The sequence below is a fragment of the Dryobates pubescens genome, chromosome 1, assembly GCF_014839835.1.
Source record: "Dryobates pubescens isolate bDryPub1 chromosome 1, bDryPub1.pri, whole genome shotgun sequence".
Classification (NCBI taxonomy): domain Eukaryota; kingdom Metazoa; phylum Chordata; class Aves; order Piciformes; family Picidae; genus Dryobates; species Dryobates pubescens.
In genome coordinates, this window is record NC_071612.1 from 41819212 (window position 1) to 41963390 (window position 144179).

Consider the following 144179-nt stretch of genomic DNA (forward strand, 5'->3'; position numbering starts at 1 on the left):
GGGGTTACATGTCTAGTGCTGTCCTGGAAAAATTGGATAGCTTGCCTGATTAAAGTGAGACCAAAATTAATGGAGCAGGGCTTACATTAATGGAGCAGAGACAGCTCATAGCCTTTGCTGTCTGAGCCCTGTTGAAATTTCTGGAAGCATAGAGATCCCCCAGGAACCTTTCTACTCCACTAAATGTATTTCAACTAAGTTCTTAAAGGAATGGTAGCTCAGTGTGCAGCATTATTGACCTTTATTTATACTGAAGACACTTCCACCCAAACTCTGAAGTGCTTTGCTGATGTTAATGAATTCTGGCTGGAGAGAAGCTTTGTATTTATGAAGAGGGCACCCGAGGCATGGAGAGGGTGAATTAGTTTAGTGAGTGCAGAAAGGCACTAACGTCCACCCACACAACACACTCTTCTTTGTGGCTGCATTAACTAAACCAAACCTGGGTGGCTTCTAAAATGTGCCTGTGGCTCAACAGCACCCTCGTGGATCATGTTAGCATCAATTCTTCTCTGTCCTTCTCTCCTTGTCTTCAGTGATCTCACACTGAAAGTAAAAGAGCCAGATGCTTTTAAAGATCTTGCTGCTTGGTGCACTTTCATTGTTGACAGTAGTTTCTGTTTGGGTGGATTGAGCTTCTATAAATAGTCAGCTATAGAAAAAGAGCCACTCATCGTACTAAGGTTCATGTCCCAACCAGGATCACTTGCCATCTCCTAGGTTTTCAGCTTGCCTTGACCAAATCTGTTGTCATCACTCAGTGAGACCTGCACACATCTGTACTGCTGGCACCCTGGTTTCTGAGTGATGGAAACCTAGGTGGATAGGAGAGAATCAGCTGTGGCAGCCTCCATCAGGTCCCTGCATAGATCATCAGGGCAGCATGATCCTGGGCCATGGAAGTGGCACATGTGCCAGAGAGCATAGAGAATCATTCAGCAGCAACTCACTGACTCTAAGCATGGTCCTCCAGACCTTTTTTTTCATCTCCTTGAAATGTATCTGAGGAAGCTCAAGGGAACCGATAAGTGAGGCATGGAAGGATCACAGCTTGTCAGTGACTTATCAATGGGATTTTATCAATGCTTACAAATATCTAAGGGGTAGAGGTCAATAGAATGAGGCCAGGCTCATTTCAGTGGTGACCATTGATAGGAAAAGGAGCAATGGGCACAAACAGAAACACAGGAGGTTTCACTTAAACTTAAGGAAAAACGTTGAGAGTGCTGGAGCCCTGGAACAGGCTGCCCAGAGGGGTTGTGGAGTCTCCTTCTCTGGAGAATTTTAAAACACACCTGGATGTGATGCTGGGCAACTTACTCTACTTCAGCAAAGGGGTTGAACCAGATGATCTCCAGAGGTCCCTTTCAGCCCTCACCATTCTATATTTCTGTGATTCTGTGACTGTTCAACAAGGGAGTGCTAGATACTCTCTTTTAGCATGTGGTTTTCCATGAGGTCAGTGAATCAGAAGAGAAATTAATTATAAACCACAGACATCAAAAAAAGGTGTCTGTTTCTTTCCTAGATCCTGTTTCTGATTCCTGAGTTATTGCTCTAAATTCTGCATCTGGAACACAGCTCAAGCATGAGAAATATTACTATGAGGCAGCAACCAGATGGATGACTGTAAGGGTAGTGGCATCTCAGGTGGGTTTCATATTGGCTTTACACAGTGTTTCCTCCCTTGTCTTGTCTTTCATGAGATTTAACACATCTAAGTGCCAGGTTCTATACATTGGCCACAACAACCCTGGGCAGTGCTACAGGCTGGGGTCAGAGTGGCTGGAGAGCAGCCAGGCAGAAAGGGACCTAGGGGTACTGGTCAATAGTAGGCTGAACATGAGCCAGCACTGTGCCCAGGTAGCCAAGAAGGCCAATGGCATCCTGGCCTGGATCAGGAATAGTGTGGCCAGCAGGAGCAGGGAGGGATTTTCCTTCAGGAAAATTGGAGGTTTCATGTTCAAAACATTCAAAACCTGTTTGACCTCAGCCAGTTCTTCACCTTATGGGCTACCAGAAAATTGGGAAAAGTGAAAATAGAAACGCATGACACATATAATTGGGAGATATCAAGAGCCTCTGTAAAGTGCAAGAGGCAGCACAGCAACTCATGCAAATGCTGGGTTCTGAGTGGTGGCCAAAGGGAATTTTTTTTTGAGAAAGCAACACCCCACTGAGCTGCAAACTGGATAATCTGTTCATGGTCATCTAGGAGTTAACTGCAACTCTGATAAAATGAGCTCCTCAGCTGGCCAAGGGGCTCAGTGTCTGTCAAGATTTCAGTGTGAATATCTTGCAGAGAGGCCAGGAAATTGGGCTTTATACTCTGTTGGAGGCATGTCATGTAGTTTTTATTTGTAAGAGGATTGTCTGCTGGGGTTTGGTTTTGGGCATTTGTACTCAGTGCTAACATCTCCTTTCATTTCATTGACTAAAGCCTTTAGATGCAAGGTTTTACACAGATTAAATTAGGCTGTAACAGCCATTGTTTAGCCCTCCATTCAAAAGTAAGTATATTTAAAGAAAAGAAGCTGTAGCATTTAAATTAAGAAAGGAGAGCAACAAGCATATACCCAGAGGGGCTGACACTTCAGGTAAGTGAGAAGGCAAGTTCTGTAGTGTGCTAACATGGAGAGGTGACTTCTTCATCTGTTAGTTTTGCTCACCACTTGATAGAATCAGGAATACAGGAACACAGGAACTGTTTAACCTGACCCAGTAGAATAAAAGCTATACAGAAATATAATACTGGTAGGTATTTGGGATCTAAGATAGAGGGAAACAGGGGCTTCAGTCTGCATTCAGCAACACAATAGGAAACACAGATTTGGTTATTCACCATGTTTAAAAAACATATATATTCAGTAATAACATACACACCTGGACCACTGGATTAGTCTTTTGACCAGGATTTATAGACCTGCTAACAAGCCTCCCCATTCTCTCTGAAGGAGAATGGGATAAACACTATATTTTAATCAGAAAAAAATTGACCTCAGCACTCTCAGTGAGAGTTCTCATTGCTGGCTGAGTGTATATGCTTGAAGGGGGCAATTGCAGAAATATATTTATCAGAAATTAGCATTTTGGAGTGAATTTTGGCAGCTTTTTTTTTTTGTTTTCACTTAGGTCACTGTTGGAAGGGGCCCCAAGGATCATGTAGTCCCAAGCGCCCTGCCATGGGCAGGGATGTCTTTCACTGGGTCAGGTTTATGTTTGGTTTTGTCTGTTCTCTGGTGAAAACAAACAAACAAACAATCAAACAAAACACCACAATCTTCATTGTGAAAAATGTCTGAGAGTGGTCTAGCGGTCATGCAGGTGTCAGGTAGAAGGTTGGACTTGATGATATTAGAGATCTTTTCCAACCTTAATGATTCTGTGAGAAGAGTTACATTCAAGGTAAATTCAAACTCTAACACATAAACATTCAGTGAAGCAGAAATGTATATAAGCTACAGAATTATTTTTCTTCTCTCAGCCAAAGGCTGGAACCAGTCCCAGGCATGACCAATAATAGCTGAGCAAGGCTCAGCCTGGAACATTAAGTGTTTGTTTACAAGCTGGCTTGCTGGATAATTATACTTGTACTTATTGAAATAACTGGTAAATTAAACAGTTGCATAGATGCTTGCAGGATGATGTTTACAACTAAAGCTTTACAGAACAAAATAATTCTTTTGGCAGTGGAAGAACAAGAAACTAGATTTGTGGAAATAACCATTGGGCTCAAATATTCTGCAGATGGAGAGAGGCTCTTACATCACAGGATGAATTATGTTCCCGATTCAGTTGTGGATGAAAGACAGAATTTAAAGTGATCAAAAACGACACAGAGCCATAGCTACAAGGTTTAAAATTCAAGTAGGTGAAAGCTCAAAGTAAAACTGAGCTATTTCCACATGGCTGAACTGAAATAACAACTTGGGATGAGATCCCTTTGACACAGCCTTGGTCCAAGCAAGAAATTGCTTGGAGGGAATGAGTCACAGAATCACAGAGTGGTAGGGGTTGGAAGGGACCTCTGGAGATCATCTAGATCAACCCCTTTGCTAAAGCAGATCACGTATGTTAGGCCACGCAGGACCACAATGTCTGGGTGGGTTTTAAAAGCCTCCAGAGGAGGAGACTCCACAAACCCTCTGGGCAGCCTGGTCCAGTGTCACTGTCACTCTCACAGCAAAGAATTTTCTTCCTGTGTTCAGATGGAACTTCTTGTGTTCCTATTTATACCTGTTGACCCTTGTCCTGTCACTGGGCACCAGTGAAAACAGACTGGCCCCATCTTCTTGATACCCTCCCACCAAGAGCCAGATTTGCAGAGCACATAGGGAGAAGGAAAAGACAAAAAGGTAAAGGTAGCTGTACTGTTTCAAACTTCATTGAATGCTTTGGAGGTCAAGGAGCTCAGTTGTGAAAACGTTGTTCATAACCTCTTGTGTCTGATTTTCCCTTTTTCTCCCATTTCAAGGAATTTAAAGATGGGACTTGGGAAACGTTGTTAGCTAGCACTGCTGACCAGCACTTGTGAAGGTTATGGGGGCAAAAAAGGTTGGTGGGTTTTAAAAGTAGACTTTGAAGTGGGTTTTATTGATCTGCTGATTTCCAGCTGGGTTCTGAGATCAATTGGAAGGAGAAGAGGCAGCAACTACAATGGCAAAGCAGATACAGTGCCTCCTCTGTTGTATCTGAGGGATGGGATCTTCCTTTCAGGAGCAAAAGGCCTGATAGGTGTGCTTTGTACTGATCTCTTTCAGGACACCCCTGTGCCTGAGCCCTCACAATCTTGGAGTATTCACCCTTGTGAAGCTCTGATGAAGCAGGACAGTGCTATTGTTCTCACTTTACAGGTGATGGAATCAGGAAGAGAAAGAGTAAGTAACTTTTGGCCACTGTGACAGAAGAAAATTTAAGGCATAAAGTGTTCATTACCTCACAGTTTGTCCATGTGGAATACACATTCTAGAAAATAAATCATGTGAGGACTGAGGTACTGATTTACAAGATGTTTGCCAAAGGAAAGGGATGTTATTGATTTTAATTTCTTTCCAGGTGTGGCAGTTTACAGCAAATAGTTTGGACATCTGTATAGAACACTCTTCCTACAACCTCATGATGCTCTTCTCTGAATCCATGCCACCTCTTCCACATCTTGAGATCTCTCTACCATTTTTACCTGTGCTGAAAATGCTGGTTATATTTCTCTCTGTTAATGACTCCATATGAAAAGCTACAGTTGTAAGCCTTTCTTTCAGTACTTTACCTCACATTTACCTCACACTTAAGTCCTCACAAAATTATGAGGCTACTTTCTTTTCAGTCATGCCAAGAGGCATTTCGTATCATATGTTTCAGCTGCTGCTTAATCTCACCTTTCAATGGTTTGTGGACCTTTCCTCTCCAGTTCTTCCCCTTACTCACTGAGGTACTTGCTCTTCTGTCTTTCTGAGATGCTGTCACACAACTCCAGCAAGCCACTTGTAGAAGAGATTTATTGCAAGCTAAGGCTAGTCCTTGTGTTAATTTGAGCTGGTATCTTGTATAGTTGCTATCAAGCCAGAGTGAGTGGCTGCGTTGCTGACTCTCACAGGCTTGTGTAAACATGTCATTTTCAGCAGGTGCTATAAAGCATTACTTGTTGAAGATACTTCACTTTGTTAAGTTGTGAAGCACAAAATTCCTCTCACCAGCCATCAGAAAGAACCTCACATAGGTTGTTTAAATGGCTTTGTTATGGCCAGGCTAGATGCTGAACTCATAGATTTGTACTATTATTAACTGTGCAAGCAGAAGTGCCTCACAGGAAAATTCACACTCACAGTAGAGCATAACCTGCTTTAAGACTAAGGTAGCAACAGCGTCCAGGTTTGCCCAGCAAGCACTAACAAGCCTTCCACTTCTTGCTTGCTAAAACCTACATCTGCTGTAGACAGCAGCTTGTTGAAAAGAGTTGTATTAACAGATGTCCAAATGCATTATGAGCACCTGCACAGGAATTGTCCCTGTGTGCACTTAGATACTGTGTGGGGGCTCCAAGAAGGAGAAGGGGCAATTGGGAAGCTTCCCTTAGAGTCAAGATCCAGCTGAAAGAGAGCAATATTTAAGACAGCCTTGGAGATCTACCAAATCTAACTGGGGGGGTGTTTTGGCTTCAGAGGCTCTTGGATCACAGAATCACAGAATGGTGCAGGTTGGAAGGGACCTCTGGAAGTCATTTAATCCAACACCCCTGCTAAAGAAGGTTCGTCTAGATCACATTGCACAGAAATACATTGGGTGGGTTTTTCAAGTCTCCAAAGGGGACTCCACAACCTCTCTGGGCAGCCTGGACCAGTACTCTGACACCCTCACAGTATAGTTTTTCCTTAAGTTCTAGTGAAACCTCCTGTGTTCTACTTCGTACCCATTGCTCTATCACTGGCACCAGTGAAAAGAGTCCAGCCCCATTCTCTTGACTCCCATCCTTTAAATACTGATCAGCATTGAGAAGATCCCCTCTTAATCTGCTCTTCTCCAGGCTAAACAGCCTCGGGTGTCTCAGCATTTCCTTGTAAGAGAGGTAGTCCTGTCCCCTCATCATCTTCCTGGCCCTCCATTGAATGAGGGACACACACAGAGCACTGAGCTCAACCAGAGGAAGGGGGTTGAGGTACCACAGATAGATTTCTCAGTACCTCTTTCTGAAGAGAGTAAATGATTCTTTAACTTCATGTTTAGGAAAATATCTTTACTTTTTCTCTAGGTCTTCGCTGATGCTGAGTGATTTCAAGGTGGTAGTGCAGCATGTTCAGTTTACTGGGACATGCTGATTCTATTCTCCAACTTCCTGACATCTTGCCCTGTTTAGATGTTCCTCAGCATTTGGGGGATCATCTCCACAAAGATGAAAGGATTGGTAATAGAAGGTGGATCTCAAGCACTGGCAGCTCCCTTGGCTGGAACAGATCCTCCTTGGCATGCAGCAGGACATCAGGAACAACCTGAAACTTGGAAAGCTTCCAAAACTGGGATAAAAGGGATAGATAAGGTACATGTTCATCAAAACATGCTGCATTTTAGAACAGCTGGGAACTTCTTTGGCTCATATTGGTCAGGAGAAGGGGTCCAATCAGGGGCAGATAATGGAGAATTGCTTCACTTACTTGTCCATTTTTGTGGGGGAAAAGTATAATCTAGTTGCATGTATTTCTTTCAGGTCAAGCTGGCCCAGCAGAGGGGGCTTTCACACAGAGGAGAGACAGCTCTGTGGTGCAGGGTTGATAAGCCCCACGTGCAAGTGCTGCTGCAGCAGGAAACAGCAGCTATGAGCAGAATCCACTTCCAGCACTTAGTCTGTACACACAGTGATGGGTTTTATTAGATTAAATTTGTGATGCAGGACACATCTGGCATGTCTTATTTGTGCCTGGACCAGTCATCTCACAGTGACCGATACAGTATTGTTATAACAACATGTTCCTCTGGTGTCCCTCCACCCTCTCAACACAGGATGCTTAATAACTGCTATAAAATATGCTCATGATGAAATGTGGCAGCAGTGATGTGACCTTGGACAAAGTAATGATCTAAAACCTCAAAAAGTTTTAGCATTAAATCTATGCAGCACCTAGAACGGATCATCTATAATGGAGAACAAGCTTTATTTATTGCACCAAAATGTCTTGCTTGCACTTAGTTGTCTGCACATGGAAAATTAAAATTCCATGAAATGAAAATTGGTTCTTTGTGCAAGCAGAGCCTCAGTGGCTAACAGGAGCTTATGACCTTGTTTTTGACCACTAAACCAGTCTTTGCAGCCAGCTCACCATGGGTGTGTTACCTTATTCAGATGTCATTTTACATCCCCAAAATTATGTATTGGGTCTGGAAATACCCATACACATGCTCTACAGCAGCCCCTGGCTCCTTCTCTTACCAGCCAGTCTCTGTGCAGAGCCTTGGGCAAGCTCTTCCTTGGCCTTTAGAGATTTACACACTGATTTTTTTTGTATTATTTCTTTTTTAAGGATTACTTTATTTTATGCAGGGGCAGATCTGAGTTATGATCAAAAAACCGAATATATTTCCAGGTGTTCCCAGCATGATTCATCCATTCATAGAATGGTTTGAGTTAGAAAGGAGCCTAAAGATCATCTAGTTCCAACCCAGAGGCAGGGACACCTTCCACCTGACCAGGATGCTCAAGGATTCATCCAACCTGGCCTTGAACACGTCCAGGGAGGGAGCATCCATGACCTCCTTGGGCAACCTGTTCCAGCATCTCACCACTCTACTGTAAAGAATTTATTTCTAATATCCAGTCTAAATCTACCCTCCTCAAGCTGCAAAGGTTTGGTATAGATCATTTTAGATGCAAAGTGAGAAATGACAATTCAGCTAAGGTGGCTTCTGCTCTTGAGTAGCCTTGGCTATTGGCACCCAGATGAGGCTCCCACTGACTCCATGTGTCCCTGTGTGATGTATATTTCAATCTCCTGCTGCTTGCAAGCCGTTAATCTTGGAAGATTTCTATATACTGCTGCCCATAAAGCATTAAGCATTCTGGTCAGACTCATATTTACATCTTAATTAGGTTATTTTTTTTTTTGTACTTGCTGGTCTGTTTGGAAGATTGTTTTTTTTTCATGCTGTAACTTCTTCATTTTCATTGGAACTGGTCTGCAATCTGCACATCTGCTGGCACTGCCTCCTCAAATACTATATTGTCAAACAACATTTAACAAGAAGAAAATATGATTTAACAGACAAGTATGAAGGAAAATGTATTTCAGCAACAAAGTAGAGGAAAGAGGGAGAAAGTTCTGGGATAGCCTTAGAGCCTGTGTGTTTGTAGGAGGGCTATGGCTGCAGCAATGAAGAGTTGATAGGAAGGTGAAACATTACATTGAGACTCTTGAAAGTGTCCAGAGAAGGGCAATGAGGCTGGTGAGAGCCCTCAAGCACAAGCCCTATGAGGAGAGACTGAGGGAGCTGGGATTGTTTAGCCTGGAGAAGAAGAGGCTCAGGGGAGACCTCATTGCTCTCTACAACTACCTGAAGGGAGGTTGTAGCCAGCTGGGGGTTGGCCTCTTCTCACAGGCAACCAGCACCAGAACAAGAGGACACAGTCTCAAACTGCGCCAGGGGAAGTTTAGGCTGGAGGTGAGGAGAAAGTTCTTCACAGAGAGAGCTTTTGGCCCCTGGAATGTGCTGCCCAGGGAGGTGGTGGAGTCACTGTCCCTGGAGCTGTTCAAAAAGGAATTGGACGTGGCATTTGAAGCCATGGTTTAGTAGTCATGAGGTGTTGGGTGGCAGGTCTGACTTGATGATCTCTGAGGTCTTTTCCAACCTTATTGATTCTATGATACACTAAGAGTTGCTATCAAAAATCCATATAAATTCTGCCACTATCACTGGCACAGAGTTTGAGAGGGTTACTTTTTTTCTGCTGTAAATTGATGTATGGCATACAGATTGATTATGCTTTCAATGCTGTTTTGCTTAGTAGCTTCTTAAGGGTTTCTTTTAGCCATTTTCTGCAAGTTAAGTTTCTTTGGTCCTATCTCATCCTCTGGAATCATAAAATCCTTTTGGCTGGAAAAGACTTTAAAGATCATTGAGGCTGTAATAATACCCATCTGTTCATTTTTCAAAAGGGCTTGGAACCTTTGCAACTTTATTACCAAGCATACAGCTTGGTAAGCATGAGTTTTATGTTTCTTAACAAATGCTTTGTATAGCTGTGGCTCAGAAAAAAAAAGGTCAGGAAAACCCATTGAGGGTTGCAATAAAAATCAGAGGAGCAGTGCAGGCCTGAAAGGCAATCTAATATTTTCCCTGTTTTTATTTTTCTTCTCCAGGAAAAGGCCAATTACCTTAACAATAATATTATATTCTGTTCTCATATTATATCATCCTCATACCTTCTTCAATACACAGCCTTGCCCTACAATCTGCTGCAGTGCTTCTCCTACCACTACCTTATGCCTAACCTTGAAACTGTGTGGGCAACAGACAAAAAATAGACCACAGGAGTATTTGCTCAAACTTAAGGAGAAACTTCTTTACTTTGAGGGTGCTGGAGCACTGGATCAGCTTGACCAGACAGATTTTGGAGTCTCTGTGTCTGGAGACTTTCAAAACCTGTCTCTTCCTGTGCAACCTGCTTTAGGTGACCCTGCTCTGGCAGCAGGGCTGGACTAGATGATCTCCAGAGGTCCCTCCCAAACCCATTCAGTGAAAACAAAGGCTTTCAGTGCCCCCCTGTACTCACCACTGGTGATGCCACACCTTGAGTACTGGGTTCAGTTTTGGGCCCCTGACTATGAGAAGGGCATTGAGGTGCTGGAGCTTGTCCAAAAAAATGGCAACAAAGCTGGGGAAGGGTCTGGAGAACAGATCTTGTGAGGAGCAGCTGAGGGAACTGGGTTGTTTAGCCTGGAGAAAAGGAGGCTGCTCTCTACATCTCATTGCTCTGTATACCTGAGGGGTAGTGGTGGTGCTTGGTCTTTTCAACCGAGTAAGGAGCTATAGGACAAGAGGAAATGGCCTCAAGCTGCACCAAGGGAAGTTTAGTTTAGTCTGATTCTATGATTCTATATTAGGTAAAACTTCTTTACTGAAAGGGTTATCAGGCATTGGAATAGCTTGCCCAGGGAGGTGGTGGAGTCCCCATCCCTGGAGGTATTGAAGAGTTGTGTATATGTAGTACTTATGGATATGGTTTAGTCAAGAACTTGTCAGTGTTAAGCTAATGGTTGGACTCAATGATCTTAAAGGTCTTTTCCAATCTAGGCAATTCTGTGATCTCCAGACTTCACTTCCAACCCCTGCCATTCTATGGTGATTCTATGATTCTATAAATTCTTCACTCATTCTGTGGATGGTTTGAAATATAATAGAGGAGCCAGAAAAAAGTCAAACCACCTGCTGGCTTCAGAACATTTTCTGAATGACCTTCCTCAGAATGGCAGATCCGGCATCACTGAAATTGTTGGGGCCTTCTGTTTTATCAGTAATCAGGTCTACAATCAAGAAATATGATTCCATTATAGCAGAAGACAACAGACTGTGATCAGTGAAAAGGGTCCCCAAAAGAAAAGACTTTGTACACCCTGTGAAATGAAGAATGACATATTTCCGTTGCATACATGTGCATGTGTATGTTTGAAAACAGGGTTAGTTTCCTATTTGTCTTCAGAGAAGGAGCTGCTCTATGGTTTGCATGAGTCAGAAGCAGCTCCTTCAGTGATGTTTCACAAAGTTTTGAAATGACTCAACAGCACAGATCAAGATGTCCCACTGTGTTCAGTCATTTCAACTGGAAGCCACTGCAATATACCAAAAACTGTCACTGCCTCTGTAAAATTTATACCTCTCCCCAGGACATGTACAGAAAGAATTAAGGTAAAGGAAGGAGATCACTAGGACAAAAAACCCAACATAAATAGCTAATGGTTGAGCTGCCCTCTGTAACTCAACAGCAGCAAGCCTCTGATCCTTATTTGTTTTTTACCATGCTGAATAGCTGCTGTGTTTGGATAAATGGGATTAACTTTGCCAAGATTTCCTTTAAGCTCTTTTTGTGGTTTGATACTCTAAGGGAAAAATTATACCACAGGGAGCTAAGGGAGGAGCTCAGGCTGTGTTAGGGCTTGGTACACTGACAAGGGGATTAAATGCATTCAAAATCATACCTGCTACATGACTATCAGAATAGCCTACCATCAAAATCTGACATGAAAACAGATAGCCTGCTTTGGGCAGTGGGCAACTAAAGACCTGATGGACTGGTGGCAAAGCCCAAGCAGCCCTGCAGTTCAGGAGAGGCTTACAAATGCTAATTCAACACTGATATTTACTGTGCAGGCATTCAGGAAGCATCTTCACCACCTCAAGGCTTCCTTGGCAGAACATGCCTGCACCTGGAAGGACCCTGCTGACTAGAGTTCCACCAACCTGTCACTGAGAGCAAAGAAAATGGAGGAGAAAGAAATTTGGAGCCTGGCTGAGCTGGTGTGGTCCTTCTGTGTAGCAATGCTGCCTCTGTACTGCCTGTCTGGATTAAAAATGAGAAGACCCTGCTACCACTGTCCCAGATTACCCGCTGAGGTCTTGCACCAGTATGCTGCAGTACTGCATATGCTAGGGGTATTGGCAGGTTAGTAGATAGGACTGGGTATCAAACCTCTTTTTCCATTTTTTTTTTATCTTTACATTAAGGATAAGCAACACTTTTTTTTTCCTGAAGATTATTGAGGGATCTAATTTGCTGTGTCCTATAGACATGTACCATAACCGATGTTATGAACTTAATTTTAGTGATGCTTTTTCCAACACAAGAAGGACATGGAACTGTTAGAGTGGATCCAGAGGAAGCCACAAAGATGATCAGAGGGCTGGAGCACCCTTCCTATGAAGACTGGCTGGGACAGTTAGGGTTGTTCAGCCTGGTGAAGAGAAGGGAGACCTTAGAGCAGCTTTCCAGTATTTGAAGGGGGCTGCAGGAAAGCTGGAGATGGAGTTTGGCAAAGGCATGGAGTGACAGGACTAGGGGTAATGGCTTCAAACTGGAAGAAACTTAATTTATATTAGGCATCAGGAAGAAAATCTTCCCCATGAAGGTGGTGAGGTACTGGAACAGGCTGCCCAGAGAAGTTGTAGAGGCTCCAAGGCTGGAAGTATTAAAAGACAGGTTGGGTCTTGTTCTAGTGGAAGGTGTCCATGCCCATGGCAGGGTTTGGAACTAGATGATCCAACCCAAACCACTCTATGATTCTATGACCTTGTTCTATTTGTAAGATCTTTACAGTCTTAACAGCAACTGAGTGATGTCTTAGAATAAGGATTCTTTTGTTGCTTTTCAGCACTATCATTTTAAGCTATTTTTTGATCAATAATACAGCCTTTTTTTTCTTTTCAATATAGTTGCTGAAATTCCATGTGATGGTCAAGATAGTATGGAAGACAGATTTGCTTCAGTATCTGATGGATATGACACATATGTCAGATTCAGGGAAAATAAGTATCTGCATCATAAGAAAGAAAAACAAGAGTCTGTCTTGTTGAAGCCTCTGAATATCCACTCCACTTTGACTGTGTATGTTCATTCCTTCTTTGATCACTTCATTAAGGATGGAGAGATGAATGATTTGCTCTACTTTGTTCTGGCATTAATGTCTCAAGCTGTGCTTTACAAACAAAGACTCTTCAGAAAGGAGAACAAGGAAAATTACAAGGAAAGAAAATGCTGAAAGGTCTCCTGGCACTGTGAGGTGAAGCAAAAAAATTTGATTGTGGCAGTTTTACATAGAATCATGGAATGGCTTGAAATGAAAGGGACCTTAAAGATCATCTAGTTGCTATGGGCAGGAACACTTCTCCCCTGACCAGGTTGCTCAAAGCCTCATCCAGTCTGATCTTAAACACTTCTAGGCATGAGACATCCACAACTTCTCTGCGCAACCTGTTCCAGTGTTTTACCACCCTCATAGTACTGATTTATTTTCCAAATCTCTAATCTAAATCTACCCTGCTCTAGTTCAAAACCATTGCCCCTTCTTCTAAAACCATTTTGCTAGTGGCAGAGCACAGACCTGCAGAAACCAAGAGTTTAGCTTCTCAGGAGGTTGGTCTCCTAACTGATGTACTGCCTAACAGTGATGCACACCATTTATGCTCCTCTGCAAACACTTTACTATGCTGCTTTCTGGGGAGGAAAGGATCCAAGACTACTCTCTTGATTCAGAAAAAAAATGTTGAATCTGCTAAAATTCCTTATGTCATTGCATAACTGCTTGCCTCTGCCAACAGGACAATGTATGAGCTCTTCCCAAACTGAGGGAAACAAATTCCTCTTTTCCTTCCTTTCTTTGGTCTTTTTCCCCTCATTACTCACAATCATATATTAATTCTTGTTCTCCCTTACCACATTTTATGTTAGCATAGTAATTTATTTGCTCAGTGACTTAAACTCTCAAATCAAACTCTTACTGCTAGTTCTGTCACCACAGTTTGTCCTCCCACACCATAACTCAAATTAAATGGAAAAAAAATAACATTCACGGGGAGCGCAGGTATTACAGCAGCCTGCTTCCCTCTCTCTGAGGCAGAATGAAAGAAATTACAAATCCATTAGCCTGGAATAGCCAAGTTCTGAACAAAAGGATTGGCAAATAGCACAATTTCACAGCACTTGAGTCAAGTTCCCATAACACCTCTGCAGACTAATCTCTCCAAAGAGCTTTTTACTCTCATCATTCTCAAGCACATTGACTATTGTTGTTGAGGCTGGTTTTTGTTTTCCTACTAGGTCTTTAAAAACCCCCTTCCCTCCATTCTGGGGAAGCCCTGCTAGCATTTTTCCACTGCTTCAGAAGGACAAAAGAGAAGAAAACAGGCAAGATGTGATATGCAAAGGGATGCAAAGTGCTGGATAGTAATTTGTGGTAGTTGATCCCACGCTATAAGATGAACTCACATTCATTGGAAGGCCAAGTTTTCGTTAGAACCTCTGTTTGCTCTTCATGCTGCCCTTCTCCACATTTATTTGAGTCCTGTCTTGACTGTGATGGAGCCAAGTTACACACTTCAAAGATCAGTCCCATTTCTGTCTTTACCATTTCCTAAGGGCTGGTTTGTCCCCTTGGGCTTTCTGGGTACCTCCTTCAAGGACAAAGTTTCATGAAGCAGTATTAACAGCAGTATGCAATATCAATCTATGAAATATTGAGAAGGTTTGATTGAAAAAAATTTTAAAGAGGGCAAGTGACACTGGAGCCCTAAATCCCTAGTGAATGGGAGTTAACTGCTCTGGGAAACTTTTTCCTTCAATCTCATCATCTCATGCTTGGGGCAAAGTGGCTGGAAGGGTGCCTGGCAGAAAAGTACCTGGGAGTACTGGTTGACAGCCAGATGAAGACAAGCCAACGGTGTGTCCAGGTGGCCAAGAAGTCCACCAGCATCCTGACCTGGATCAGCAATAGTGTGGCCAGCAGGACCAGGGAAGTGATTGTGCCTGTTATCAGCACTGGTGAGTCTGCATCTTGAGTACTGTGTTAGTCTGGGTGTCTTACTATAAGAAAGACATTGAGGTGCTGGAGAAGGTCCAGAGAAGGGCAATGATGCTGGTGAAGAGTCTGGAGAACAGGTCTGGTGAGGAGCAGCTGGAGGAGCTGGGGTTGTTTAGCCTCTGAGAGGAGCTTGAAGCCAGGTGAGTGTTGGTCTCTCCCTAGTAATAAGTGATAGCAGAGAAAATGGCCTCGAGTTCTGCCAGGAGATATTTAGATTGGAGATTAGAAAAAACTTCTTTACTGAAAGAGCAAGGGAACAGGTTTCCCAGAGAGGTGATTGAATCACCATTTCCGGAGCTGTTCACAAAATGCCTAGACATGGCACTTTGGGACATGGCTTAGTGGGCATGGTGGTGCTGGGTTGATAGATGGACTTAATATCTTTTCCAACCTTAATGATTCTATGATTTTCTGTCATCTTTGCCAATTTGCATTGGGAGGGTAGTTCCCCAGTGAGTTGCTGACTGGTCTGTATTGCTCACAGAGCACAAGGGAAGTATTTGTCAGCCTTGCCTTCTGCCTTGGCTTAGCAGCTGGCCCTAGTGCTCAAGCCTATTGCTTTGATGCTCTTAGATGGTTGCACTCACTTGCTAAACTAGAAGCTTATGTGAGCACCTCCTACTCTATGATATACTCCCCCAAATCACATAAACACCACATTTAACATAGAGCAGTGCCTGGGGCTAGCTCGTACTTGTTTGTACTTTGTAAGTCTTGAGAACTAATCCAAAAGCATAAGAGATGTCTGGGACCTGAAATATTTCATACACCAGATGAGTGAAGAGAACCACTGGGTTGACCTATTAACCATGGATGTGCAATATCCTTCTGGATACTTGCTTGGTGCAACAGACAAGGGGAGTGAGAAGGGAGCTAGGATAAGAAGGACAATAAGTGAGAGTGAGGAAATGCACTTGAAATGTAGAAGTCACAGAAGGACACCAGCGTATCAGCTCAGAATGTTTCCACCATGCTGCCAGCTCCAACCTGACACAGTTTCCCTGGGTTGCAGTTTTCCCTCTGGTGCTCTGAATGCTGCCAAAGAAATTGCAGAGACACGCTCATCTCTGGAAAGCTGTTTTGTCCACCCCCTTACATGCAAGCAGCCAATGCTGTCATTTGGATGTGACATCCATGTCCTGCTGCCCTTTTCTTTAATGGGGAAGCATGCTGGAAAGGGCACTAGGGATGCTTCCTACCACCAGAGCCCTGCTGGGTGATTCAGTCTCGCAGAGGCACTGGCCAAGAGAAATTCCTATTAATCCACCTGCCAAAGGCAATGCAGAACTGCTAGGTGTGATCAAGCAGGGGGAGAGTAGGAGCAAGACAGATGAGGCTTTCACAGAGGTGTGGGAAATACTTCTCTCCCACTCTGCTTGATTCATATCAGACTTGATAAGAAAAGGCATTACTCATCAGGCAAACCCCCAGGCTACTAATTGAAGAGAAAGTGAGTAAAGCTGGTTTTCTTCACAGCTTCTGCAAGCACAGTACTTTCCTTTCATATACAAAATACACCCATGGAAGCAGGAATGTGAACTATGGCCATTTACAGAGGAAAACCAGATCACAGAATCATAGAATCATAAAGGTTAGAACAGACCTCTAAGATCAAGTCCAATCTTCTACGCAACACCACCATGACTGCTAAACCGTGTCTCAAAGTGCCATGTCTGAACACCTCCAGGGATGTTGACTCCACCACCTCCCTGGACAGCTTGTTCCAATTTTTCTTCTGATATCCAGTCTAAACCTCCGCTGGTGGAACTTGGGGCCATTTCCTCTCCTCCTGTCACTTGTTGCTTGGGAGAAGAGGCTGACACCTGCCTGGCTCCAATCTCCTTTCAGAAGTTGTAGAAAGCAATGAGGTATCCCTTCGGCCCCCCTTTCTCCACACTAAACAACCCCAGTTCCCTCAGCTGCTCCTCACCAGCCCTGTTCTCCACGCCCTTCACCAGCTTCATTGTCTCTCTCAGGCCATTGAGTGACCAACTCCACTGCAAACTCTCCCTGGTCTTCCAAGCAGCAAACTTTAACTATCCAGTAGAAATTCAATCTGTGTGAAAAAAAAAAAAGGGGAGTGAAAAGTGCTGAGGGAAGCCATGGGGTAAGCAGCACTGAGCCAGCACTTACTCACTTCCCTTCTCCTGGATTTAGTGCCTGTCACGTTGTCATGCTGCAGGAGGATTTAGAGAGCAAAATCAGTTCAATTAAGCTTTTTTTTTTTTTTTTTCCAGTAGAATTTCTGAGCACTCCATTGAGAAAAGTCTGCAGGCAGGAGGAGAAAGATGACTTTTTTCCTGTGCATTTTTATTCAAAGTACTGACAGTTCACTACTGAGTGAGGCAGACTGATTAGCAAGTTCAGAAGTATTGCTTTCACTCATGCAACAGCACAACAGGGTAGTTGTCCCTTTCCAGACTCACACTGCTTTTAGCAGGGTCTCTACTCTCACATGTTCCCCACAGAGCATTCAAATTCCTTCTGAGATTTCTTGTGCATTTGCAGTATTCATGGCATGGCCATGACAATGGTGAAGGGACTGGAGCACTTCTGTTTGGAGAGGCTGAGAGACCTGGGGCTATTTAGTCTGGAGGAGAGCAGACTGAGAGGGGATATTATCAATGTTCATAAATAGCTAAAGGGTGGAGGCAAGAGGATGGGGCCAGTCTCTTTTCAGTGGTGCCCAGTGTTAGGACAGGGGGCAACGGGTACAAACCTGACCTCAGGATCAAGTCCAACCCCCCCTGCCACAGAATCTAGCATTCCATCCAGCATTCCAGCAGGTTCCATCTAAACATGAGGAGAAACTTTTTTGCTGTAAGGGTGACAGATCACTCCTCTGGAGACTTTCAAAGTCTTCCTAGATGTGTTCCTGTGCAACCTGCTCTGGGTGACCCTGCAGGTGTTGGACTAGATGTCTCCAGAGGTCCCTTCTAGCTCCTACAATTCTATGGTTCTATGACTGACCATGCTGCCGTGAAAGAGCAGGATTGAAGCCTATCCTCATCCAGCAGAAGGCTGGGTGGGTGCCAGGCATGTCATGCAGGCTGGCTCCATGGCAGGTCATGTTTCTGATGCTGGGCTGTGGCTGCACTGCCTGTGAGCATTTTTGTCATTGTGGAGACCTGCAGCTGATCTGAGGAGCCTTCTGAAGGAGGGAGGCCTTCATGCCTCCAACTCAGATCCCTCCATCACCATGTGCCTAGCCTTTATTTCAAGGGACAACAGGAAATCAAGGAAGGCCTAGGGGCTTTTACCCCTCAAAAAATTCACAGGTATTGCCCAGTCCCAGTGCTTCCCAGCCCACAGCTCTGCACTGCCCAGCAGTGAGAGGGAGGAGTGAAGAATTTCATCACACAGCATCCATTACTCTTCATTTTAAATCTCAACAGCAAGAGAAAACAAAGATTTCTTCCCCCTCAAAATGTCTGCTGCCCTCCTTGTAAGGGCTACATAGCTGGATGATTGAGGAAAGCCACTTCCTTCTGATGGTGTGTGCGTTGGCACATACATTTGTTATCCACTCATTTGCAGTCACTTCCTAGCTCCCACCTCATTCCAGATCTGTTCTCTAGAAAGCAGGGATTTTTGTGAATGGAAGGTTTTTCTCCTTGTCAGCCTGACTGAGAGGGCTGTCAAACAGGTATTTTTTGTCTGGAAGCTACACAGCTTTTAGCAGCCAGATATTAGCCCAGGAATTTCCTCTCCCAGCGTTTACACATTACCTAACTGCAGGCTTTGCTTGTGGATCCCAGAGTGCTAAGCTGCAAGGCAGAAGCATGCTCAGAATTACAACTCCTCCACACCTTCCACAGAACTGGTTCATTATAACACAGGGCTCCTGAGGGCAGCTTGTTGCTTTCTTTGCTTCAAATTCTCTCCAGAAAGCCTCAGAAAGGCTTACTTGTGACAGAAGACAAGGAGTATATAAGAGGCTTGACAGGGCTCTGGACAACCTGATCTAGTTGAGGATGCCCCTGCTTTTACTGCAGAGGGGGTTGGACGAGATGACCTTGGTCCCTTCCAACCCAGACTATTCTGTGATTCTGTGTAAGAGAAAACACCCCTTCCTCCCTGCAGTGTCCCTGTTGAGTATCCATGTTTCTTTCCATCAGGGCTAACTTTCCACATGAACAACAGAATCATTTGGGTTGGAAAAGACCCTTAAGATCACCAAGCCCAAGTCCCTCAGCATCACATCTCTACCTCTTTGAAACACCTCCAATTTGATCACTTCCCTGGGAAGCCTGTGCCAGGCTTTGAGAACCAATTCAGACAAGAAGTTTCTTTTAATGTGCAACCTAAACCTTCCCTTTGCATATTCAAAATCCTTTTCCAGAGCCTGAGGAAGCATTACTTCAATTTGTAACTGAGTATCATGAGACAGAATATGAAATGACATCAAGGCAGGTAAATGAAAACCCTTTAGATAGCTACTCTAGAGGATCATAGCTGGCCTCCAAGTTGGCTGTCAGGCTAAGTGAAGACAGCCATGTGAAGTCATGAGTGACAAGGACTTTGTTAGTAGAGGGGTCAGTGCTTAAGAGGTTATATCACACAAGTCCTGTAATCATGTACCAACCTCTAATTATGCCAGCAAGATTTTCATTTTGGGTCTCTGAAAACAAGTTTAAGAAGTGCTGATGCAATTGTTATTCCAGAGTTTAGGATTCATAAACAAGTCCTGATGGTGAAATATGTTTTGTTTTGTTTAAGGAAAACACTGGCTCCCATTCTGCCATTTACATGATTAATGGAAACATTAGCTTGAGTTTAAATACCCAAATATCTTCTTCTAGGTGTTTCTCCATATTGGCTTGGGGAGCCTTCCCAGTTAGTAATAACTGTAATCATACTCAGCTCAGGCTGTGACTGTGGAAGATGCTTAAAGAACTGGTGAGTCTCTCTGGATGACTGCTTTCTAAAGTCAAAGTTTTATAGTTTAACCCGACTTTGTTATCCTAACCATTCCACCCTCTACAGAGGTATAAACCCTGTAAAGTATATGTCACTTAACAGTATAAATTCTCAATGAGTACAAGAAGGACTTTTTGTGCTACACTTGCACTATTTACACTGCTGTGGATGTCAGTAGGAACAAGGAAGTGTGACTTTGAATAGCTTAACCAAACAGCTTGCAGGACTGGAAGTTTCACCCTTGCAGCTCTTGTAAATAATTATGAAAATTGGTGGATAGTATTACCTTGCTTTTTAGAACCCCTTAGAAGCATTTAAGTAGAGCATGCCAATAAAAAGGAGTAACCAATGATGAAACAAAGAGGTGGTCAGGCATTGGAATAGGCTGCTCCTGGTGCTTCACACTCTCACTGTCTTAGAAGGCAATGAGGCTGGTGAGAGGTCTCAAGCACAAGCCCTATGAGGAGAGGCTGAGGAAGCTGGAGCTGTTTAGCCTGGAGAAGAGGAGGCTCAGGGGAGACATTATTGCTCTCTACAACTACCTGAAGGGAGGTTGTAGCCAGCTGGGGGTTGGCCTCTTCTCACAGGCAACCAGCACCAGAACAAGGGGACACAGTCTCAAACTGCACCAGGGGAAGTTTAGGTTGGAGGTGAGGAGAAAGTTGTTCACAGAAAGGGTTATTGGCCACTGGAATGTGCTGCCCAGGGAGGTGGTGGAGTCACTGTCCCTGGAGGTGTTCAAAAAGGGATTGGACGTGGCACTTGGTGCCATGGTTTAATTAGTCATGACGTCTTGGGTGATAGGTTTGACTTGATGATCTCTGAGGTCTTTTCCAACCTTATTGATTCTATGATTCTAAGATGAGAAAGTGAATTAAAAAAGAACATTGAAAAAACCCCACACAGTTGAGAGCAATTAACAGTGTCTCCTAGAGACCTTTCTACAGCTTCGCTTTACCGGAGCTGTGCAGGTGGTGACCTCATCCCTGGAGACATTCAAGGTCAGGCTTGACAGCCTTGAGCAACCTGATCTAGATGGGGATGTCCCTGCTTACTGCAGTGGGGTTGGACTAGGTGACCTCCCTTCCAAACTAGTGCATTCTTTAATTTTATGATTCTGTGATACACTCTGGAGTTTGGTCCCTGGCTGTAGTCATACTTACAGATGTTCAACTCACACAAATTCAAGACGTACCGAACAGATGGTTTTGTACTAGCAAGGCTGGGTGCAGTAGTAGAAAGTGGGGTGAAAGTTCATGGACGTACTCAGCTAGAACCAAGACCTTAGGCTGATGTCTTTGTAGTTTTCCAAATTTTCTCTTGGATGCTCCATCAGCTAAAAGTAGCAGATGTTTCTGAGCAGCCAAGTTGCCTGTATGTGCCCTTTGTTTCTGTTTTAAATAAGCCCTTTTGAAGAATGTGAGCATCTACACAATCCTCCACATACTAGCAGCATTAGCAGACACACTCAAATTGCATCTAATAGTCTCATCTATTCTGCATGGGAGAGTTGAGGTCCTCTTCTGACAGCCTAAGACCAGCTGTGCAGGGCAAACTAGGGGTCAGAGGTCCTACCAAGAGCAGGCCCCAGACTTCACCTCATGGTCAACCCACTGACCAAGGCTGGTTGGGTCTTCTCCAGGCTCCCAGGGAAAGTGACTATGTGTGGGAGTCACTGTCCACAGGCAAGGCTAGAGACCCCTTGGGATAGCTGTTCCTCACCACTGTGGGAGGCTAGACCCAGCACATCTCCTGCAGATTCGTTTTCTCTAGATTTTTTGTGTGACTCCAGGACCCAGGCTTGCATCATCATTCTGCCTGCCAGCGGTGGGGCAAACGAGGTGATGTTTACTTGGGGCTTGCAAAAGCTCTGCTTGAAGCAACAGTTACATGAGCTCTGCTTGAAGTGATGTAATGTGTTTCCAGCCCAAAACTCCACAGGTGTCAGCAGTCATGAATTGACCTGTGAAATGGCACAGGGTTGCATTCATGAAATACACAACCCTCTGAAGTGATAACAGCCCTGAACTGCTTTTATCTCCCTAGACGGAGTCTCTGTTACACAACAGAAAAACTGTTCCCAAGCAAGCAGCACTTCCTGAAAGATCTGTGATCTTACCTCTCTTACAGCTAGACACCCCAAACAGTCATCAGCCTGCATGTACTCAGTTTATCTCACACAGATAAAGCCATGCTAGAAGAAAAGTTTTAGTGAGAAAGCAGAAGAGGTAAACAGCAAAGCCTTTGTGAACTCTGGTTAGTGTCTCTCTAATGAATGCTGGGGGAAAAGGATTGAAACACCCTCAGCAGTTCCAGTGCCACCCTTCAAGTGGCCAAACCCTGGTGAAATTTAAAAGCCAAAAATTCCAGTAAAAATTAAAAGCAAAAAATATTGACACTTGGAGATAGAATAGAGTAGGATTAACCAGGTTGGAAAAGACCTTTGAGATCATCGACTCCAACCTATCACCCAACACCATCTAATCAACTAAACCATGGCACCAAGCACCTCATCAAATGTCTTCCTAAACACCTCCAGTGATGGTGACTCCACCACCTCCCTGGGCAGCACATTCCAATGGCCAATCTCTCTTTCTATGAAGAAGTTCTCCCTAACATCCAGCCTAAATCTCCCCTGGTGCAGCTTGAGACTGTGTCCTCTTGTTCTGGTGCTGGTTGCCTGGGAGAAGAGACCAACCCCCAGCTGGCTACAACCTCCCTTCAGGTAGTTATAGATAGCAATAAGGTCTCCCCTGAGCCTCCTCTTCTCCAGGCTAAGCAACCCCAGCACCTTCAGCCTCTCCTCATAGGGCTTGTGCTCCAAACCCCTCAGCAGCTTTGTTGCCCTTCTCTGGACACATTCCAGCCAGTCAACATCTTTCCTAAACTGAGGGACCCAGAACTGGACCCGGCACTCAAGGTGTGGCCTAACCAGTGCTGAGTACCCCCCAAAAAATCCTATGTGTAACCTTTAAGGTTTCTCTAGAAAAAAAAAAAAAAAAAAAAAGAAAGAAAAATTCTATATAACACATTCCAAAATTCCTTTATTATCATTTCAGTGTGGCCAGGCTCCTGTGTGAGGTCAGCTTTGTTCATAGATGCCTGGCATCTGCTTCAGAGCAGAAAACATTTCTTCTGTCCGTAATGGCAAGACCGCTGCTAGAGCCACATGGTCATGGACCCCTTCCTGGCCATGTGGTGCTAAAGGGTAAATGTGACACCATTTCTTTTATCCTACCACAGCATCTTTCTGGCTGAGTGGCAGCTCATGTCTCATGGGACAGTGGGATGACCAATTCTGCTGGAGACTTTCAGCATAAGGTCATGGCAGCTTTACAGAGAGAGTTCATTTCTACTTAGGATGTAAAGGATGACCCTCCCCACCCACAGTTTTGCCAAAGGTACTGGCAGAGTGTGTAGCCCCTTTGCTTTCCACAGGCTCTTAATATAAGAAGACTTTTCATGCTTTCATCTCTGCTCTTACCTCAAATACAAGTGTAATCCAACCAGGGTCCCAGGCAACTGTCAGAAGCATCGAGAGGTACGTGGTAGAGCCGAGGTAACGTAGTTTCTGTCATAAGCCTGCAACAATCCTATACTGCCCACATGCTATTTCCCCCCCACACCTGGTTACTGTTAGAGTTCTTCCCAACAGCCATGCTGCATCCATCCACCTTTGAAATCTCTCTCTGCTTTGCTGTGTTTGCTCTTCCACTCTCACTGTGGTGACAGTGAGGATGGCAGACAGCACCTCCAGGTCCATATATTCAACTCCCTCTTCCTTCACTTCCAGACTGGTCCTTGGGCTGATTCCCAAACCAGTCCTCAGGTGAGAGTCTCTCACAGCCCCATGTGTAAGCACTACAAGCTACCCACTTTGCTTTACTCATTTCCCTCCACCAGCTTATGCCACCTTTGCTCAGAAACCTGTTGTAGAGCTGGAAACCTTGCCAGGAGGAGAGTGGTGGGGTTCCAGCAGGGAGATGCTGCACACCAAACATTCATGCTCTCAGTCTTTTGTTAGTCCTGCAGCAGATGCAAGGCACCTTAGCAATTTGTGTGCGTGTCACAACAAAGCAGTTGTTTTCCTTTCCAGGCTGGTTTGGCTTAGTCACAAAATAGTAAGAGCAAAACAAGCCATGAAATGCTCTTGCTGGGCAGAGAGAAGTGTTTTGTGCACACAATTTAGCACAGGTGTTTGCATGGGCAGTGACGCAGGCAGAGGGCTGGGGAAAAATGATGTTGAGGGAACAAAGGACTCATGATCATTCAGAAAGCAGCTGGTGCAGAAACGTTAGAGAGCACAGTGCCACTGGGAGCTGTACAACAGCTCTGGCTGGACTTGCTGGCGAGGCCTGCTGTGTTTGCACAGAAGCTCAGGAGCTGTGTTTGCTGCTCAGGAGCTATCATGATGGATGAGGATTTTGTTTCTTACCAGGGATGCAGGGATTAGGATTTCCAAGGTGTAAAGAAATAGAAACAGGATATTCAAACACTCATTAGCCATGTGATAAACACTTCTACCATACAGATAGGTGTGCACACCAAAACACACAGTGCCTTTATGTGGGACACAAAAACAGGAGCTTTATGAAGTGAAAGCTGGAGTAGCCACACTCTAGTCTCCAAGCAGGAGAAGCACTTATCTTTTCCAATAGCTGGACTTGGGGGCAGCATAGAGAACAAAATGGACGCTACAGATGATTAACCAAACACAGAGACAGATTTCATTTTGAACCAAAAGTTAAAATTTTATTTGGAATATCAATATACCCCAAAAAAATAAAAATAAAAACTTCCTCTTATGTAGTGAAATAGCCATTTGAAAATGGTAAAATAAAGATATTTCTCATACTATTCTTTCCTAGTTATTGTACACATCTTTAAGGTTGTTTTCTTTTGTTTTCTTTTGTTTTTGTTTTGTTTCTAAATATAAATCTAGCTTGAGCTTTAAGGCTCCAAAAAGCCTGAAACATGTGGTGGCTCTTTAGAGAAAGCAGATAAGTCAATCAGAGCTGTGTTTTTTCAGCAGACAGGCCTGTTTGAAGCTGTCCAGGACTGGACAGAAGTGAGACTTCTCAGGAAGGTCACAGTTTCAGGCAAATAATGTTTTATACCCATTGGGAAATACACGCTAACCCCACTTCATGCAGCATTTTATTGAGCTTTATGATGCATTGGGGAGGGCCCTGGTTCCCCTTAGCTGTCAAGTTCTTGTGCAGATCCAGACTGATTTGGGTTGGTATGGTTGGTTTAATTTAAGAAATCAAATCCTACCCTGTGGTGTTTGCTCTGCTAGAAGCTAAGTCTGTAAGAAGGCACTGATCCTGCCTTAGCCCTGCAAGCAAAAGGCAGAGGCCCTGTGTAGCTGAACAGTGGGGCATTTGCTACAGCAGGATCAGGGACTTGTCCTTTAGCTTACTTTCAATAAAATAAAAGGAATGGAGAATGTATTGAAATAAACCAGGAGAACCGCACTGACAATTCTCAGCTGTATTTCTTCCCTTCTAGAGGGCTCTCTGACACCCGGCTGGAAAGCATGACTGAAGAGCTATGCTCCCAGTCTACGTAAACAACAAGGGGATTTAGGTCTTGAATCACCCTCTGCAACTGGGCTGCAGTGGGCTGAAGCAAAGCTCACTGAAGTCATTCCATATTTCACCAACAACCTCATGTGCGGTAAGCCTTGGACCAATCCTGAATTTATGTGCTATGGTCTGCAATTTGCTTTGATTTCTTCCTTGATTAAAGCTATTGTTATTACTCAAGGGCTGTATTTATGATTTGCATATAAATTTACACTTCTGTTGCTGGTTCTGAAGTACAGAGTACCAGAGGTACTGCTGAGCTGATCTGTCTGGCACTGCTTACAAAGGCTGCTGTTCCACAGACACAGTAATTGGTGTCTTAAGCTCTTTGTTGCCTCAAAACCACCTGAATATTGATCCCTGATGCACCATTGCTCTCAGCTAAAACATTGTCCCAATTTTTTACTTTCAGGAGAGAAAAATTAAATACATCCAGGCCTTGACATTCACAAGCTGTCAGACCACAGATGCTCTTTAGAACAGAACCACAGACTCATGTTTGCACTTGGGGAGCTACTGCATAATTAACTTCTGTAGGAGAAACCCCTTCAGACAAGCCTTATTCCACCAGCCACCCCATCCTGGACACCTGGTGTTCCCACTTTACCTTTCTTCACCTTGGGGAGAGGTGAGCATTCAGCCTGGAAATAGTTTCTGCTGGGATATGGAATAGGCCTTCTCTCTCCTTGTCTCTTCCATGACTTGCACTCAATACTTTATTCCTCCTACCCATCTTGGCTGTTTAGTGAGTCCTTTTGCATGCTTTGGCCCTTACCTTGTAAGTAAAAGCTTGTCTTACTTTACTGTGAGATTCTAGTAAGATGTCTTTTTGAGAGCCAGCCACTCTTAGTTGGGTGTTATTAGTGAGCCCCAGACATAACTCCTTTGTGACTCTGAGCTACAGAAGGTCTGTAAGCACCAGACACAATTTAAAGAAGGCTGCAAAACTACCCTAGTTTTCGCTCTTCCACAATCTAGCTGGAAAATTTTTCCTTCAAGTGTTCACCACATGTAGTAGTGCTTGGGAAGAGACAAATTCTGCTCACAGCTGCCTAAGCATAAAATCCATAACTGGTTTTATTTCAGTACATTGGATTGAAGCATCAAAGCCTAACTTACAGACTTCAACCCTGGCAGATTTACCTTATCACCAGTCTAGCTTTCCTGACTTTAATAGTGAATCCCATTTCCAGCATTTGTAGTAGTTGTCACAAGTCCCATAATGCTCGGTTATGTTTTATAAAGTTTGAGTTCCTCAGGGTGTGTGTGAATACAGCCAAATTAGAGCTTTATTTAGAAGAATGAGAAGCAGAAGGATCTGGTAGTGGACAGAAAAATTTGGAAGTATCATCCCAATGCTCCACCAGGGGAAATACATAGAACCCAATTAGCTGTGTTTATGTCTCGGGACTTTTAGGGTGGAGCAGCTGGAGTATTGTTGAAGTGTCATTAGGGTTGACTGTTTCAGTGTTTAAGTGCATGTCAATGGGTTAAAAGTGGCGTATAAGTATTGTGAATGTGTGTTTCAGGAAGAAAGACAAGCAAGGAAAACAGTGTAAGTTGGTTTTGGCCTTATTCTCAATTTCTTTACTACCAGTTACCACATTTGACTCCAGTGGAACACCTCAGAGGAAAAGCCCAATGGTATAGCAGGGCCATAGGACCTGTGTAAATGTTTGCATGATGTGTCATCTGCTGAAGCAAAGGACACCATGATAGACAATTTTTCAGCCATGAGAAATGTACCCTAATTCACCACTGTCCCTTACATGCCTGACTTTGCTGCCCCTTCCCTAAAAGCATGCTTGTCTGCAGCCTAGCCACCCAACAGGCTGTCCGCTGAACTCAGCACTGAGTGCCCCCTGCATGCCAGGGGTACACCCACACTGTGCTTTGAGGAGGTCACTTGGGCTGGTTTCTGCACCAAAGCCACTTTCCAAGCAGTAAGGATGGTAGCCCTGACCCATCCCGTCTGAGGCAGCAGGCAAGTTATGGAGCAGCTGCTGGAAATGGTGCAGAGGTACCTGTGAGGGCTTTGGGAGGACGGGGTAAGAGCAGGTGACGTTCTTGCTCCACTGACGTCAGCGTTGGCGTTGCCAGCATTGCCATTCAGCAGGCACAGGTGTGGTTTTCCTCACTTGTGCAAATGAGGAAAACAGCAGATGAAGCATGGCAGCTTGTTTGTAACCCACCCTGGTTTCTGCCTGTCTTAAACTTCATCAGTGAGCCTTGCTGTTGAGGTGCTCCTTTCTGACAAACGTTTATGTGGCTTTTAAGCTTCAAATTAGCAGGAGATGTGTGTGGTTCCTTTCTCTCTGCTCAGATTAAAGGCAGCTGGACACACGGGCTTGGTTCAAAACAGAGCAAAGCCACCACTGACTTCACAGGGTCCAGAATTTCTGCTCCAGCTTCAGTTCGAGATGCTGGACCGCTTCCACCCCATCTTTATTTGAGACCTCAGACACGCAGGAGTGAGGGTCTAAATGGCACAATGGTGGGCTTCTACCAATGCTTCTTATCTAATTGCAGTTGACTTTAATCTTGCCTTTTCCACTCTTAACTGATCTCATAACCTGCTTCTTAGCCAGGGCAAAATTAAGCATGAGGAAAAAGGCTTATTCAGCATTACAATTATCTACTCCCAAGCTGTATAACAAAACGGTTTACACATTTAATTGGTTTTGTCTAATATTTCCACGTATACAGTAGGCCTATTGATGAATATCATAGCTTCATTACTGCGTATATCACATTTTGCTAGTTGTTTTGTACCATGAAATAACGTCAGCACATCGATTATCTTAAATAACACAAATGTAAACTCATTTTCTGCTCGTTGTAATCATGACTTCGGCCTGCAAAGGCTTTTTGATTTGTAAGACCATTCACATAACATGGAATGTAACTTTATTTGTGGTGGTGGTTTTGTGTGGTTGCTGTTGTTTTCTTCTTTTGTATATAATGAGACACCGAAAGCCCTTGTCATCTCTTAACAGGATACTAAAGCAGCTCTGGTTTATGAATGACAGCACAGTTAAACCTAAAAATCATATTAAAAAAAAAAATTAAATCAAAAAAAGCCCCTTTGTACTGTACAATCTCAAATTAAAGCAAGAAATATAATGACAATCTTTTGCATTAGCCAGGAAATGTGATTCTCTGCCACTGGGCTTATTATTTTTTGTTGTTCTCGTTAACAGTTCACAGGATGTGTCTATGGGTGTAGTTATAGGTGTGTGTGTGTCTGTGTGTGTGTATATCCTATGCAGAACAGCAGTCCCTATTTTGTTGATCTAGTTCTTCTAATTGTTTAGTTTAAAACTACCTAACTGATACAGTTTAGAATACTACATTAACACATTTAACACCAAGTTTACATACTTGCGTCTTTGAAGTACTAGGAACTTTTACACGCTGTATTTGGCTTCGTAAGGACTGTTAATATCACAGATAATGCAACCTACTTGTCTTTGAAAGAATATGGCTGTTCTCAACTAACTCTCTAAGGTTCAGAGGGAAATAATGTTTCTCCTTCTATCTGTAGCTGACTTCAGAGAAGAAAGTGTCTTCGTAAGTGGTCAGTCTGATGTTACAGTATAGATTCTGCAGAGAGAGAGAGAGACACTTCACGAAGGATAATTCTCTCTGGACTTTAGAAGCTGCTGCAGCAAAATTACTCTGTTTAGACTAATTTATTTCTTTTTTTCTTTTTTCTTTTTTTTTTTTTCCCCTAGACGAATCTCAAGAAAAACCTATTCCCAGTATGTTTTGTAGTAGTATCTCCACATGACCAGAGGAGGGCACTTTGAACATCTCTGCACTGCCCAGGAGGCAGATGCAGAAGCACAGTGTTACCCAATGTCACCTAGTCCTGCCACTTCTTTGCCACCCAGGCAGGCATCCCTGTGTCCCCAGAAACCCAAAATCTGTATTGTAGCACAGGGCTCTGTTCTGGGAACAGTGGGCAGATACATCACTCTCTTCCTGCTAAGCAGGTTTCCTTCCCATTTCCCCCATTTGTTTCCCCCATTTTAATTCAGTGGGTTAAACTGAGATTAGCAGGCGATTCCTAAAAATCACATGAGGGGGGTTGTCTCCCTCTCCTTCCTGAACATCCCTCTGCTATTAGCCCCGGGTAATTTAGCAAATGTTGATTGATTTAACCCTCTATGACTTATCCTGCTGCAGAAATCCCTTGCCTTCCACTGGAAAGTGCACTTGGAAAATGCACTCTCTGATATATGTATTGCAACAGTGCACCTTTGCACGTTAAACTCTTGTAAAAGTACTGCTCCTTTTCACATGCTGAGGGAGGCAACTCTGCATCCCAGAGTACATAGCAGAGAAATCAATCTCTTTTCCACTCGTGACCACAGTGTGGAGTGCAGCCACTTTTCCACGCAGGAAATTTCCTTTTGGGTTTCATTTTGGCTAAAGGTATCAACCCTCTGTGGAAAAGATTTTAATTTGGCAATCTTCTTGTTATCACAGATGGATTCGATTTGTAATTTTTTTGGTCACCTCTCTGCTTTGCTTTGTTCAAGTTTAATGCTGAAAATTTATTAGAAAGGATTTGGAAACTTTTGTTTGTTTGTTTGCTTTTTTAAATAAAGTCTCTCCTCCAGCACAGGGAAACATACTGCTTGTTTAATATACTTGAGGTTTTTTCTCCCATCACCATTACTCCTTTTCTCTTTTCTTCTCTTTTCTTTTCTTTCCTTTTTTCTCTTCTTTCTTTTCTCCTTTCTTTTCTTGAGCAGACAGGTACAAGAAGGAAGTTGTCTTTCATCAGCAGTCCTTTGAGATAGAGTAGAATTCAGTGAGTCCTCACCATGATAGGATCATAAACTTACTGGGTTAAACCAAGCTAACTTTCCCTAAGCTGCCAAGTTTTAGCTGCACCATACATATATGTGATTCCTTGTGCCATTTTCTTTTCTTGTGATTTTGTTTTTCTTGATGACCCTGAGCTATGGCTTCTCATTTCTACCACTAGTCAACCTTCCTTTCTTTTCTGGTTTTGCCAATATAGGCCTCAAAGAAGAAATGGCAGAAGAGCACAAAGTAGCTGAGGTACATGAGAGAGGACCAGATGATGTTCTGCACGTGGGAATGGCACTGGCCCTGCTGCATCCAGGAGAAGACCAGGTAATTGACCACGCAACCGATCAGCATCTGAGTGATCTGCGACAAGGTGATGAACATGGCAAACTTGCGTGAGACTCTGAAGCCAGCAGCCCGCAAGGCATAGTACGAGTACATAACGGCGTGCACTCCGTAGTTCATGGTCATGAACCAGCCCCCACCAGCCACCATGTCCTTGTAGGAATACCAAGAATAAAGTAACACAGTAATGTGATGGTACCAGTGCAAGAAGATGAGCTTCTGCTTCCTAAGAATAATGAATATTGTATCACCTGCAAAAAACCAAACAAACAAGGAGGGGAGGAAATGAGAAACACATTGAACAAATCCATCGTTACTACAGGGCTTCTTTCTCTTTGCTGTGGCTGGAGTACATGATGTTTTTGAGCATGAAAAGCTCTAGATCTGAGTGCCTGCCTGATCTGAGAGCAAGCTTGGCTCCTAAGTATGCAGCCTTTGGAAATACAATGCATCCATGTTTGCCTGTGTGGGCTCCCCTGCCTGAAAACTCCATAGGTTTACTTCATAGCCCCTTGCTGCAAACATAATCTGTGAAAATCTGAGGTGGGTGAACATGTGTCCTCTCTGACTGTGACACTGCCCGTTATACACTTGTAGTTGTTTGCGCTAGTCCCTAGAGTCCCTAGCTTAGATACTAGTTTGTTATTAGGAATATTCTAGAGACATTTGAGTAAAAGATACATAGTGTAAGGGATAGGACACTGAATGATAACAATAGATAGATTAATATAATTTCATTGGTGTACTGAAAACCTTGTATCTTGCAGCAGAGTGAGTTTGTTCTCTTTGCTTGCTCACTCTTGGCTGCTTGCTCTGTTTCTGGCTTTTGGGCTGCACTATATTCCTTCTGACCTTGGGCCTCTCTCGTTTCCTTCTTTAAAGGTACAGAGGGGGATAAAGAGGGGAGCGTGTGGTCTGTATAGCTGTCTTGGGGCCCTTTGTCCCCAAGATGGGACAAAGAACTGAATCAAAGGTACAGGGGAGTTCTGTGCTGTTTTTAAACCATGCATATATATGTAAATACAATCTATACATGTTTATTGCTTTTTATAGTGCTAGATTTAGGTTTTTTTGTCAATACAATTCCATGTTTAGGAATTCCACGTTTCAGGGCAGATTTCTGAAAAAAATGTTATTGGAAGCATCTAATTCAACTCATAACAGGACTGTGGCTAGAAGAGAAATGCAGCTTGACAGAGAGCACAAAACCTGAAGAGGAAGCAGCACAGCATCCTCTGATTCAAATGCCTACTTGCAAACTGAACCTCATTCAACTCAGTAGAGCCTTTTGAGCTACTATGCAAGCACCAAATGCGTATGCAGCCTACAACAGGAAAGGCAGGTAATCAGCAGAAAAAAATGCTTCCAGAAAATAATTCAGTTAATGGCAAAAAGCACATCCTCTGCTGCAAATTCATGTTGTTATGGTAGAAAAGCAAATTTTTGTTCCCCTTTCCTGCTTTATTCTTCCACTTGCTTCTCATGATTGCACTGAGTATCTCAGATATATGCATGCTACTTGCTCTCTGATGATACAGACAGTATTTCAAAAGAGATTCCTGAGATTTGAATCTCGGGATTTATTTCTAAGTGTATTTATCCCAGGAAATCCAAATCACTACTATTGGTGATGGGTGGAACCAAACCAGTGCTGTCAGCACAGGGGCTGTAAGAAGCCATAATGCTAATGTTTACTTCATTAGCTGCAAGATGTTGACTCACATTTTACTAAGTAATCATATGCTCAATTTATTGCTGCTGTGCAGATCTAGATGATGTTTTCCAGTTTTACCAACTAAATTCCCATGGTTTTGCAGTAATTTAAGCAGCAGGAAACCAAGGGATTCTGACACAGCAAGGCAACTGGTGTCTGTCTCTACCCAGTTTTTATGCTGATGACTTGCTGTCCTGTAATTTGCTGAATCAAACTCTCGGCTGAAAGGTACAAACTTATTTTTGCTGTACACTTGAACACAGTGAGTGCTGCAGCTCTTCGAGGTTTAGTAAGGACATCCTCTGAGATGAAAGCTGGAGGGCTGCTAAATCACAGAATCCTTACCTCCTCCTTCCCATTAAACAAACCTGTCTTACACTACTAAGCCACAGGGTGAGAACACATGCAGACTGGCTAATGGAGTTGGCTTTGGCATGTATATCAGAAGTATCATTACCAAAGGAATTACTGGAGAGACTGAAGTTTGTAAGAATCAGGACTAGAAAAGCTAGGGCTATTACAGAAAATGGGTTTCTATTTGGAAGAAGCAGGCAGCCACAGCTTTCAGTCATTAGGGAGGAAGTACATTACTGTTCATAATTGTATGCCTACACGTGCATTTAAGGATGAATGCTGCAGAATGGAGGAAGAACCTGACTCAAAGCTTCTTGCTGACACAGATGCTGTAGCCCAGCCTTCTCTTCTGCGCTCACAGGGTGGGTGACTGCTGATTACACTATTTGTATTTGCCTACCAGTAGCTAAGGAAGAGATATGGACCAGATTGCTCTTATTTCTTGACTACCCTGCTGTGTATAATCACTGCAGTTTATTCTTAGGCTAGGAATGGTCTTCTTCAACTGCACTTTGATCTAACTTCAGTCAAACTGGGCTTAAATATGTAAAGACTAAAACATGCAGAGCTTGGGGTTGTTTGGGGGTTTTTTAATCAGTTTTTCTAAGAGTAAAATGAGATTTCAACAGCTCTGAGACCCTTCTTTTCCCTTCTGTACAGCCATTGCTACTTTAAATATGCACAGTGAGAGAAAGGGAGAGAGAGTACTCACCTAGTTCGGGTGCTTTGCTTAGCACAAATGCATATGCCCAGAATTTGCTGACAGGTCCAATGTAAAAACCCTGGTCACACACTGACTGCTTCAGGCCTTTGGTCATCAAAATGTACAGCATATAAGCACCAGTTCGAACAGCACCGAATATACTTTAAAACAAAGAGAGAAAATGAAGAAAGTTGAGTGGATACTTGACATCTGCATGCCATCACTTCAAATTATCATGAGAAAGAAGCCATGAATGTGTTGAAATACTAAGTTTGAGACAGTCTTCAAACTGGAGCAACTCTGCTGGTTTCTAGGAAGTTATTCTGAACTCAGAGTTGTAAACTGGACTACAGCTGTATTCCCTGGTGGAAGTCTGGAATGGTAGCATCAGTGGTTTTTATTTCATTACTAGAGGAATGGTTCTTCAGTTTTCAGGAGCAGTGGGAGACATCTGCTTCAGCTGAAACAATATGCCAAGTTTTGATGCTGAAGGCTAGGAGATTACATGAAAGGAACTGATAAAGAGCTGTCATCAACATAACCAGGACCAATTCCCTCTTCTGAGTTTCTTCTTGTCTCTTCCTGTGTTTGTTACATCCAGAGGAGCTCTGAGCACAGACAATGCCAAGCAGGGCACACAGGTTTTGATAGAGAGTCTGGGCCAGGGCTGGTGTTTCGGTGCACATGCTGACTTTGTATTTCATCTCTTAACAGGTCACTGCTAACAGAGGAATTGACTTGTTGAATTGAGTTGTAAACAGCAGATCAGCCTCACCTCATTGAAGTGAGATGCAAGGTAACAGTGTTCTGTTAAGTGAGAAACATCAAGAGATTCGCACTGATATTAATTAGTGCAATTAGAAAGGGGATAGGTCCAGACAATAAACAACATCCAGCTGATGTAAGGAACAAAGGCTTCTGTCTCAGCTGTTAGGAGCTCTGCAGAAGGAATTGCCTCACTGTTTCATGGCAAGAACATGCTTGCTCATTGTCTACTATTGTAGCTTGTTGGCCCTTCAAAAGCTGTGATGAACACTGAGTGAAACAAGTACCTTCCATAAAAAATGAGGAAAGACAGACCCAACCTCCTTAAGGGAACTCTGGCATTTCAAAACTGCTAAAAAGAAGGGCAAGAAGAACCTCCACTCCTTACTGGACCTGGAGGGGAACATGGTGACCAAAGATGAGGAAAAGGCTGAGGTCCTGAACGCCTTCTTTGCCTCAATGTTTAACAGCAAGGTGGGAGTCCAGGATGAGTGGCCTCCTGAGCTGGGTAATAGGGTCAGGGAGCAGTGTAATGCCCCAGAAATCCATGAGGAATTAGTCTGGGACCTGCTGAGCCACTTGGACACCCACAAGTCCGTGGGACCGGATGGGATCCATCCTAGGGTGCTAAGAGAGCTGGCAGATGAGCTGGGCAAGCCGCTCTCCATCATTTTCCTCCAGTCCTGGCTCACTGGAGAGGTCCCAGATGACTGGGAACTGGCCAGTGTGGTCCCCATCCACAAGAAGGGACGGATGGAGGAACCTGGAAACTACAGACCAGTCAGCCTGACCTCAGTGCCAGGGAAAGTGATGGAGCAGATTATCCTGGCCGCAATAACTGTGCACCTGAAGGATGGCCAAGGGCTCAGGTCCAGCCAACATGGATTTAGGAAGGGCAGGTCCTGCCTCTCCAACCTGATCTCCTTCTATGATCAGGTGACCCGTCTGGTGGATGTGGGGAGGCCTGTGGATGTAGTCTATCTGGACTTCAGCAAGGCCTTTGACACCATCCCCCACAGTAAACTGCTGGCTAAGCTGTCAGCTCGTGGTTTGGACCACAACACTCTGTGCTGGGTTAGGAACTGGCTGGAGGGCCGAGCCCAGAGAGTGGTGGTGAATGGTGCCACATCCAGCTGGCAGCCAGTCACCAGTGGCGTCCCCCAGGGATCAGTGCTGGGCCCCATCCTCTTTAACATCTTCATTGATGATATGGATGAGGGGGTTGAGTCAGTCATCAGCAAGTTTGCAGATGACACCAAGTTAGGAACAGATGTTGGTCAGTTAGAGGGTGGAAAGGCTCTGCAGAGGGACCTTGACCCACTGGACAGATGGGCAGAGTCCAATGGGATGGCATTTAATAAGTCTAAGTGCCGGGTGCTGCACTTTGGCCACGGCAACCCCATGCAGAGCTACAGGCTGGGGTCAGAGTGGCTGGAGAGCTGCCAAACGGAGAGGGACCTGGGGGTGCTGATTGACACCCGCCTAAACATGAGCCAGCAGTGTGCCCAGGTGGCCAAGAAGGCCAATGGCATCCTGGCCTGTATTAGGAATAGTGTGGCCAGCAGGAGCAGGGAGGTCATTGTGCCCCTGTACTCTGCATTGGTTAGGCCACACCTTGAGTCCTGTGTCCAGTTCTGGGCCCCTCAGTTTAGGAAGGACATCGAGACACTTGAACGTGTCCAGAGAAGGGCAACAAGGCTGGGGAGAGGCCTTGAGCACAAGCCCTATGAGGAGAGGCTGAGGGAGCTGGGATTGTTTAGCCTGGAGAAGAGAAGGATCAGAGGCGACCTCATTGCCCTCTACAACTACCTGAAGGGTGGTTGTAGACAGGAGGGGGTTGGTCTCTTCTCCCAGGCAACCAGCACCAGAACAAGGGGACACAGTCTCAAGTTGTGTCAGGGGAGGTTTAGACTCGAGGTGAGGAAAAAGTTCTTCACTGAGCGAGTCATTCGTCATTGGAATGGGCTGCCCAGGGAGGTGGTGGAGTCGCCGTCCCTGGAGGTGTTCAAGGGGAGATTGGACGTGGCACTTGGTGCTATGATCTAGTTGTGAGGTCTGTTGGAACAGGTTGGACTTGATGATCCTTGGGGTCTCTTCCAACCTTAGTTACTGTGATACTGTGTGATACTGTGAGTATATCTCACTTTAATTAAGTATGCTTACTTAAATATAGTGCAAGTATTATCTTACATCATTATGCCCCTCTGCCTTTACCCAGCTCCATCTTATCTGCCCTCTAACTTTTTTGTGACTTCATTCTACTCATGAGTCCTCTGGTTTCTGCTCTGCCTTGGTGACTTTTGTGACTTGCATGTCAGCAAGCAAACTCAGCTACCTAAAAGGACGTGTAGACACATGGGCAGTCCAAGCTACCATTTATGCAAAGTGTATGAAATAAAGAACAATCAATCTGAAGTTAGATTCTGTTACTTGTCCTTGTCTGGTGAAGTCACTGCTCTCTGCAAAATGTGTTTTAAAATCATCAAGGCAGCCTCAAAAGTTGAGGTCTATGACAGCTCTTATGGCACTTGGTCAGACCAGATGGCTCAAGTAAGCCTGCTGAGCACAGGCACTGTTGACCTAAGTTTTTAAATTTGTTGCACAAATATATTCACAAATGTATTCAGATTTCCAAACCCGCAGCACTAATACCTCCAGACAAACCGCCCTGCTGCTGAAAAGCAATGCACTTTGCTGTCCCCTGCATGCACTCTGCAACCAAGTGGAGCACCATGCTGTTTGGTGCTGTTTGGGCTCTGTCAGTGGCACCACAGATGGGACTCTACATCCAGGTCAGGCCTGGGGAGAGAAGTGTTACATCCTGGCTCCCACACCATTACATTTAATGCCTGAGGTCTCACTGTACCATCAGGAAACTCAGATAACAGCAAGCATTTAAGAAGCTACTCTTATTATCTGCTATTTGTACAGTGGTATTTGCTCATGGGCCCCACTGCCAGGTGAGTCATCTTGCACTGTGGTACAGGTGCACTGATGGAGTTGAGTTGAGTCTGGGTTTCTCACTGGCACTGCCCTGAGCAATCCAGGTGTTCCTATGCTTAGGCAAGACAGCAGCTGCATGCAGAAGGGATAGTGCAGCATTCTTAGCACCTGTGCAGAAGGGATAGTGCAGCATTCTTAGCACCTGTGCAGCCCATGGTACACTCTCTCCATGCAGGGTTATTCTCTCCCAGAAATGCTCTCTCAGCATGCTCTTGTCATGTCTTTCAGGGATTGGACTTTCTCACTTAGCAGAGAATGCTAAAGCTTGCAGGAGGAGTTTTGAAATGAGGTGCAACACATTCTGTGTCTTCTCTCTGGCATTTAACACATGACTTTTTTTTTTTTCTCAGGAGCTGCATTTCTCATTCCCAAGAAGAAGGGAGATCATGAGAGAGATGTGATCTGAGCACTTCCCAAAGCAGTGAACTCCTCAAGACAGCCAGGACAAGCTGTTGCTTGTTCCTGTGTTTTGGGTGGTGGCAAAACTGGGTGGAGGAAGATCAGGCAGAACATATAATGACATGCTGGTTCTCCCACTAGCAAATACCTCGGTGCTGACATTAAAATAGGGGAGAAAAAGGAAATTTTAAATTATAAAATCAAATAGCTGCAAGCAATACTCCCTTACTACTACAGAAGCTGTACTGCTTTTCTAAAATGCTACTTTTAATTAAAGCTTTGAAATCAAAGATAATTTTGTGCCATGAACACAATCTCAGATGAGAAGAGGACCTGTTTAAGCAGCAGGCAAATGTTTCTTTAACTGTAAGTAATCTGAGCATGGACACCCAGGGATTTAATCTGGACTGGTAACAGAGCCAAAGAGTATTTTCCCTGTGGGGATTACAGAGTTTCACTTGACTGTCCTTGAGATTATAAGGATGTCATTCTTCCTGCCTTCTGGTTTATCAGCTACTGCAGAGATCTCCCTGGACTGCATGCTCACATTCACTTCCTTTTCTATCATTTTGCAGCACAGTGGCTTCCTCCAGACCCATGCCTCTGGAAGAGGTGACTCCAGCTACTGCTCTGCCTGGTGTGAGTCAGACTAATCTGCATTTTTAATCAGGAAAAGCCATGTTACATTTGTGTGTAATTCACAAGGCTACAACTGTATGAATAAGGAGGATGTCAACCCGGAAGTAATTCTTTCATAGAATCATTAAGGTTGGAAAAGTCCAACCATCAACCCAACACCACCATGCCCACTAAACCATGTCCTGAAGTGCATTATCTACATGGGTTTTGAACACCTCCAGGGATGGTGACTTCACATCACCACCCTGGACAGACTCTTCCAATGCCTGAACACTCTTCAAGTAAAGAAATGTTTCTAATATCCAACACAAACCTCCCCTGCTGCAGCCTGATGCCATTTCCTCTTCTCCTATTGCTTGTTACTATGGAAAAGAGACGGACCCTCACCTCACTATCACCTCCTGAAAGGGAAAGTTGTATAGAGCAAGAAGGTTTCCTTTCAGCCTCCTTTTCTCCAGGTTAAACTCCAGTTCCCTCAGCTGGTCCTCACCAGACCTGTTCTCCAGATGCTTCACCAGTCTCATGGCAGTTCTCTGGACACACTTCAGCACCTCAATGTCTTTGTTGTAGTGAGAGCCCAAAACTGAACCAGGACTCCAGGTGTGGCCTCACCAGTGCTGACCACAGGGGGACAATCAATTTCCTAGTCCTGCTGGCCACAGTATTTCTGATTCATTCAATCACCTACAAAGACTCCATAAGAAGGGAGCTGTTGATGAGTTGTGCTGCATGCCAAAACACCCCCTTGCCGACGAGCATGCACCATCCCGGACAGAAAAAGGTCTAACACACATCTTCAAATAAGCCTTGGACCCAGAGAGCAAAGACTGCTTTTTGTGCCTCTGCCACTTAATCTTGTTTGTTCTGCAAGGTAAGATCAACCAGCAAATTTCTATCTTGCAAAGACATGATGTGCAGCAGAGTGATGACACTGCTTGCTCAGTAAATCACTTCTGCTTCATTTTGTCCTCACCCTGCTCTCTGCTGTAGCTTTTGTGAGGTACTGAAACAAACTGCTTACCAAAGCAGTCTGTCTGGTGGGAATCATCTGCAGGGATTTGGGAAATAAGGTAGCAGTGACTTATTGTACAATTACAGCTGTTAGCAGTGAGAGAGACTGATCAGAAACAAACTGCACCTACTATTGCAGCTTTATCATCTCTTCAGTCTCAAAACATCCTACATTCCCCTCCCTTCAGGCAGTGAGTTCTCTAGTGGATTAACAAGGGCCCAATTGATATTTTGCTGCACATAACATGATCAAAAAGTATCCATGAGCAGAATAAAAATTAATACTTTTCCCTCACAAAAAAAAAAAAAAGTCTCAAAAAGCATCTGACACATGGGTTATGCACAGTGTTAAGGAGGGAAACTGAGGGCTGGGGACCTGCCTGATGACCAACTGCTTGTTGGTCATCCCAGCAGGGAGGGAAGTACTTGTTTCTCAAAAGCCTGTGAGGGCAGCAGGTAGCTCAAGACTTCAGTTTAACCCCCAGCTGCCATTTTAGCACTTTTCACTGTATAAAAATTTGTCTGGATAGTCAGGCCCACAGAGTGGTGGTGAATGGAGTTGAATTCAGTTGGCAGCTGTTCTCAAGTGCTGTTCCCCAGGGCTCAGGGCTGGGGCCAGCACTCTTTAATATTTTTATCATTGACCTGGACAAAGGGATCGAGGGCAGCCTCAGTAAATTTGCAGGTGATACCAAGCTGAGTGGGAATGCTGATCGCCTTGAGAGCAGGAAGGCTCTGCAGAGGGTCCTGGACAGGCTGTATTGATGGGCTGAGGCCAGCTGTATGAGATTCAATAAGACCAAATTCTGAGTCCTGCAGTTTGGTACCAACATCTCTGTAAGAGCTCCAGGCTTGGGGCAGAGCAGCTGGAAAGCTGCCCAGCAAAGAAAGACCTGGAGGTACTGGTTGATGTCCAGCTGAACATGAGCCAGCAGTGTGTCCAGGTGGCCAAGAGGGCCCCCAGCATCCTGGCCTGGAACAGCAACAGTGTGACTAGCAGGACCAGGGCAGTTATTGTCCCTCTACTCAGCACTGGTGAGGCCACACCTTGAGTCCTGGGTTCAGTTCTGGGCCCCTCACAACAACAAAGACATTGAGGGACTGGAGCAGATTCAGATAAGTGCCACAAAGCTGGCAAAGGGTTTGGAGGACTGGTCTTGTGAGGAGTGCCTGAGAGAACTGGGCTTGTTCAGTCTGGAGAAAAGGAGGCTGAGGGGGGACCTCAATGCTCTCTACAACTCCCTTTCAGGAGGTTGTAATGAGGTGGGGGTTGGTCTCCATAGTAACAAGGGATAGGAGAAGATGAAATAGCCTCAAGTTGCACCAGGGGATGTTCAGATGGGATATTTGGAAAGATTTCTTCACCCAAAGGGCTGCAAAAAATTGAAACATGCTGCCCAGAGAAGAGGTTGAGTTACCATTCCTAGAAGTATTAGAAGATGTCACCTGAAAGATCTGGTGCTAAGGGACATGATGTAGTGCTGGGTTAGTATCACAGTATCACAGTACTGTGCTGGGTGTAGTGCTGGGTTAGTAGTTGTACTTGATGATCTTAAAGGTCTCTTCCAACCAAAATGATTATATGATTCTATGTAGGAGGTTCAGCTCCTCCTGGCAGTGAGAAGAACACTTTTGCTAGGGCTACATCCTATGCGGATCCATCACTGCTCTTGAAGGTCTCTTCCAACCTGGTTTATTCTATATGTATTCTATATGCACTTGGTTCCTGGCACCTCTGAACATCCAGGTCCAGAGTCAATACTGTACAATGTGGCCTCCTCATTAAAAAACAGACAAAAGAACAACCATAAACAAACAAAAAACCCCAGTACAGAATATAGCAACATTTCCTAAAGGATTTTAGTGCTGTGATAATCACAGGGTGGAAATCCTCTACTCCAGATTGCATCTCAAAACAGAGCATGCAAACTGTACCTGGAGAACGAGGTAAAGATGGTGTTGAAAGGAATGAAACTCTTGACTCTAGCTAAGGTGATAGCTAGAAGCTCCATGTCAAAAGTGGAGTATCTTCACTTTTGAAAGCATGCCATTCTCTGTACGCAGCACCAGCAGAGAGCAGCAGGGAGCCTGCACACAGCAAGAGCTGGTTGTGCTGAGCAATATTAAGCTCTGGTAGGGAGTTCAAGCAGAGCCCTCCTTACCCAGGCCCATAGGCTGCTCAACATGGCCTGAAGAACAGGCACCTGGCTGGTTCTACCAGCCTCTGAGGTGTTGGACTATCCTCTGTTGTGGGTGTGCTGGGCTAGCCTGGCAGTGAACTGGCTGGGCAACTAGTCCCTGCCTGCTTGGAGGAGAGAGGATTTCTGCCATGACCTGCTTCCGTGGCCACCGCTCAGAGCTATGAGTCCCAGCAGGTGAGTCTATGCCCCGGGAGCACAGAGAGGTGGCAGAATGTGCATGGTCATCCTCTGTGAAAACCACATCAGCCAGCCAGTGGTCCTGGGAGAGCAGCTGAGATCACCTTGGATGCAGTCACAGCCCTCAGACTGCAGCTTGCTTTCATCATAAGGGTGAGAAAAAAGGCAAGCAAGTTCTTTGATTGTTTTGTGGTGGTTAGTTTCTCATTTTAGCATGCAAAATATTTACAGAGGAAACATTCTGGATTCAAAAGAAATGTTTAAAGGTCAGTGGGTGGAGAATGTGGAGCTTCCTACACCTTCCTTTGTGACAAATCAAAGCACGTTCACCGCTCCGATCTGTTCAGCAGGAGTCTTTAGTGGTCATATCAAGTTTCCCTTCTGCTGCTGAAGAGCTGGTCCTTTAACACAACAAACTGGCCTTTCTGTGCCCTTCTGATTTAAAACCTACAGGCCTCAGCAGAGAGGAACAAGTGCTGCTAAAGCTGTGGCACAGGAGCATGTGATGCACAGCAACCCCTCAGTCTGACAGGTCAGAGTGGCAGGGTGGTCCCAGGGCACGCCTAGGGAAAGGAGTTACTGTAAAGAGGCAACAAAGTAGTTATGTGCTTAGCCAAGCAACAGGAACTACGTAAAAATGAACTGACCCCTGAGAAAATGCACATAGAAAGCATCTACAGGAGAAACACTCTGCAAAGGAAGTTTCTTGAAAAGAAATGCAGCTGAAGCCCCCTTGGTCTGACAGTTCTGAACCCTCAAATCAGTAGAGTAACTCAAATCATTGGTATTAACAAGCAGTCTGTACTGAGGTAGGTGTACCTCCAAGTGAAGGAATGTCTTACATCTTTCAGTCATTTGCTTGCTGTGCTCTTTTGATTAAATCCTAAACACAGATTTGCGACAAACCAATTTGGCTACAGAACCAGTAGGCTTGGTTGGTAGTTCTCTGGAAGTATTTCATAGAATGCCTTTAATTGGAAGGGACCTTCAAGATCACCTAGCTCCAACCCCCCTGCCAGATCAGATTGCTCAAAGTCTCATCCAGTGTGGTCTTAAATACCTCCAGGGAACAGGTGTCCACAACTTCTCTGGGTAACTCTTTCCAGTGTCTCACCACCCTCATAGTAAAGAACTTCTTCCTAATGTCCAATCTAAATCTACCCTGCTCTAGTTTAAAACCATTGCCCCTTGTCCTGCCACCACATGCCCTTTATAAGTAGTCCCTCTTCAGCATTCCTGTAGGCCCCTTCAGGTACTGGAAGGCAGATACAAGGTTTCCCCAGAGCGTTCTCCAGGCTGAAAGAGCTTTACTTCTGTACCTGCTCAAGGTGAGCTTCTTTCAAATCACTCTTGCCTTCTGCAGTCTCCTGAAAAGCGGTCCCAGAGTATCACCAATGATATGCACCAAGCAAATGACTCAGCAAGGACAGGGCCAGGTGACAGCTTTGTTAAGAAGGTGATGGATTTTTGTTGCTGCAAATGGAGCTGCCTGCAGGACATCTCTGTCTCTCTCAAAACCCTGCTTCGGCGAGGTGAGAAAGCGCAGTAGTTTTGGTTGTTAACAGACACAGAAGCACCCCTGGAGGATACAAGCATTGAAGAGGCCACTTGCCTTGCAAATCAGCAGATGGAAAGGTTTTTCCCAAGCTTGCCACAGAATCTTTTTATCCTGTCTGACCTCAGATAAAGTTGGCAGACCATTGTTGGGAAATGGCCTTTTCCAGAGAGGAAGCACACCAGGACAGAGCCTACCTAGCAAACAGGAGCTCTGGGAACGTGCATTTGTATGGTGACCATGTACCATTTATACAGCTGTAATAAAAGAAGGGATACCTGAGCTATTATCTGTGCAGTCAGGTGAGGTAGTCAGATCACAGTGTCCTTGCTGCTTTGCTATTGCTGTAGTGATTACACTGTCAAATCAGTGGGAAAGATGGAAGATTTAATGAACTGTTAGCCTGCTCCCAACCTCAAATCTCTGCTTACACTATGCAGTGGCTTCAGGTCCTCCAGGAGGGGACTATTCTGGGACATTACAATCAGAGTTGTTAGAAAAGACCTTTAAGATCATCAAGTCCAACCATCTCAAAGAGGTTGTCAGAAAGAGAAGACCCTCAAACAAAATTTCAGTAGGTAAATCAGGAGGTTTAAGGGAGGTTTATTACCTCATAATGTATTTTTTCACAAAAGAAAACCATTCCACCACAGGGAGGGGACTGGAGAGACCAGCTCTCACACACCCTTTCTTTCAGCATACAGAAGCAAAAGGCAAGTGAGAAGTACACTTCCTGGATAATTGAATTTCACAGAATCATAGAATGTTGGGGGTTGGAAGGATCATCTAGGCCAAACTCCCTGCCAGAGTAGGGTCACCTAGAGTAGGTCACACAGGAACATGTCCAGGGGACTTCTGAATGTCTCCATGAAAGGAGACTTCACAACCTCTCTGGGCAGCCTGTTCCAGTGCTCCAGCAGCCTTACAGCAAAAAAGCTATTCCTTATGTTCATGTGGAACTTCCTATGCTCCAGCTTGCACCTGTTGCCCCTTGTCCTATCATTGGACATCACTGAGCAGAGCCTGGCTTCCTTACACTTAAAGGCTTCACAGGCACATGTTGACAGGGTGTCACAGAGAGCGAACATGGGTGCTAAAGGCCCCCTTTTCTGGGGAGTGGACATAGGTAGGAACATAGTAAAAGAAAGAGCAGCACAAGCTACCAGAATTGTCAGTTGTTTTATTCTACTTTATGACACCCAAGCTGCTCTTGGGTGCTTGTGAACTGGCTAGGTTTCATTGCAGCTGTTCCTCCCCTTCTTTTTATATAAATGAATCACCTCTTAACTCTTTTCATGTTCTTCTTTCTCCCATGATGTGCACATCCATCCACATCTGGCCAGCTCTGCAGGGCAAAGGGAGGAGCAGAAGTACCTTCGCTGGGCAATGTGTAATACATGGTGGTGCAACATTTATTTATTTATTAAGTTGGATTTTCCAGGTGGAATAAATTCTCCAAAAGAGAGGAGGAATTAATTAAGCCTATGATGATTTAAATATACAGTTTCACTAAAAGGTTGTCAGATTACCTAAACATTATCTCAGATGTGATTCCTGTCTTACTTTCCCTTGATTGCAGTCAAATGCAGTTCCATAAATCCTGGATCTTCCCATATTTAAACAGGAATAGAAACTGTAAGGCTGCTCTCGGCTCATCTTTGATTGCAAAATCAGATTTTTACTGTACATTAGGAAACCATATATGAAGAAACTGCTTGTAAAATACAAACTAAATGTGTGCAGTCACTGGAAGATATAACTTTGCTATTGTTCAGTGACCTACATCATAGTATCATAGTATCAGTCAGGGATTGGAAGGGACCACAAGGATCATCTAGTTCCAACCCCCCTGCCATGGCCAGGGACACCCCACACTAGATCAGGCTGGCCAGGGCCTCATCCAGCCTGGTCTTAAACACCTCCAGGGACAGGGCCTCACCTACCTCCCTGGACAACCTATTCCAGGGCTTCACCACTCTCATGGTGAAGAACTTCCTCCTCACATCCAGCCTGAAGCTCCCCACCTCCAGTTTCATTCCATTCCCCCTAGTCCTATCACTACCTGATATCCTGAGAAGTCCCTCCCCAGCCTTCTTGTAGCCCCCTTCAGATACTGGAAGGCCACAATTAGGTCACCTCGGAGCCTTCTCTTCTCCAGACTGAACAGCCCCAACTCTTTCAGTCTGTCCTCATAGGAGAGGTGCTCCAGCCCTCTGATCATCCTCATGGCCCTTCTCTGGACACGTTCCAGAACATCCATATCCGTCTTGTAATAGGGGCTCCAGAACTGGACGCAGTACTCCAGGTGGGGTCTCACCAGAGCTGAGTAGAGCTTGACCTGCTGGCCACATGGAATTAATGGCCCTTATTTTGCTCTCAAGGAGTTAATGAGAGCTGTGGCTAAGGCAGTGAAGTTTGACATGCCCTCTAATCTCACAGAAAAGCAGCCCAGAAAACGATTTGGCACTCAACATCCAAAATGGTCTATGTGACACAAGGACAGTCTATATGAAATATTCACAGATACTAATAACTGACTAGAAAAAACAGCTTTGTAAGTCTGCGAGTGATTATTAAAAATACTTTGCTAGGTTTGTGGAACTGAGACTGGTGTTTTCCAAATGAATCAGTAAAGGATATACAGCAATATTCATCTAAGTGATAAAAAAAAGTTGAAAAAAAAATAGCACTGACTACAGATCTGCCCTCTCTTAACTCCAAATGTAACATTGATGAGGTATTTTACACGCATTTAAAAGAAAGAACTTCTTAACAGTAAGTTAACTTGAAATCCTAGAGAGACGCTTGTTCAAATTACAGCTGATGAACTTAGTCCAACTCTTACTTTCATAAGAAATGGCAAAGAAAAATGATGCAATTAGGCTGCTGTTTCATCACCTTTCAGCATTTCTCAAGCACTTTCAAGCAATGCTAAAGTTAGTGATCGAGAGAAGGAAACCTGATCCTGATTAAAGATTGCTCTTACAAAACACTTGTAAAGTGCCTCCCTGTTTTACCACCCAGAACTGATCCCTGGAGGATTCTGTCTCTCCATCAAACGCACTAGTGATGAAATGGACATCTCCATTCTCTCCACAGAGCAGACCTTCCTGTTGCCAAAATTTTGGTCCTATCTGCTTTTCTGCTTCCCACTTACAGCATGGGTTGTCCACCTCAACAACACTGAGGCCAGCAACTGCTTTAGGTCAGACATGCCTGTGTGAAGAACTGCTAACTACTAAGCTCTTTGTAAGCCCTTAGCATTATATTTATGAGTATTTTCAGTCCTTAGTAGCTTTTACTCTTGCAACAGCCTAGTAAAGTGGCTAAGCACAAGATTAATTTCAAAGACAGAGAGGTGAGGCAAACCGAAATTGAAGTGTCCCATCAAAAACTTGTGTCTGAGCCAATGAGGTCTGTTTTGTGTAAGCAGAAAGAGGTCTAACCTCACTCTGCCTCAATGAAAACAGTTTCCTTGAACTAATAGTAAACACACTCCAGTAGGAGGAATTTTCTTCAGACTCCTTTGACCTACTATAGATTTTCTTTTCACTTTTTAGAGTTACTCTCTAAACTGTGAAATCCCAAATCCTCCATCTTAATTACCCAAGGTACACCTATATCTTTGAAGGTAAGTCATTTATAACCATAAAGGTCATTCTTACACCTATTAAAATCACATTTGCATTGTCTGCCCATCTGATATTTTGGCATCTTGCTTTCAGGACCTAAAAATACAGTGATGCACACAGAGATCCTGGGAACACAAACAGCTGAAAACTTCCTGACCTAGTGAGAAGACCAGGAAAGGGCAAGACATGCCCTACACAGACTCAGACTCTTGCTTTCTCTCTGATTTCCCTTGACACATGAGGTAAACACCAGGATGGATTTGCCTCATACAGCTGAACACAAGCCACAGAGAATGTAAACCTATGTAGTGAGCTTCAAAAGCATCTTCTATCTCCCCTTCACTGTTCTACTCTTTCAAGTTGCTAGGATTAGACCTTGCCATAAGAGAAAACATTTGGATTCTTCTCCCATGTGGAATTTTTGCAGGTTTTCTAACTACTGTAGTTGTTTTACATTAATGCTCCCTGCTGTTTCCCTGACTCACACCAGTGAACTCCAGAAGAAAAGCAGGTATGGATCAGAACTGACTGTGGGGGTTGTCTAACTCCTTGTGATATGGCCAGGTACAAAAGTCATGCTACTGAGGGGGAAAATTCAATGCCAATATTCTTAAAAACTCCTGTTTTCCTTTACTAATGCTCTCAGTTGATACAACTACAAAAATACAGGTTCTAAGCTCATTCAGCAGGAACTGGTTCTGTGGGAAGTTCATTTTAAAGGGCTTCTATCTACCCAAGTCTACAAAGATAAAAAACCCAAAAACATAACCAGTGAGTAAACCAGACAACAGCAGAACCTTAAACTGTCCCTGTAAAGTGAGAAAAAAAATTAATCTCATTATTTCAAAGTGAGTCTTGCAGAGGAATGCAGAGCTTGTTTTTTGTATTTCTGGGATTTAGGACTGTCATGACAATATTGTGCATCCAAGAATTTAACGTGACCCAACAGAAAAACCTTCCAACATCATGCTGCCCAGCTGCTCCTCAGCCTGTGCCCCTGCCCATCTTCTGACTAGGAAGAACAGATGGGTATTGTGGCTACCCACTGAGTCCTCACTTGCCCTTTCTGAAGGTGAAAGAGTCCTAGTCAAGGTGGAGTCCAAGCCACAGTATTGCTAAAGAAAAATGGAAGATAAGGGGCAGATGCTTTTTTCAGTGCAGGGCTCGCTTACTAGTCAGTAGGACTGGAAATGTTTTATAATGAACCAAAGTTGTGCTGACCTTGACAGTTTTTATCTTTCTTTTTAGCAGAACACTTCTTTGCACAAGTTCACACATACTTGGAGGTTTGGGTTCAGTCCTATCAAAATCCCAAAGCAAAACTGGGGAGAATTCCCCTTCCATGTCTGAAAAAGAACCCCACCACTGAAGCAAGCAAACAAGCCCTGCTTTGCAGACCTTTCTACCTGGGTCTAATCCAGCTGTCTGCCCTGGCAAACTTTTCAATGCAAATCATTGGAGTTTTCAACTGGGAACAAAGTCTGAAGCCAGGGCAGCTCAGAGCGATTTCAAAATTGTGCAAATATTTCAGGTGGCTCTAAGAAAGAATCAATCATTTGTGCAGGTTTATATACCCAGAGCATATGCATACATGCCTGGGTGGTTATTACTTCCCCATGTGATAAATTCTGGGGAGGGAGATTAGGTATTTTAAAGTGATAGCTCACTCTGTGGTTTTTCAAGTGAGGGCAGACACTGTGCTCCCTGCATCAGTCTTTTTTTTCTCCTTGGCAATAAATCCCTCTGTGTGGGGCTACTCCCCTCAGACCTTCCCTCTGGCTTGCAGATTTTCTAGTCACAACTCACCTGGCTCCCACACCATGTCTTTGTCCTTTTCACTGACAACAGCAAAACGAAAAACAGGCTTAACTTATTTCCTTCCCTCTCCAGGGACCTCATTAAGCATATCCAAACAGTGACATCTCTACTGGGCTCTGGATCAATGGACACTGTCATCTGGAGATTTTAATCACATTAACACCACAGCAGAGTAAAATCCATCTGATTCTCTCTTGCTAAAGCGGCAAGCCCAACACTTCTGCCAACTGCTGCAACTACTACTCTGAAGGCTTATTTATATATGTGAATAAAACCCCATCTACTACAGCTACCACCTCCCAGTCTCTCCTCAGGGAACCTGAATTCCCTCTCCAGGAAACACAATCCAATCCCCCAGACCTGCCTTCTTTATGATTTGGATTAGCTATGTTTGGCCAATCCTGAGGAGCAGAGTACAAAAATGATCAATAAAGCAAAGCTCTGTGAGCCCGTGGAAGAACCTGCACTGCTTATAAAGCGTAGGAGAAAATCAGATGCCCGGGCTGGATTCCTACAAGAAGTCTTTGCAACAGAGCAGATAACTGCTGGGGATGAGAAGGGTCATACTCGCATGGCGAGCCTCACATAGATCACTCATTTGCTTCTCAAAGCCCGTTGGGTTTTGGTAGAGATAAACAAGGAGCAATGGTCAGGCTGAAGGGCAGCTGCCCTCAATCATCACCCCAGGAACATCAGAGAATAGCAGAAATTGCTTACAGGGACACCCATGTAACAGCACACTGCTCAAAACCATGTAGCTGGTTTTGGTCAACGCATGAAAAAAATGATTTTTCAGCTCTACCCAGGCATCCCTGCATCTTGTCTGGCTTCCAAAGAGTCAGTTACGAGCTAATCAATAGCAATTACCTATCATCCGGCCCTGTCCTCCTCAATGTGCTGTTACCTCACGCTGCTCCCTGATTATCTGGCACATGGAGGGCAGGAACTTGAAGGAACAATATGTCTTGATGAAAGCTGTTATTTCTTAAGTAATAACTCACTCTTCCATCACTAAATAATAATTGGACTTCTGTGGTAGCTGATGATCCCTGGCACCCTAGGAAAGCTGGATATTCAATGAGATGTCAAGAAATACTTCCTGATTCTTAGATATTTTCTTTCAGCAAGTTGTGACTGCAGCTAAATTACTAAAAAGATTTAAAAAAATATAAAATCAATTTTCAGCTTAAGTCCTGTGTTCTGTACAAAATCACCTAAGAATTAAAGAATCCATCTCAGGCTTGCTAAAGCAGCCCATGAGGATTCATGAGCACAGCACACCTCTTAAGCAATCCGTAATGAATGCTTCAGAGGCATTTGCACTTGTTCCTGTGTCGCTACTGAAATTCTTCTCACCATCTAACATTATCTCAAGAACATTTGAGAGTAACAGTAATACTGCAGTGATTTAAATGATAATCCAGGGGAAAAAAGTGCCATACTTATTGCTGCAGGATAAATTAAAGATGCTTACAGGATCAAATGTATCAAGTCAGTAAAGCAACTGTCATGTATAGCCTTGAAATATATGTACTCAGGAGTTTAAAATTATCCCAGGCAAATAAAGCCCAAAAGTAATAAAGTAAAAGATTTAGCAGAGAATCCAGCCAACCAATGAGGGTAGCCAGCACTAAAGCTGTAAACCAGGCAGATAACAAAGTAAGCAAAATCTAAGTTGCAGGAAAAGACTAGCATTTGACAGAATAAAGAAGGCTTAAAGAGGCTAAAAGTCATAATGCAGCTATAATGAGCTGCTCAGATCCACCATTTCAATGGCAATTACAGCCCTGGAGCCACTGATCATCCTTTTTCACTCTGTCCTTTCCTGTGCAGTGCTCTCCTGCAAGCATCTAGAGAAGTTTAGATCTCAAGGCTTTGCCTGCAGCTGGTAAAAAAATAAATATATTTTATTTATTCAGGCAACGTGCTGAATGGTACAGACTAAAGGATGCACATTGGATTAGAAGAAGCTAAACCTCATCACAACGTGGTGACTTTGCTAAACCATGACACCTGCACGTAGCCCTGCAACGGAGGATCTGGCAGTGCTGGGTAGATGACAGGTTCACCACGAGCCAGCAATGTGCCCTCATGGCCAAAAAGACCAAAAGGATTCTGCAGTGCATTACAAAGCGTACAGCCAGCAGGTTAAGGTAGGTCCTCATTCCCTTTTGCTCTGCCCTGGAGAGAACAAACATGGAACATTGTGTCCACTTCTGGACTCCCCAGTTCAAGAGAAATTGGGAGCTACTGGAGACAGTTCAATGGAAGGCCACAAAGATTATTAGGGGACTGGAGCATCTCTCTTGCATGGAGAGGCTGAGAGACCTGAAGGTCTTTAGCCTGGAGAAGAACAGGTTGAGAGGGGATCTTACCAAGGCTGATCAATATCTACAGGGTGGAGTTCATGATGATGGGGCCAGGCTATTCTCAGTAGTAGCCAGTGAGATGTAATGGGTTGGGGCAGATCCCCTCCCCACCACAGGCAGAAATAACGACTCAGACAAACTGATTGCAAAAGTAGTGGAGAGTTTAAATAGAGAACAGTGAGTGTGCACAAAAGGAAACATGGTGACAAGAAAGGAACCAAAGTAAACCCAGAAAGACTCCAAACCCCACCTGAGGGTGCATCCAAAACCCCCAGGGCTCCTTCTTCCCCCTCCCTCTGCTGGGCTAGTCTCAGCTGGCCAGGCCTGAGACTGCCCATCCCCCTGTGGCCTTGGGCCCAATCAGGCCCATGGCCGGGAGATCTCTCCCCCAGTTACCAAGTCTCGGAGAGGGAAGGAAAGAGGAAGTGCCAGACCCCACCGCAAAATTTATAGTGGTGCAAGGGATTATGGTAGAAATACCTAACTTCCTGAGTCCACCCACTGGGATGGACTTCTGGACACAGGAAACACCCCTGTAGCAGAGGGCACCCAGCCCAAACTACGACATGAGAGAACAAGGGGCAATGGGCACAAACCAGAACACAGGAGGTTTCACTTGAATTTAAGGAAAATCTTCGTTGCTGTGACAGTGCCAGAGTCCTGGAACAGGCTGCCCAGAGAGACTGTGGAGTCTCCTTCTCTGGAGAATTTCAAAACCTGCCTGGATGTGCTCCTGTGCAACCTGCTCTAGGTGAACCTGCTTTAACAGGGGAGCTGAACTAGATGATCTCCAGAGGCCACTTGCAGTACCCACCACTCTGATTCTGTGTGAACACTGCTCTGTCTGGCAGTGTTTATTAACATGCCTGTCTGCAGGCGCAATGTTGGATTTGACAGGTCATGCAAGCTAACACCTCTCAGGGTTTTATTCCCACTGTCTCCACAAAGCACAAGCTGTTAGGGACTTACTCAGAAGCAAATAGAGATTTCTGTTCCCTAGGGATTTCTGCATAAGGGGACGACCTTTTATCAAGCACACAACCCAAACACTGAGGCTGAGTAAAACACAGAAGTGAGGCAGAGTGGGACAGATGGAAGGTTTGATTTCTTTTGAATGAATTATCTACTTCCTAGCACAGCTCTGTTCTTAAGCCATGAGACAGATGTTCTTTATTCCTCAAATACACTCCCCAGTCTGCTCCCCATTTGAAATGGAGAGGAAGAGCCACACTCCTGGGGGGCTCTGCTTTGAGTATGACATCAGTGCTGAATGGTGGCCTGACAGGGTGATTTCCTGAGAAAGGTCAAAATCAAGGTGTAAAACTGAGTGCCACCACTCCTGTTGATTGAGAGAGTGGGCAGGGAAGAAACCAAATGAGTGCAACAGCTGCTTTCCAAATCATGTATTCAATCCACTTTGCTAAGACATTCAGTTTTGCACCAATAAAGACAAACAAGTAAATAGGAAAAAAAAAAACCAAAAGAGAAGTTATTACAGAAAGGAGGCTCAGTTTAGCACTGAAAAAAAATAATTTTCAGCCAGCCCATCATTATCTCCTGTAAATAAGCATCAGTCAGGACAAATAGTGAATTCTGTGCAAACTTGGTCAGAACAGTAAAACCAGTTTGCATTCAGAATTACTCTGATGGACACAGAGTCCACAGCAGCAACAGCAGAGCAAATAAAGAGGTGAGATTTGAGAAGAGGATGGGCTCAGCATTTTGTCATAAGGCACCACTTACAATTCTGGGAATGAAGATGATTTGTCATGGGATGGTCTTGGAATAAATAAGGTACATATTGGACATGCATCCTCTTGGTAGTGCTTTACTGCTCTTAGCCTATATAATTTTTTCTTAAGGCCATCTAGCTCTTGTTCTGCAGTGTATGAGCTCACTCTACATTACATTGCTTGTGTTTCCTTATTGGGTTTACAATTCACCTTACAGAAAAGAAATTTATCTTCTTAAACTGTCAGATCTCATCCACGGGATTTTTGTCTTCTTTCCAATCATTTGGAATTCCTATTGGCCACCCAGCTTTCAACTTTTGCTCCAAAATAGACACTAAAAACACGTTCTCAGTATTTGTTATGTAAGAAAATCATGCAAGTACATGAAGATGAATGATGAACTTGGAATCCAGCATGAAGGACCCAGTAGCACTCCAGATGAGCCAGCATCACAGACTGCCTGCATATGATACCATGAAGAATAAAGACACCCCTCACTCCAACAAACAGCTAATAGCCTACTTCATGGGTACTTCAAACTGTTCCCTGGGGACAGAGGGTTCGAGCTCGTGCTTCCAAGAGTCAAGGTGTTGCAGGTGGGTTAGCTCATTGCAGAACAGAAGGCTCCAGGGAGACCTTAGAGCGGCCTTCCAGTCCCTGAAGGGGCCTACAGGAGAACTGGGGAGAGGCTAGAGAAGACTCCCTGGGAACCTTGTAGCTGCCTTTCGGTACCTGAAGGGATCCCATAGGAAGGCTGAGGTGGGACTTTCATAAGGGTGTTTAGAAATAGGACAAGAGGGAATGGTTTTAAGCAGAGGGAGAGTAGGTTTAGACTAGATCTTAGGAAGAAGTTCTTCAGTATGAGAGTGGTGAGACACTGGAACAGGTTGCCCAGGGAGGCTGTGGATGCCTCCTCCCTGGGGGTGTTTGAGGCCATGTTGAGCAACTGAGTCTAGTTGCAAGGCAACCCTGTCTGTGGCAGGGAGGTTGGAGTAGATGATCTCTAAGGTCCCTTTTAACCTAAGCCATTCTACGATCCCTTGGTGATATAGAAATAAATAACTCTCTAGTGCATTTTACTAATTCATGTCCTCAGAAATGTTCTGCTGAGAATATGCATTAATGCTCCAAAAATACAGGGAATGTTCCACATGGAATACACTTGTTCTTCAATGATATAAGATTATTAACCACCTTTAATCATGTTTATTAGTTTTAATGTTATGTGGCAAATATTTCTCTTTTTGGTGATTCATTTTCTCTTTGCATGCTTTGTCAGGACCTTTAGAAAATTTGGGAGTATTGTAGAATTTTGATGGGTTGCTCAGCAACACAAGAAATTAAACGGTGTTTTAATCTCCATGGCAAGTTATCTGTGAATGGCAGCTCTTGACATAGGACATAAATTTGAATCATCTTTCATCAAATTTCCTTCTTACAAGCACAATAACTGAAATGTAATTGAGTCACAAACCCAAGCAACTGAAATCCTTTTGTCAAACTTAGCCTTTTCTGTTCAGTCCAGCTCAGGCCTGAGTTCCTCACACAAGAGACATTCCAAGCTGCCTTCTCAAAAGCTCTCTGTTGAACTAGTGCAAACCCTTCTACAAAATGTCACTGCGTTTGCAGAAACAAATCAGTTGCAGCAGTCTCATAAAAGCAGATTGAGTCACCCTCTTTCAGGGAGCATTTCTGGTTTTGTCTTTCAAATATAAGACCTGCTGCTGTTGGGCTACTTTGCGTTTCGAGGATCCAATAAGATTTAAGGCAAGCAGCTAGTGACCTTTCAGCTATGCTTGATACCATCTCTACAATTTTGAGGGGAGGCATTTCCTGCAGGGGAAAAAAAAAAAGACATCTGGAAACCCTATATTGACATCAACTGGTACAAAGCATAGCTGCATTTGGATGAGAATCTAAGTGATCTCAGATGCTGAGAGCATTACAGTTGGGTGGTTTGGCTAGACAAAGAGAAATCCTTCCTCTCCTCATGGCACCAGCCATGGTCAGGCTTAGTCTCTGCTGAACGTGAGCCAGCAAGCACGCCCAAGTGGCCAAGAAGGCCAAAGGCATCCAGGCCTGGATGAGAAATAGCACTGCCAGAAGGACCAGGGAAGTGATCGTCCCCCTGTACCCAGCACTGGTGAAGACATGCTTGAGTCCTGGGTTCAGTTCTAGGACACTCACTAGAAGAAGGACATGGAGGTGCTGGAGTGTGTTCAAACAAGGGCAAGAAAGCTGAAGGGTCTAGAGAACAGGTCTGGCGAGGAGTGGCTGAGGGAACTAGGGGTGTTCAGCCTGGAGAAAATGAGGCTTGAGGGGAGATCTTCTGGCTCTCTACACAACTCCCTGAAAGGAGGATGGAGCCAGGTGGGTTTTAGTCTCTCCTCCCTAGTAACAAGTTATAGAGCAAGAGGGAGTAGCCTCAAAGTTGCACCAAGGGACTTTTAGGTTGGATATTAGAAGAAACTTCTTGACTGAAAGGATTCTCAAAGACTGATACAGGATCCCCAAGGAGGTGGCTCAATCTCCATCCCTGGAGGTGTTTCAAAGACACAGAGATGTGGTGCTGAGGGACACAGTTTAGCATCAGATTTGGCAGAGCTAGATAATGATTGGACTTGATCTTAAAGGTCTTTTCCAACCAAAATGATTCTATGACTCTATGCTGAACATTTTAGCTTCCTTATCTCCCATCCTGACACGATGCTATTCCCCAGGGAAGACAACCTTTCAGTATTATTAGTTAATGCCTTGACCCTGAGATTTTTGTTGGCAGCTCCTTAAGGGTGGATAGCAAATGAAACGGTGCCTTGCTACTGTCTTGCACGAAGATGAGGCAATCAAACAGATGCTTAAGCTCCTTGATAGTGATGCTGCCCATACACAAACTCTACAGACTATCAAAGGAGTTACAAATACTCAGCTAAGAAGTAACCAAAATGTGAATTAATGACTTTGTATCCTTCTGTGAGAGTCCTGGTCTCAGAACTGCTGATCTCTAGAGACTCCAGCATGCCACTTTTGATATACCCCAAGTGAAAAGTTACCCTAGCTTTATATTCAAAGTGCCACAAATATAAAACTGGCAACTCAGAATGAATGTGGTTTTATTTCTAACCCCAGGAAACATTCCTGAGTACAGGGCTGAGTATCACTTTGATGTGCAGGTGAATCAGTAACAGCCTCCTTCACATCTTAGGAGACTGAAAAAGGAACTTGTGTCAGCTTCCTAATAGGGGGTTCCCAATGACATGGAGCAGCACAGAGCTGCTCCCCCAGGACCTCAGTATAAAACCTAACTAGGCAAACACACTTAATTGAAGTGCAGAAAGCAAAACAAAAGACTGAAAACATTTCAGGCAACAATAAATCTTCAGTGCTAAAAACATGTCAACAAACCTGCTAGGGAGAAAAACACAAAAAACCAAAACCAACAACATCCCAAACTAATTTCTCAGCAAAAGATTTCAGAAGATGATGTTTTCACAGTGGTTTCCAAGTGCAAAGCAAGATTTATTATCCTTGCCCCTACAGAAGTTTTCACTGAGAAATGGTAACTTTATTCCGAACACAAAGTGTTCAAGCCGGTCAATGCTTCCAAAGGGAAATAAAGCTGCTTTTCTGCCTCAGAAATCCTGCTGACTGCCAGTGTTGACACAAAACTCACTCTTGACCGAGCTCTTGAATGCTCAGCAAGCTCAGGAGGGTGCTGTCGTTGCTTTGTTTATTTATAAGCATGGCAAGTTTCCTACTGTAGCTGCTACCACATGTAAATGATCTTGGCACGAGGGAGGCGTAAGGAATACATTCTGAAGAAGGACCATGTCATTGCCTGGCAGGCAATTTCTTTCCTTCCTTTCTTCCTTTCAGCCCAAAACACATCTTTCCAGCCTCTGCTATGTGTTACTATTTCTGTGGATATTTGAAGCAGGTAAAAGGGTAGGAGTGCTAGAAGGGAGACAAACAAGGACCCCAGAAAAAAAAGCCTCACACTGACCTTGAGGCAGAATACTGAGGGCTCCCCCAGGCAGGGCGTTTTCCCTCAGCACAACCACTCACAGCAGACATACTACTGACATGTAATTGCTTACAGGACCCTAACAGCAAAACTGTTAGACACAGCCAGAATTAAAGCATCAAATGCAACCAAATGAAAATTATCAATTTTCACATTGTTAGAACTTGCTCTCAAAGTTACACAGACTGCTCACAATTTTATCTGTACTAGGATTTTTTCTCTTTTTTTAAGGTATCACTGAACTATTCTGACTAAGCCAATGAAGTCCTCCTGTTAGCTGGATGAGACATCTTCAAAATACAGCTTATATTCCTCACCAGAGTTTTAGAAAGTGAAGGAAAAGGTAAGCCATGAAACTTCTTCATTTCTGCTTTGTTCTATTTGGTAGAAACTCTGTTTTAGAAACTATTAGAAGCTATTCTGATCTTGTGAAAAAAATCATGCAGCACTCACAGAAAACCTGCTTTATGTACTTGTAAATTGACATAATCAGCAATTGTTATATTGATACTAGAAAAAGATACAGGTGGCAGTGTTTGAAAATAGTTTGCAAATGGTTTCTATGCTGATGAGTGAACTACACACTCCCAACAAGCACAGAAATGAAGGCTAATAATCCTCAGGTCTTCTACGTACTTAGCAAACTGTAGCAATGTTCGTGTGTTTGTACAGGCTTTTTTTATAATCAGTTGTTAGTTCATTCATGTATCCTCAGTCACATTAAAAATTAGCCTATTAGCAGATACAGAGGAATTCACATTGCTCAGTTTTACTCCTGACTCCAGCAGCTATTGAGAATCTGAACACGACTTTCCCCACACTTGATGACACAGATGTGCAGCACTAAGAAACAGCCTTTCCCTGGGAAGCCACCCTATTGCTACAGTCACAAGTGCTTTGCAAGGGAGTATCCAGAAGCTAGATTCTGATTTCAGTTAGTCACCTAATTTACCTGTCATCAAAGCAGTGACTTTAAATTTACCTCCCTGTAATGAAGATCAGAGCGTTGACCGCATATTCCATATGTGCGCCCATACAAATGTAATACCAACTAAAAAGTGAGAATGAGACTGACATCTTAACATGTTGGTTTCCATTTGTAGCTTGCATGGTAAATCTATTGCAGTGATCAGCGCTTTTTCTCACGTCCTCACTCTATTTTTGCCTTTGTTTTTCAAGAGGGTTATTGATTTCCCTCCTCTTCAAATGCTGTATGATCTGGCAAGTCAAAGGGGATCATTTCAATGGTGAGGAGCAGATCAGGACATAACTCTGAATAGTAGAACTAAAGAAATGCCATGGTTGAGTGAGCTGGTTGTCATGTTAGGAGCGCTGTTGTGTGTGAAGGACCCAAAACCCTCTTCATGGACTACTGTCAAAGGCAGTTGGTGTGAAGAAATGCCTACCTGAAGACAGCAAGGCTCAGGGACCAGAGCACTAGTGGCTTCCTCAGTTCAAATTTTGCTCGTTTGTTCATCAGGTGCCGACCACCAAATATAAAGGCAGCATACAGAGCTGAAAACAGGAATGATTTCTTCCTGCAAAACAAAACCAGAAAACATCTGTCAAGTATTTAATGAGTACCAGACACACAGCAGAGTCACAGCTCGACACAGCTGTCAAGGGCTTGTGTGTTTCCTTGAAATGAAACTCTTCTGAAGATGCTCCTACTGAGATTATTGCTAGTGTATGAACCTACCTGCCTGCACGCTGGGCCAGGTGCTGACAAAACTGACCCTGGGGAAGTTCTGAAAAAGGACAGCCAATTTTGGCTCTCCTTCATCCCCAGCTTCGGAAGACTTAACTTCTATGAGGCACAGAATAGATATTGCAGAGCCCAGACACACTTGTACAAGCACAACACTGTTGACACTTGAACCAGTTGATCACGTTTTGCAGCTCGCTTATCTTTTTCACATCAGTATTTGTTTCTTCTAGGTTCCTTGCTACCTGGCAATTTAGTTTTCTCCAAGAAGGCACTTGGGAGAACTTCAGCACTGCAACGCATTGTGAAGAGCCTCATGAAAAGCAGAGAGCCAGCAAAGAGAGGTCAATAGTTCCATTAAGCAGTGACCATGCTGGGTGGCATCCCCCTACTGCACAAGCCCTGCCTTTGAGTGCTGATACAGGAAATCAGTCAGTTTGCTGAAAGGTGAAGCAGGGCTCTGTTAATGATACTCAAAGATACTCATAGAATTGCAACTTTTATTTTTAAAACTGCCCAGCCAGCAATAATCAGTAAACCTTTGAACTCTGCTGTGATAATTCATTGTAAGTCAACCAGAGTTCATCCTGGGACTCATTCCCACACAATAGTACACTGTGATACAATGATGTACAGCATTAATGGTGGCCTAACTGGATGGGTGTGTATTTAGGAACAGATTTTTCCCTACAAAATCTATATTCACAAACATCAGTGGACTGTGGCTTTGCAGTGAGAGATGCTGGCTCTTTTTGGACACACACACACACCCCCAAAAAAAAAAGGGAAAAAACCCCCAAAACACTCTCAAGAAACTTAAATACTTCATTAATGCCCACAAAAAGGTAGCAGCAAGTTACAAGATCTCACATTCTTTCTGATGCTGGAACCCCGAGATGTTGCTTTGGCAGACAGACCTGATACAAGGGCACAGCACACTGCCCAGGGAGGTTCAGCCACATGGTAGCCTTGCAGAGTTTTTGCAGGACTTTCAGCTGGATGTTTAAGTATGTTGCTTCACCACAGGATAAAGACAAGGATATACTCATGGTGTCACCACTGGTGCCAAGTAGGTGTCACCTCAAGGTTCTTTCATTGTGATTAGCCAACTGAGGATAAACCACCGCAATGGGTAGGGACAGCACAGCATGGACAGAATCCCAGACAATGGCTGCAGGCCATTAGCAGCTCTGAGTAAGCCAGGACAGCTGACTGGAGTTCTCTCCAGATGTATCCCAGACCATGAGCACCACACCCAGTATAAAGGGGAGAGTTGTGAGAAGACAGGTGCCTTGTTAAAGCCTCCTGCTTGGGCTCCTCCTTACCTTGCTCCTCTTCCTTCCACTCGAGGACTGCATTTCTGGATATTGTGACTGCTGCACTTTTGCTGGGCAGAGTACAACTTTATATACCTTCTACTGACATTGGTATTCATTTGGCTATTTCATTAAATCCATTTTCATTTCAACCTGTAGGTCTTCTCTCTTTTACCTTATCCCCTTTCTCTGCTGCAGAGAGGTCATTGGGTGACAGAGTAACTGCCCTAGAGTTTAGCCCCAGATACAGCTAAGTGTGGACAGCAAGCAACGCATGCAGCACAGCATGGCATAGTACTGCCTGTGGTGTGATGGACAAGGGGCTTCCCATGAGGCCCATGAAAACTAAGAAATGCTGTAGCAGCATATCTGAGGTCCAAAGAAAGCACAGCACATGCAGTCTTCACTGGAGAGAAAACAGTTTCATGAGCTTGAAAGCTAAGCAAAAGGTAGGTCTAAAGAGACAGGAGCCTATCAGTATGCATGCAGCAGCATGCCATTTTCTGCCCATTTAGAAACTCCTGTTCTATTAACATAGCTGTGTTACAAATGGATAACTGTATGAAACCCCAACCAGCGCTCTGTGCTGAGAAGGGAAGACCCAGTTCTGTGGTCTCCTGGGTGAGCTCTAACATCCCTGTTGCCAACAAGTTCCAGGAAGAACAGAATGACTACAGAATCAGTGCCCTCTCACCTTGCACATCAAGATGGTCTAATTGCCATAGTAATGTTTATCACAACCAAGTTTTGAAAACCACAAGGCCTCAGTCCTTATTCATCTCAGAAAAGAATGAATTTCAGTTCTATAGAGTCTTGAGTTTCAGTCAGGGAAGGGACTGAATTACCACATTTGACAGCATGACTGCAGTTTAGCTTGGCTGGAGGTCAGTAAATATTTGTTTCCCAGTTTGGGGAGTGATGAACCACCTCAAACTTGCTCATAACAAGGTACCTCACTGTTAAGACAAGATTTATGGGTTACAGGACAGGAACAGACTCTCAGTGTGAGTCTCCTCCCCTCTGCAGCCTCTTCAGCAGCAGTGTGCAGAACAGCCATTGCCAACCTGGGCATGGGCAAGGGAAGGCAAAAGGAATATGATGGGCTGTCTGCAGTGCTGTCCTAGCTGCCCTGGGTCAGTGGGAGAGATGCCCATTCTTCATGCTTCTGTCTCTTCAGTTCCACCAAAGTCCTGTCTCAGAGTGCTCAGCGCAGCCAGCCAGCAATGCACACAGTGAGGGAGGGAGATGCACATACACACATATGGCTGCTCAGGCCAAGCCATCTGCAGGGAGTCTGTAGGAGGGACTCTACAGCCCCATGCCATGGGGAAGGTACAAGCCACTCCACCTTGCAGCACTGCAGTGGGAGTCCCTCATCCCAGAAGAAGGATTGCACTAGTCCAGGAATGGAGCTCCAAAGCAACCAAGAGCAGTGAGAGGATGCCACCTCAAGCAGTGCAAGATGACATCTTGGTGCAGAAAAGACCGCACCACAGTGCTGCTAGGCAGCTGCCAACAGGACACGGGTTATGCAGGCTGGCATGGGAGGAGGACAGGATTTGAGAGCAGTAGCTAGAGATATATTTTGAGAAGGCAGGCAGGAAGCAGTTCAGTTCTGGAACAAATAGAGCCATAATGTCAAAGTCATGGTTTGACTTTGGCTCCAATTCTAGGATAAAGATCAGTCTGGATGAGTTAGCAGCTCAGGCCTGTGCTCTGTTTCATTCCCCTCTTCCTGGGCAAGACACTCCATACTTACACCAATTAACTCTAGATATTTACAGAGAGTAACATTTTGTTTTGCTTCTTACTACTGAAGCTGGCTTTTATGAATTCAGTATACTGAGGTCAATAGTTACATGGAGTTATTTAGAACAGATAAATTTCAGGTCACTTCAAACAGCTTTGTAAGGAGTTCAGCATTATTTGCAGTGATGGTAAATGGTGTTTTCTGCAGTACACAGCTTTGTATTGGCTGTGGCAGACAGGAGGAGATCTGGCAGGAGGCATGATGTGAGCTGCAGAGAGCAGCTGTAAGCAGTTTCAGACAGACACAGAGAGACACAGCAGCATTATCTCCTATCAGAGCTAAGCACAGTCCTAAATAACAATTAGGCTGATTTTGAAATCATCTCGGTTTTGACACCTGCTGGGGTATTTTGATCACTTTTTAGCATCAAAAGGACTTTGAATTTTCCCCTCTTTGCAGTACAATAGCAGTTATAAGGACTGGGTAGTCCTGATGATGCGGTTATAAAGAGGCTGCAGAGGTATGTACTCTTACAATAATGTGTTCAACTGCATTAGACTGGTATTAACCAGCTTCCTACCAGTGTTTTCATGGTGGTTTTTCCTGAAAGGTTCATGACTACAGTCTGGTGACACAAAGCAATGGCGATCTGACAGCATTTGGTTATATATGATATGGTTTTTAGCCAAAGGAGGCTAATATCAGATGAGCATCTTTAAACCCAGTCTTGGAGTCGTTCTAGAGTACTGTAACTTCTCATCACTATTACCTGAAGAGAAACTAAATAGAGCGGAAAGTTAACCTTGACAGTAAAAACATTTTAAATCCTCCAAAGTAATTCAGTAGCAGACTTGCACCCAATAACTTCAATGTTAGCACATTCATATGTTTGTCTTCAATTCTGTTCTGCAGGGTAACACAGTAGATATAAAGACAGAGCTGCCAAATCCTCCACATTTTCCTGGCATTTCTGTTTCTCACAGTTGTCTCCCACCTTCCTACATTTTCAGACTTCAGGGACTAAGTACTATATCTACTGAATACAACTCCATGTTTCCCCATGAAAATTTGCCAGCTCTTTCCCCCAAAAGGAAGGCTGGGGAATTTTCTGGAGAACCTATACAATGGTTGAGAGGTTACTATAAGAAAAGGAGGCTGGGGGTTACTACAAGAAAGGGAGGCAAGAGTTTGGGGCTACAGGCTGAAGATGAAGCAGATCTTCCAAGATACTGGCACAGAAGTGGCCATATGACAATGCAAGGAGACAGGCAGATGCAGCTGGTATGATGGAAGAACTAGAAGAGAAAGGCTGAATGCTAAACACAGCAGCAAATAAGGGTATCTGGAAACCAAGAGATGCACATGAAGCTGGGATGATGTGGAAGGGAAGAAGGCTTAAAGTCCTTTCTTTGCTAAAGTTCCAGGGGGGATGCTTCTTGCACCCATGGGTACATCAACAGGCTCAGATTACCCATGCTGAAACACAGATCTTTGGTCACAGAATCCCAGGATGGTGGGGTTTGGAAGGGATCTCTGGAGATCTAGTCCAATCCCTCTGCTAATGCAGGTAACACTTAGAGCAGGCTTTACAGGAATGCAACCAGGGACAGGGCGGGGTGGGGGCAGTTGAAAGTCTCCAGAGAAGGAAACTCTACCACCTCTCTGGGCAGCCTGGTCCAGTGTTCTGGCACCTTCAGAGTGAAGAAGTTTCTCCTTAAGTTCAAGTTTCCTTAAGCCACTCTCCTACAATAATCCTACAATGGGACAGGTAGTGTTATGATGCCCTGGACCACAGCCCATAGGTGGTTGTTTCATTGAGGATGGAAGAATCATAGAATCATGGAATGCATTGGGTTGGAAGGGACCCTCAAAGGTCATCTTGTCCCACTGCAGGGCAGTTGGGGCAAAAGATTTGGACACTGATGTGCTTTATAAAAGCTGAAATCCTTTATTTCTGCCCCATGGCAGAGAAATGGAAACAAGAAAGAAGGAAACTATAACTTAGAAGAGGGAGGCAGAAACTGGGGGCTGATAAAGCAAGACAGAAGAAATCCACCCCACCAGGGATAAAGCTTCTCCTTGTTCAGAGCCAGGCAGTCCCACACAGGAAAACCCACTCAGGCACTAAGAAGTGACAAGGAGGCATCAGCCATCTAGCCTTGGGCAGGAAAGCACAACACAGAAAGGGGCAGCAAATAATCCAGAGAGGAAGGCAGCAGCACACAGATGGCTGAGGAGTAAGAAATCCTGACACCCCCAGAAGCACATTATTTATAAAATCCTGAAAGTACAAGAATTGCCAGGGGGTTCTAAAATAAGGGGCTGAAGCCTGAGGGCGAGCCTCACGTGCAGCAGCGCGAGACATCCTGGCGTCTCCGATGCAAAATGAAATATCCCTGAATAGTGCAGTGCTGCTGAAGGAGCTGCTTTCAGCACAGAGGCACTGGTGCCATATCTTCCCCCCCCCTCTGAAAATAGCAGCCTGAGTCATTATTGTAGAGTTCTCTGCTGCTAATGAGTAAACTGAAACATAGATATGCACCATAAAAGTCAATATTTCCATAGGACCTCTTTTGATCAGGAAGGAAAGTCCTTACAGAAATGCACAAAGGACGACCTTAGCACAGACCTTTTAACCATCCTCTACCACCTAATGCAGGATTTTCCTCTGAACAGCATTCAGAAGTAAAGTGAAGCAGTGTTTGCCCCCCCTCTATTTACACTCTGTAATGTTTTAAGATCTCTTTTTCAAAAATCAAGATGTATTTATTTTGCACAGGCAGAGGTCATTCTTGAACTCATTACCACTTCTCCACTTCTGTATATGTTGTAAAGGGAGCACAACAGGCAAAAAATCACAAATGCTGAAGCTGCCAGAGCAGAGTGCACAGTAAAGAGGCAATTTCAGGCTCCTGAGGGTTTTCCTTTGGCTTTTTTTCATCACCATTTTATTGACTTGAATGAAATCCCCCAGATATTACTGAAGGGGGAAAAAAAAGGATGCTTGGTAAGATGAAAGATACAGGACTGCTTACAACTTTTTCCCAGCTTTCAACAGCAAACACAAACTGCTTGTGTTTATCATAGAATCAGAGTCTTTTTGGCTGGAAAAGATCTTTAGATCATCCATTCCAGCCATTATCTAACTCTACCAAGTCTGGTGCTACACTGTGTCCCTCAAAACCACATCTCTGCCGCTTTTAAGCACCAGGAATGGGGATTCAACCACCTCCCTGCAGAGCCTATTCCAGCTTTGAACACCCTTTCTATCATGAATTTTCTTCTAATGTCCAATCTAAACATCCTCTGGTGCAACTTGAAGATGTTTCCTCTTGTGCAGTCACTCGATACTAGGGAGACGAGACCAACCTCCTCCTTGCTACAAAGCTCCTTCTCCCAACATGAGAGTCTAATTAAAGTGCTCCAACCTGAACCACTGCAAATCACACATCACACTCATGTCCACAGCTCACAAGCAGTGGCTGGTACCCTTGGCAAAGCTATTTTTCTCTGGTGCTTATTTAAAAATCACACATTCTGTATGTATAAAAACGGGTGTGAAAGCGCTTCTCGGTCTCTCTGCTTCTACCTCAGAAATCTTGTCAAAGCAAACCTCTCTCTCTTCCCAGAGATAATCTTGACAGAACCAGAAAGAAGAGATCAAATGTGAGCACGCCAGATCTGCTAACAAAAACATGACCTGTACTCCTGCCTTTGATTTGAGCTGTTGCCCATATCAGCCTTAATAACTAAGAGAGGTCATGCAGAGGAGGAAGATCTGTCTGATAGGTGCGTGCCAACACAGTACAGTTTATTTCTGCAGCTCAGTATCCTTTGGCATTTATATTTAGAGCAGCAATGATGACAGTCACACACAGGTAGCTGACTCACTGATGATGGTCTTTGACGTAACAGGCTATCAGAGAGTAAATGGGAATGTGTCTCATACCAATCATCTGAGCCCTTGATTTCTAAAGCCTGCCTCTCAAAGGACCATTTCAGCCTTCTCACGACAGGTAGTGTCTCATATGCCAGTCTGTGCTCCTGCCAAGGCTGCTCCCTAGGCAACCCTTTTCCTGCTGGGAGCAAGGGAAGAGGAGTCAGCATCCTGGGAATGCATTTTGGCCAGGTACTGTTATTCCCCCACATCTGCCTTCTCTCCAGGGTCCTGCTCCCATCACATAGTTCATGCCATTACTGACAGACAGTACCTGTATCATCAACCCAACTCCTTCACCCACAAAAAGGAAGGCAATACAGCAGTGGGAGGCTGCCAAAGGGACTGCTATCCCAAGCTCAACTCATCCAAAAAGGATGAGGGAAGAGAAGGACTTTTTGCACTCTTTGCTCCATGAGTGCTAACAGCACCACAGAATCGTTTTGGTTGGGAAACACCTTTAAGATGTTTGAGTCCAACCATTCTCTAATTCTGCCAAGTCTGGTGCTAAAGCACATCCCTCAGCATCATATCAGTGCCTCTTTGTAACACCTCCAGGGATTCAACCACATCCCTAGGGAGCCTGTTCCAGTCTTTGAGAACCCTTTCAGTTTCTTCTTCCTGTACCTCCCCTTGTACAATTTGGGGTCATTTCCTCTTGTGCTATCACTTGCTACCTGAGAGAAGAGACCAATGCCCATTCATCTCCAACCTCCTTTCAGGGAGATGCAGAGAGTGAGGTCTCCCCTCAGCCTCCTCTTCTCCAGATTAAACAACCTCAGTTTCCTGAGCTGCTCCTCAGAAGACCTGTTCTCAAGTTGAGGCATAGCCTAGAACCCAAGTCTCTGACTGCCCAGACTTGAGCAGGAAGAGTGAGAGCTGCAAGGCCAGCTACCTCTGAGGAACTATTTTTTTGCAGTGATTACAGGTCATAAGCAGCTCTGGTCCAGCTGGAGGTGTCACTGGAGATAGCTCCAGCTCCCCACCAGCCAGTCTGCATGGGCATCTTTTCTAGGGAGCAAGGGGGCCATCTGAACCTTCCTCCACATCACATTCAATGAGACCAAGGAGCAAGAAAGCATTTCCCAGTTCATGTCTTTGTCAGGGCAGGCAATAGCCCTAAAATTAGAGAGGAGAAACAAGGGCACACTGTGGAGGCATGAATGAAGGTGGCTCACGTCCTGCACCACCCTGATGGTTACCTTTGTTTTGCTGAAATGTGGTTGCCAGCAGTTTGTCACACTGATGCTTGTAGCCTTTCCATGTTACAGAGTATTGGTCATAAAGTGTGTGCAGCTAGGGATGAAAACAGCAGCAGTAATTTTTTCTTGCCTTTTCCTTTGTAGTAAGAAAATGAAAGCAAAGTGTAAGGGTGAGAAAAGGAAGTTAAAATTCAGGGACAGCTTTTTTCTGGTAGAACAGGTACACTCTGCTCTGCAGTATATAAAGTCCCTTGTTCTTTATAAGCCTGTAACTTCTACATAGGAAGAAACCATAAGACTTTAAAAACCCATAAGCTACAACCCCAAATAAGCAATGTCACAAGATAAAATTAGGCCTCAAGTGGGAAGCACTTCAGAAAAACAAACAAACAAAAACCAATCTTCAAAACAACCTGAAAAACTTTGGGGTTTGAAATCAGCTTGCCAAAATTCTGTTATCAACGAAGGCAAATCAGCTTCATCTCTGTCTCCACCCTGAATTTCCCCCACCTTTAAATTATAGAATCAGGGCCTCATTTTGGTTGGGAAAGACCTTTAAGATCATCAAGTCCATCACCTCCCTTAGCACTACCAAATTATAGTTCAAATGGGGAGCCACCCAGTGGAGATGCAGGTGACAGTGTGCTTGCAGCGACCACAGTTGTGCTCAAGTTTCCACCTCATATGGAAAGCAGTGGAAGTTGCAGCCCAGTGGGTAGATTGTTTGGTTGAATCCCATCACATCTTTCTACTCAGCCAGTGTCCCAGACTACACCAAAGCCTGCAGAGAATCATCAAGTTGGAAAAGACCTCTGAGTTCAAGTCAAACAGTCAAGCCAACACCAGCATACCATGCCCTGAAGTGCCATGACTACACTTTTTAAAAAACACCTCCAGGGACAGTGACTCCACCACTTCCCTGGGCAACTTGTTTCTTTTAGCAAAGAATTGTTTCCTCATATCCAATCTAAATCATAACATCTTCAATGCCTCCACTCCTCCCCATCATCTCACCTGTTACTGACACTCATCACTAAGCTGCAACCATTTTTGCACAGCCCCCCAAAGATTTACATCACTAGATCTCAGAATGTAACCTGGTCCCAGAAGACTCATAGGTGCCTACTGGCAAAGTGATGCCCATCCCTGTGGCTGTTAATAGTCTTCAGAGTATGCCACAGTATTGTCAGAGAAATTTCTTCACTATGAATCTCTGCTAAATCCATCTACATGGCTCTGACAACACATCCAGTTCTTAATACAGAGACTTGGGCTTATAACAGGTAACAAAGCAGGGCGTCCCAGTGTCCTTTTGGATGCACTATGGTTTTCTCCAGGATTTTGTGGGTCTTTCGAGCGGTGGATGTACAGCAGAGATCAAGGAAGCTAATGTAGGTCAGAGGCAACTGCAGTTCTGATGAAAAGCTACAGCACTTTCACTTTTAATTTCATCAATGTAACTTTAAACCTCTGGCCTCCACAGTAAAAACCTGAAGCTAGTAAACACAACTGCAGCTGAACTTGGCAACTACTAACCTACATCTCCTCCAGTTGATGTCATTCTTTTTATATTGACTTCTCACCTGAAAGCAGTTAGTGATTACACTAGGCATAGACATAGCACAAAAATAACTAGATCTCCATATTGCCTAACTCATTTGATCTGCTTTTTCTGATCAATCAATGGTTATGACATCTAATAAGGGCAACAAGGCTGGTGAGAGGCTTTGAGCACAAGCCCTATGAGGAGAGGCTGAGGGAGCTGGGATTGTTTAGCCTGGTGAAGAGCAGGCTCAGGGGTGACCTCATTGCCCTCTACAACTACCTGAAAGGTGGTTGTGGCCAGGAAGGGGTTGGTCTCTTCTCCCAGGCAACCAGCAACAGAACAAGGGGACACAGTCTCAAGCTGCACCAGGGGAGGTTTAGACTCGAGGTGAGGAGAAAGTTCTTCACTGAGCGAGTCGTTCGTCATTGGAATGTGCTGCCCAGGGAGGTGGTGGAGTCACCGTCCCTGGAGGTGTTCAAGAGGGCACTGGATGTGGCACTTGGTGCCATGGTCTAGTCATGAGGTCTGTGGAGACAGGCTGGACTCGATGATCCTCAAGGTCTCTTCCAACCTTAGTTATACTGTGATACTGTAATAAGTTTGCACTTAAAGGAGTACATCAGTGCAAGTCCTTCAGATCCAGAAAGATCCCTGAAGCAACACAGAGATGTTATTTATATAGACAAGTGCTGCTTTGCTCACTGCTTTGGGGATATTTAATTTAACACAACACAAGTAACACATCAACACAAATGCTACAGCTACCTTTGCCTCTGCATCTGTAGGAGAGCCTCTGCACCACAGTGACATGGTCAGGTCTCTGCAAATGCAACTTGTAAACAGACTTGGAAATAACATTTGTTAGAGCACAAAAAATACTTCAGTAGAACAAAAGTAGTCACTCAAAATGAAACATAGAGAAGGCAGGGATAGCAAGCAGGCAGTGTGCTGTTCCTCTATCTGCCCTAAAAGTCATTCCAGTAGATGTTGCTCCCTTGCAGCATTCTGCAATGAGACTGCAGAAAATGATGTTGCTACAACTGCCGGTGGATTGAAAAACACAAACAAAACAAACCCATTCTGAATTTCCTGAGATTGTTGCCAGCCAAAACAAAACAAACAAACAAACAAAAAGACATGCAAGCTTCTCCTATAGAGCAGAGCACAGCCTTAGAAACACAACAAATGATAGTCATGTACAGGCAGGGTTTGGTGGCCACCTTACAGAAAAGATCACTTCATAACCCTTTCAGTGCCAGAAGACATTCAATTATCCTGGAGGAAACCAAACAGAGGGGATGTCTGAAAAGCATAATAAATTAGAATACACACTTCTCTTCTAAAGGCCTAAAACCACATAGACAAATCAGAGCAAGCCAGCAGTGCCATTCTGTGGCCTAGGTTTGATTAAAAGGGGACACTGGTACCAGTGGCACTGCAGCAATGGAACTGCAGAATAAAATGCCTTGAAAGCATCAAACCCTGTAAATGCTCACATGCCCTGTGGAAGAGAAAGGAGTGAATGAGGCTCACAAAAAAGAGGACATTTTGGTAGAGAAGCAAATGAAAGAGCATTCTCCAGCATCCCTTAGTGAAGAAGAATCAGGTCATCTGGAAAACAGCTGCCTGCTCTGACTGGTCCTGCAGTACTTTTTGATACACAACGTCAAGGACTGCTTGACGTATCTAATAAAATCTTCACAGGCATCTGATCTTTGTCTAGTGCTGAGATCAAGTGACAAAGGATGCTAAAGGAAACACTGCGGCAAATCTGGACCTAACTCTTGACTGATGGGAAACTAGCAAAACCCAGCCTCTCCCTCCCCCCCCCCACCCTGAAAATAGGTAGTCTTGCCACAATCTTTTCAACCACCCCTCTGTAAGAAAGAGCCATTTCCCTTCTTAACACCAAACAGCCATTTACCTTCTTAATCAACCATAAAGCAGGTCAGGACAAATAGAGAAGTGTTTCAACAGTGCTCAAAATTTGCAACAAGGAGCAGGTCAGAGTAGCTAGGAGTCAGGTTTTGCTGCTGCCTCCTTACAACACTATGCTTTGCAGCTTGCCTGACGTGTCCACCACAGAGATGGCAGCCCTGTGTGTTAGCTGGCTATATTATCATTATCAAGTGGCATCTTCATGAGCCACTGACCACTGGTTACAAAGGAATTTTATGCTTTTGATTCCCAGGGGAGTCTGCAGTCCTCAGACTAACCTGTTGGTATATTTCCCAGTACTTCCAACCCATTATGATTCCCATATCAGTGGCCATGGCCTAGAGCTTATTCCTTAAACCCAGAATCACTCTCCTTTAAATGAGTCAAAACAGGTCCTTTAAAGCAGACCTTTTTAACTATAAAGGAAGTAACAAACTGGCCTGCTTCTAAAATCATTTGAGGAGAAAAGATGAAACACCATGAGAAATACTGCAAGTGATAAAGCAGTAGAAGCAATTTCTTAATTACTGTCAAGAATTTTCAAGATCTGATGCAGACAAAATTAAGAAGGTGGGATGACACTCCTAAACTTATAGTGGGAATGAAGTGGAACATGGAAACGCTGTACAATCAGCACATCCTCAACTACATATCACGGCCTGTCTGGTTTAGAATCAGGTTGGAAGGACCTTTAAAGGACATCTAGTCCAAACCCTTCACAGTGAGCATGGACATCTTCAACTACAGTAGGTTGCTCAGAGCCCCATTCAATCTCACTCAGAATGTTTCCAAGTAAAGAGGCATCTACCACCTCCCTGAGAAATCTGTTCCACTGTTTCATCACCCTAATTGTAAAAAAATAATCTTCCTTATGTCCAATTTAAATCTCCCTCTTTTAGTTTAATGCCATCACCTCTCATCCTGTCACAACTGCTAAAAAGTCTGTCCCAGTATTTCATATAGGCCCCTTTAGGTACTGGAGGGTTGCTATAAGGTCTCCCCAGAGCCTTCCCTTCTCCAGGCTGACAAGGCCCAACTCTCTCATCCTCTCCCGATAGGTGAGGTGTTCCACCCCTCCCATCACTGTTGTGGCCTCGTCTGAGCCTGCTACAACACATCCCTGTCCTTCTTGTGCCAGAGCTGGACACAGTGCTCTAGCTGAGGTCTCACAAGAGCAGAGATGCAGAATCCCTTCCTCACCCTGCAGCCCACACTGCTTTGAACACAGCCCAGGACACAACTTCTGGGCTGGTAGTGCACATTGCTGGCTCATGTCCAGCTTTTCACCCAACAACATCCCCAAGTCTTTTTTCTGCAGGGCTGCTCTCCAGCCTTTCATCCCCAGAGTGGATTGATAACTGAGGATTGTCCCAGCCCTGGTGTAAGACCTTGCACTTGGCCTTGCTGAACCTCACAAAGTTCAAAGGAGCCCATTTCTGGAGCTTGTCCAGGTCCCTCTGGATGACATCCCATTCCTCAGGCATGTTTTTCGTATGTGTCCCTTGGACACCCCACCTGCAACCCTGCAGCATCCCCAAACAATCAGAACAAAGCACCAGGAGTGGCAGCCGGCAGTACAAAGTACAGGGCATTAACGTAGCTTATCTCTAGCCTGTCAGCAATATGTTTGTGACAGTTTGTTCTGCCTTTCCACCTCTGCCTACAGCTTCATGCTTGGCACAGGCACCCTTGTCTCTGCCAGCTCTTCTGAACCAAAGGGTCTGGGGCTTTCTTTTTGCTGGAAACCTCAAGGCTTGGCTGACTGCATCCTGCCCTTAGCCACCCCCTCACCTAATCAGATGGGATACTAAACAGCTTAGCAGTATTTCACTTTCCATCGTGGTATAAAGAGCCCAGGTTACTAAAGGATTAACAAGTACAACATCAAAGTGTTAAATATACACAGAGTTGCCTGTCCTAGGCCTTGCTAAATCTTGATCACAGGGGAACTATTAAAAGAGAGGAGATGTCAAAAGGAAAGAAACCACAGACAAACAAGGCAATGAATCTGGACTACCATGAAGTGGCAGCATAAATAACATCAGGACAAGGAAAAGGAGCATTACCAGGAGCAGGCAGTAATTGACATTGTGTTTTTCTGGCCAGGCAGACAAATGAAGCAAAGCAAGGGCATAAACACAAACGTTTTTAAACAGTCCAAATACAGTGATAGTCAGAATTTAATGGCCACGGCTGTCAAAAGGACGAACCAGATGACTGCAAACGAATACAAAAGTCTGCCAGCAAATCAAGTGATACTGTTTAGGAGTTTTTGTGTTGTTTGTGGGTTGGTTTTTTGTTTTGGTTTGTTGGTTTGGTTTTTTTTTTTTTTTTTTACAGAAAGTAGCCTTTCAGGAAGGTAGAGAAATGAAAAAAAAAATAAAAGGATCCTTTGTTTACAAAAGTCACATAACCAAAATTTGTTTTACATCTCCAACCATACTCCTTTTGCTATTACTACTTCCTTAATTGGATTAATCACCAGTGATAATTCCCTAACTTGCAGATTTTGCTCAGGCTCCTCTCTGGGCCAGGTTTACTAACTTATGGCTGGCCTACAAAAAGGGTTAAACAAATAAATGAATGGAAAAAAAAAAAAGATATCTGTAAATCTGTCTGGCCAAAAGCCAAGCTACACCGAAATTAATTTCCGTATCACACACCCAGTGTAGTAGAAATGGTAAGAATAGGTGATGAGAACAGAGTCTTTTCTTTCATAGAATCATAGAATGGTTTGGGTTGAAAGGGACCATGAAGGTCATCTAGTTCCAACGTTGCTATTGTAAGAGTAACAATAAATCTGCCTCCTTGCATCTGCCCACTGTCTCTGCCATGCTCTCACCAGACGCTGTAATTGCACATGAATCCATTTACATCAGAATCTAGTTTAAGAATGCTCTGCTACTCTGCTTCTTTCATTTGCAAAGGAAATACCAGAGTCCCTTGGCACCCGGGTGCAGGATCGGGTGGGCAACAGGGAGGGAAGAAAAGGATCTTCCCAAAATTATTTTCCCAGAGGATGCCCTGAGGTGCTCCAGCACACCTGCCACAGCCTGTGTCAGCAGCTGAACCAAAAATCCACCCAGGCACCAGTCACCTTCGCTGTCCCTGCATCCTGGGGCCACAACTCACACACTGAGGCTGGGCATCTCAGCACCTTCTAGATAAAACAACATGACCCAAGCACCTACTGCAGTCTCTGCAGACTGGGCACTCCAGTTCCTGTGCATTAAGTACACATTAACAACAGCTGGCTTTTACAAGCCTCTCTTCTTGGGAAAGCCTCTTTGAGGCTGGTAATGACCAATGCAGCTGCGTATTTGCCACCCAGCTAACCTGTGTGCCCAGAGAAAAAGCTGGAATACTGTGCATGCAACAAGTTTTTCCACTTCTGTGATACCCTAGAGCAAATGCAATTTGATCATGTTTATTGGTTTCAGGTTTGTTTGATTTTTTGGGTCTGTTCTTTTCCTTCTTTACCTGTAGCAGCTTTGAGGCTCCTCTGTATAAGCAAACTATAAATGCATATCAGAGTTTCACAACTACCAAGGATTCAGTCCAACCTGCTTTCCAAAAGGCAAAGTCTTGGAATTTGAACTGCCAAGGGGAGTTTACTCATGTTTTAGGGACCTATGCCAGCTATGCCAGTGCTTGCCCTCCCACTCCACTGCAAGGTGTTTTTCTTCATCATTTTAATTTCCCTGGCTCACTGGGGCTCCGGCCCACTGAAAATAAAAACATTTTGAGACCTTGAACTGCACCACCACCATGTGACAAACACAGACATGTGTCCCTGTGTTTGCCTACAACCTGGCCATGGTACTGCTGTGTTGAGGCCAACACACACCTGCAGTAATGGCCTTGGGCACGACCTGTGCTTTGGGGCTCTGAGCTGCTATCTCCACATGGTCACCACAGTGCAGGGTGCACTTGTTCACACGGAAATTCCCAACACAGCCTTTCATTTTGCTCCTTTTCACTAGCCTGCATCACCAAGGCAACTGTATGTGCAGAGAGGGATGACTGGCAGAGAAAGGTCTGAGAAAAAAAATAATTCCAGTTCCTTGTGTTTTGCCAAGAAGGCAAAAGGTCCACGTTCAAAGTGCCTTTTGGTTCAATGGTTTCAGCCCTGTTGGCAGGGCAGAGTCCAGCCTCTGCAGAGCCACTCAAGTGGACAAAGCCCATCATGCTGCTCCAACCTGCAACCTGTGTCCCTTGCTTCAGCAGAGACTAGCAAGCATGACAGGCTGGGCCAAGCAAAATCACAGTTTTGTGATTCACTGAAAAGCATTTTTTTCAGCCTACAGTTTATGCTTTAGTCCCTGTATCCAGCTAGTGTATCAGCAACAAGAATCAGCATCTCCATGCCTTAGATGCTTAGCAATCTCACATGACACTGTTAACTTGTTCAAAGACCTATTAGACCTGCAGTTGCAGGAGTCTGCTCTTCTGGGGACTGGATTCTTAGCAATACAGCTTTGAGCTTCTCATCCACATTCCTGAGAAATGCTGGATCCGTGCTATAACCACCACTCCACCCATCCCACCCCACCCCACCTCACCTCACCCCTGGTAGCTTTTGCCCCAAATAAAACAAAGGTGTTACGTGGCTACAAAATAAATGATGACTCTAACTAGACTTGAGTTCAATAGTATCAGTTCTTATTACTTAAGAGCAGCCTGTGCTGCTGCTTCTGTGTATTTAGATACTGTGCTGTGTAGACAGCAAACTCCCTGTAGTACTGTAAAACCTTTTATTCAGATGTCCTCTTACTTGCTTGTATGGGGAGGAAGAATAAATCTACTTCCAACTCACTCCTGTTAAATATTACCAATATTATCAATAAACCCCAAGCAATACTGATAATACTGCTAGCAGTAACATGCTGAATGAGCCTGTTAAGTAAGAAAGGAAATGCGTTCACTCAGAAAACAGAGAAGTACATGAGAACGTGGCCTCATACTTAAAACTTCACAGCACTGCAACATTTGCCTTTACAAACTGTAACTAAACTTCAAGTCAAACTATATTCAGAAGATTTGGCTGAATTTGGTGCTCACAGCCTCTGATAACACCTTTCTGAGAAGGCTCAAGAAAATTAATTGGTTCCACCAGACGTCCTAAAACTTACAGATGGCAGGAGGTATTAGTTTGAGAACTCCTTGACCAAGAAAAAGCTGGTAATGATAGGTTTGTCTGAATTTAGTAGCTCTACTCCTCCAGTAGAACAATGGAGAAATGTTGTCAAGTACTTACTTTTCTTTCACCACGCTATACTGACGGATTTTAAACCATGGTGTGGTTTCAACCCTAGGAATGGCATATTAAGCAGCCTTCTGGCATACACTGTACAGACAAAATGAAAATGTGAAAGTCCTTGTATGAAACTTAATCATCCTGCACCCAATATAACTGGAAAGTGACAGAATATAGGCTTGATGTCCTGAGAGATGCTGCCATGACTTATTTTCTTAACCAACTTCACTTTGGGCAGCATGAACAGTCCTGGAAAACTCTGCATCCAAGGCTCTCTGAACCCAACAAGCCCAGGGCTCCTTCACACAGGGAGGGTTCTTTCACTCTGAAGTTGGTTTCACAGCAAAACTCATGAGCTCTCTAAATAGCCTCTCCAGGGGCACAATGTTAGACCAAGAGCTGTAGTTCTTTCCTCATGTAAATCAAAGCTCTGCACAAGACAGTGACTTCAGGTCAGCACCTGCAAGGGAAGCCCATCCAGCACTGCTAGAATGCTCTAACCCCATTATCTCTTACTGTGTCGGGGGGGGGGGGGGGAAACAAAAACAAAACCAACCCCCCCCCCCCCCCCAAAAAAAAAACCCACAACCCCAAAACAAAACCAAAACCATAAAAAACCTCTGCTTCCCCCAAACTAAGCATTTCACAAAGAGGCAAACTGTACTTCCTCTGACAGGTCTGAGGAAGAGAACAACAGACAGCTGTGACAAGGTTGGGAGACGAAAGTCCCCAGAGCCACTTGCCAGCAATGGGCACCCACCACTGTTCCCAAGGCTCCAAGTATGTGTCACGTGAAATAAGTATCTGATGTTTAAGTTTCTAAATTGTTGTTTTCACACAACTTGCCTGGGGGCAAAATACTGGCCTCAGCTGCCCTTCCTGAAGCTGTCATGACTGGAATTAAAAAAAAAAAGAGGAAAAAAAAAGAGGGAAAAAAAATCCAAAGGAAACTAAATTCAGGTCATGGCTGTGAGTCAGGTCAAGCAACTACAGAGGGAAGGCAGGTCCTTTTCTTCTCTTTCTCTCCCTTCAATGCCAGACTTGTTTAACAAGCCTCTCCTTGGTGAATTTTCTTTCATAATTAACAAATGAAAAGGAAACAGGCTTCCCTGCACTGAAAAAAAAATAATACTGCAGCTGCCTTACGCAAGCCACTTCCATTTTTAAGACTTGGAAAAGGCTTTACTGCCTCTGCTCAAATACAGTCTTACTTTTCAGCCTTCTTTTAATTTGGAAGGGAGAGGGAGAATGGACAAGTATCTTAAATGATTGAGGATTTCTGCATTCCCGTTCAATGAAAATCACTAAATGAAAATAACCTGAGAAACAGTCTCCAGCACGCAGGCTAGGGCAAATCTATCACAACAAACACAGCGGGCGGCTGATCTCGCAAGGTCTGAGAGTCTATCTCTCTCCTCAGCGTGTGCTAACCACACATGCTTTACATTTTTTTAAAGAAAAAGATCTCTTGATGCCTTATGTAAGCTCACAGAGCTCTTCCCTGCTACATGTCTGTAACAAACAAACCTGGCAGGTTGAGTTTGCTCTCATGCGTGGGGGAATGTGGCGAAGGTATAAACTCTCCACTTCTCTTGGCACTAGATCAAACCTGCAGACACCAGACATCACTATGCACAGGCAGGGAGACAACTCCCAACCATTACGACAATCAAACTCTGGGAGACTGCTTTCCAAGTGCAAAAAGGTTTGCCAGCTTCAGAGATGGGCTGGGGGCGGGGGGGGAATATAAAGGCTTGAGCACTCCTGCCTGTACCCCACCTCTTCTAGGATGACTGTACTGAAAGTGGTCACTGAGAACACAGACCCAGGAGAGGAAAGGCTTGACAGTGCACACCAGCTGGGTGTGAGCACAGAGATGGCAGAGAAGTCTGACCACTGCCCTACTACAGAGCAGAGCAAGCAGGTAAACCCAGCACCTTTAATTTGCAAAAGCTTCTCCCTTACATTCTGGCATCTGCAGTAGCAACACAAACCCCCCCAGGCTGCCAGGCTGGGACTTGTTGAGCAATATGTACACACAGAAACTCTGACTGAGCCTCCTGTGCAGCACAGCAGCACAGAAACAACAATACACAGCTGTCCTCTGCACAAGCACCTTCCTACAAAACACATCCTGAGGACAGCTGAAGAGTTATGAACAAGAAGAAATTCAGAGAAGAAGGAAAGGAAAAGTAAGTCTGAAAACATTAAGGGAGAGAGAGATTAAGTCTGCACTTGCACAGCCATAGTCAGTGTCATAGAATCATTTCAGTTGGAAAAGACCTTTAAGATCAAGTCCAACCATTATCTAACTCTAACAAGTCTGGTGCTAAACCATGTCCCTCAGTACTACATCTCTGTCTCATTGAAACACTTCTAGGGATTCAACCAACTCACTGGGGAGCCTGTTCCAGTCTTTGAGAACCCTTTCAGTAAAGAACTTTCTTCTAATATCCAACCTAAACCTCCCAGTCCTGTTGCCATATCCTCATCTGCATCCCTGTAGCCCCAGTAGCAAAGGTTGGTCTCTGTCCCCAGAGTCCTTGAAGTCTAGAGCTGTCTAAACCACTTGGACACAGTGCCCAGGAGCTGGGAGGAGGCCTGAGACATGCATCTTTACTCAGGACCCTGAGATGAGCTAGAGCAGCTGCAGCTGCTCCGGCAGCAGAGATCCCAAAGTAGTCCTCGGCAAGGTAGCAAGCCTGCCTCTGGCACAGCACTCTGCAGACCCAGGGGCTCTGGCTGTGCTGATAAATGCTGGTAGCTCAACCCAAAACAAATAAATTAAAATTAACATTCCTTTGGGGCTGACTCATAGCAGAAGTGTAGACTTTTTTGATCAGCCTGTGCTTCCCTTGCCTTATGTGCTCTGCTCTCTCACCAACAGAGCAATGAAGCACTGCAGTTCACCCAAGACCAGGCTCCTGCACCCCCCCCAGGCCAAAACCAGCTTTGGACAGCATCTGCAGCCCTGGATCTACACAAATTTTTTCAAGGGCTCTGGTTGAGAAGGCAACCCAGAGCAGAATGCTAAAACACCTCACTCAGAAAGCCTCATTGAGCTGCACCCATGCATGGATTCCTCTTCTTTATTTTCATTTATTTCACTGAAGTGCTTTGCTGCATCAGGGCACTGATTTGGCTGATGACAGAGTACTTCTGGGAACTAAGCAGTAAACCCCTTGTTAGCTTGTTTCTAGTAAATATGTCACATGTTGTAAGAGCAGGTTTGGATCACCAGCATTCCTTATGCACCACCACAGAATGCTCTGGGTTGGAAGGGACCTCTGAAGATCTAGTCCAACCCCCTCTGCAGTAAGCAGAGGCATCCCCAACTAGGTCAGGTTGCCCTGAGCCCTGTCAAGCCTCACTTTGAATATCTCCAAGGATGAGGCCCCAAACACCTCCCTGGGCAACCTGTTCCAGTGGTCCACTACCCTTGTGGTAGAGAACTTGTTCCTAACATCCAATCTGAACCTGCTCTTCTCTAGAAGAATCTAGAGTAAGAATCACAGAAAGGTGGGAGTTGGAAGGGACCTCGGGAGATCTAGTCCAACCCCCGTTATAGAAAGATCACCCAGAGTAAATCACACAGGAACATATTTTGAATGCCTACAGAGATGGAGACTCCATAACCTCTCTGAGCAGCCTGTGCCAGTGCTCTGCCACCCTGAGTTTTTTCTTTATGTTTACATGGAACCTCCTGTGTTCCAGTTTGTAACCCTTGCCTCTTGTCCTCTCACTGAACACCAAGAGGCGTCTGGCTCCAGTCTCCTGACACTTGCCCTTTAGGAATTTATTGATGAGCATTAATAGGATCCCCCCCTCAGTCTGCTCTTTGCCAGGCTAAACATCCCCAGTTCTCTCAGCCTCTCCTCATAAGGTCAATGTTCCAGTCCTCTCATCATTTCAGTGGCTCTCTAGAAAAGGGTAAAGATTTCAGGATTTGATCCTACACTGTTTGTGCAGACAAGAGAAAAAAAGGGAGCCTGGCTCTTAGAACTAACAGTATTTATTTGAGCTGGAAGTTTTTGTAACAAAAAGTTTTTACCAGCTGATGCTGTCAAGTCTCTGGTGGTGTCAACCTCCTTCCCAAGAGACCTCCTGAAGGACAGCACTGCACTCATGGCACTTGGCAGCCTTAGCCATTGCTGCACCGGCCATCAAAAGAGCTGAAGGAGAATTAACTGAGACTCTCTCACTGCAGGTCAGGTCAGCCCAGGTCACAGCTGAGGAGGTATGGAGAACAACCCACACAGGAAGCCAATGGGGCTGCCAAGCTGGTGTTTGCTCCCAGTTGTAAATGTCCACATAGAAGCAGCACACTGTGCTTTTGCACATCATTCTCTAGTCATGACCGTATGTGTATCAAGCAAAACCAGCAGTAGCACAGGTTACTGTAATTTATTGGGCAGGGAGGTAACAACCCTTGCTTACAGCATAAGCTGGGCAGAAAGCATCCATTTCCACAGCTGAGAAACACAGCTCAGCAACTCCAAGCCAAACATAAATGCTGCAGGCAAAGCTGCTCCACTGCCTGTCAAATAACAACATATTTGTATCCTGTCCTCTTTATCCACATAGACCCAGTGGGAAATAGAGTGAGGAGGTCAAAGGCTGCCAAAATACATGGTGAGACTGCACAGAAAGTAGGAGATAGCACCTCTCTCTTAGTGCCAGAGAAACACTTGGGTCTGGTCCTGAATGAAGGGATATTGACAGAAAATTGCCTACAATTTGAGTACTTTGGAAAAGTTGCTTATTAGTTGATGGATATTGTTCTCATTATTTGCTGTCCCCAGCTCACAGAGCAAAACTCAAAAGCTTTAACTATGTTATTTTTATTTTATTCATCCAACATTTTTTCTTGACTAAGAATCCTTTCCTAGAGGACAGTTCACCTTTCAGGGGCCTCTCCTGTGTGACATCTTCATGGGCAGGGGTGCATTGAACATCTGTTCCACTTCCCCAGGGCCCCCTGTGGTACCTGTGAAGCATTCAACACTTTCTTTGTCAAGTTGGTTGGAATGACTGCTACTCCCTACATGGGTGTGTTGACTGTATCTGTACTGTCTACTCAGTGAAAAAGAAACATTTGGAAAATCTATTATTCATCTAAAATATTGACATGGCACAGCATCCAAGACTGAGTTAAACAAAGATACCTGAAGAAAAGAAATACACATCTGACCAGGTTCCTGCTTTGCTCAGTCACAGGAGTCAAATGAAGCCACTTACAACCTCTCCACTCTTAACAGTAGTTAGCTGGGAGCAGGTAGGGATAGATATCACTGCAGGCTTGCCTTTCTGCTTCTGGAGACTGTACTTGTTTGATTGCAACTCACTGAACACAGGTGATGTCACCCCTGATCCCACTTCAGCTTACCTTCCTCTTGAGACAAGCTGAGAGGACCCCAGGCTACTGAAGAACATTGCACACAAAGTAAAAGCAAGGTGCTCCTACCTACCACAAAACAACCAAATTGTCTCTTTGTTTCTCAAAGGCAGGAGGTACCTCCAAATGCTTGTCTCCATGGCATCTTGTGGTGCACATGCAGGTTCAGGAAGACATAGAAAAGGGAGGATGACAGCAACAGCATATAAAGTCCTTCTGGTGGCAGTGGGACCAGACCCGACATGCTTATAATGTGTATGGGAACGATGTGGCAGACAAATTCACACGCTCTCAGCAAGCAAGATTTATTGCAATGTTGGGCTGCCAGATTAGTGCCCAGGAACACATCCCTGGAAGTGTTTAAGACTAGGCTGGATGAGGCTTTGAGCAACCTGGTCTAGTGGGAGGTGTCCCTGCCCGTGGCTGGGTGTTTGGAACTAGATGATCTTTAAGGTCCCTTCCAGTTCAAGCCATTCTATGAAACTAGAGCTGCTCCATATAACTTTCCTGTGATCTTGAGCAAAGAAAATCTGACCACATCCTTAGCCATAATCAGGTACAAAAATTCTCATAGAAATCACGTGGACAGATACCCTGTGGGCTCTGGCCAGATCTCCTCAGTATACCCAGCTCTCATATCCACGTATCCAAACTACTCAGTTTCAGTTTGATTTTATCCAAGTCAAGGACAACTATTCCTAGTTCTCAGACCATTCTTATTCTGCAGACTTTTCTGTGTCTGTGGGAGCAAATAAGGCACAAAATATTGCCCAAGAGCCTTCAACTCAATCACACTTTTGATTACTCAATTAATTGATTGCAGTAGGGAACTGCAGCATCAAGCATATCACATTTAGGATACATCTGCATTCCCCATTTTAATACTTCTTCATGATTTGCAATGTATTTCACTCATTTAGAGGCAGAATAACACTTCCTAACACAGACTGAATTTATTCAGCAGCACAGAAGTCAGTTGCCTTTCCTACTGACAGATGCACTTCAACATAATTAGTTTCATGACTATTAATGAAATAACTCATTTGAACTTTTGCCACTAAAATGTTAATGAGTAAGACTGGATAGTTATTTGGTAATGGGATATATTTCCTTTTACAGTTTGATAGTTCAGATCTGGCCCACATCCACCATGATTAAAGGTCACTACTACCTGAAGACTATTTGATAATCTGTAGGAGACAAGTTGGTAGCACTAAGCCCATGCTTAGGAAGGAACAGCCTTACAATTTGCTCCCAGCAGCAAAGCTAAGCAAAGAAAGGTCACTGCAGCATGGCACTTTTACATAGCTGTGGTCTGAAAATTTCAGTTGTTAGGAACCAGCACCTTTCACAAGCTATAAATTCAGTGGAGGTAGAAGAGGAATAATTTGAGTTGAAAAAGCTTGTGGATTTGTTTCTGTGAGATACAATCGGCCTGTCTGACTCACTGGTGCAGACTGTTTGCTTTTAGCACACTCCTAAAGGGAACTGTAAAAATAAATAAATACTAAACCCATAACAGATCATATTTGGTGTTTGGGGGTTTTGACCAGTCCTTCATTAAGTTCAGAAAAGCATTTCAGGAGGGAAACAGATTGTTCCTGGTATACTGTTCCCTGTCACTGCTCCAGCAAACCAAAATGTTACATGACCTTCAATAATGGCTGACAACTGTGGCATCCAAAAAAACCCTTGCTCAACTGTTTGGGTAGTGACATAGAATCATTTTTGTTGGGAAAGAACTGTAAGATCATCAAGTCCAACTGTCAGCCCAGTGCCACCATAGCTATGAAACCATGTCCTGAAGTGCTATGGCTACACATTTTTTTCAACACCTCAAAGGACTGTGACTCCACCACCGCAGCAGGCAGCCTGCTCCAGCATCTCACAATCCTTTCAGTGAAGACATTTCTTCTAATATCCAATCTAAACCTTCCCTGGCACAACTCAAGGACATTTCCTCTCATCACATCACTTGTTACTAGGGAGAAGAGACCAACACCCACCTTGCTCCAACCTCCTTTCAGTGAGTTGTAGAGAGCCTAATACAGCCTGTACATAAGCACAATCCAAAATGGGTAACTTCACCCTGACAGCACAGCAGCACAAGCCTTAATTATTGCTACCTTTTCAGACATAAAATGTGACATGGAACAAAATTATTTACTCAAGGAGCTAAGAGGAACTGGGCCCAGCTTGACTTTTCACAGGGAACTTTAGGAAGGGTAAGCACAACACAATTACTTGCACAGAAATTCACAGAATCATAGAATCTAAATTAAGGCTGGAATAAACCTACAATATCATCAAGTCCAACCATCACCCCAACACCACCATGCCCACTAAGCCATGTCCCAAAGTGCTATGTCTACACCTTTTTTGAATGCCTCCACGGATGGTGACTCCACCACCTCCCTGGACAGCCTGTTCCAATTCCTGACCACTCATTCAATACAGCTCACTTCAAACACTGCACTCAAGCTGGCAACCTTTCTCTTGTGGCTGCACATGAGCTCAACTGAGGTTACACATCCCACTAACAGGATAGTACCTCCAGCGCCTCATTCCTTCACTTTAACTCCTCCTTTGCACTGAATCACAACACAGCCACCTAATGAATCCTAAACAAGCCCTCTCCTGACCTTTGAAATAAATTGGCAATGTGTTTGTGTTTAGCTTTTATCTGGGGCTAAACTCTAGGGCAGTTACTCTGTCACCCAATGACCTCTCTGCAGAGAGAAAGGGGATAAGGTAAAAGAAAGAAGACCTATAGGTTGAAATGAAAATGGATTTAATGAAATAGCCAAATGAATACCAATGTCAATAGAAGCTATATAAAGTTGTACTCTGCCCAGCAAAAGTGCAGCAGAAAGGCAGTCCACAAGAGGAAAGAGAAGCCCAAGCTGAAAGCTCTAGCAAAAAACCCATGGCTCTCCACAGCAAACTTCCCCCTTTATACTGACTGTGATGCTCATGGTCTTGGAGACACTTAGAGCCAACTCCAGTCAGCTGTCCTGGCACTTCATTAGTTAGTTGAGAACTCTCTAAACCTCATGCCAACATCAACAAATGTGGTCTTCCTCATGCTATACATGCACCCTTCAGTACGAATATGGCTGCTCAGTACTTTCACTTGACCAACTGGGATACAAAGTCACCCCTGTGGTCCCCAAGTAAGCCCCTGAGGTTGCACCCAGCCTGGGACAGACTCTCTTGGTAAGACTCTCAATGCTAAAAAAGGCTTAGATCAAAAAAGCCTTTGACTATCACATCTTGATGACTGGCTACAATTTTTATCTGAGGCAGTCAGCATTGTCATCTTAAGTCCGACTGCATTCAAATTATTTATTGGCTTTCATACTTACTCCAAAAAGACTGGATGGCAGTTTCCAAAACAAGGCAAGAGTGACAGAATTACCTCAATGTAACAAAACTGAACCTGTCTGAATTCAGAGACTTGACAGGAAAAAAAGCTGTACTTTTCCTTAGCGCTGCTTGAAGACTAGGCTTTGATACTCTAGAAATGGGCCATTTTAGTCTGTATTTATATTTTCCCCCAAACAAGCTCTGGCACTGTTTTCCTCTTGACAGGTCTTTTTCCTGTCTGCAGTAATAATTTCTGTTCTTTGGGATTCTTCTAAAGTGGGATCTTCTGCACTTCACAGTGATGTTCCTGAAATAACTTTGAAGAACAAATAATGAGCCTTCCCCTTACTTTACAGGTTCTCTAATACAATGTAAGCAGCTTTACAAGGCTTAGCTAGTCTCTGCTGACCTAACTGCATATTTTACTCCTACAATAAACTAAAATAAGCAGCCTGCTTCCACGACAATTGAGTAATTAACACAGAGATTTTGGTCATTTCTTATTAAACCCAAAAATCTTACGTCTTCCAAAAGTCAGATCGAGCAGCAGTGGATAAGATTACTAGAGACAGAGAGCCACACATCACCTCAGTAAGCAAATCAATGTTGTCTTGAAGTTGGTGTGTGGGGTTGTTTGTTTAATTTCCAGTAATTTAGGGGTTTGTTTTTCCTGTGCCTCCAATTCATTTTCTCAAGCTCAGACACCGTGTACAAATGCCTGCTGGCTGCTCCATTTGACCACTTGCCAACCAGCACCAGGGTGTTTAGATGGGATCTGACTGCTACTGAGTCACTGTGTCCCTGCAGACAGCATGAGGTCACTTGCTGCTGCATCACAGCACCAGCAACCACAGCCTGGGGCTGAGTTGGACCCTGGCAATGTCTTTTACATGAGAGGCAGACTCCTCTCCGCTGCCTGCCAGAAACTTTCCTGCCTTCGCTCCAGGAGGCCACGAATGGGCATTTTAAGACATAGTTTTAAATTTTAAAGACTTATTAGAAAGAAATTCTTTACAGTAAGGGTACTGAGACATTGGAACATGTTGCCCAGGGAGGTAGTAGATGACCCCTTCCTGCAGGTGTTCAAAGCCAGATCAGATAACGCCTTGAGCAACCTTGTCCAGTGAAGGGTGCCCCTGCTCATGGCAGCTGGGGTTGGAACTAGGTGATCCTTAGAGTCCCTTCCAACTCAAACCATTCTATGAATAAGTAGGAAACATAATGTTGTGAAATTTACTATCTGGACCGCCTCTGTCTCTTGCTCTGTATAAGGGAATAGATATACTGTATATATACACTATATGTATATATAGTCATAGAATTATTACAATTGGAAAAGACCTGAAAGATCAAGTCCAACTATCAGCCCAACACCACCATACCCACTAAACCATGCCCCCAAGTGCCATGTCTACACATCTTTTGAACACCTCCAGGGATGGTGACTCCATCACCTGCATGGGCACTGATGCTAGTAAGTACAGGAAAGAAAGAACATTTAATTGGGGGGGGAAAAAAAACACAACAAAACTGTTTTCTCAGACTCAGTTCATCACTCCTGTGATGGCAGACAGCATTCAGACACGATGCCCCCAGCGTATTTCTTTTGTGTTGGCCCACAAAGGAATCAGCAAAAATGCCTTTAAATTGCCATCATTAAACTTCAGAGCTGGTGCCTTACGGAAAATAAACTAGGCAGCACTCAATTCAGTTCAAGCTATCAAGCAGAAAATTGCATGTTGATGCAAACTTACTTCACAAGGGTTTAATCACTTTCTTTTCAAGGATTTAGTTCTCTTTTATCTGAAAATTTGGTTTCTGAAACCCAAGTGGCAGCTCTGAGGAGCAGTCGTCCTTTGGATTCCACTGTCGATAGCTTTCACTTTCAGAAAGAAAACCCCACACGAATAAACCAGTTTGCTATCCATAACTAAAGCTCCATGGCCACATTATTTAGGATTCCTCATTTCCAGAGATTCATCTTCTGGCTGATTCACCTGGGCAAAGGTGTAATGAAATTAACACAACAATCCAGCAGAAGATGCAAGGCAATGGAATCCTAAGTATTACTACATCTACAGGATGCAATGAAACTGTGTAGGTAACAAGAGTAAGTGTACACTTAAGCTGATTCCATGACAGCTAGGATGAGCAAGGAAAGGGATGCAGCTTGTCTCCAGGAGCTGTTTATGTGGCAACAAGCCTTATCTCCCAGAGATGACACCATCAATGCTGATAACATATGAAAAGCCCAAAATGAAAATCTGTGTCTGGCAGTTAAGATGAATACAATTTTTTTCCACCTTGTTTCACTCAAAAAATCCCAGAAACTCAAGGTAAGGACTTCTAAGAATAAATGCTTTTCCTAAAGATGTGATCATCCTAAGAAGAACTGACAGGAAACACTTCTGAAAGGACAAAAGCTTTCAAAGTGCCAAAACTTTGTACAGTGTTCTCATTACGTAGCTTTCCACATTTACTAAACTGACCAGTGTGTGCTTATATTACAGTGATCAAGACAACACTTTAGGCTCAAAATCATAGCATTGAATCACAAAATTATTTGTATTGGAAAGGACCTTAAAGATCACCTAGTTCCAAGCCCCCTGCCATAGGCAGGGGCATGTTTGAAGCCAGAAAGGACCATCATCTAATCTGACCCTTGGAGTAACTCAAATCCTCACATTTAATTTGGAAATTGCTACACTGAGCTCAAGAATGGCCTCACTTTGTCCCCAGGGGAGGTTTAGGTTGGGTATTAGAAAAAACTTCTTCACTGAAAGGGTTTTCGAGGACTGGAACAGGCTCCTCAGGGAGGTGGCTAAATCCCCATCCCTGGAAGCATTTCAAAGAGACAGAGGTGTGGTGTTGAGAGACAGGGTTTAGCACTAGACTTGGCAGTTAGATAATTATCTTAAAGATCTCTTCCAATCAAAATGGTTCTATGAGTCTATACCAAAGAAGAAAAACTTAGGCTGGCTATAACTAAAAACACACTGCCTCATCAAGCACTCAGCACCAAGGCCCAGAAGGGCTCCAAACAAGCTGCAGCTCAGCACCTGCTTAACATATCTTTTATGCATCCTTCTCGGCATAAAAGAGCAGAAGAATCAAATGAAATGCTGTGCAAACAACTCACTATATAATTTTGAGGTGAAATTTTAATTGCACAGAAATAGAGGCTCTTATCTGTATCATTACAAACCCCATTTTATCTTTGCCCTCTGCATGTTTGAAATGCTCTTGATTGTGCAAATGAACACATCACCCGGTTGTGCAACTTCCAGGAGGGTGACATTTATTCAGCAAATATGTGCAAGAAACTAAGTCTCTAAAATGTTAGATGCACAAATGTTAATTGTTTGCTTTCCTGTAATGATTCTAGGCTGCAATTTAAATACCACAACTACATTAAAAGATGATTTCCACACCACTCATACAGATTTGAATGGCATCCTTTTCTGTAGCTGTGGATATATTATCAATCCAACCTCATATTTCATCTTGGATGATTGTAAAATGGCTTTTAATAAAAATGGCACTTCACACAGAAACTTCTAAACCCAGCCCTGATGTCCCCACACTTGTATCTCAACAATACTGAGAATCACCTTGCCAAAAAGTGCACATAGCACCAGCCAAACAAAAAGAACAATACCCAATAACTTATACTGAGTTAGAACACGGTGTTTGTTTGCTCTTCCCATTTTTGTGGCTTACAAAGCTTTCTTGGCACCAATTTCCACTGTGTTATCTTATTGTTTCTCCACAAAATTGCCTTTCAGCAGCTTACATGTATCCATCCATCCATCCCAGATATGTGTGCTGAAAAGTCTAGATGAAGAATATAGCAAACATCACAAAAACCTATACTTTTTAATTACTAACTTACAGGAGGATTTAGAGAATCACCATCTGTGTCTTGCTCTGAATTAGCACTACACAGCTCTGGAAAGATCCTAGTCTTCTTGGGCAATTCCAGGAGCTTTCTGGCTCATGCGTATGCAGTCAGATTCCTTTACTGATGCATTTCTGAGGCCAAATGAAAGTAAGATACAATTCCGAGATCTTCACCAGTGATAAAATTTACCAGTGGTATCTTGAGTGGAGTGCGATAGCATTTAAACCTGCCTCTGGTCTTGCTTCTGCTCAGTTAAGAAAATGGACATAGCCAGCAAAAGAAAGCCAAGACTGATGTTCACCTGCTGCTCCGCTTTGGTTACTGCTATTAATTATGTACAAATTCAGTAGAAGAGAGACACTGAGCTGCTGGAATGTGTCCAGAGAAGACCAACAAGGCTGGTGAAGGGTCCTGAGAATAGGCCATGAGGGAGCTGGGGCTGTTTAGCCTGGAAGAGGCTGAGGTGAAACCTTCTCACTCTCTATAACTACCTGAAAGGAGGTTGTAGAGAGAGGTCTCTTCTCACAAGTCACAACTGGCAAGACAACGGGATATGGCATCCAGTTACACCAGGAGAGGTCTAGATTAGACATTAGGAAAACCTGCTATACCAAAAAGGGTTCTCAAGGACTGAAATAGGCTGCCCAGGGAGGTGGTTCATCACTGTACATCACTGGATGTACATCACTGGATGTATTTAAAATCCTTCTAGATATGCTGCTCAATAATACAGTATAGTAGAGGCCCCAGTAGTGTTGGACTTGATGTTCTTAAAGGTCTTTTCCAACCATTGTGATTCTGATACTGTGATTCTGTGAAATTCCTTGAACTATCAAGGGTTTATGGATATCTTGATGTCCTAATTTCATTTCACTGACACTGGTTTACTAAACTTGCCTGCCTCAGGTGGTCTTCTGCTTTAGGGCCCTGTCATTACTCCTGCAACACTGCAACAAACAGGGAGCCCTGAGGCAAGCAGAGCAGCTCATCCCGCAGCTCACAGTATCAGACATGATAATATTTATTTGTACAATACACACAACATCCTGTGTATACAAAGGGATGGAGCACCTTGTCTTCCCCAACCATGCATTATGAATACTGGCAGCCAGCACAAGCCATAATCATGCCAATCATTATCTGGGAATGTCCATGAGGAGAATGGTGCCAAGGCTGTAACCATCCCACCTGGTTGCTGCAGCTGGCAAGACAGGCACATCCTCTCTGCAACGCCTCTTGTGTAACCCAGGATTGAATCCAGGCCTCTATGTTTTAGGTGGCAAACTGAGCTGAAATACCTTTCATTACCCAAGGCAGGTGGCCTGAATCACTTCCAGGCAGGTGTGTGTGGGGGCATCTCATCACTTCGCACCACTAAGGGTGCAATTAAGGGGGAAAATTCCCAAATGGCTCAACCCACAGTTTTGCACGGGAAATGCAATGGAAATTGAGCATCACATTTCTGCCTTAATTGCTTCCTGTTTACATGAAACCTGGCGTTGAAGAGACCCTAGAAAGGCAAACACTGTAATTGTTATGCACTGGACAGCTTATAGCTGGTTAATGAGGTCTGCAAAGAGAGGTCCAAACTGTGCTTCAAAGACTGTCCTCTCCTTTTTCAAATTCTTTCTGTCCTGAACTCCTAGGAAGAGGTTTCAATATACAAGGTCCTTTTCTACTGATTATTAAGCACATATAGGTTTAGCAACGTCTACATTTGGGAACTGAGATTAGGCTAAACACACAAAATTCTTCCTGGCCTTGAAGAAAAAGGCAGCTTGAAGTTCCTTGCAAATAAATTCATTTTCTAAGCCCTTGAGATGTTGACAAGGCTTTGTGATTTTTTTTAATATTTTTTTTTTCTTTAAACTCATTCTCCAATCTTCCTGTTTATTCCCCAGCCTTTTTAACTGGCTGAACTATACTGACTTGAACTAAACCCAATATAGAATTATGTAGTCATCCTATCAACAATTAACAAGTACAGAGTCGTCAGCTTCATTCATTATGGTCTTCTAAAATTGCTTCAGAATCTGCCTTTTGTGAAAACTGTGATTGACCCTAAAAACATCACAAACTTGTGATTTTTCTCTCCCCACATAAACACTGAAATGCAGAGAAGAACAGATGGATCTCTGCACAGCCCTGCAAGCATGGGACTGAGGAAAGAGTACCCAGTGTCTACGTGAATTTGCAGCTGGGGTGGTCTACTGTTCTTTGCCTGATAGAACAGAGTTATTGTAACTCTGTATTGGATACTCCAGTTTGGTTACACCAACCTGGGCAGGCTACTGTATCACCTGTTGTTACTGAGGAAGAGTTTGTGCAAAAGCTAAGATAACTTCCTAAAAGGTTACCATTCACACCCAGAGCCGATGCAGAGCATTCAGATTCCCACATGTCATGTGCTTAAGTTTTCATGCTCTCAGGACTTGGCTACCTTTTCTGGGAAAAGACTACTGCACTTACATTTGGTCTGTATGTCTATTGTATGGTTAGGACAGCAATGATGGTCCCAACCATGAAGAGCTAAAATAAGTACTAAATAAGAGTCATTTTACTGGGGACCCCAAGGCTTTCTTTTATCTAAGAACTGAATAATAATTGCATTAGAAACTAGCTGTTCGTAGGGAAGGTTATCTACCCACAGAATAACCTAAAGACAACTGTGATCCTTTTCTGGAGACCTTTTCCTGCAAGGTGTGAACATTTCACATCTCATTAAACCATGACATGGTTTTCTGCTTTTTGCTTCTTCTGGAAGACTGTACTTCATGCTTCACTTCCTACTTATGTGACTTAAAACTTGGTCCTGACTTCTGAACCTACCTGCAGAAAAAAACATAGAACCAAAATGCTAGAAACTCTGCTACCATATTCCAGCTCACACTGCTACAATGGCACAAGCTTAAGAATTGTTTTAGCTCTCCCAAATTAGGATGGTTACCCAAGGAAGACCAAAAAATGTACTGTCCCAGCATACTGCTGGAGAATTTACAGAATGAAATTACATAGAAAAAACCAGTTCCAGTGGTTGTTCCATATTTCACTTGGAAATCTGAAAGGTTTGAAATCTTCTCTGAATTCAGTGAAATGAACTTACCTGAACTTTAAAATGTACAACACGCTGGGATTTTTGATCTAGTTCACATTCACTGTAAGAGATGAATAAGAACCCAAGATTTTCAGCTTTCAACTCTACTAGAGGTGAAAACTGGCCCTGAATCTTTGCTTGTGTGCATGGAGATTTGCAGGGCCTTCACCCTGAGGTGAACTGGAAGCAGCTTCCAGAAGTCAGAGAAAGGACATCACCTCATGCAGGTCATCAGTCTAGGCTGGTTTCAAACAAAACATGACACTCTACAAATAGTACACAAGACACACAGCACAGTGGAAACAGGGGCTTATCACTGTGTGTCTGTGACTGCAGCAGTAGGAAGCCTTTACACAGAATCACAGACTGGTAGGGGTTGGAAGGGATCTCTGGAGATCATCTAGTCCAGCCCTCCTGATAGAGCAGGATCATCTAGAGCAGGTTTACACAGCCCAGAGAAGGGCCACAAGAATGATCAGGGTCTGGAAGCCCTGTCACATGAGGAAAGGCTGATAGAACAGGGGTTTTTTTCAGCCCTCAGAAGAGGAAGCTTAAGGGAGACCTTATTACCATGGACCAATCCATAAGGGTGGCTACCAGGGAGATGGAGACTCCCTTTTTACAAGGAGCCACATGGAAAAGACAAAGGGTGATGGGGACAAGTTACTACCGGGGAGATTCTCATTGCACTTCAGAAGAAAATGTTTCCCCATGAGAACACTGAGAAGTTGGCATCATCTCCCAAGGGCAGTGGATTCCCCTTAATTAGTCAGTTTTAAGACTCAGCTTGACAGGGTGCTAGGCCAGCTCATTTCAACTAGACTATCACCTGGAAAGGTTGGACCAAATGACCCTTGGTGTCGCTGCCAAACCAGCCTTCTGCAATCCTGTGCCTACAAAACAATGCTTGTTACATTTGCTTGTGATCAGTGCCATAGAATTGAGATACTGCATGGTGCTCCTTAAGGACGGTACTATGATCCACTCGAGTGTCACCAACCAATGTTTGCCATTAGTGTGACTGCAGCCTAGTGGGTAACACACTAACCTTTGGTGAGGAGTCCAAAGATAAACATAGTTATTTATCTGACTTAGATCAGAAATAGAATTATCATTTAAACACATTTCAGTGTCTACTGGGCTACGCTATTTCACAAACCAGTCACCCAGTAGCACAACCGGACACCACATTCCCTCCACAAAGCCCTGCACACTTTACAGAAGTGTTCATTGATCTTGTTTACAAGCCAAAGATCAAAGAACATTTTAAGCTAAACAGATCATAACCTGAAAAAGGTGAGGAGCAAGCCAAGAAAATCACATGGACAGAGCACCAACACCAGGAACTGAAGACTCCAGCTTTGGTTAGGCAGGTTTCATCATACAGGCCTGAATTTTACCACTGAATTTAACCAGTGAAATTGCTATAGCCCTTCATGAACTAATAAATGGCCAGGAAGAATTTAGAGGCAGATCAATCATGGCATACTCATAAAAAAAAACCACCAAACCAAACTGTGATAATAGATGCAGAAGAACAGGTTCAGTAAAACTTTTGCAAAAAGTACATGGGTCTTATGGAAAATACCCAAACTGGTGCTTCCACTTGGAGCAGAAGCCTTTTGTCATAGCTGGGGAAGAGTGAATGAAGAAAATCTGTCACCTGCAAGTACCTGCAATGTGACTGCAATACATCTGTGGGGTAGGCACAGCAGCACCTCTTTAGACTCAAGTAGATTTAAACAGAGAATAAGGGGTATTTACTCATAAATCATCCAAATATGTAAATCCCAGGATTTGCACACTTCACCTCAAGTCTGCAGATGACAGAAGGTGAGACAAGAAAGGTCAGCAAAGCCAGCATACACTGAAGAGAAAACCAGACAGAAAATCCTGACAAAATAGTTAGGAAAATGACACAAGGATTACCTCTGTAAAAGAATCAAGTCTTTACACGGATTTGAATCTCCTAAGTTAGAATTATTTTACAGCTGCTCATGGTAAAGAAGAATCACAGAAGGGCAGGGGGTGGAAGGGACCTCTGGAGATCACCTAGCCCAAGGAAAACTTGCTCTATGGCATTAGTTGAAGCTTTGACTCAGGAAAGCATGGCATGGCTTGGTTTGCTCCCTGAAACACAGTATCAAAAATGTAGCAGCCACAGGTAGAGACTGAAAACCTCCTTTTGTGCTTGTTCCCGGTACCAACCACAAAAGGTATCCCTCCAAGGAGATGAACAGTCAGCTGGAAGATGCTCTCTGATTGTTTAGCTGCAGTGATACACCTGAATAAACCAGGAAATCAGGAATAATCTTTAAAGATGAAGCACTGATTCTACTTTCTTAAAAAAAGCAGAGTATGCACATGTAATGAGCATTTAGTTTAAAACCTGACTTACAAGATCAAATTGCCTGAATCCTGGAGTACCACCAAATCCTATCCAGATTAATTTTTAGCCTGCAAATCAGGATAAAAATTGCCAGCTAGTATAGGGCAGATTAAACATTAATGTGGTCCAGAAACATAAAATTTAATTGCTGGAGAATCACTTTTGTGCCAAAAGAAAAGATGGTCAGACAACACAATGAAGAGGTGGCTGCTACTTATCAGCCTACTACACCTGGAACCAACAGGATGTTGCTGCCCAGAAATCTGAAGAGGGCTGGAAGCATCCTGAGCTGGGCTTCACTTCAGTGAACAAGGTCGTATGGTCTGCTGGGCAGCTTCTCAGGCCTCCTTTGCTGGTACAATGTTTTATGCCTCATTTAAGCCATCCCAATTTGTTTCTCTCCCTCCCTCCATCAGCGTTCCACCCAGTGCTTCCACCTGGCAGACACATACAGGCAGCATTTTCAAAGTCAGCTACAACAGCAGGCTCCCCTCTGCAGCTGGGTTTTAGCCCAAATGCAAAGCTGATGTCCATGCTAGTTAACAGCAGAAAGACATTAATCCAAGGGAAATACAGGTATTTCCCTTGATGATCTGGGAAATACAGGCATTTATATACAGACCTGCCAAGGTTGAAGCTTTAAAAAGTATCAACATACCATGTAGGCTAATAAGCAATAATGGATTAAGCATGAATGCTAAAGGTCTATTAACATCATTAATTTTCACTTAACAACTTAGACTTAATAATCTCTAACTGCATTGAGCTGTCTGCATGTGCTTGTAAAATAAACAGCTGGAAAATCTGGCTCAGCTATCCATGTAACTAATATATGCATATTTCCTGGATGGATATTTCTGCCCAAAGCATCCTCCAAAGGGACAAATTTCTTTCCTTATCTTAAGCAAAAAGTCAAGTGGCCAGATTCAGGCCAGGAAGGGCATATAGCAATAAGTTGTAGGGATAGCAGTTTGACAGCCAACCAGAGTGACTGCAGGCTTGGGTTTCCAGCCTGCAAGGTACTCCGTACAGCAATGAAGCCTCTTCCTCAACTCACTGAAAGAGGGGATCCAGAAACTGAGTGGCAAAGTCCTGGTTTCCAGTTTAAACTCTGTACTGAAGCAACCATTCATCCCAGAAATTCATCCTGCAGCTGCACAAGGGGACATAAAAACCTTACCAGGAGCAGGTGCTGAAGCCTGAAGGTGGAGAAGAGTTAATCTGCTCCAATACCACTGCTCACCCTATCCTCTGACAGAGTACCACGCTGCAGAAAAAGATTATTGCTCACCTTATGTGACAGCAATGAAGAAATATTTCAGTAGAGCAGAGCTACCACTTACTGATAAAGACAAGGCATCTCTTTTAAAGCTCTCATATTATTGTCTGTTCTGGGACTGGTTTCTGTTTACTTGGGTAAAATAAATCTAAATTTATAATTTTCAAATAGGTGATGCCAGATGCTCTTTGACAGGAAACAGAACAGAAATTCAGAGGAAGATGGAGCAGAGAAAATGGACTAATTCAACGTAAAACAACATCCCTGCTCATCCTCAGTCCTCGCTGCATAGGTCCAAGATGCTAGGCACTGCTTTTGAGAGTCAGTGAAAAATAAGTGGAGAGAATACAAGCAACCACCCTCCTGATATTGTTTGCAAGACCATTGGGTCCAATGAGGATTCAGAATCACTGACAAAAATGTAAATCCAGAAGCGAGTAAAGCTAGTCACAACTCCTTAGCATAGCCACTGAAATGCCCCGAGGGCTTTCAGAGCTTAGTTCAAGAAGCTGACAGTCATTCCCACTAGGAAGAAATAGCTAACAGGAGAAGACACCAGAGAAGCTGCATGTTTAATGCCCTCTAGCACTTACCAAAGCCACTATCAAAAACGCCAAGATGGCCAAACCCAGAACTTCTGTTTGCAAAGGCTATGTATCACTGACCTCACTGAACACGGAAGACTGAGACCTGCAGTAAGAAATGCCACAAGAGAATCACTTGAGAACAGCAATTGTGCTTAAAAAGAACCAAAAAGCTCCAGGTTTAAGTTCTGAAAGCAAAGTTACAGTTTGATGGGGGAACTTTAGCCTAGTTCCTGACTGCAAAGACTGACAAAATAAATCACCGTTGGATGCAAAAGGAAAATAATGATAAGGTCTATATAATTCATTGGATTGCTAAGGGGAATACAGAGCAGAGGCATAAACAATTCTCTTTTCTTCTGTCACTTCTGCTTGCACCTTCTTTCTCTCTCTTTTCATGACCTTGCCAGGGGTATCTCTGTTTTGACTACTGTGTGAGGTAACAGGAAGGAGGGAGGGAGTTGGGGGGAGGAGGTGAACAGGTCTCCTGGAGCCATCCAGGAGAGTCTGAGGCGTTTCTGCGCTGTTTATAAACTGTAAATGTATCTATATTGTACATATAATGTATATTTTGTACATATTCATCGCATTCCATATTTCTACATTGTAGTCTGCTGGTAAATATAGCTTCATTTGCTCCCATCCCAAACTGAACTGGTCCAGTTATTTTATTTTGGGGAGTAATTCTCTCAAATTAGTTGGGGGTTAATTTCAACCATGTCCAGGCACTCAGAAGGGTGCAGAACCAGCACACAGGGGCTACAGTTTCAATGCCAGGAAGGTTTTGAAGGTATCACTGGTACTGGATTCTGCATGGTGACATTGGGGAAATGCTGTCTGCCTGCTCCCAGTTGACACAAAATTGATGAACAGGAAAAGGCATGCAGGGAAAAAGCATGCTTCATTCACAGCAATGCTGTGTGATACCACCTTCTGGGAATTCATACATAATGCTCCTCAAACCATCAGGTAAGAAGTTGTCTGCTAATTGACCATGCAAGGTCATTCCTTGCACAAGGATTGCTGGCAAAACACCAGCCACTATTTGATTAAAAAAAGAGAAAATAGTGTTATGTGATGGCAACTTAATGAGTTGGGCTTGAAAACTAGTCCCAGGCAAGCTGGACAATAAAAATTAATAGTGGCCTGTTCAGAAGGGATTCATAAGACATGATGGTTGCAACCATCTGGGACAAAATTCAGGAAAAAAACAACTGAAACAATTGTCCTTGCATACTAACCTGGATCCTCAAACATTTCAGGGGCATTGCTGGTATTTGAGAACATATGCAGGAAATGAGCCATAGCTCTAGAAGTACATGAGCAATGCACACAAAGAACAGACATCCTTTGAAGTGGCAAGAGACACAGATCTTTAATGGCTTGGGTGAAAGATCAAAGTGGGAAAGTAAGCAGGGCTGCTGGGGCGCAGGGCTGCTGGGGCGCAGGGCTGCTGGGGCGCAGGGCTGCTGGGGCGCAGGGCTGCTGGGGCGCAGGGCTGCTGGGGCGCAGGGCTGCTGGGGCGCAGGGCTGCTGGGGCGCAGGGCACGCACACAGAGAGGAAGAGTCTGATGAAGCTCTTCCAGGAGCACCCTGCAAGCAGGGCATGTGGCCAGCAGGGCTTGTGATCACCCACACAGCTGGAAGAGTGGGAAGGCAGGGACCTGGCAGCTCCACCACAATTCTCAACCATGCCCTGTAAAACTCCCACCCTTCAGAGACACAGGCTGCTTGGGTTGGTATCTTCTACAAGTGAAAGGACAAGACTGAACTTATGTCAGCCAAAACAGCAGTGGGGAGCGGAACCTGGAGAGATAGGGGGACCCATTGTAGCTGGTGGTGCCAAGTCCCAGGCACTGATGCTGGGGATGGCCCTGCCCTGAGAGCAGTGTTTCACAGCCCTCCCTCACACCCGGTGGAGAGGTTCAGGCTCCTGTATTTTGTTGCTGGTATCCACTTATGGGTTAATTACATTAACATTTGTATCTAAATGTAGATACCTCCCACTGCCACAGGAGCCAAACAGGCTGATTATACAGTGTCTGGGGTACAGCCCTAGTAACAGAGATAAAAATCAACACATCCAGGGAACAAGAAAGAAAAAGGCAGTGCAAGGATGAGTCAGCAAATGTAAGCAGTATGTTAGTCAGGAGAGCATTTTGGAATGCACCACCGGGTTGTTCATGCTGCAGACATCCTCCATAACCTGGACAACACACCACCCTGGTGTGAGGGTTCCCTCCCTGTCAAAATGAGTTTGTGGCCTGGCTCATCCTCCTGCCAGCCCATGTTTTCCCTTCAAAACAAGTGATTTAATGCCTTGGAGGATCATCCCAACGTGGCTGGTCAAACAGCAGCCACACAGCAGTTTTGAACATTTCCCCTCTCGGGTCACACAAATCACAGATGACCACACCGAATTCAGGGAGCACAGCTGCAGAAAGCAGTGAGCAGGAAGAAAAACCTAGGTAGAAGGCCAAGAAGTTTCACAAAAGTCACCAGATTTCAGATCACCAACAAACTTCTTGGCAGATTTTCTGATCTAAATTCTCTTTTTTCCTGCCACTTTGAAAATGCAGGCTCTCACTAACTCCTGTTCTGATACACTCTGGAGCCCTGAAGAGCACACTTGGGTTTGTAAATGATATTTATAAAGCAAGTGCTATTTAATACCTGCTTAACATATATCCATAACCTTCAAAATGTCTCCCATGAGTCAACACAGGCATTTCTTTCTCCTTCCTGTTCTGTCAGGCTTTCTCCAACACACTGCCACCACCCCTCCGGCACGGCAGAAGGCAGCTAAAGCCCCTGCTCACATTAAGTGGTTCAACACTGGAGACAGGCAGGTTTATTCTGGAAGAGGAGGACTTGCATGGGGAGGATTGCACATAAGACAGTCTCTGGGAAACAAGACCTTTTCAGTGCAGTCCTCGTGCTCTCCAGTGATCCCCCATTTACTCCACAGCCACATTCTGCACTTACATCTTCTTCACTGGTATTCCTGCAGGAAGCCTTTGGGATGCCAGCTTATTCCAACTTCAGCAGCGCTCACATCTCTACCTAAAGCTACAGCTAATGCCAGAGCCACCTCATGTACTCATGCACCAAAATTTGCATCTTCTTCCCATTCAAGTCACAGACATGACTCCCACTGACTTGGAAGAATCCCAGACTCTAGCTTTAATAGTGGAGGTCCTTGAAAATCTGTGGCCCTCTGGATGGGTGCCTTACTCACTCTTTGAATGGAGCAGGTAGAGCAGGACAGTCCAAGGTGCAGACCACCAGGTGCTATCATAGCAAGATGCAGTTAGAGAGGGATATTTATCTAATTCACAGCTTAAGAGCATTTGTCTTTGCTCATGCAGCTAGAAGGAAACTGCTCAGACTGCGTGGGTATAACATTTTGGGCACACAAGCTGCAAGCACCTCAGCATATTGCTCTCATAGGCACCAAATCATAGAATGGTTTGGATTGAAAAGGACCTTGAAGATCTAGTTTCAAGCACTCCTGCTGTGGGCAGGGATACCTGCAACTAGACCAGGTTTCTCAAAGCTCCACCCAGCCTGGCCTTGAACACCTCCAGAGATGGGGCATCAACAGCTTCTCTGGGCAACCTGTTCCAGTGTCTCACCACCCCAAAGTAAAGAACTGCTTCCTTACATCTAACCTAAATCTCCCCTTTTTCAGTTTAAAGCCAATACCCCTTGTCCTATCACCTCATGCCCTTGTAAAAACTGCCTCCCATCTTTCCCAAAGGATACATCGTCCCCATGCTGTGCTGTCTCTGGGACTGCCTTCAGAAAAGGCACACAAGCAGCTGGAGCAGTTTGATGATTTACTGTCTTTGCTGGTCCCTTCCACTCTGCCACAGGAGGCCACAGCCCTGGGAGAAGTCACAGCAGGCAGCCCTGGCCAGTTCATGCCACCGTAGCAGTAGTTCCATCTGTGTGGCATGGGCCAAAAGATGAACCTCAAGAAGCTACTCCAGCATCAACAATCCCAAAGCTACCCATCTTGACATCACCTCCTCACTGAGCCCAGCTGACAGAGAGGCTGTGCCTGTTGCCCCACAGGTTGGCTGGCATTAAAAGAGCACAACTTCATTCAGCAGCCAGGGAAAACACAAAGATGGTACTGAGTTTGTCTGCTGTGCTTTGGCTTTGCAATGGGAGATTCTCAAAAGTGCTGGAAACCAAAGCATTGCTTTCTTTTATTGTCACATAGGAGTTGGGAGCTAAGAAGAGAGACCTCAGCTTGAAAGTCAGTAGAACTGGTCATTCCAATCGGGCAAGACTTCCAGTTGCAATGGCTTTGGACAGCTCTCACAGCAGCCCTGGTAGCTGTGGAGATCCACCACTTTCAGGGCATCCCTCCTGTTGTTAGAAGTGTTCTGCCATAGAGCTTTCTGTCAATAAAGCATCTAACTCACCAAGAAGGAGACTGCAGGATTCAGTCTAAATCTCAGAAAAAGGCAAAAAGATACAAAAATACCTAACTCTCCATAAGTGTCCTTCTTTCAAGATAGACAGCTGCTTTAACAACACAAGACCTACTTGAAGTTCCACCAGAATTCCTCAGAATTTAAACAAGGCAAATGAGTTAAAGATGTCTGAAGCCAAACACACCTCCCCTGTAAACAGACACAACACTACCTGCTATAATGGAAAGAAGCCTAATTCACCACTGGCATGGTGGAGTGCAAAGTGCATAGAGGTCCTACATCAAAGCACAAGGTCCTGCACCTGGGTTGGGTCAATCCCAGGCACAAATACAGGTTGGGTGCAGAGTGGCCCTGAGTACAAAGACTTGGGGGTGCTGATGAGAAGCTCAACGTGAGCTGGCAGTGAGATCATGCAAGCCAGAAGGCAAATTGTATGCTGGACTGCATCAAGAGGAGTGTGGTCAGCAGGTCAAGAGAGGTGATTCTGCCTCTTTACTCTGCTCTTGTGATACCTCACCTCGGATACTGTGTTCAGTTCTGGTGTCCCCATAAGAAAGACACAGAGGTGTTGGAGTGAGTCTAGAGGAGGGCCACAAGGATGATCCAAAGGCTGGAACACCTTTACTATGAGGACAGGCTAAGGGGTGGTTCAGCCTGGAGAAGAGATGACAGAAAGGCTGGAGGACTTTCCATAAGGGTGTCTAGCAACAGGACAAGAGGGAATGGTTTTAAGCTGAAGGAGAGATTTAGATTGGATCTTAGGAAGAAGTTCTTCAGTATGACAGGACTCTGGCACAGGCTGCCCATAGAGGCCGTGGATGCCTCCTCCCTGGAGGTGTTCAAGGCCAGGTTTGATGAGGCCTTTAGCAGCCAAGCCTAGTTCAGAGGTGTCCCTGCCCACAGCAGGAAGGTTGGAGCAGATGATCTCTAAGGTTCCTTCCAACTGAAGCCATTCTGTGATTAAGGTCATCAGGACAAAATGTTGGAAAACAATCATAAAAGAAAAGTGTAGGCAGGACACTTGTGGTCTGTCAAAAGCCTCCATTAGTTGTATTTGCCACTTTGATTGATGTGAATCAAAACTACTCACTGTACTTGCAACCGTTCCTCAAGATAAACCAAAGGACCACCTTCAGTGTCTTACATACTTGGCAAGGCTACCTTGAAGCCACCAGCACTTTATTAGGGAAGATGCTCCATGACACAACAGCTAAAGTCTCTGGGACTACTAAGGCAAGAAGAGCATTTGGAAACCCTGAAGTCAAAATCTGCACTCCAAGCTTTAACACTGATACATGACAGATGCCAACAGATCCTTTTTTGTTATCCTAGTCCAGTTTTCTTCTCTACCAAGGCATGCTACTACAGAAAGCAGAGAGAGGAGGTCTGCTTCTTCACACAGTACAAACCTGTGGAGTGAGACTGTTTACAAAGGCCTGTAGTGATAGGACAAGGGGTAATGGTTTAAAACTAGAGAAGAGTAGATTGAGATCAGATGTTAGGAACAAGTTCTTTACCATGAGGGTAGTGGAACACTGGGAGAGGCTGCCCAAGGATGCAGCTGAGGCCCTATCCCTGGAGATATTCAAGGTGAGGCTCGACAAAGCTCTGGGCAATCTGATCTAGTTGAGGATGTCCCTGCTTACTGCAGAGGGGGTTGGACTGGATGACCTTTGGAGGTCCCTTCCAACCCAATCCATTCTATGAAAGCTGTGGTAGCCCTACTTCTGTCTGATCTCTAGACTGCCCATATTATCAGCCTGGTGTGCATTTTGGTCCTAAATGTAGACACAATCTCCTTTCTCTTCCTATTCTTCTGGCATCTTTTCCATTATTCCACTTATAGTAATGACCATATCAAAATATGTGAATTGTCATCATCATTTGACATGCCAGACGCCATACCACATTTAGCCAACAAATCCAAGCTTAGGAGCTATATCTCTTACACTGAAGCTTGACTGTAGGCTTTGCTTTAGAGTATTTCCAGCTAGTGACTGGAAAGCTGCATTTAAAAGATTTATACCAGGTTATGACTGGTATATATACCAGGATATGCATTTATACCAGGATATGACTGGACATTAGGAAGAACTTTACTGAAAGAGTGGCCAAGCATTAGAACAGGCTGCCCAGGGAGGTGTTCAAAAAAGGTGCAGACATGGCACTTGGGATGTGGTTTACTTGGCATACGGTTGGACTCAATGACCTTAAAGGGTTGATAAGACTGAAGGACAGGCTGGAGGGGTGGGCTGAGAATCTTGTGATATTCAGCAAGGCAAAGCGCAAGGTCCTGCACCTAGGTCAGGTCAGTATGAATACAGGCTGGGGGTGATGAAATTGAGAGCAGCCCTGCAGGAAAGGGCTTGTGGGTGCTGGGGGACAAGAAGCTGAACATGAGCCAACAGTGTACCCCTGCAGCCCAGAAGGCCAGTGACATCCTGGCCTGCATCAAAAGCAGCATGACCAGCAGGTCGAGAGAAGCGATTCTGCCATTCCGCTCTGATGAGACTTTACCTGGAGCACTGTATCCATCTTTGAAGCCCAAACACAAGAAAGACTTAGACCTACTGGAGTGGGTCCAGAGTGGGGCTACAATGATGATCAGAGGGCTGAAGCACCTCTCCTATGAAGGCAGGTTGAGAGAGCTAGGGTTAGTCAGTCTGGAGAGAATGCTCCGGGAAGGTCTTATAGCTACATCTCAATATTGCCCTATTCCAGACACCAAGGACCAAGTGACTTCCTCAGGCAGCAGCAGAACTACCCCAATGCAGTACTTTTTCTGTTCAGCTGGACGGAGCTGAGGGCCAGGCCTGTGTTGCCCAGCTCCACCAGCCCAGCACCAAAACCCACACCAACTGTGTCTCACTGCAAAAGCACACAGGGCTTCCCCAGCCACCCACAATGCCAGTTTGGCTCTTCCTACATGGGAAAAAGATACACAGAAAATTAAAGAAGGAAAGGGAAAGAGCAATGAAAATGAAAAATCATATAGGTAGCTGGAAAAAGAAGATAAAACATTGTGGGGGTAAAGGGAAGAAAAATGGCTATGGTCCACTTAGTGCCTTGGAATCTCCCTATATTTGGTGCAGAGAACAGAGTTGTTTTGGGAGGCAACTTCTCCCTCTCAGCTCCCTATTTCAGGATGATATGACTCAGATACTGTACGCTGCAGTGTCTATGTGCGGTCAGACAAATCCCACCACCAGTGCCTGCAGGGCTCTCCAGGCCTGAATTGGAGAACAGGGACATAAAACTGTCTGCAATCACCAAACACCAGAATCCTGGATGTGCAGACCTGCTCAGGAGGATCAAAAGACATAATGTGGACAAAATGAGACAGGCATGCACTGTAACTACCAAGGGGTACCATTATATAAGGCCCATCTTGAGTGAGATTCTCCTCCCCATCTACTCTGCCCTAGTGAGGCTGCATCCAGGCCTGGGACCCCCAGTTCAAGAAGAACCTCGGGGGACTGCTTGAAAGAGTCCAGCGCAGACCCACAAAGATGCCAAAGGGAGTGGAACATCTCCCATTTGAGGAAAGGCTGAGGGAGCTGGAGCTATTTAGCTTGGAAAAGAAGAGCCTGAGAGGTGACCCCATTTGTGTTTATAAATAGTGAAGGGTGAGTGTCAAGAGGATGAAGCTAGGCTCTTCTCAGTGATGTCCAATGATAGAACAAGGGGCAATGGGTGCAAGGTGGAGCAGAGAAAGTTCTGCCTAAACATAAGGAAAAGCTTTTTTCACTGTGACAGAACACTGGAGCAGGCTGCCCAGAGAGGTTGTAGAGTCTCCTTCTCTGAAGACATTCAAAACCCACCTGGATGCGTTCTTCTGTGATCTACTCTATGTGATCCTGCCCTGGCAGTGGGGTTGGACCAGATGATCTTTCAAGATCCTTTCCAACTCCTAACACTCTCTTATGAACACCCAGAGCCAGGGTTTTCAAAATGTTTCTTTCAGTAAGACATTTTCTTGCATTTCCCAACAGGCTTGAGAATCCTGAGTACAACAGCACTGAGTACAACAGTGCAGGCCTAAGGGCTGCAATAGGAACACTGCAAGCTGCTGTTGATCTTACCCTTCAAACATGGATGGAAGCACTGATGTCAGAGAGAAGCTCCTGGAAAATACTGGGAAGCTGATGGCAAATTGTTAAAAATAGAAAAAAATGCATTTCAGATGTGATATTAGAAGTGAGTACACAAGGATACAACAGCTGAGGATTACTTTTAGTACTGTAACATTATTTCTACCTATCATGTTTGGCTGTCTGGAACCATCCTCCCTCCACTGGGACAGATGTGGAACTCCCCACTGGGTCACAGTGACAACACAACTGTAAATTACCTATGCCTTTTAAAACATAAGAATGAGTTCTGTCTGCCTGGGGTACTACTAGTCTTAAACTAAACCCACAAGTTGTTAGGAACAAGGTAAGAGTTTGTCACAGCATCCATGAGCAATGCCTTGCACGGGGAGAATCTCATCTAGCACCAAGCCCCCAGAAATGCTGTAGTACATAGTGTTGCTGGGCATTTTCAGCATCAAGAGCCACACCAAGTGGGACTTAAACCCAATGGATTTAACTTCAAAATATTTACACAGTTCTGAAACAACAAACAATGATTTAACAAAATAAACTGAGTCTGTGTACACAGAATCGTTGCAAGAGGGAATGTCAATTACAGACAGTCTGACCTGTACCAAACCCAGTACTTTCTTTACCAGGCGTGTGATCAGAAAAGGGTATTTAAGCACACAGAAGCAATCAGGACAGATCAAAGGTTCAGCTAGGTCAGTATCTTGTTTCAGACAGAGGTCAACTGTACCACCTTACGAAAAAATGTAATTGGGAAATGCCCTCACAAAATAATGTAAAGACAGCATTATGCATCTTGAAATACTTCTACCTGCTGAACAATTTCATGAGGGGCTTGCAATCAATGCTGTGCACTCACAGCAGCAGTTCCCCTCGGCATACACAGCTACAGCTTCTACCTAAGGAATACAGAGAAACTATCAGTGGGTTCTGCTGGGTTTGACTCAGTCACCCCCCTGAGCATGGAGATGCTGGGTCCCCAGGAAAGGAGATCCAGCAAGACTCCTTTATGATTAGACCTTGAGGTCTAACATGCACCAGGACAGCCCTTAGCCCCAGAGATACCATGCCAATGGAGCAAAGGTAGCTAATGAAGACAAAAGAATCTAGACATCACCATGGCACACAAAATAGCTTGGAGTTTTCTGCTTGGCTGTCAAGAAACAAGTAAGGAATTGAACTGCAAGGTGTCTGTAGAATTTCCTACTAATAACCCATATCTCTCTTGCTGGAAAAGGAGTTGGACAGTCAGTCCCTGAATGGAGAACAAAGAGGAAGAAAAGACAGGACTTTCAGCTGCCTGGAGATTTTTTCTGTTGGAAACCACTAAATTCCCATTAACATTTATAAAGGACCTGCATTCAGCCGATGCATGGCAGAAGACCTAGAAGGGAAATTCCCTGTTAAAGCTAAATGGAAAATAACAGAAGGAAAAAGCCAGACTTTGTAAATATTTGCTAATAAATCCACTACTTGAATGGGACAGGGCAACAACTTGGGCATCCTGTGTTTGTTTATACTTAGGGGATTTTAGTATCATCTTAAGTAGCTCTCAATGGTTCTAAATACAAAAAAAAAAAAAAAAAAAAAAGAAGACAAGAATTTTACTAGCCAGAAGATCTGACTCCCCAATAACATCATTTTGATGTTTTCACTGAGACAAACTTGGCCCATTGTTTCTTCCCCTTAAAACACGAATTGGCATTCCCTGGAACTGCTCTTCCCAGGTATATTTATACTGCTGATGGCTCAAGGTATTCAGGGCAGATATTTGTCCTTACTAATGCTCTTGAATGACCTGAAGTTCTATATCCAGGGGTAACTGGGGTCATCACATATCAAAACCAACACATTCAATTTGAGAAGCTCATAATCATGGATGATGTCCAATTCATTTCTCACTCAGTCTGCAGGCTTCATACATTGAAACTAATTAGCCACAAAATTTTAAAATTCCATTTAAAAGTTATCATCACAAGATGCTGAGTAGTCTGAAGTTGTATTGGACTATATGAAGGACACTTTCTTCCATAAATTTGCAATTAAGAATGGTCTAGACTTGCAGTTTAATCCCATGATACCACAAGAAACTGTCTTGCCTCTCATATTGCAGCAGCAGTTGTTACTCCTCAGTTGCCACAATCAAGGAGACACACTTTGTCCCACATCCTTGGTAAGAGTAAAGTATTCTTCAGTGCTAGTACAAGTGTAAAGCTGTGTGGTCATACTGTAAGGCCATGACATTTTCTGTACTGTTTTAATGTAGCTGCTTGTATGAGTTTACCACCTCAGTGGGATCACCTTTGTGACGTGTTAAAAAAATAACTCTGGATATCCCTACAGAGGAACTGTTCACCATTTTATAGCCAAGGAACTGAGGCACAAAGAGCCATTTTCAGAGATGACACAGGTCCCTGATCTCCATTGAAATGTATCTGAGTCCCATGATTTCAAAGTCCTGTGTCTCACTGATTGATGCCTGACTTGTACCAGGTGGCAGTCTCCCCACATCCTCAGAGAGTTATTGATCACTTTTCACCATGCCATGTAGTAAACAAATTACAACATGTACTCTACAAAGCCCCAAATCCACTGGCATAACATAAACCAAATGACTTGCATCACCCCTTTTTCTTCCCCACTCAATACCAGCTCTTCCCAGCAGATGCAAGATCTGTCCATCATTTCATCATTTCTGCAGGATCTGGGTCCCTTTTCTAGCCACACCAAGGCCATGATGGTTTTGGAATCCTTCCACCCTGCTCTTAGCCCAAAAGAAAGACTTGAGATAATCCAAGGGTGAAAAGCCCTTACAAAAGTCAGGAAAACTTGCAGCTGAAGGTTCACAATGGACCACATAGTACAAGGCATGTGGTGGAAGGCGGTACGAGGTAGAGTTCCTACTTTGGATCTGAAAGCAGTAATCACCACAGTAGCAAATCTTGCCCATGATGTGGTACAACTTTTCCCTTGAATTATCCTGGGTGGAATCACTGCCCTGCTCTTTCTTGCTCTGCTGCCAGACTGCATAAGGTTAACCTGAGAGCCCCTGCAGAATGCACCACTGGGATGCACCAGACTCCTGCAGCAAGCCTGGCCACAAGGGATGTGACACTGTGACATGGAACAGCATGGCACAGAATCACAGAATGTTAGGGGTTGGAAGGGACTTCAAAAGATCATCCAGTCCAACCCCACTGCCAGAGTAGGTCACACAGGAATGCATTCAGGAGGGTTTTGAATGTCTTCAGAGAAGGAAACTCCGCCTCTCTGGGCAGCCTGTTCCAGGGCTCTGGCACAATGAAAAACTTTTTCTTATGTTCACGTGGAGCCTCCTCTGCTTCAGCTTGTACCCACTGCCCCCTGTCCTGTCATTGGACATTGCTGAGAAGAACCTGGCTCTATCCTCCTGACACTCACCCTTCACATATTTATAAACACAAATGAAGTCACCTCTGAGGCTCCTCTTCTCTAACCTAAAGAGCCCCAGCTCCCCCAGCCTTTCCTCAGAAGGGAGATGTTCCACTCCCTTCAGCATCTTTGTGGGTCTGTGATGGACTCTTTCAAGCAGTCCCCCAAGATTCCTCTTGAACTGAAGGTCACAGAACCGGAAACAGTATTCCAAATGCAGCCTCACCAGGGCAGAGTCAAAAGGGCAGGAGAACCTCTCTTGACCTACTCATCACACCCCTTCTAATACACCCCAGGATGCCATAGGCCAGCAGCTGTCTGGGATGGTTTGGTCAGGGGCTGGGCACCACTGTGCCAGGCACTGTGCAGACACAGAGCAAACAAAATTCTTCTACTCCAACCTGAGGCAAGGCTCAGGTGGGCCAACAAAACTGCTGGTAAAAGTGTTGGGTAGCAGCTCAGAAGTAACATGGCTCCATGAATAGCTCACATGTTGAGATAGCTTTTCACTGACCAAGACTCATTTTACATTTTAGCCAATGCTAATTTACATTTACAAACAGCACTATATTTTAGTATGTGCCCACTTCCCTGAGAAGGAAAAACATCTCAATTCTCTCTTAATTAAGCTTTCCAAAACGTGCTTTACAGCACCTTGCTCTTGTGCAGTCCCAGTGGACTCTACTACAACATCCTTCTCAAAGGAGCACAAAGCTCCATAAACACTAACAGACATTTACCCTTGAAGCCAAAAAACCAAACCCTAGCTCTGTACCCTCCAACATCTCCAGCTCTCTCCTGACACCTCTGCACAGAAGGGTGTCTGTATTCCCCATCAGTTTGTCCCACTTCCCCCAAGGCACCAGGGATACCAGGCTGCCAGTGCTGACACAGTCATGAAGACAGGAATACTACAGCCTTTCCCTCACAAGTTTTTCCCTCTTTTTATCTCTGTATTTATTGCTAAGAGTCAGCAGATCAAAGTCAGCTGAGAAAGGCTTGGGATCAACTCTTGAGCAAGGGGCAGAGACTGTGCAACAACATAAAGGAAGAAAAAAGTACAAACCACCCTTTTATTCCTAGTATCACCATAGATGGTTGTGGAGAAGAGACCGATGGCAAATGCAGTGCATAAATCTGACAGCTAAATACTCAGACAGACCTTTGTCTGCTGAGACCAAAGGCAATTTGACCAGATTTGGCTTTTTAAAGAGCAGTAGATGTAGCAGACATGAATGCTCACTGCCTTTTCAGGCAGGGAAAAGGCCAGTTATGTTAGGTGTAGCAGAAAACGGAGTAACCGACACCCCTAATTACACAATGAGCTATGTGCAGTGATCTCCTGGTTACCCTGAGCCCCAGCAAATGGCAATATTTGCCAATGTGGAGTTCATTGGAAGACCAGGATCTAGTTAATTACTGTGCACATGTAGTGTCTGCCTAAAAAAAAAAAAACAGGAGGGAAAAGCACACCAATCTAAATAACTGTGGCTCATCATCAAGCTATGATTAAAAATTGGCAATCAGGAAATGAGAGTTATTGCAGTGCCTAGGAAAAGCCCAGAAGCACGTGCAACCTGACAGCAAGACAGCCAAACACAACTCACGTACCAAAATGCTGTCCTCTCAAAGTGGGACAATGACCTTGGCCTTCACCAGGCATGCAGAAGAGCCCATGGAAGTTGATTTCAGGTTGCACTTTTGCCAGGACTGGTCAAGTAGGGATGCTATAATATTCAGACAGGATATCCTCTTCCTGATGCTTCAAAACCCCTAACACCACATCCTTGTGAAGCTATGGCTTGGTAAACTGGAAAGCTGGAACAGCATATTGGGAGCCTCATCGACTTCATATGGAGTTAGCCAGTGAAGAATTCTGTTTGTCTCTGCATGTGTGCCTGTACATACAAACCAGCAGAAACAGCCACAGAGCTGAGAATGCCATCTTCCAGTGGAAAAAATCCCTGTGATTTAATTGGGCCAGGGTGTTTAGAGGAGATAAGAGAGCTGGGCACTCTGCACCCTAGTCCCAGGAGAAATCAGCTTCTTTGCACTGCTCCTTTGCCCATCCCCAAAAAGCAGCCTGACTCTGGGGATTCATGCCACCACTTGCTCTCAGCCAGTGCTTGCACAAGCACTCCTCACAGTTGGGGATATGAGCTACTTTGCATCCTACACCTCATCCCAAACCAGAATGTTCCTGAGTGTCCATACCAACTTTTGAAAATGACAGCAGGCTCCTCAATCATCTCTTGCTCCATTCTTACAAATTTATTATTCCTGCAAGCACACAGGGTTTCACAAAGTAAAAATTAAAAATTAATGAAGCAACATGATGAGAGACATGTCATACTCTAGGGACAGAATAAGAAAAAAGGTCAATGCCTATGTTGGAGTGTAGGATGAATCCAGAAGACAGCAATGTATTTCTCTCTTACAAAGAAAGGCTGCGGGAGTTGGGGCTTTTTAGCCTACTGAAGACTATGGGGGGAATCTTATTGATGCTTATAAATACTTAAAGGGTGGGTGTCAGGAAGATGATGCCAGTCTATTTTTAGTGGTGCCCAGTGACAAGACAAGAGATAATAGGCACAAACATGAACATACAAAGTTGCATCTAAACACAAGAAGGAAATTCTTTACATTGAGGGTGCCGGAGTACTGAAGCAGGCTGCCTGGAGAGCTCACAGTGTCTCCCTCTCTGGAGACTTTCAAAACCAACCATGACACCACCTTGTGTAACCTGCTCTAGGTGAACTTGCTGTGGCAGGAAGGTTGGACTAGATAATCTCTAGAGGTCCCTTCCAACCCTTACTATTCTGCAATTCTGCAACTTATCTTCAGGTTGCCACTTTTGTGACACCATCTTTTATTCTTTCTTCTTTCCCAAGCATACATACAGAAAATACCTGAACTCTGAATGGACTTGTACTGTTATTCCCCACAGACTCCATCTTTGTATTTTCAAGCAGTCAAAGCTCTCTGATGCTCCAGTGCAGCAGTGTTTTACTCAGAAGGGCCTGTGGGATGGAGGAAAGGCAACAGAGCGAATACCCTCTAATCTCTGCAGCACCACAGCTGCCCTGCACTGGTGGCCCTGTCAGCTTTACGGCCAGTTTGCAGAAGAAAGCAGCAGAAAGCCCCTTTGCGGGATGTGAAGGTAGGCTGAAATCTTGGGCTGGCTGAATTTTGCTGAAGTAAAACATTCTCTCTGTGGTAAAGAGCAACTCATACATTTTCTCTTTTGAGTCCTTGCCGCGGCACAGAGGACAGGGTGACTGCAGCGTCCCCTCCACATCCTCCACTGGCATTTAGCAAGAGCTCAGGGCTAGAGGGGAGGAAGAAAAAAAAAAGAAGTCATTTACATTAGTTTTTGGCTGCTGTGCACGTATGCCTGGAGAGATACAGGCACAGCCTCTCGCTCTTGATTTCTGCATGAGGTAAGAGTAGCTTAAGTGGATGAGGAAAGCTCATTCTGCATTTAGGAAACAAATCTGTCTAAGGCAACGGTGCTTGTGTGAATTATTAAAAGGCAAGTGCATTTTCAAATCCAAATTAGCTGACCCTGTGCTCTTCCACATCTGTCTCCAGTTTTGACCAGAAAGAGATACATTTCTCTCAGCACTGGCTGTGCACTCTGCTTCTCACCATTTAGAAGTTCCAGGTAACAAAAGGTTAAAAAAAAACATCCTGTGCCTGGGTGTTGTTTGGTTTGGATTTTTTCAAACACACAAACATTGATATTCAGCTGAAGTTTACAAAGTTAATTTCAGAGCCTATTTTGAGCTGCCCGAGTCCTTTAAAATTAAGAAAAAGAAACAACCCCCCCCACAACAACAACTACACAAACAAAACAAAACACCATCAAAATAACAACTGTTTCCCTCACACAGTGCTGCTCTCTACTGAAAGCAGCAAGTTTCTGCAGCAGAGCCCCACAGCATCTTTAGGCCACAAGCAGCTCTGCTTTCGTCCCCCTCATCCTTCTCCACTTGATTCCTCAGCACCCCCTACTACCTGCGGGCACACCAACAGCTACCAAGGGTTAAATCTTGGCTTTTCAGGGAGAAAAAGTGGAGAGGAAAAAGCCAGAAAAGGCAAAGAGAAAGAAGCAAGAGCTAGAGGCAGTGACGGCCAGAGCTCTGCAGCAGCCGACAGAGCAGCAGCAGAGGAAAAGTTTCTGTGATTTTAGGCAAGCCCTCGCGTGATGTCATCTCGCCCAGATAATCTCAGCGCAGTCAGCACAAGCCTCCTGCCTCCCCATTGGTGAGCCCCTCGTCAGCAGACATCTGAAGATAATTATTATTGGCCAGACAATTATAACAGGAACAACTGTCACTTGGTGCTGATCCTTGAACCTGGTGCTCTGCAGCACGATGGACCTCAGTGGTCACTGCTCCAGCCATGCACTCAGGCACTTTTGCTTCCCTTTTGCTACCTTGCTGGCTGCAGCTGGGAGTCAGGACCACAGAATAACAGAATCATTTCAGTGGGAAAAGACCTTCAACCATTCTCTAATTCAGTTCTGCAAACGCTTTTTGCTTTATGTGTGGCTGAAATGCCAAGTTTTCTACAAAAATACTGATGTTATTTACTCACATGAAATTAAGGACTAGAGCTGCATTAACTCTCTTGCAGCAATTTAAGATGGAAAAAAAAAAAAAATCCTCTGCAGATTATTTACTTCATCCTCCTTGCCTGTTCTAAGAAATTTGGGAGGAGGCACTGGGAGAGTTTGAATTGAGAAATCATTTTAAGTAATTATTTTAATAAACATTTTACTTAATCCTGATCATCCTGAAATTAAAACTCGCATGGTCTGAGTAATGTGAGATAGTTTATCTTAACTTAAAGCAATACTGTTTACCTGATGGCACCTTAGATAAATATACATCAGCAACAGCTTTCCCACAACATCAAGCATAAGGTGCTTCATGAGTGAACGGACCTGTTAATTCTTTAAGCTCTCAAAAACCCATGACTACTTGTTTAGGGAAATCAGCTAATGGGCAGCTCTCACCCAAGGGGACCAGCAGGCTGCAGGTCTGCCCTCAGTGCCTTCCTGCAGAACCAGGCAGTCTGGACACTACACACAAAGACAAGCATTCAGCAAGGCACCAAACCCATCAGCTTCCAAATATCAGGGAACAGACTATGCATTTTTCCTCTGTGTCAAAGCAGTAGACTCTTTACAGCACTGCTCATCTAGGCTCTAAAGAGGTTTCAGCTCAATGCACATTGCAGGATAGGAGCCTCCTTAAAGTAAAGAAGAAACATCTGAAATAAAGCAAGGACCTTGTTCACCGCCATTAGACCAATTTCATCCATTCACGACAGCCTCAGAGGAATGATTTCCAGGCACACATAGCACTGATTAAACAAATACTAGGATGGGACTGTGTGGAAGAAAAGCCAACTTGTGACTGTAGAGGACATGCACTTGCCTCACAGAGTGATGGAGCTTGAAGCAGGCTTGGAGGACAGAGGTAAATCAGGGGCAAGCCTTGGCTGAAGAGAACTAACAACTTCATTCCTTGCATTGTGATCTATCCAGACCAACCACACTGGTACCTAAGGATATGCTGCTACCCCTAGGCTTTGTGTTCAAGCTTTTCCAGCTTTAGGCTTATGCAGTTCTAATTAAAAGGGCTTGTCAGTGCTTTAACCAGTTGAGAAGCCAGGGGGTGTGTGAAGAGATTCACATCCTTTCTCAAACTATGTCTTCATATGCAACCTACTCAGATTCCAAAGGTGCTTCTCAAAAGCCTAAAGACAAGGTCAACCCCTTAGAGCCCCTTCATCTCCCCTAATACCCTGCCACCTTGTTATTTTTAAGGTACCAAGAAATACCTCGAAGATGGAATAAAGCAACAAACACCACACCTACGGAATTTGTTTCCTTCATATTAGGCATTGCAATAGTAGTGCATGCTAATTTAAATACTGATTACAATGCAAAATCCTACCAGACTTACCCAAAGCAAGCCCATTTAGCCCATCTTGCCCAAACAACAACCATGTTTACCCCTACAAACTACTACCTAGGATGCTCTTACGTTAGTGATGTCTACATCATGTCTACACCTACAAAGTCAAGAAGTCACATACCACCACTGACCTCTGCATAAGTAAGCCTATGGAGTCACCCTGATGCGAAACTGAAAACCCTTCTTGTGTGGCCTTTAGCTGCTGTGTTTTACCAGTTAAAGCTCCCCTGCAAAACTCAAGTGCTGGAACAGTTCCTGTTTCATTAAGCGAGTGAATTCCCTCTAGATTAAAATGCACAATTTAACCTGAAACTCAGAAGAGTCTTCAGCAGCGTTTTCAGGAAAAGCCTGCCACAGCGGAGACCTCAGTGGGCACAGCTCCATTTCTTTTCCAGAAACGTTCCCCGGCCACCAGCACATCACTCTCCTTTACTTTCATGTGAATCAAAGGTATTAAATCATGTAAGTTCCCTTAGAGAAGGAGAAACTAGAGCAAGAAGAGAGCATGCAGGGATCACCCTATCTCTTTTAGCTGTTCAGCAGCAGTGTACAACTGCCAGCCTCCTCCTCTGAACCTGGGAAGTCGGAACCTGGCGTTCCAGGAGTCTCAGCTGGCAACTTCTGCAGCACATGAGGCTGCCAAGGAGACTTTAATGACGCTGCTTTGCATTTACATAGTACCTAACATCTTCGAGGCACTCTGCAAACATCACCCAAGTCATCAAAGTGCCTCTTGAGACTATTTCAGCATTATTACCCCTCACCATCCTCCTCCCCCAAGTCTTTCCCTGCTGGGGAAACTGAGGCCTAGGAGAGGTTATATAATGTTCCCAAGGTCACATCATGAAGTACAGCAGACCCAAGAAGACGACACAGCAGCCCTGGTTCCTAGTCATGTTCTTTAATCTAAACTGCATCTCTCCCGGGTTATTTGGCTATTATATATACTGAGATGCCAACCCCTTCATCCTCTTTAACCAGTTTGTCCTATTCTGATGCCAATTTTCATCTGGAACACAGACAAAATGGGAAGCATCCAAAACTCCCAGCCCAAGAATATCTATATGGTCCCCTTTCTCCTGAAACTTGAGTGACACTAGGAACCCTACAGGAGCTAAGGAGCTCACCTGCAGAAGAACAGAGGGAGACATACAGACACTTCAGTGGTTATTTTACAGTGCCCTTGAAAGCCCTCTGACAAGTCACTGGGGAGTTCTAATAACTGGAGGGTTGTAATAAGTCCCTGGCTGAGATCACCCCGTATCTGGGACCATTCTGCCTTGCAATTGCAGGCGCCAAAGCCTGGACCTAGAGATAGCCCTATCCTGCCATCATCACATGAGCATGGCGTGTGGAACGTCCTCACTCAGGAGATACAGGGATAGGGAGCCAAAAAGGGCAGGTGGCACTGCTGAGGTTGGGCATGCTAGCAATGGGAAATTCAGAAGTAAGCTGGGGAGACCATAAAGCAGCAGGAAGGGCAAGTCTGGGCACCAGGTAAGAATGGCAGGGATGGTGGAGCGGCAGGGCACAGGTAAGCATGGGCAAGGTGTGAATACAAGGGCCCATCAGAAGAATGAAACCAGGATGGGGCCCATGAAGGTGTGGATGGACATGGTATGAGAGATGGATCCTAACCCCGAGGGCAGCGTGCAAAGCCCCGTGGGTAGGGCCAGGGGCTGCTGGAGGGGCTCTCTTTATGCTGCCGGCTGAGGCCCCAGGACTGGGACCGGTGACACCCCGAGAGCAGCACGGGGAAGTGCACAGGCTGCCGGCACAGCTCTCCCCTCCAGCAAGCAAGGCCGTGTGCCTGCCTGTGTCCACCTGCAACTCCGCGGGGCTCCGTGTCGCCGCGGCCCTCCGCGCCCCGCTGGGTCTCTTGCAGCAGCCGCTCCCCACCGCCCCGGGCACGGCGGGTCCCGCTGCGGCGCGGCTCGGCCCGCACGCAGACGCCGGGAAAGTTAATAGCCGCATGGCTGGGAATGAAGTTTTATGAGGAGCTGGGGGAGCGGAGCGATGTGGAAAAGGGGCTCGGCGAGGGAGCGCAGACAGCCGCGCAACTTGTTCTGTCGGGCGGGGAGCGGGAGGGGCTGGGCAGGGCCAGAGGCTGCGGAGAGGCCGAAGGCAGAGCCAGGGCACGTGTGTGACTCCGCGCCGCCGGGCCAGCCGGAGGGGGGCCGCAGTACGGCGGGTGGCGGCGGGGCTGGGGGCCCGCACCGAGCGGCCGGGGGGAAGCCCTGGCCTTGCGTAACCCGGCGGGGCGGCCCCGGCGGCGGCAGGCGGGCGCGCAGGTAACGCGGGCGAGCGGCAGGCAGCGCCCGTGTGCCCGCGCACGGCGGCGCAGAGCCGCGCCCGTACCCGCACCGGCAGCGGCACCGGCACCGCGCCGGCCGGGCTCACACCAGACAGCACCCGGATGGGCTCAGCGCCGAGCGGGGCGCCGGGGCCCGGGAGGGGTGGCACTCACCAGTTCTCCTGCATCCACTGGATGGCCGCATGCTCGTTGAACTGCTTCTCGAATTCATATTCCTGCAAAGTCAACACTGACATGTTCATTGGCCCAGTGGCTGCGGAGCCACTTCCCGCGCCGCAATCGCTGCCTGCCTGCCTGTCGCCGCTGCCTCGGGAGCCGGGCCCCTGCGCGCCCGCCACCGGAGAGCCCCCGCCTCTGGCCTGGCCCGCCCCGCCTCAGCGGTACCCCGGGTTTAACATAGCTCCGCTCCCCACCGCGCCTCTCCTCCCGGGCCCGCCGGTCTCCTCCTCTTCTGCGGCCGCCGCGCAGCGCCCGGGGGCGGCGCGGTCTTAGTGCCCGCCCGCCGCCGCCACCACCCGGGACACCCGCCCCTCGCCACCGCCCCTCGCGTGCCCGCCGGGCTCCCCCCAGCACCGGTGCTGAGCTGCGGCTTGGCCTGAAGGAACACACCCCACACACACGCCCCCAGAACAGTCAAAAATAATTACAGAAACAGGAAACCCCTATTCCGGCGTTGAGCTCCCACCCTCGCCCTGCGTGTCCCTCCCGGCCACCCGGGGAGTAAATCGCACAGAATCAGAGAAACACGTCAGTTGGAAAAGACCTTTAAACTCATCGAATCAGACCGTTATCTAACTCTGCCGAGCCTGGTGCTAAACCATGTCCCTCAGCATCACATCTCTACATCTTTGAAACACCTCCAGTGATGAACACAAGCAGAGGTTTAGGCAGAAAAGCAAACGTGTGCTCCCAAAATAACCTACCACCCCCCATCCTTTTAATTTTTAAATTCAATATGCACCTGCTGAGACTGCTGGGAGTCTGTGCTGCCCCAACAGGCCCAGTGAGATTCAGCTGACTGTCCCCGTATGGGCATCACCACCCTGTAGACAGGCAGAGCCACGTCCTCACCCTTCACAGATGGGACTGGTGAAACTTGGGGTAAAGACCCCTGAGTTTCCTGGCTGGAAAAGACCTCTATGGTGATCAAATCCATTATCTAACTCTACAAAGTCTGGTGCTAAACCATGTCCCTTGGCATTGTAACCTGCTCAGCTCCTTGCAGATAGGGGGGACAGTATTCATGTATCTTCTACTTTGGCTTCCCCTCTCATCTGCTGCACACTGATATCTCCAGCTGAGTTCCTCTGACTCCAGTGGCACCTTGAATGTGCTTTTACAATACAAGCTGGGCTGAAATAGTGGTCCCAACCCCGCTGAAAGCAGAAAGAGAACAGCTTTTGTGTTGGAAAAGTCAGTCACAAGTGAGCAGATCTGGCACAGGTCAGCATGTTCTTGACTCCCACAGACTTTGGGTCTCATTGAGATGGAAGTGCTTAATGTTATTAAACCAAATCACTGGAAAAAACAAACAAGCCTAATCAAACCAAACACGAATAAATAAATAAAAATTTAAAAATTTAAAAAAAAAAAAAGAAAATTCCAGAAAAAAACAACCAAACAAACAAATTAAAAACTGCCCAGAGATAGCCCTCAAGCTGTGGGGCATCAACAGCTTGATGTTCTTGCTTGTATTTTGGCTCTTGCACTCTTCTGAGTCATATTCCAGCTTTTCTTTTCCCTCACAGTTAGGACTTCTCTTTTTTCCCTAATGAGGGCTGAGTTTCTTGCATTGTCCCCTGGCTGACAGGTTTAAGCAAAGAATTGAACATCACACTGCTCACACTAAAACTGCAAGGTGATGTTATTATTTATTACTATCATACCCAGAAGACCTCAGCAGATCAAGGTCCCATCATCCTTTTTACTGTCTGTATAGACAAGATGAAGGGGAAGAGAAGTCCTAGCATTGCTTTTGTGGTGGAGAATCTCAGAGAGCTGCAGGAGGTTTTAAAACTTCTTTGTGTCAGCTTTCTATGGCCACTGAACCAGCTGGGGGAGTGGTGTTTGGGCAAAGCTGACTTCATTCAGATTCGTACTCCAAAAGATCTGCCTCTAACAGTGTGTGTTAGCCTCCCAAATCTCCACTGACAGGCAGTTTCAACAGACGGGGACCCAAAGGCAGGTGAGGAGAGATGGGAGGAGAAATCTCCAGCACAGCCAAAGATGACATCGTGCCGCCTCACTACAGATAACAGCTACCCTACCAGACACTTCCTGTACATGGATGTGCCACCTCCAGCTGAAATATTGCTGTCACCTCCAGCTTAAATGTGGTGCCCTCACCACAGCTTCCATCAGCATGTGCTCTATTAAAGGCTTCAGGTGATATTGCTCATCTATCCAAACAATACCTTTGATACAGAGATAAGGAGGAATTGATGTGTGATACAACTACCACTGGCAGTATATCCACCTCCTTGGTCTAAAACAACTAGGAAATAAAAAACGGAAATCTGGACCCCAATTTTGAGGGAATATTTGTATGTCTGTTATGTTTATACCCATGAAAGGAAAAACATTTTTTCTGTCTTAACAGTGGAGTTGTTACAGAGAGACAGTAGACAGAAAAATTAATTTACAGGGGGAAAAAAATGTCAATATCCCCTTTTCTGCAACTCCACACTATTTTGGATTAGAAGCTTGAGTGGCTTAATGGCTTATCCCATCTGATTGTTTCATGAGTATCTGGTAGGTTGAAGCTTATGTTTCCCCCAGAAAGTTGTTCACAGCTGCCCCAAATGCAAAGTTTCCAGAGTGCATGGATGGACTCTAGAAATCCTGAAGTGGCAGATTAGCCTGGAAGTCTGAGTGCTGCTCTCTTATGCTGGCAGCTTCCTAGTGCTGGTGCCAGAGCTGGCGAGGTGCACAGGATGAAGTTGAAGGTTATAAAATGTTATGTTAACAATTAGGATTGGGTTAGGATGACCATGGGGCTTCAGATGAGATTGACTACTGCCCTCCATGGTTTCTGTCTGGAAATATCCACCCTGGGAGTTCGGCTGCCATCCAGACTCACAAAAAATCTGCGTGGTATTCAGTGCTGATTCAAGAGTGCTGACCATACAAGGTGTCATGCAGAACTTACATTTCAGCAATGCTTTAAAACCAGCCATAAGACTTTCAGGAAATGCAATAAAAGCTCTACTGGGAATCATATGAGTCTGCAAGGCTCACTAGGGACTTCTTCAGGTTTTCTATAGCTCAGTTCTACACAGAAATGTTTAGGCTGGAAAAGACCTTCAAGATAATCAAGTCCAACTCTACAAAGTCTTGTGCTAAACCATGTACTTCAGCACGTCACCTCTGCCTCCCATCCCATCTCTAGGGATGGGGATTCAACCACCTTCCTGGGGACCCTGTTCCAGTGTCTTTCAGCCAAGAAGTTTCTTCTCACCTCCAATCTAAACCTCCCTGGTGCAATTTGAGGCCTTGTCATCTCCTCCTATCACTTGTTACTAGGGAGAAGAGACCAACACTCACCTGGGTCCAAGCTCCTTTCAGGCAGTTGTAGAGAGCAAGGAGGTCTCCCCTCAGCTTTCTCTTCTCCCTCAGCTGCTCCTCAGCAAACCTGTTTTCCAGACCCTTCACAAGCTTTGTTGCCCTTTGCTGAACCCACTCCAGCACCTCAATATCTTTCTTGTAGTGAGGAGATTAAACAATCCACATTGAATCCTTCTTCCCTTCATGTCCCAGTCTCATGAGGGCTACCTGAAAATTCCTCTGTCACATTACTACCTGCAAAAAAATACTGAAGCTTGGGGTCACTTATGAAGTCTGAGTAAACAATGGAAGACCATATAAAATCTCCCTGGCCTTGAGAAGCTTGTAAGCCCTGCCTCTAGTTGCTTATATCAGTTGTGGTTGAGAGCAGTAAACAAAAATATATAGTCTGTTTTGAGGGGAAATAACTTTTATGTAACCATTTTTGAAGTAATTCAATTAATTCTCACATAAAAGCAGGAACTTGAAGTGAAAGCTGTAAATACCTTCCAGGAGAAAGGATGTGGGGAGGATAATGTGTTTTCAAGAGAGAGGGAACACAACCTTAGTCCCTCTGTGCACATATAATTTTTTTTCTTTTCCTCTGGGTTGCCCATCTTGTTCAGTCAATGGGTAGTTATTCAGCATTACTTTTTATTCCCCTCATTTAGCACATCTCCCCAGGCTGCACAGAAGATGTAGCAGCAAAATGCTGCATTTTCTGTCAGACACATGTTAATATAATTTCCATTTTATCCAAGACCCTTTGGTTGAATAATGCAAGCAGGTTCATTCAGAATTTACAAAGGGCTCTCTAATCAAGTTGGGCACCTCACCATTATCATTCCTGTTACTTAGGCAAATACTTTTTCTTCCCTGTCACAGTGTTAATTTATTGCAAAAACCATCCAGCTTCTATTGCTGTAAGGAGTCATTTTGAGTAGTTTGTGCTACTGATGAATAGCTAAGCCTCAACTATACTCTTAGCAGCTGCTGGGAAATGAGATGCTATAGTGCTGACAAGTCAACATAAGGTATAGTAAGTGGCAATGAGAGTTGACAGTGTGATATAGAGATAACATCAATTACTAAAACAAACAAAAAACTTGAGAGAGGCCTGTGTGCTTGAAAGCTTTTATTTATTTATTTATTTTGCCAGCTGCATCAATTAATGCATTAAAGGATTTCATCTTTCTGTCTGCAGTTTTGCCCTGTTTGCAAGCAACACAACATGCAAATAATGGAAAACCTGGTTCATATACATATTCTATCATCTAGAAACAATCAGGTGGTGCTCTTGCATAACGTAATGGAAGGTGGTATCAACAGCGAATAAGTGACCTCCCTAGGACTACTAACTGGTCCTGACCAGTCCTAACAAAAAGAAAGATGTCATCAGGTGTCAGGAGATAACCAAAAAATGGCTAAGGGATGTTTATGGGCAGCCTAAGTCTACCTGGCAAGTTAGGCCTGCAGATCGGGTTAGTCTGTACCACTGAGTTACACCTGCACTCAACCACAGCCAGGTGGGAAGCTGCTTGGATGGATGCCCTGGAAAGCCCAAGCAAACCCTGTGAGCAAACTATTGCACTCAGGCAGTGTCAGCTTGTAATAAATCAATAGCAAACACCTCATCAGAATTAAAATGTTACAAGGGAATTTAAAGAGTAATGATTGCATTATCTTGCAGGTCTGTAAACTAACCTGTCTCAACATGCTCCCATTCCATTGTTCTACAGTACTCAGGGATGTCAGCTTGATCAGGTGTTTACTAAACCACCTCTGAAACCACCTAGATCTAAGCTCTTCTGCAATAATTTTACAACAGCTCATGCCAGTTACCACAGAAAAGCCACAGGCAGGAGCAAACTGCAGAGTGCACCATGGGGGCCAGGGAGCAGCTCCAAGGTGCAGCGCTTGTGGGTAGCTCAGACAGAAATCTGTGCCTCCTTGTTGTCAGTGCTGTGGCTTAAATTGGCTTGATGAAAGTTTCCCTGTGTTTGTAACTGGGGTAGTTGTGTCTTTATTTTCACATGATTCTTTCTTCAACCTCTCTCAATGTTTTCTTCACAGCCATAAGAAGCAGAAGCCTTTTTTAGTTCATGCTGAAGCTCTAGGCAAGGAGTGGAAAATCTCTGAGGCTTCAAAGCACATGAAGTCTTGAGCATAAAATGCAATCCAACAGCAAGACCTCCCTCATTACTGCCATTTCCATATAAATCATAGAATCTCAATTTCCCATCTTTGCATACACTAGTAGCAGTTCTAAGCGTATCCCAGATGGTATTCATTCATAGGCAAAAGACAAGAGCGTTCCCCTACATTATCTGCCAGTACATCTGCAGACCTGTGGAGTGCTTCATCCCTTCTCACTGGGAAGAGCACGACAGCAACAGCGTGCTGCCTTCTCTACAACCTTCGGTTGGATGATATCAGTAAATCTAAGAGAAAATAAGCTGACTTTCATTGCTGAGAGGGCAACAAAACCTATCTGCCTTTTTTAAGGGAAGGAGATGAGACAGAGAAACTAAAGGCAAATGGTTCAAACAGGAGCACATTGGCATGGAGCTGGATACTTACACTGAGCCACCTAAGTCTGCATGCTGAGGTCACACTAAAGGTCTGTGGTAGAGTTTGGAATAGGATCTGATTTTTGTGGTGATTGATGTCAATCAATTTGCTTGACATTTATACATACTACTTTATAATCTAATCAGGTTTCAAATGGAAGAGGTGGTTGAAATAATGGGGTCTGTGCAATCACATTCTAAAGGCTAATTTAATTTTATGTTGCAGTCCAAAAGAGCTATAGAAGCAGAATAGAAGTGCTATAGAAGCACTGCTCCAAGTGATCAGTGCTATCATCATAGGTGTCTATAGAGAGGTATATGTGTATTTGGGGTGATGGGTGAAGAGATACAAAATTAAAACCAATTATGTGTACTTCAACCTTAACTTTCTGTATGTTTTTATACTTCGAGTTTCTTGAATGCCTGTTGCTGTATATTTTACATTGCTGGAAAGCAAGTAAAAATCTTACAGGCACTTTGATGAAGTGGCCACAGAGCAAAATATTTGGCGCCCTAAAAATCTTGGGCTCAGTTTTTTCTCTTCACAGTTCCAGCCTCTAGCATGGAGCTTGCCTTTCAACTCTGACTGGGAAAGTGTTGCCAAGCAGGCCTGGACTCTTCATCTGCTTCTGCTTTGTGCAGGTTTAGAATCATAGAATCATCATAGAATCATCAATGGTTTGGATTGGAAGGGACCTTCAAAGGTCATCTAAGCCAACCCTCTCTGCAGTAAGCAGGCACATCCTCAACTGGATCAGATTGCCCAGTGGCCTCTTGAGCCTCACTTCGAATATCCCCAAGGATGGGGCCTCAACTACCTCCATGGGCACCTGTTCCAGTGTTCCACCACCCTCTTAATGAAAAACATGTTCCTAATATCCAATCTAAATCTACTCTTCTTTACTTCGAAACCATTGCTCCTTGTCCTATCGCTGCAGGCCTTTGTAAATGGTCTCTCTTCTTCCTTCTTGTATCACAGTATCACAGTAACTAAGGTTGGAAGAGACCCCAAGGATCATCAAGTCCAACCTGTTCCAACAGACCTCACAACTAGACCATGGCACCAAGTGCCACGTCCAATCTCCCCTTGAACACCTCCAGGGACGGCGACTCCACCACCTCCCTGGGCAGCCCATTCCAATGACGAATAACTCGCTCAGTGAAGAACTTTTTCCTCACCTCGGGTCTAAACCTCCCCTGGCACAGCTTGAGACTGTGTCCCCTTGTTCTGGTGCTGGTTGCCTGGGAGAAAAGACCAACCCCCTCCTGTCTACAACCACCTTTCAGGTAGTTGTAGAGGGCAATGAGGTCACCTCTGAGCCTGCTCTTCTCCAGGCTAAACAATCCCAGCTCCCTCAGCCTCTCCTCATAGGGCTTGTGCTCAAGGCCTCTCACCAGCCTTCTTGCCCTTCTCTGGACACATTCAAGTGTCTCGATGTCCTTCTTAAACTGAGGGGCCCAGAACTGGACACAGTACTCAAGGTGTGGCCTAACCAATGCAGAGTACAGGGGCACAATGACCTCCCCGCTCCTGCTGGCCACACTATTCGTAATACAGGCCAGGATGCCATTGGCCCTCTTGGCCACCTGGGCACACTGCTGGCTCATGTTTAGGCGGCTGTCAATCAGCATCCCCAGGTCCCCCTCTGTTTGGGAGCTCTCCAGCCACTCTGACCCCAGCCTGTAGCTCTGCATGGGGTTGCCATGGCCAAAGTGCAGCACCCAGCACTTGGACTTATTAAATGCCATCCCATTGGACTCTGCCCATCTATCCAGTCAGTCGAGGTCCCTCTGCAGAACCTTTCTACCCTCTAACTGACTAACATCTGTTCCCAACTTGGTGTCATCTGCAAACTTGCTGATGACTGACTCAACCCCCTCATCCAGATCATCAATGAAGATGTTAAAGAGGATGGGGCCCAGCACTGATCCCTGGGGGACGCCACTGGTGACTGGCCGCCAGCTGGATGTGGCACCATTCGCCACCACTCTCTGGGCTTGGCCCTCCAGCCAGTTCCTAACCCAGCACAGAGTGTTGTGGTCCAAGCCACGAGCTGACAGCTTAGCCAGCAGTTTACTGTGGGGGACGGTGTCAAAGGCCTTGCTGAAGTCCAGATAGACTACATCCACAGGCCTCCCCACGTCCACCAGACAGGTCACCTGATCATAGAAGGAGATCAGGTTGGAGAGGCAGGACCTGCCCTTCCTAAATCCATGTTGGCTGGACCTGAGCCCTTGGCCATCCTTCAGGTGTGCAGTTATTGCCGCCAGGATAATCTGTTCCATCACTTTCCCTGGCACTGAGGTCAGGCTGACTGGCCTGTAGTTTCCAGGTTCCTCCATCCGTCCCTTCTTGTGGATGGGGACCACATTGGCCAGTTTCCAGTCACCTGGGACCTCTCCAGTGAGCCAGGACTGGAGGAAAATGATGGAGAGTGGCTTGCCCAGCTCATCTGCCAGCTCTCTTAGCACCCTAGGATGGATCCCATCTGGTCCCATGGACTTGTGGGTGTCCAAGTGGCTCAGCAGGTCCCGAACTAATTCATCATGGATTTCTGGGGCATTACACTGCTCCCTGACCCTATTACCCAGCTCAGGAGGCCACTCATCCTGGACTCCTACCTTGCTGTTAAACATCGAGGCAAAGAAGGCGTTCAGGACCTCAGCCTTTTCCTCATCTTCGGTCACCGTGTTCCCCTCCAGGTCCAGTAAGGAGTGGAGGTTCTTCTTGCCCTTCTTTTTAGTGTTAATATATTTGTAAAATTGCTTTTTATTGTCTTTCACAGAGGTGGCCAGCTTCAGTTCCAACTGGGCCTTTGCCTCTCTAATTTTATTCCTACATAGTCTAACCACTTCCTTAAACATACCTCGAGAAGCCTTCCCCTCCTTCCAAAGGTGATACAGCCTCTTTTTTTCCCTTAAATCCTCCAGGAGCTGCTTGTCCATCCAGGCCGGTCGCCTTCCCCGCCGGCTCATCTTTCGGCACATGGGGACCGCCAGTTCCTGTGCCTTCAAGAGCTCCTGTTTGAAGTAGGTCCAACCCTCCTGGACCCCTCGGTTCATGAGGGTTGGTACCCAGGGAACTTTACAAATAAGTTTTTTAAAGAGGCTGAAGTTTGCCCTCCGGAAGTCCAAGGTGAAGGTTCTGTTGGTGCTCCTCCCTATCGCCCTGCATATTGAAAACTTCACTATCTCGTGGTCACTGCACCCTAGGCAGCCTCCCACGGTCACATCTCCCACTAGCCCTTCCCTATTGGAGAGCAGCAAGTCAAGCAGAGCCTGTCCCCTGGTAGGCTCACTTAACAGCTGCGTCAGGAAGCAATCCTCTATTCGCTCCAGGAATCTTCTGGTCTGCCTCCGCTCTGCTGAATTAAGTTCCCAGCAGATATCTGGCAGATTGAAGTCACCCACGAGGACAAGATCTGATGATCTTGAAACAGCCTCCAGTTGTTTGTAGAATAATTTATCAACCTCCTCATCTTGGTTGGGTGGTCTATAACAGACTCCAACCAGGATGTCAGATTTGTTGGGCTGCCCTCTGATTTTAACCCACAGGCTCTCAATTCCCTCATCTTCCACCTCAAGTTCTGAGGCAGAAAGTGTCTCCCTAATATACAAAGTGTCTCCCTAATATACAAAGCCCCCTTCAGGTATTGGAAGGTCATTACTAGGTCTCCCCAGAGCCTTGTCTTCTCCCGACTGAGCAACCCCAGCTTCCTCAGCCTGTAGCAGAGGTGCTTTAGCCCCCTGATCATTATCATGGGCTTCCTCTGGACTGGCTCCATCAGGTCCATGTCCTTCCTGTACTGAGGGCTCCAGAGCTTCCAGAGCCAGCACAGCTGATACTGCTGTCTCTTCTGAACAAATCAGTTCATTTCCTGCCTTAAAAAAACAGCTGCTAATGTAACAGTGCGATTGCCAAATGGATCAGAAACTCCATCCCAACTGTCACAACTTGCAGCACATACAGTTCAGGATTCTGCCACAGGGTACTGTGCTGTATCTTACAGTGGCCCTGAAAAGTCAGCTGACTTCAGCAGGAATGAGAGGTAGTGGCACAATTCCTGTCTGAGGCAATGGAGCTGGCAATAGGGTTTGCAATATCTTGCTCATCCATCTTGCTGCTCTTTCAAAGATGAAAGCCATCACTTGGGCTCCTCCAGCAAGAAGGCAATAACAGGATTCACTCTTAATTAGTGCTTAACTATTGCATTTAGGATTACTATTACTTCCACTGTTATTAAATCAAATGTGAGTGTGTTACACAAATCCTGTGCAAAGGTCACTGAAATGAAGGACAGGACTCAGTCATCAGTTATGCTGCATAATCTCCCTGCTGATGATGAAATCACACAGGTATGCACAAAGGCATGCTGATTAAAAAGGGGGAAAAGAGGATCTCACTCTTCCATGTAATGACGTGACATTTAACTGTACAAATATTGATTGGATTCTACTTTAGGGGTTTACCAAAAGGAAAAAAAAAAAAAAAGAGAGAGAGAGAGAGAGAAGGAAAAAAAAAAAGAACAAAACAAAACCCCAAACCAACAAAAACTCAGCAAAGCAGTGCCTAGGCTGATTCTCCAAAACCCAAAATGGGAAACGATTGCTCAGCTTTTCTCTTGTTCTTTCACTTCATCATTTGGACTAATCCTGTAGTCAGTGATGAAGGGGGTACAAAAGCTGAGTAAGCCTTTGTAGTCACCTCCTCTAAAATCTTTAGCTTCACAAAGCAAAGTCACTTGCTCGGTGCCATCTGGAATCTGTGCAAAAATAGTCTAAGAAAGAACTCTGCAATTTGGAGTTGCAGGCACTTTAGAGTATAAGGAAGAGAAGTTGTACAGAGAGGTACTTGCACAGACAAGCTGTTTTTAAAGGGCTGCCTTTAATTTTTAAACACATCTTTGAACATCTTCTAGACCACATACCTATTTTTTTTGGCCTCCGAAGAGCTTTTGCTGGTGTACAAAAGTGCTCTGTGTTAGCATTAGATTGAATACATGAAGAAATAAGAACAAATGAAGAGGGTAATAGAGCTGCTGGGATTTGTAGAAAGTCAGTAGGACCAGGGGGAAGCTTTTGTATCCAAGTGAATATTCAATCTGCTGCTACTGCTTCAGAGGTATGGAGAAGCCTGTGGGCAGGCTCTGCCACTGCTGCTCAAGCCCAGGAGCACCCCAGCTCCCAGGCAGTTTCGTCAGTGTAGTTGGAGCTATGTTGTGTCATAGTTGAGGACTCTGACATTGGTCACTTCAGTCTCAACTTATTTTCAGAAAGACAGGTGTCTAGTACTGCTGTTTGAGGTGCCCTCCGGTATATCTCCTGTCCTCCAGCAGCTGTTCGCCTAAACTCCATGTCCTGTCTGCCAGCTTCAGGAATGTGCTGGATGTTTACTCTGGGTCATCCTGCTCTAGCATGGGGGTTGGAAAGATGATCTTCAAAAGTCCCTTCTGACCCCTGCCATTCTGTGGTCCTGTGATATTCTAGCCCAACTACCCATGGAAGCAGACACCTTCAGTGGGGTAGGTGGCCTTGCCTGTGTGTCACAAGCTGTTTGAGTTCCAACAGAGGAGCCACAGAAATTACTCTTCCTGAGGCTGCCAGTTGTTTGGAGGATGAAGGCTGTTCGAGAAGTGTTCCAAAATAACAGGTCATCCTGCTCTCAATGCTCCGACTGATTGCCACACTAGCAGGCAGAGGCTGACTGTGTGGAAGGGCTGAGACAGCCTAATTGTCACAGAAAGGGAGTTTCTGCTCCCTGTTCTCCTGTTGGTCATGCAATCCTCCTGATTCTCCACCCCTGGCACTACTCAACCCCCTTCCTCAGCCAATTTGGCTCACTAGTGGGTGGGTAAGTCACCTAAAGGGAAAAAAAAAAGAAAGCGAATAGCTTGTTTAGTGAATTGTACTGGCTCCCTGAGGGCTTAGACCTGGCTCATGGAGGGGGTGAGTAGTGTGTGGTGATGGAGTTGGATTTGAGATGACCCCTTGCTCTGTCTCTCAAAGGCACCAAGCAAGCCAGTGGGGTGCAGTGGACAACTCCTGCAACAGTGTGCTTGGCCCAGGGGCTGCAGGATGGGCAGGGGAAGAAAGATCACCTGCCAAGTATGGTAAGGGTGCCAAAATGTGACTTCTGTTAATGTTAATTCTCTTGGAGTTTTATACATCTCTGACCAGACAGGTTGTTTCTCAGTTCCAGGTGTCTGCTTGGGTTTATCTTATTTTATTGCCTCAGTGGTCACCTGCCTACCATTCTGTGTGCTGGTACATGTGCATTGCTACAGCCAGGTATTGTCAGAGGATAAAGCTGCAGAAGTACAAGCTTATAGCAGAAACAGCTTCTCACCCACAGCAGCAAGGTGCTTGAAACAGATTAGCCCTAGGCCAGCTATTCTGAAGAGAAAGAGGTGAGTTACTGTTTGTTTGTCTTGGTTGATTGGCATTCAGTGTGGGGCAGGGCTCCACTTGAAGCGCTCCTGGTTGGAAAGTAGTGGGTATTAGGTGCTAGGAATTAAGCCATAATTTGTTACATGGACTTAAGGTAAGATGTGACTACATCTGTTTATGTATTATGGAATAGGGAGAAAAAAAATAATCTTCTTTCAATGTTTTTAAAGGCACAGATGCTGTAAAAACTCTCACAGGGATAGGAATTCCTTTCCATAGGAAGATATAGAAATACAACTGTCCTCGTTACCATACTCTCTTTTGTAGTTATGTCTCTTCTCCCTAATAACAAGTGACAGGATGAGAGGAAGTGGCCTCAAGTTTTGCCAGGGGAGGTTTAGGTTGGATATTACAAGAAACTTCTTCACTGAAAGGATTCTCAGACACTGGAATAAGCTGTCCAAGGAGGTTGTTGAATCCCCATCCATAGGGATGGGTATTTAAAAGGCACAGAAATGTGGTGCTGAGGAACATGGTTTAACATCAGACCTGGTTGGACTCAATGATCTTAATGGTCTTTCCGAACCAAAAGGATTTTGTGATTCTATTATTTCACTCTCTCTTTTCCAGGATGGTCCAAAAAGAGAGGTGAGGTTTCTGGCACACTCATAGAATTATTCAATGAATACCCAGAGGTCAGATATGATCACTAATCACCATGAGAACATGACCACAGGAAGATTCTTTGCATTTCTATCCAGGGCTCTTCACTAGCTTCCTTTGGAAGGACAGTGAATCAGTGCAGTTCTTATCTGACCACGGCATCTATTCAAACCAACACCCAGAAGACAGGAAATTTCATCACTTCATTCATATGTGTATAGCTGTCACCAGAAACTCATGGCTTGGGCTCCAAAGGTCAAAATGCCTATTCTTAATTACAGGAGCCAAGAGAATAGTTGTTGGTCTTCAGCCAAGCTCCAGAAGCAGACATGCTCAAACACAATTTATGGTTATAACCCCAAACTGTCAACTCCAAGGTTTTTATTCATTGAACCTAAATGGGTCAATAGCAGAGTTTCCAAGATGACTTTCTGAAAAAGTCACTTCTCTGCTTCAATTTTTCTCTGAGGAGCCAAATTAACAACTCTTCCCATCACAGCAGATAGAGCAAGACTAAATTCCTTATTGAGTGTTAAAAGCTTGGAGAACCTTAGAGGGAATGTGTTATTTTACACACAGAGCATAATTATTACATTGCTTATCTGCTACATGTGTTGTCCTCAAAACTAAAATGTGCCATATTCATACTGTTAGTAGTATAAACACTTGTCTGTGATTTGTGGCCCATCAGTGAAGAAAGGTCGAGATGCAACAGCTCTGTAGCTAGGTGTTAATTACTGTCATGATGTATAATAGGAGGATTGCATTTGCCATGCTGGTCTACTGAGACAAATAGAGAAAACTCAAGTGTGCTTTTAATTGTGCCTCAAAGGGAGAGCCCTAAGTGGGGAGAGCACACAGCTAAACTGAGCATTGGGAGGCATCAGAGGAAGAAGGACTCCCTGAGGTCTCGCTCACACAATGAGGGTACATCTCCTAATTTGTACCTCCCTGGAGGGTATGTATCAGTTTCCCTGCACATTGCTGTCTCAGAAGGATGAGGAACAGCTGATGCAACTAGGGTTATTTAATCTGGAGAAAAGGAGGCTGAGGGAAGACATTCTCACTCTCTATAACTCACAGAAAGGAGATTGGAGTCCGGTGGGGGTTGGTCTCTTCTCCCTAGGAACATGTGATAGAGCAAGAAGAAATGGCCTCAAGTTGCACCAGAGGAGGTTTAGATTGGAGATTAGAAGCAACTCCTTGACTGAAAGGGTTCTCAAAGACTGGAACAGGCTCCCCAGGGATGTGGGTGAATCCTCATCCCTGGAATGGTTTAAAGGGCACAGAGAGATATGGTGCTGCAGGACATGGTTTAGCACTGGGCCTGGTATAGTGAGACAAGAGTCAGACTTGATGATCTTGTTGGGCTTTTCCAACCAATGCTGTGATTCTATGCTTTTGCTTTGGCCCCATTGAAATGCTGCATAGGCTAATGGAGGGGAAAGGTGGCGGAGCCACCCCAGCTCAGAGAGGAAAGGTCTCTGTATCCCCTCTCAGCCCCACAGCTCATGCGTGGACTAGGCACAGCTACAAAAACTGTCCCTGTTACAAGACAGAGCTGATGGGTTTTCTATTTCCTGCAACGTTCACTGGTCACCAGGTAACCCCCAGATTAGTGCAAGGCTTATGCAAATAGAGAACAAGGGCTGGATTCAGATCTCATCATAAATCTTGACCTTGTTTGTTACTCCTGGATCTAATACCCTATCCATGGGAAGAAGTGCTCACCCTCAGCTACTACCTCAGGAAGGCTGTCTGATGCACATCTCCAAACTAAGATCAAATGTAACACTGCCAAAAAAGTGACCTCCTGGATGTGCTGTCCTTTCAGATAGGCAATCATGTGCTCTGGTGCCAAAAGCAGATGCTGCACCTCATTTGCAAGTGGCAGGGTCCAGTTTTTAAAGGAAAAGCCCAGCTCCAAAAGGAAGCAGCTGGGGGCAGCAGGAGCCAGCCCTGCTGACTGTGTGGACTTCTCTGCTCCCACCAGCATCACCCTGCTTCTGTGCCGATGCCCCAGCACCCGGCTTCTTCTGGGTGGCTGTGCCCTCTGCTGGAGCCTACCTGTTGGACATTGCTGTGTGAAAACCAGCTCCAAAACCAGGCTTGGGCAAAAGTGCCAGTCAGTGTTAAATTCCAACTAAGCTATTCACATCCCCCATCTGCTCCCACCAGCATCTGTGGTGCTTCTCCAGGCTGCTGCTTCAGGGAGGGGAGCCAGTAGCAGCTCTGTCATGTGGGTTTTAAGTCCCTGTCATTGCAATAGTGTCACTGTTGGATGTGAGATGGTCACTGGATAAACCCTCCTGCAGTCCCTGGAGCAGGCACCTGATCCCCAGACTTGCCTTCAGGTGAGTTTTAGGCATAGAGTACAGAAAAACTCCTTCTCTCTGTCTGCTCCAGTGGGATTTAACTAATTCCTGCACTTCATACAGCATTTTCCAGCCTGGTAATATGCTTTCTTACCCCTGCCCATTCCACCTCTCTCCTGTGCTTAACAGAGGGAGGGCAAACACCACTGCTGATCTGGGAAAGCCCAATAGTGGGTCCTGCTGCCAAGCTAGCTCATGGTGTTGCTCCCTTCTTGGTTTGACAGGGAGAAACAAGATGCTGCACAAAGAGGCAATTTGGAGTTTGGCTTTGTAAGGTGTAGACCTTGAGAGGATTTTGCCAATCTGGATGTTTCTGGACCTTCTCTGGTTGTTTGGGCTGGGATGAGTTTGTTACTCAGTACCTTCTTTAGCACTGACATGTGTCGTGTTAGGCGCTTGCAAGCTCTCTCCTTCTGCTGAGGCAAACACAGGTCCCACAGAGTTAAGCAGAGCAGATACAGCAGATATGATGCTCTGGCTTCACAACTCATTATTTGTAAACCTCGGGGGGATGCCCACACTGGAAAACCGTTAGGGAGGAAGAAAAGCACAGGATAGACAAAAGGACTTCATGAAGCTTACTTCTTAATAAGGGAGATATTCTGGTAAAAGACAAAATTACTGGGGCAGGTTTTTACTGGGGGTCAACCACTTCAGCTGTGTGGAAGTCATTTAAGGGCAGGCAGTTACATCAGTGAGTCCAAGCTTGCTATGAGCTCCATCTCAGCTTTTCCCTCTGCTGACAGCAATGTAGGGAGAGGATCTATTTTCACCTTCGCATCAGTGCAAACATTCCAAATCATGTTTGCTTTAAATGGTTTTGCAAAGACCTCCCAGAGACCAAAATGAATAATAGAACATGTGCTACTGACTTCTTGTCTCCGAGATGTCTTTACTGACGCATCTGATCTGCATCTTGGGGATAATTTCTGCTCTCACATACAAGAAGGGGTATGGGATCACCTTGACTTTTACTTAGAATAGCTAAGCATTGTCAAGAGGAGACTCCTTAGTAGAGATATTGTGCTCTATGGAAGTTAATATTCATGCACACACACAATTACTATGGTCTACACATTGTGATGGGAGAGATTTTGATCCAATTGTAAAGCAATACTGGAAAATCCTCCCATATTAATAGTGCTCTGGCATCTGAAAAAGAAAGCTTCCAGCCTGCCTTGCCATGGACAGTCCAACGTGTCCTCTCAAGAGCCCTGAAGACAGTGCTCTATGTGCTGTGGTTGGTGCTTAGATAAGCAAACCTTGTAGTCCATCGGGCCCATAGTTTATATAAGTCATAGTTTCACTCAGATAAATGGGAAACACAGACATATTTTTCCTTCTTCATTCCTCTGATAATAGACTGCTTTTAGGGTTATTTCCATGTGATTTTCTTCTACAGATATTCCAGTTTCATTTCATTTCCTGATTTAGTGACCTGAAACAAGTCATCTCTCAGTTCACCCACTTAGTTTTGGAAGAGTTGAGGGAGTAGAGATGGCAAGCAGTGCTACACAAATTACTACTCAAAAAAATTAATAAAATCAATTATAAACAAACAAACAATCCAACCACAAATGCCAAGCAGAGCAGAAAGAAATCACATCTTTCTACCCATCTGCACACACATGCCCCAGAACCTTTCAACCCCGCTTGGCATTTTATACTCCTACACCACAAATTTTTCTAAGCACATTGGCCTAAATGCGTCCTTGCTATAGCTCCAGTGACATTAATGACTGGCTGTCACAAGGGCTGCATTGGACCTCCAAGGCCCAATGAACTTGCTGGGATCAGCGCTGCTTGGAGGAAATCCTCATCATTTCCAGTCTCAGGTCAGACTGGCTGTGAGACTGTACTTCTGATCTGTGTGGCCTGGCTGGACCCTTGGAAACGTCCTGTGAAATGCTGCACCCCAGCGCATTTAGAATAAAGCCCTGACTTTCCAAAAGAGCTTCTTGACTTTGCCTTTCAACCCTCAGTCTTTTGTTGTGATGTCCGGGATGACAATCTGGAGTCAAATAAAACCCTTCTTGAAATCAATGGCAAAAGTCTCCTCATCCATGTTTTCTCCACAGGGATGTTTGAGCTCTGAACTAGAAGACAAGGAGTGGGGACAAAAACTACTGACAACCCATGAAGAGAGGAGAGAAGGGAAACTGAAGGTTAAAAGGAATCATTCTTCAATTATGGAAAAATTCTTTCCTATGACTGTGATTTAAATGACCATGCACCTTACTTTACCATGCATCTGATTAAAGGTAAACAATGTCACCCTTCAGTGTAAAACGTCTCCTAGGTATTGTGTAAAATACAATGCAATATGTAACAAAATAGTATTGTATGTCTTGTAAATTGTTTGTAACACTGAAATGAAGTAGATCAGGCAGCCTGATCCAGTTGAGGATGCCCCTGCTTACTGCAGAAGGGATTGGACTAGATAACCTTTGGAGGTCCTTTCCAACCCAGACCATTCTCTGATTCTACCTGGACTTCAGCAAGGTCTTTGACACCGTTCCCCACAGCAAACTCCTGGCCAAGCTGTCAGCCCATGGCTTGGATGGGAGCACACTGCGATGGGTTAGGAACTGGCTGGATGGCCGAGCCCAGAGAGTGGTGGTGAATGGTGCCACATCCAGCTGGTGGCCAGTCACTAGTGGTGTGCCCCAAGGATCAGTGCTGGGCCCCATGCTCTTTAACATCTTTATTGATGATCTGGATGAGGGCATTGAGTCCATCATCAGTAAATTTGCTGACAACACCAAGCTGGGGGCAGGAGTTGATCTGCTGGAGGGTAGAGAGGCTCTGCAGAGGGACCTCGACAGGCTGGACAGATGGACAGAGTGCAAGGGCATGAGATTGAACACATCCAAGTGCCGGGTCCTGCACATTGGCCACAACAACCCCATGCAGAGCTACAAGCTGGGGTCAGAGTGGCTGGAAAGCAGCCAGGTGGAGAGGGACCTGGGGGTGCTGGTTGATGGTAGGCTGAACATGAGCCTGCAGTGTGCCCAGGCAGCCAGGAGGGCCAATGGCATCCTGGCCTGCATCAGGAACAGTGTGGCCAGCAGGAGCAGGGAGGTCATTCTGCCCCTGTACACTGCACTGGTTAGGCCGCACCTCGAGTACTGTGTCCAGTTCTGGGCCCCTCAGTTTAGGAAGGAGGTTGACTTGCTGGAGCGTGTCCAGAGAAGGGCAAGAAGGTTGGTGAGGGGCTTGGAGCACAAGCCCTATGAGGAGAGACTGAGGGAGCTGGGGTTGCTTAGCCTGGAGAAGAGGAGACTCAGGGGTGACCTTATTGCTCTCTACAGCTACCTGAAAGGGGGTTGTAGTGAGGCAGAGGTTGGTCTCTTCTCCCAGGCAACCAGTACCAGAACACGAGGACACAGTCTCAGGCTGCGTCAGGGGAGGTTTAGGCTGGAGGTTAGGAGGAAGTTTTACACAGAGAGAGTGATTGCCCATTGGAATGGGCTGCCTGAGCAGGTGGTGGGGTCACCGTCACTGGGGGTGTTCAGGACAAGGCTTGACAGGATGCTTGGTTGCATGGTTTAGTTGATTAGGTGGTGTTGGATGATAGGTTGGACATGATGATCTTGAAGGTCTCTTCCAACCTGGTTTATTCTATTCTATTCTATTAAAAGCTATTTGGCAGCTCAAGCTGCAGGGGAGGCTAAGTCAAAGTAGAGCATGATGATGGAAATGTAGGTGTGGGACTTTTATAGCTTCTCTGTAGTCCCTGTCCTCCTGATGGCTGTGCTCCAGCAGTAGTTTCTTCACACTATGACATTGCCAGGTCTTCCAGTTGGGTCACAACAACCCCATGAAAGCTCCAGGGTTGGGACAGAGTGGCTGGAAAGCTGCCCAGTAGAGAAAGACCTGGGGGTGGGGGTTGACAGCTGGCTAAAGATGAGCCAGCAGCATGCCCAGGTGGCCAAGAAGGCCAACAGCATTCTGGCATGGATCAACAATAGTGTGAGCAGCAGGACCAGGAAGTGATTGTCCCCTTGTACTCAGCACTGGTGAGGCCACACCTTGAGTTGTGTGATCAGTTTTGGGGTCCTCATTGCAAGAAAGACCTTGAGGTGCTAGAGCAGGTCCAGAAAAGGTCAATGAAAATGGTGAAGGGTCTAGAGAACAAGTCTGGGTGCTTGGTGCCGTGGGTTAGTTGCTTGGGCGGTGTTGGATTGGTTGATGGGTTGGACGCGATGATCTTGAAGGTCTCTTCCAACCTGGTGTATTCTATGTATTCTATGTATTGTGGGGAGCAGCTGAGGGAACTGAGGATATTTAATCTGGAGAAAAGAAGGCTGAGGGAAGACCTTTTTGCTTTCTACAACTCCCTGAAAGGAGGTTGGATCAAGGTGAGGGATGGTCTCTTCTCCCTAGGAACAAGTGATAGAACAAGAGGAAATGGCCTCAATTGCATTGGAGGATGTTTAGATTGGATATGAGACGAAACTTTTTCACTGAAAGGGTTCTCAAAGACTGGAATAGGCTCCCTAGGGATATGGACAAATCCCCATTCCTGGGTGTGTTTAAAAGAGGTGTGTTTAAAAGAGATGTGGTGCTGAGGGACATGATTTAGCACCGGACTTGGTAGGCTCAATAATTTTAAAGGTCTTTTCCAACCAAAATGGTTCTATGATTCTGTTTTATTTTATGATTCAGAGCCTGGCTGGCAAATGGTGACCTCAGTTGGATGTTAAGATACTAAAATCATCATCTGTTGGTTGATATCTCCTTTATTCAAATAATTCATAAATAGAAGTGCCATAAGGACCTTAATTATCATAGTATCATAGTATCAGTCAGGGTTGGAAGGGACCACAAGGATCTTCTAGTTCCAACCCCCCTGCCATGGGCAGGGACACCCCATACTAGCTCAGACTGGCCAGAGCCTCATCCAGCCTGGTCTTAAACACCTCCAGGGACGGGGCCCAAACCACCTCCCTGGACCAACCATTCCAGGGCTTCACCACTCTCATGATGAAGAACTTCCTCCTCACATCCAGCCTGAATCTCCCCACCTCCAGCTTCATTCCAGTTATGGAAGACATTTCAAGGGCAAATCCTGTTCTGTAGATTATAAGCAACTCTCAACGCATCGGTAGAAATATTTCGTGGGTCTCCCAGTAAAATTTGTGTAATTTGACCAAGCAAGTGCTAACACTTTTTAAACCCATCTGTCTTTACCAAAATCAGATCTTCAGACATGCAATGTGTCATCTTTATAACACCTTTTTTTTTTCCTTCCCAATGTCTGAAAGTATTTCAGTTCAGAAATAATTTTCATTTAAAGAGCAAGAAATCAAAAATAAATAAGAGTGCAAATTTCTAAGAAGTAACATCAGAGCCAGGCATAGACATGTGGGATCTACCTAGACTACAGCAGGAGCACAGCTATACCAGAAACTTTAATTATTAAACAACCAAAAAAAAAAAAAAAAAGAGCAAAGCTGGATGAATTCTTCTTTTTTTTTTTAAGCAAATGCAGCTAAGTGTTATAAAGGATTCAATCTCAGGTGATCATGCATGAATTCAGTAGAATTAGGTTGCATCCTGTGCTTCCCCCTCTGCCCGCAGTAACGTATTTTAGGATAACCTAAAAATTTCATCTCAACACTTTTGAAACCCTAAAGATTCAAATTTTCAGCCTGAAAAGGTGTTTTTTTTTTTTTTTTGTTTTTTTTTTTTTTTTGCTTTTCAGCTCAAGAGTAAAATTAAAGGGTTCAGTTGCCAGAAAACCAGATAAATATTCATTTCTGGTTCTATTATTTTATTAAAAAAACCCCAAAACAACCAACAAGAAAAACCCCCACAAAGCAAACCAACAAAGAAACCAAACCAAAACCAAAAACCCCAACCCAAACCAACCAAATAAAAGAAACAAACCAAACCAAAACAAACCAACCTAACAAGCAAAACCCTCAGACCCAAACCAAAACAACCATGTATATACCAGGTCCAAGCTCATTGCTTCTGTTCCCAATCTCTCTCTTGCCCTACATGGTTGTCCTGGGTTCCCCATGGTGTTACTGCACTCTTCTCCTGCCTTTCCCATGGCCTGGGATGGTTCAGCCAGCCCCATAGGTATTGCAATGAACACTGAAAAGCACTGACTAGCTTTAACCGTAGGTTTTGCTTCTACTTCTGTTCTCTCCTGTGAAAATGAATCATTTTACTCTCTCCCCATGTCAGAGTACTGGGAATTGGTATTGCCAGCACCAGCATTGAAATGTCTCAGCTTCCCTGTACCTAATTAAACCCACATGCAGGTACAGCTCTGATTTGTGAGGTGTGCACTGAGGCGTGCAGGCAATGATCCCAGCATCCCATTTGACAAGCAGAACAATAAGGTGCTCTCCTGTGCAGCTTGGCCGCTGACAACTTCCTCAGCTCTGCCAGAAAAATAGCAACCCAGATTTTACAGAGCAAGATTTTGCTACTGAAGGTGCTAGGCTTTTAAGGGCTATGTGAAAGCACCTGTGAAATGGCTGAGTTGTGGTACTAGGATGAGAGGAACTAGCCTCAACTTGCACCAGGGCAAGGTTGGACATCAGAAGAAATTTCTTGACTGAAAGGGTTCTCAAAGACTTGAATGGGAACCCCATGGAGGTGGCTGAATCCCCATTTGTGAAGGAGTTTCAAGGAGGTACAGATGCAGTGCTGAGGGACATAATTTATCACTAGATCTGACAGAGTTAATGGTTGGGCTTGATGATCTTAAAGGTCTTTTAAGGGACTTCATAGCTGTCTTTCAATATGTGAAGGAAACCTATGGGAAGGCTGGAGAGGTACTTTCCATAAGGGTGTCTAGCTACAGGACAAGCATGAATGGTTTGAAGCTGAGGAAGATAGGTTTAGACTGGATCTTAGAAAGAAGTTCTTTAGTATGAGGGTGGCTCACTCTGGAATGGCCTGCCCAGGGCTGTTGTGGATGCCCCCTCCCTGGAGGTGTTAAAGGCCAGGTTGGATGAGGCCTTGAGCAACCAAGTCTATTTGAGACATAACATGTCAGGGAGGTTGGAGTAGATAATCTCTAGGGTACCTTCCAACCTAGGCCATTCTATGATTATTTTCCAACCAAAATGATTCTATGATTTTATGACCATCCTGGACTCCAGAAGGGCAAAGGCAGATCAGTTTCTGGGTTCACTTCTTCTTTGCATCTCACCAAAGTTGGGCTGCCAGTGCTGGCTGATTGCGCTAACAGGTAGCTGTCAAATATTGATGCATCCTGGTCACTAGCATCTGGGGTTATATGTACACCAATAACCTACCACAGAAAGATTTTCTCTTCTGATGTCCCCTAAACTGAGCCTAGATACCTAAAGTTTCATGAGAAACTTCACTGATGTTGACAAGGCTCATTAATGGGAGAGCTGAGGCTTTCAAGTCTTTAGGTTTTTGCCCTTTAATGGAAGCTGGTCGTTGTCATAAGCCCTCCCTTCTCCTGGACTTGGCATTGTGCACTAACTGCTGTGCATGACTTTGCAAGGCATGATGAGTGTGTTGCTGAAATGCTTGTTTTGTTTATAATTTCATTAAGGTATTCTGGGAATATTTCCAACCCATTTTCTGTATCTGTTATCTCTGCACAGCCAGGTAATTTAGTTAGTTACAGCAACACCACAAAGAAGAAACAGATCAACTGTTTGGGCTTAGTTTCTTTTATCAGGCTCTGAAATGCATATTCTTTCAAACCTACCTCTAAGCATAAAACAGTAGCAATTAAAAGCCTTGGTAGAAGTCACAGCCTGAAATGTCCTCTGTCCCACCTTCTGCTCAATGGGAAGAGAGGAGATCTGCACACTGGCAGAAGATGATTTCAGTACAAATCACAGTGCCAAGTAGCACAGTACTGCTGTTATGCAAGAGCAGTATCCCCAAAACTTTGGTGATAGAATCAGAGAATCACAGAATGGTCTCGATGATCCTCAGAGGTCCTTTCTGTGGGTCTGTGACAGTTGTAAGATGACCAGTAAGAACTGGTAAAGCCTATATACATGATCTCATGCAAAGGCTTTAATTTCCCTTCCTCACCTTTGCCTGCTTGGAATCTACCTTCTTTGAGGTTGGAGGGCATTTATTTCTTGTTTTTATATGACCTAGCCCAGAATCATAGAATGTTATGGGCTGGAAGGGACTTCTAGAGATCATCAAGTCTAACCCCCACCTGCCAAAGCAGGATCACCTAGAGCAGGCTGCACATGAATGCATTCAAATGGGTTTTGAAAGTCTCCAGAGAAGGAGTCCCCTCCACAACCTCTCTGGGCTGCCTGGTCCAGTGCTCCACCACCATCACAGGAGAGAAGTTTTTCCTCAGGTTGAGGCAAAATTTTCTGTATTCCAGCATATACTTGTCCTTCCTTGTCCTATTACTGGACTCCACTGACAAGAGACTGGTCCCTTCATCTTGACACCCACCCCTCAGATATTAATAGACATTAATAAGATCCCCTTTCAACCCTGTCTTCTCCAGACTAAAGAGCACCAATTCTCTCAGTTTTTCTTCATGGGAGAGATGTTCAAGTCCCTTATGTACAGCAGGACTGCCATACAGAAACAGGAGGATAAATAAATAAATAACCGTAATAACAGCACAAGGCTATCCAGGAAAAAAACATCACACACACACCCCCACCCTGAATCTGCCTTCTCCTTAATAAATACAATTACTTCCTGCAGAGCTGAATTTGGCCTATTTTGGAAGATACTGAAACAGGAAAATAACCTAATTTATGGGGTATGAGCAATCTGGTGGGAAAGTTTGCAGTCATTACCTTTTGAAAATTAGGCTATGAGGTTTTTCTCTTTGACATTTCCTAATGAAAACTCATAATCAGTAATTTTAGCTGTCTCTGGTAAGATTAGAACCACTGGGGGGAGGGCAGAACAGAGAAAACTCTTTTCACTACAAATTGCTGAATTAACTGAAGCTGAAATGCTTTTCAAATGTGTGCCCATGCCTGTGAAATTTAGGAAGGTTCGGCAGGTTTCCTGCCTGTCCCACTTCCCAGTTACTTGGCAGCTCTCTTCCCTTGGGAAAAGATGCCAGAGAAGCTAGTCTGCTTGGCATGCAGACCCCTGGCAGGCAAAAAATTCTGGGGACTTCCAGGACTGAGCGCTCTAGCAGAGCCTGCTATACAGATGACATTAGTCTAGGATTAGGATGCTTTCAGTGCTGACACGGGGAACTCAAAATGTTTTGGTTTTCTACTCAAATTAGGGCAAAACCAAACCATGAAATCTCCAAATCCTCAGAAGCATAGAATTACTTTTCTCTGCATAGATTTCTAGTTTTGGACAAGTGCCTAATTGCATTAAGAAAGGATTTCTGAATGATGGTCAGAAAGGCAATTAGAAATATTCCCCAACGATATGATCTTGGCTTTCACCAAGAAAGGCTCCCCTGCTTGTCAGCAATCCCCTACATTTCAAAAACACATTGTTCTTGTATAGCCCTGATGGCTTTTTTAAACACATTTTAAGGTTAATCAACTATAACAAAACATCATTTCACCTCCATAACAATGGCAACGTAACGACAAAATAATTTTGTTTTCCCTTGTTATTTTCTTCCAGTGGCAAAGCTGTTAGCATTGCTTAGACAATAAAATCCCAGGATTTATTAAACTAATGCTAACAAAACCTAATAATTACAGGAAGATTGCTGATTGAGTTGCAAGGCCATGCAAATATTAGTGTAATGGAATGCAGAATTTGAGAAGAAAGGGGCACAATAGCCTCCAGGCAGCTGCTAATTGCAGACTTCATCTCTAAGTGTATTTCCTCAGCTAGTCAGAGAATCATAGAATTACCTGGTTGGGAAAGCCCTTAAGATGACTAAGTCCAGCCACAACCTAACATCTCCCTGTAAACAACTGTTAGACCGTGACTCTAAGCACCCCATCCAAATGTCTGTCAAACCTCCAGGGATGGTGTGGGGTTGGACTGGATAACCTTTCAAGGTCCCTTCCAGCCTCTAACATTCTATGATTCTCCACTTCCCTGGGCAGCCTGTTCCTGTCCTGATGACCCTTTAGATGAAGACAGGCTAAGGTCTACAGGGCAGGGATGTAATGAGAAGGAACAAGTGTGCCACATCTTACAATCATAGAGGTTGGAGGAGACCTTCAAGACGACAGAATCAACCAGGTTGGAAGAGACCTCCAAGACCATCCAGTCCAACCTATCACCCAGCCCTATCCAATCAAATAGACCATGGCACCAAGTGTCTCATCCAGTCTTTGATCATCAAGTCCTTCCACTTGCCTAGAGCTCACAATCCCACCACTACTGCTAAGCTGCTACCACTAAATCGTGTGCCTCAGCACCACAACCATGTGTCTTTTAAATACCTCCAGGGATGGTAGAACCATCTACCAGCTCCCTGGACACCCTGCTCCAGGGCTTGACAACCCTTTCTGTGAAGAAATTCTTCCTAGTATTCAACCTGAACCTTCCTCAGAACAACTTGGGCCCATTTCCTCTTATTTCAAGGACATTTGCACCTTGCAGGTCTCCAGTCGATGGCTGTGTAAACTCTCTGCTACTAGTCCAGCACCAGTGTGGACAACTCCATCTGCCCCACCAGCTGCAAACAATCCAGGGGCAGCAGAGAGTCCTGTGCAGCCACAAATATCACTGTGCTGCACCTGAACCTGTGAAGAATAGATCCTGTAACTGCTTGTGGCACATCTGAAAACTGATGAAATTGTGACTGATGATGTGATAGAAGTTACTGCTGTGAAGGGGGCAACAATTCAGCACTGCGGTCCCATGACAAGTTTGTGGCCTCATCATTATGTAGGGCAAAGCTGCTGACATAATTGCAGATGACGGCTTGGGGTTCCTGGGCTCCTGAGGTCTCCCAAGAAGACTTGGCTACTCACAGCCTGGCCCAGTTTCCCTCTCTATCAGAAAGGAGGAGCTCATATGCCAATTCTCTCACTGCAGGAAAGACACTGAGGTGCTGGAGTGGGTCCAGAGAAGGGCAACAAAGCTGGTAAAGGGTCTGGAGAACAGGTCTGGTGAGGAGCAGCTGACGGAACTCGGGTTGTTTAGTCTGGAGAAAAGAAGCCCAAGGAGAGACTTTCTCACTCTCCACAATCCCCTGAAAGGAGGTTGCAGTAAGGTAGGTGCTGGTCTCTTCTCCCAAGGAGCTAGTGATAGGACAAGAGGGAATGGCCTCAGGTTGCACCAAGGGAGGTTTAGGTTGGATTTTAGGAAAATTTCTTCCCTGCAAGATTTGTGAAGCATTGGAACAGGCTGCACAAGGAGGTGGTAGAGTCACCACCCCTGGAGGTGTTCACAAAATGTGGAGACATAGCACTTCAGGACATGGTTTAGTGGGCACAGTGGTGTTGGGTTGACAGTTGGACTCAACGGCCATAGATTCTGTGATTTAATTGCCTCAGCCTTGGTGAGGAATATCAATGTTGAAGCCCCCTAAGGGTTGAGGAAACTCCTCCCAGTCACTGCTTGCCTCCATCAGCAGGCATCAGTGTGAAATATTAGCGATGTTTAAAAAGGTAAACAAGAGCCTGGGCTGTGCAGTGTGCTGCTAGGGGTCACATCTGTACCAAACCAGCATGTGGAGGGTGTCTACAGCCTCTTACATGAGGAAACAGTGCTTCTCCACACAATTAACATCAACCTCATAGCAGACATTCCCCTGATTTTGCCTTGCTGAAATAAATTGCTGTGCTTTTTGTTTGTTTGTTTGGTTGGTTGGTTGGTTGTTTTTTTACTATTAAACATTGTGGAGAGCTTGTAAACCTCCTGTTTCATTTGTTTTTCAAAGCCCCTGTTGAATTTTCTCACATATATTAGACAGTCATTAGGTGGCAGTATGGACTGGAGACTTCAGCACGGGGCAACAGACAAAATTCCTCTTCATGTAAGATGTGAAGATTCTTTAAACTTTCTTTTCTGTCTGAAAAATGGAGGTGTAAGTAATGATACACTGACATCCTGTGAGGATTAATTAATGTCTTGACATAACTCTGTGCATGAAAAATGCACTCCGTGAGTAGAGAACCGTTCAAGTAGAGAATTTTTCTTTGACATCAGTTTAATACCCCCTCATTTTGTCCTTGGCTCCTGCAGTGACACATTTGATCCATAATTCAGCCCATACATTCTCAATTATTCTATTTTTAGATTTCAGAGAGACTCAGATAGGAATTTATAGCTAAATCTAACTTCCCAACCATAGTCTGACAGGCCTGATCAGAGCTAAGTACACAGTAGTTAGTGAAGAGCTGACAAAGTGCTTTTATAAAGACATTGCAAGTTAAAGATGAAAAAAGCCTAGTGGGTCATCTAATCCATCTCCATCCCTCTGAAAAGTTTTTCTTTATTGCACAGTTTTGCTACTGCTGTATCTAAGCTGGTAAAAATGGCATTAGAAGCTTCTGAAGGAAATCCCCTGACTGACAACCAAGGAAGGTCCAGATTTCCAGGCCAGTTCCAAGCTTTTTTTCTCAGTTTCAGTGCATAAATTCCAACAACATCCCTCCATCCAAGCCATATCACTTTTCTGTGTGCAAAAGGAAGTTTGGCTAAAGCCGGTGAAATATCAAGATACCCCAACAAAATTCTGATTCAAATGTACTTTGACTCACATTTGGGTCCTGGTTTTCCTCATTTCAAAGTCTCCAATACTGCATTGCATTATTGACATTACAACTTGCAAGAGGGGGTTTTCTGCTCCCAGGAAAGCAGAACATTAGCCAGGCAACTTCACCTGCTGATGTGCCTGGGAAGTGGCAGCAGACCTTCCTAAAGGTAGAGCACAGACTCCAAGCTCATGTTTTCATATCTGAAATCCAGAACTAATGCCATCCTTCGTGCCACCACGTCAGACTACAGACTCATTTCACTGGCTCTGTGCTCC

General features: G+C 44.8%; 1 protein-coding gene across 1 annotated transcript; it reads right to left on the minus strand.

Annotated features, from left to right (window-relative positions):
• Positions 1-29277: 29277 nt before the first annotated feature.
• Positions 29278-116197, minus strand: ELOVL6 (ELOVL fatty acid elongase 6). The gene is made up of 4 exons (XM_054164581.1): positions 115894-116197; positions 58228-58359; positions 33508-33659; positions 29278-30978 (listed from the first exon to the last, which is right to left on the minus strand). The coding sequence occupies exons 1-4, from the start codon at positions 115980-115982 to the stop codon at positions 30554-30556; spliced, it is 798 nt and encodes a 265-aa protein (XP_054020556.1). The 5' UTR covers positions 115983-116197; the 3' UTR covers positions 29278-30553.
• Between the last annotated feature and the right edge of the window lie 27982 nt (positions 116198-144179).

Coding starts and splice junctions, on each gene's coding strand:
- ELOVL6 (XM_054164581.1), bottom strand. CDS start 115,982: ATGAACATGTCAGTGTTGACTTTGCAGGAATATGAATTCGAGAAGCAG. Junction 33,660..58,227: donor CTGAGCCTTGCTGTCTTCAG/GTAGGCATTTCT, acceptor TTTGTTTTAAAG/TATATTCGGTGCTGTTCGAA. Junction 30,979..33,507: donor AAGCAAAGCACCCGAACTAG/GTGAGTACTCTC, acceptor GGTTTTTTGCAG/GTGATACAATATTCATTATT.